The sequence below is a fragment of the Periplaneta americana genome, chromosome 14 (assembly GCF_040183065.1).
Source record: "Periplaneta americana isolate PAMFEO1 chromosome 14, P.americana_PAMFEO1_priV1, whole genome shotgun sequence".
NCBI classification, from domain to species: domain Eukaryota; kingdom Metazoa; phylum Arthropoda; class Insecta; order Blattodea; family Blattidae; genus Periplaneta; species Periplaneta americana.
The window spans coordinates 108,428,119-108,572,297 of record NC_091130.1 but is presented as its reverse complement, the minus strand read 5'-3'; the positions used below and the strand labels follow the sequence as shown (position 1 = coordinate 108,572,297).

The following is a 144,179-nucleotide window of genomic DNA, read 5'->3' as shown; positions in this document are numbered from 1 at the left end:
CAAGTTTATGAAAAAAATTTCAGTTACTAAAGGGGTCAGAGATCACAGATTTTTGCCATCAAAGTGCTTGTTGATTATTGAGGTGTCTAAAAAAGTCCCGTATGGAACCCCATTTTATTTAGGTATTTCTCAGAAAATAAAGTTCAATAAACTATTCTGTTTTCAGGGAGAGGATCCTTCACACTTTAACAAAATTATTCATGTATCACTGAGCATATTTTACCAAAGACATAAATTTTATAGACAATTATATTTTCAAAGTTGCTGTCTAAAGTGTCCCGTACGGAACCTGGAATGGCTGCCCATACATTCCACAGAATCAGTCGCATTTCGAGGCTTATAGACCTACTATGAACTTTTATAAGATAGTTAAAAGAAAAACGAAACAAAATAATCCTTATAATACAAATGTTAATATATTTTAATAGTATTTAATAATTAACACACATACAGTAATTATATAAAATCCAATACTTAATTATCCTGTTCGGTGGGATGAATATGTTCCTTTTTAAAGGCTACAAATTTTCTTAAAGACCCAATTATCTGGTTTTAGGGCGGAATGCTGTAGTTTTATTTCTTCTTCTGAATTTAGCCTATTTCGGTAATTTGTTTTAATGGATAAATATGCAGAGAATCCAGATATGAAACTGATTAATATTATTATAAATCTTTTTAGGTCTTTAATAGTATTAATAATAATTGAATATTATTAATATTCGATTTTATTGATTCGTATTTTCGTGACTTTGTATACACTTAGCAGTACGCTATTCTTCAAATTTAAAATATTATTTAAATATAATTTACGATTCACCAAATTGCACATTTTCAGAAGCTCTGTATTATATCATTCATTTTGTTCGTATTTATTGATAAGGAAGAATGGTCATAAAACTATATAATGCATTAAACCATAAAACGTCATTGTCCTCAGTAATTTTTAAATTGCGTTGCGATTTCGGTAGTGTTTTTAAATGTGCCTGTCTAATCGAGCTTAATTTTCAGCCTCCAATATATACACATTTATTCCTAGAACCGTCACTGACGCTACAAAACGTAAATGTTTTTATTCCCTACTTATTGTTGCAGTTTTCAAGCAGAAATCGTAATATAACTTAGTAAACTTACCTCAGTGTGAAGAGGTTTATCCTAGTTGTCCCATGGAAATCGAACCGAGCTCCTCAGTTCACGTACTCTCCATAAAGCGCTATCTTTGCTTGCTTTAAATGAAATCAAAATTCATAATGGCGGTCCAATATGTCATTTGCATTGTTGAAGACAGTCTTGTTACGCATTGAGTGATGAGCATAGACTCCATAGAGAATGAAAAAATGGAAATAGCATCAGTGAATAGAAGCACAAGCTGTAGATAAGAAAATCGATAGTACTTGCACAGTACTTGGGTTGAGAACCTTCTGATTTTAAATGTACGAGTAGTCAACCAAGGGAGTATAAATATTGTCGTTTTCATATTTTAAATTTAAAACATAATTTTAAGTTTCCTAAATAATTGATATAACAACGTAGATACATTTTATGAAGCAGTTACGTATTGTATTCATGTTACTTGATTTTTATCAATATAATAATCACAAATCTTTACTTTTTGCGAGAATATTAACTTCAGAACTCTTTGGCATAGAGATCTTCTTTCTCTTCTTTTATTAATTCTGTAGCTGAAACTTCATTCTATACCACCTATGTTGGCTGCATTATCATAATAGAAGTTGAACTTAAATGTTGCGACATTGTTCTTCCTAGTCCAACTTAATACTACCATAGTCTACTATATACAGTCACGAAGCTAGAAACAATAGACTGTACCGGTACTATTTTGCATTGCCTGTAATGAGGCGATATTAGCGATCCTAGTGGTGAGCAACTATCTAATGTTTGCATATTTACTACGTATTGAGCTTCGTGACTGTATATACTAGACTGTGATACTACAGTCCTACTACATTATGAAGCTAAAAATGTGTTGTCAATTCCATAGTTGCTTCGTACAGAATTTCTTTTCTAATTTTTAAACTACAAAATTACATTTTCTTAAGCATTTATGACAACAATTGTTACAGATCATACCGCTCTTGTAAATTCTTGGAGACTGTAGGGGAGTTAGGCCTAAAATGACATACTTGGGTAAAATGACATACCGGTACTATGTGTTTTGTGAAAACACTGTAAGCTGAGTTTGAATTTACAGTTCTATAGTGCACAGAAGCTGGAAACAGTGGTTACATCCAAGTTTTAGCAAGCGAAGGCACTTTTTGGTGAAGCAGGTGCAACTAGAGGAAAAAAGTGCAAGACAATATAATATTGTTGAGGTATGTTATGTATTTTTTGTCCTTTTACGCTTCAGGTATTAGTGAAATAATGTTCATGACTGAAAACATGAATATTTCCCTCTATAAAAAGCATTATAATATCTAAATTCATAAAGAGGTTAGGCCGTACCAACACTACTTCTTATTCTTCTTCATTCCGGGTAAAATGACATACTGAATTTTTCGTAAAGCTAACTGATTTTAAAATAGGTGAGATGGGGATTTCTTTAAAATATATAAAACCCTAAAGTTTCTAAAATAAATATATTTTCAATATTTATATGCACTGAATTTTGTTACTCTGATTTATCCTCTTATGAATGAGCTAGGCTTGGTGAGTCTGAAGTTTACTTGCACCTACTTCACCAAAAAGTGCTTTTGTGGAAAACATTGTAAGATGAGTTTGGATTTACAGCTATATAGTGCACATAAGTTGGCAACAGTGATTACACGTCATATTAGCCTTCCCTCGTCACTGCCCTCACTGACTCCAGCCACTTGATGTCTCTTTCTTCGGGCCTTTGAAAACACATGATCAGGCCGTTACAAAGTGGCTGAAGAACCATCCTGGATGGGTGATTACATAATTTTAAGTTCCGGACTTATTTCTGAAGTCTATGGAAAAGCTGCAACCATCACCAATGCATTGAGTGGATTTTCTTCAACAGCAATTTGTCCACTTACTTCGGACATATGTCCTGATCACTTATTTAGTCCTGCAGCGCCCACAGACAGACCTCTAACGAATGCAGTCCCTACAGCCAAAGGGTGGAACACAAAAGAGCAGTTCAACAACAAGGAATGCAAAAGAACATATGATAGAGCCATCACCAACAACTGCTCCAGCAGTGGAAACGTCACAAACGAGGCCTTCACCTCATGTGACACAGCAAGAGATCTCCCCGATACCCTCTGGCACTAGATATATGGCGAGAAGAAGGAGAACACATGAAGGGTCCCAAATCGAGCAGCTCTTTTATTAACCAATTAAAATTAAAGGAAGCTGAAAGAAAAGCTGTAGAAGAAAGGCATTCAGCAAACAGAGGAAAAACACAGCTTCTGTTTGATCTAAGCAATGGGGACCAAGATGAAGAGAGTGACTTCGATGGTGATGTTGAGAATGATACACCTTGTCTGTACTACAATGAATTTTACAGCCAATATAAACCAGAAGAAACATGGCTACAGTGCAAGAAATGTTTCTCATGGGCACACAATGAATGTGCAAGTGTATCTAAGAGAACAACTTTTTTTTTTTAACTATGTAAAAATTAACGTAGTGTGTCATTTGTGTCATATTTGGGGCTAAGAGGGATGAAGTTACAGGAGAATGGAGAAACTTACACAACACAGAACTGCACGCATTGTATTCTTCACCTGACATAATTAGGAACATTAAATCCAGACGTTTGAGATGGGCAGGGCATGTAGCACGTATGGGCGAATCCAGAAATGCATATAGAGTGTTAGTTGGAAGGCCGGAGGGAAAAAGACCTTTAGGGAGGCCGAGACGTAGATGGGAAGATAATATTAAAATGGATTTGAGGGAGGTGGGATATGATGATAGAGAATGGATTAATTTTGCTCAGGATAGGGACCAATGGCGGGCTTATGTGAGGGCGGCAATGAACCTCCGGGTTCCTTAAAAGCCAGTAAGTAAGTAAGTGTCATTTTATCCTAGTAACTTCGCTAAAACGACATAGTTTATCTATTTTCAAACATACCTTTCAGTTAAAGATTGTCAGTATTTTCCAATTTCTGTTGATCTTAATATAAGTGTTAATGTTGTAGTATCAGTTATATATAATTGACCAAAACATATTTGGTAAGAATACATATTTTTTTCAAGATTTCCTTAAGGTATGTCATTTTAGGCCTAGTTCCCCTACATTAGGATGCATAATTATTAAACTGTAAAGAATCAAGTTAACATCACTCCGCTCTTGTAAATTCTTGAAGACTGTACATCAGGATACATAATTATTAAACTGTAAAGAATCAAGTTCCTAAAGTATAATTTGTAACTATTTTTTTTATAAGTGCGTAAGAATTATGTAATTTTTAGTTAAAAATTGAAAAACAAAATCCTTACAAAGCAATTGACAACACATTTTTAGCTTCAGAACACTACCCAATTAAAGAAATGATACTCCTGAATAGTTCATTCTCTACTTGTAATATTTTTTTACCCTTAAAACTAAAGGAAAAGGATATTTTACTAAAAACTTCAATTTAATGTAACTCTGAATGAGATTAGGAGACATGTTTATATGACTCTTTTGCTCAGAATGTCTTCGGAAATAAGCTCCATAAGTGACGGTAAATCATCGTGAATCACCCTATGTTAGTTTTATGGTTTAAACGTCATGTTATTCTGTGTTGCAATACAGCCATGGCCATCCATGAAGTTGTATTAATTGAGAAACTTTTTAATACGAGAAAACAGAAACAAGGGAGTAATATTAATTTCTTTTCAGAACCATCTCCTCTTGTGTTTATTATTTTCCCATAGGCAGTCCCTTGCCTTTAATTTATTCACTTTCAAGATAATTTATTTACACATTTGGAGAATTTTAAAGTAAATTTAAGGCATTTTTGGTCATTTTTTTTTTTTTTCAGTTATTTCTAGTTGATCAACATCCGTCCCTTCCTTATTACTAGGGCTCGGGTTTCTGTGATGTGTCATATTTTATCCTGACCTCCTTTTACAAACCTAAGTTATATCAAACACATTTTTTTTACCATTTTATCATTGTCATAAATGTCTGGCGTGTTAGCTCTGTGGTAGCGTGTTTGCCTCCAGACTAGTCGGCCCGGGTTCGATTCTCGGCAGGATCAGAGATTTTCATGTAAAGTTTCTACCTCGGGACTAAGAGAGATGGCGGTCCACAACTTCTAATCACCAAATTTTGCACCAGTATGCCTGGGTTAAATCCTAAATATCTCTACAGTGCACATGAAGAGAAGGCATATTATGTCAATGTTGATAGTGATTCATGCGTCAGAAGGGGACGTTAAGCCTGGCGGCCCCCTTGGAGCTATTCGACAGGAGTACACTACATGTCGGCACCGGGTTTTCCCTTCTCCTTTCCTCATCCATTCCCTATACTACATTTACACCAACACTTACACATACGGCTGCAAAAGGGTATCTGTCGGATACAGGGGGGAGAGCCATTAATCCTTCCCATTGAAGGCTTTAAGGAGCCAACCTGGACAAATACGCAATGTCCCATCCCTACCTTCCCGTGGTGCAGCTGTTAGTAAGCGTAATTTTACAAGCTGAACTAAAGGGAGGGGCTACTCATCAATTAGCACTGGTCAGCTTGATGAGTTAATGACTGAATTTGGTATAATTTTCCTCTAACCAATACCTAATTCCCTCTTTACCCTTTCCTATCCAGTCCTCTAATTGAACTCTTACTTTCTTCGACCCTGACGGCATTAGAGCATTCGAGGCCTAGGGGTTCATTTCCCTTTCCTTCCTCCTTTTTCTACTTTTCTATTCCTAGTGCTGACCTGCTATGGCACTAAAATCGTCCTCCAGTGGCTTAAGGAGGGAAAGCTGGTGATCAACAAGATCTCCCAGCTAGGTCCAATGGACCCGTCGACCAACAGCAGGTGTGGTCCTCCAGACATTCTGGGGGTTGTGTGTGAATGAAGTAGCCACCAAAACGTTAAAATATGGTGTTCACTTAAATCGGCTACAACTTGCCATTTTTCACTCCAATATGAAATGAGTACCATTAAGGTAAAATTATCCGGAGGTAAAATAGTCCCCCAATCGGATCTCCGGGCGGGGACTACTTTAATGGTACAGAATCAACTAAATATCTTACAATGGAATGCTGGTGGTATAACATCAGCCAAGAAGACTGAACTAGCCAATATACTCTCAGATAATAATATAGATATCTTCCTTATTCAAGAAGTAAACCTTAATGCTGACCAATTAAAATATTTTAATTTTAAAGGTTTTAATATGAAATTGTTACCCAAAGGTAGACAGATCAGTAGTGGAATTCTCGCAGGTACATCAAAGAAATTAATTACAAATTTTCAAATCATAAAAGAAATGGATAATCAAGACAAATTAGAACTAATAAAAATTGAAGTATGGAAAAATCAACAACATTTCAAAATCTACAGTGCCTATAACCCAGCTAATAATCCCCTTGATCTAACTTTGTTTGATATACTACCTAATACTATCATAATTGGTGACTTTAATGCCTACTCCCAACTTTGGGGCTACGATAATGTAAACCTACCTGGAAAAATGATCATGGACCTCCTAAATACTACAACCGCAGAACTTGTCTACAGAAGAGAAGATCCCCCTACTTTCATTCATTATTCTGGTTCTGGTACAAATCCAGACTTATTACTAGTAACATCAGATATCCATCACGAAACCAAGAAAAAAATAATTGAAGACCCTGGATCTGGCCATAGAGTCATCATTGCTTCTATTCATCTCCACCAAAACCGAAGAAAAGAACCCTACAATAACAAAACAACATGGAACTTTAAGAAAGCGAATTGGAAACTATTTACAACAGAACTCCACGAACACCTCAAGGTCAACACAAATGGAAAATACAAACTCAGATAGATTGAACAAATATTTCTGTGAATCCCTTCTTAAAATTGCAAAAAAGCACATTCCACGAGGCAAACCAAAAAAATACACCCCATTCTGGACAGAAAACCTGACTTTATTGAAACAAGATAGAGATAACACAAGAACCAAAGCAGGACATAGCAAAACACCAGAAGATACTCAAGATTGGAGGAAAAAGACTGCCATTCTTAAAAAAGCAATCATAACACCAAAAAAGAACAGTTGCAATAAATTTATTGAAAATATTAATTACAGAACCGATAGCGCTAAAACATATAAATTTCTGAAGAATATTTCCAATAGACAGGAAAATACTAACCAACCTATTATTCATAATAACAAAACACTAACAGATAGTAGAGATATAGCAAACGCATTTAATAAACACTACTCAAATTCTCACAGATTACATCCCAATACCAAAAAAACTGACAAATTTATCAAAAGAGAATTACATAAAAATAATAAAAACAATATTACTAGTACAAAACCTGAAATATTTCACCAAATTTTACCTCCAAAGAATTAACTCTAGCTATACAAAATTTAAAAACCAAGAAATCTCCTGGCCCCAACAACATTCATTCCGAATTTTTTTAAACATCTGGTGGAAAAAGCCAAGTCTGTACTTTTATCCATTTTCAATTTATCATGGAACACCTCAATTCCTGCAGCTTGGAAAAAAGCAATCATTGTACCAATTCACAAAAAAGGGAAACCTGCTCATGATGTTAATAGTTATCGACCAATAGCACTATTAAGCATGATAGCAAAAACCATGCAGTCCATGATCTCCAACAGATTAACTTGGTATTTACAATCCCAAAATCTTTTATCACCACGACAAGCCGGCTTTCGACAACTACACTCTACCAATGAACAAGTCATATGCCTCGGCCAAGAAATAAAAGACAGTTTTAACAAGAAAGAAGATACCTTGGCAATATTTATTGACTTTCAGTTAGCATATGACTCTGTTTGGAGAAATAAATTATTACTAAAACTCCAGAAATTAGGTATCTCCAGCAATATGTTCAGATGGATATCAGAATTCCTTAGTCAACGATTCATTGCCACTAAATTCAGTAACTCACTTTCTAGTTACGACAAACATATCGAGGTCTACCTCAGGGCACTGTCCTCAGCACAACTTTATTCAATATTTATGTAAATGACTTACCCTCCATATTAGAGGAATCAAACATGAAAACAGCACTATTTGCAGATGATATAGTTTTGTGGACTTCCGGATCTTACAGACATAGAGACAAAATTCAAAATTCTGCTCTTAAAGCTCTTAAGTCAACTACATGAATGGAATACATCAAATTTGATGACATTCAATTTAAGCAAAAGTAACTACCAAATATTTTCACTCGGTAAAAAAGAAAGAGAATTCAATATCCAATACAATGGCCAACACCTTCCTAGGACTTATGAATCTAAATATCTTGGAGTTATTTTCGATAGTAAGTTAACATGGAGCAACCATTTGAAATACATTTCTGAAAAAGCTCGTAAAAGATTCTCCCTTCTAAAGAGACTAGCAGGAAAGAAATGGGGATGCTCTAGGAATACTTTGAACACTACATACAAAATGTTTATACAGCCAGTGCTGACATACTGCGGAGAAATTTTGATTACTTCACCTTTCATAAACGACATAGAATATGTTCAAAATCAAGCTCTCTCAGACTCATTACTGGTGGAATCAAAACAACTCCAATAGATTCTATGAGATTCCTCACTAACATTAACAGCATCAAAATGACAATAGAAGAAAAAGCACCAATTCAATATCAAAAACTTATCAGATTATCAGGAAACAATTGGAATTCATACAGTCCTCTCTGTAGATTGAAAACTCAAAAAAGTTTCATATCCATTGTTCAAGAATTAAAACAAAAAATCAATATCCCGAATTTAAAAGAAAACTTACAATTAAACCAAACCCTTTAACTCTATTAAATATAGAATATAATCTAAATTTAACAGAAGAAATACTGAAATCAGAAGTAAACACTGAAATACTGAAACAATTGTCTTTAGAGACAATTAATATTAGGTAACCTTCACAAAACTGGCTTCATTTATACACCGACGGATCCTTGATCTCCAGAGAACAAGGTGCCGGTGCAGGTGTTACGTGCTGTCTCTTCTCACTTTATAGATCTCTTGGATATGGAACAACAAGTTTTGATGGTGAAATCATTGCAATAAGGGAAAGTCTCAGGAATCTTCTATGCCACATCAATAAATTTAGGAATGCAGTTATATTGTCAGACTCCAAAGCAGCTATTCTATCAATAGTCTCTAAACACACACCTTCATCTCAAACAGCAGAAATAACTAAAATGCTCTCTCAATTAATATCACTCAATAAAAGAATTGTATTCCAATGGATACCATCCCATTGTGGAATCCTGGGAAATGAGAATGCGGATGCTTTAGCAAAGAAGGGCAGCACTGCTACTTACAGACCTGTTACTAAATCTACGTATTACTCTGTGAAAAGATTTATTAAATCTACATACTTAGACTTCAACAAACAAAATGTAACAACACAATCCGAAGGGAAAAAATGGAACTCTCTGCATCAAAATCCACAGTTAATTCCCGATTTACCGCGAAAATCGTCTGTAGCTGCATTTAGATTGGCAACAGGCCATGATTGTTTGGCCAAACACCTGCATAGAATTGGAATATATTAGTCCCCTAACTGTCCATTGTGCAACTCAAACCAAGAAATGGATTCGGAACATCTCAAAATCTGTGCTTCAGTGGCTGGTCATGATAATATCTTTGAAAAATATTGGAGTGCAAGAGGTCAAATGACTTCATTGTCAAATGCCTGGCATTAGAAAACAACAACAACAACAACACTTACACAAACACTAACTCTAGTACACGACTAACTCTTCACAAATACTCAACATGTATAATGTGGCCCGCCGAATTGGTGTACAAATTGAAAATCGGTCGCAGTGCTGCCTTCTATCAGCAACATGCGGAACCGGAATCACGTAAGTGAAATGGGTAGGCATTAGACACACAAACACATCATTGTCATAATTAACCAAAAATGTTTTTGGTCATATTACAATACTTTTAATAGTTCTGCCAGTATTATTAACATGTTTTGAGCCAATAATAGCAAGAGATTTTGTTTTCATTTGGTTATTTATTTCTTGGCCGATCGTGTTTTTTAACAACCTTACCGATGTTTTTTTTTAACCTCACTAATGATTAATGTTTAAAACAGCATTTTCAACATTTAAATAAGGAAATTCTGAATGTAAATCTTACAACAAACTAAAAAAGGTAATTTGACAAGCTTTAACTTATAAATGTATCTCAATCTCAGGCTTCACGATGCCTGCAAGCCATCTATAAGACACGTGGTTTCTAAAGGGAGTGACATCAAAAATAAAATGCACAGGCAGAAATGCATTTTATAGTAAGACAACTAATAGTGATATTATTACTCTTCGACATTGGAAGTTACGGTTTGTTTCTTTTTCGCAAGACGAGGATCTCTTGAATTAACCTGCCTCTTTAAATAATATTATAGATTTTGTCAATTTGTCATACAGAATAATATCTGTAATATTGACAATTAAAATGAATATTTCCTTCAACATCTAATGCTTCCACAAAACCCACTTCAGATAGATATAATTCAATCAGAAATAGACCTCCTAGAACAAATCACCAAAAATCAACACAGTAAAGAAAATTTAAAACAATTGGCCCTTGAAACCGTCAACATCAGATATCCGGACGACTATTGGATAAGAATTTATACTGATGGCTCGAAAACAGACCCTCAAGGAAATGTAGGAGCTGGTATGTTTAGTAATCTTTTTTGCTTCTATCTCCCAGTTGGTTATAATCTATCTGCCTATGATGGAGAAATTGAAGCTATACATGTTGCCTTAAATCAACTTTTATTCCATATGGATAAATTCACAAATGCCGTCATCCTCTCGGATTCAAAAGCAGCCATTTTGTCCATAAATAAAACTGATCACCCCTACACAGAACAAATCAATAATTGTCAAAAAATACTTGCAACTTTAAAAGAACATGGCAAAACAGTTGTGTTACAGTGGATCCCAGGACATTGTAATCTACATGGGAATGAACAGGCTGACACATTAGCTAAGAAGAGTGTCAATCTCAAAATAAACCCACGGAAACCTTTGGCATTTAACTCAGTAAAACAATATATCAAGCAACTACAAAAAAATAATCACCAACAAGAACTGGACATAAACATTTCGCAACAACGTAGGAAATTACTGAAGGATATACCTCCTGAACCCAGAAGACTGGCAGTTGCAAGCTTTTGTCTTAACACTGAACATGACATCCTGGGTAAACACCTCAATCGTCTTGGCATCCTTCCATCAGCATCATGCATTTTGTGCCATCAACAGGAAGACATGGACAGACAACATCTTACAAAATGCCCTGCTCTGAAATCCTCCAAAGAAGTCGACCGCTACTGGGAAGCCAGAGCCCGAATGTTTTTTAATTACTTAATCCATAGTTTTGTTCACCAATTTCTTGTTTTTCCCTCAGTCAGTGATAGTAAATATCATGTACTAGCCATTAGACAAATAAATAAATATTTGAGGAGAAAAATTCGCTCCGGCGCCGGGGATCGAACCCGGGTCCTTGGTTCTATGTACCAAGCGCTCTGACCACTGAGCTACGCCGAATTCAATCCACAGCACCGGATCGAATTCTCCTTCCTTCAATGTTTCCCTTTATGGCCTAACTCCATGTTAGGCATATATGTTGACGTATATGTCCAGTGTCAACTGCCATTATGCTAGGACCGCACTCAGCTGAGTGACTTATTTGGCCGCAATTCCGCAGTTAAGTGCACAGTTATCTGTACAGACATATGCACTATGACAATATTATAGATTTTATCAATTTGTCATACAGAATAATATCTGTAATATTGACAACTAATATTTGAGGAGAATTCGGCGTAGCTCAGTGATCAGAGCGCTTGGTACGTAAAACCAAGGACCCGGGTTCGATCCCCGGCGCCGGAGCGAATTTTTCTCCTCAAATACTCTTTAAATAAGGTCTAATTATGAAATCAGTCATTTCACTATCCATCAGTGTATCCGGAAACATTGCATCATAAGAATCATCTGTTCCGTGTTCTTGATTCACCGTAGAAATAGGAAGATCATTCACATGATTCACAGGCATACTTTCTTTCGGGTTCTGTTGTGTGACAATTTGTGTACTGACCTTGACATTGACATCATACGCAGAAGGAATATTCTGCGCTGAAGCGGTGTTTAGATCTGTGGGAGTGTAATCCTCGGGTATCTTGTCTGACGTCTCTGTTGTTATGGTTGAACTGTTAACTGATAAATCAATAACTTCAGATAAGTCTTCTTTGTTTACTGATGACGTCGAAGCGGTAGCTTTTCTATCCGTCGTATTGCTGGATAGATTATTGTTGCTAACATCCACTTCCAGTTGTTGAGAAATATTACGCTCTCTTTCTGCAGGATCGTGATTATTTACATCCATCTGAAGCACAGATCGTCTTGCCGGCAGCGTCCCAGCTACCAACTTAGACCAAGCAGGTTGATCACTTTTATTACGAGAAATCATATTCGAAAGGTCTTTTTTGTTAGGACAATTGTTTCGCAAATGGCCAGTTTGATGACAGTATGAACAAGTAGTAGGTTTCATAACTTACTAAGACTTTAAATCCACAAACATCAATATATGAAGGGATATGCATTTTCAGACCCATTTTAACTGTAAACACTCCATTCTTAATCTTATATCTAAAAGCCTGTGTCCATGAATCATCAGTAACTGAATAAACCGAGCCGTAGTTTTCTAGAACAGTCCTTATATTAGTATTAGAAAGTTCCGGAGGAAGGTTATAAATTTTGACAGATTTAATGCCAGGTTCTGCTTTCCTATTTTAACTTTGGTTCTCTGTCCATTAGAAAATGTGAACAACTCACCTTTGGTTCTTTCTAATATTTCTTCGACAATGTCAGTTGAAATACATTTAATGAAGACTTGCCGTGTCATTCCATTCAGTTGAATCATCTCTAGTTGTTCTTCCTTTAGTCGGAGATCTTCATAAATCCATTTGTGTAATAAATATGGTTCTGGTCGAGGAATATCTTGCTTGGTGAAGGATATCACAAGCGTTTGTATCCTTTCTATCAACATAATTCTTATCTAATAAATATCAGGAGACTAATCAAAAGGATATACACTCAAACTTGTGCAGAAACACTTAACAAAAATAATCACAGTTTATAACTCTAACAAAAGTCACTGTAACATAATATTATGTCACTTATGAGAATGAAACACTCACTACTCAGACAGTACAATTGCGTGCGTACGCTACCAAGGCTTGCTCGCAACTGGTTGGTAGGTCTTGTAAATTAAACTTACAACATACGTGCGGTAAGTAAATAAATCAAATCAGCTTTTATTTATATACTTAGAAGTAACGAACTATCAGTATCGCGCATCACTATGTGCTTTGAGGAAATAAGTGTCTTATTATACCTGTCTGTTAATGCAATAATTCTCTGGAATGTTGAATAAATAGTTTTATAAGTGATTTTGGGCAATATTTAATTTGTTTTGCGTCATGTTTCCAAGTTTTATGTAATATTTTGGTGTTTAGTGCATAATTCCAAACTTCCAAGTTCTTAGGTCATGTAAATCCGAACCCAACTCATTAAAGTATACGAGTGTATGATTTCTTTAGTTTATAAAGTGCCAGTCTGTAGCTTCCTAAATGTGTTTCTGGTGAAATTCGGAAAACAGAAGGATACCTTCATTTCATCTTATGTATTCTGTCTTTCGTTCAGTTTCATGGCATCAATATTTATGTTTACATATTGACGTACTAGCTTCGATTACGCCGACTGAAGATGTAGAGATAGATTAGCTACTTCCCTTCGTAAAACACTCCTGACCATGGTTGGGCGGCAGCTAAGAAAGCCCAGTTGGTAAGATTAGCTAACATATGACGGACGGTAACTGTTCTAGTTGGAAAGCGTGAGGTGAACCAGGTAGAATAGCTACTTCCCTCCGTAAAACACTCCTAGCCACGGTTGGGCGGCAGCTAATAAAGCCCAGTTGGTGAGATTAGCTAACATATGACGGACGGTAACTGTTCTAGTTGGAAAGCGTGAGGTGAACCAGGTAGATTAGCTACTTCCCTCCGTAAAACACTCCTAGCCATGGTTGGGGGGCAGCTAAGGAAGCCCAGTTGGTGAGATTAGCTAGCATATGATGGACGGTAACTGTTCAAATTGGAAAACGTGATGTGAACCAGGTAGATTAGCTACTTCCCTCCATAAAACACTCCTAGCCATGGTTGGGGGGCAGCTAAGGAAGCCCAGTTAGTGAGATCAGCTAACATATGACGAACGGTAACTGTTCAAGTTGGAAAGTGTGAGGTGAACAAAGTAGATTAGCTACTTCCCTCCGTAAAACAGTCCTGGCCATGGTTGAGCTTGGTTGGTTAAGGAGAATAAGAGGAACACAGGGACAACAAGATTAATAAATGGAGATAAAGAGAATATAAGACGAAAAAGATGCATACAAAGAGAACAAATGTAATATAATAAGAATACAAGAACAAGAAGAATAGAGAGATAACAAGGAGTATACAAGGAGAGCAAACGAGGAGAATACAAAGATAACAAGGACAACGTAACGAGAATGAGGAGAATAAAAGAATAACCGGAATACAAGGACAACATGGGGAATCCAAGGAGAACAGGGGAAATACAAGGAGAACATGGGAATTCAAGGAGAAGAGGAATATGAAGTGAACAAGGGGGTTACGGGAAGAACCGGGGAAAAACGAGGATATGCGGAGAAGAGAGGGGACACGAGAACACATGAGATAAAGGAGAGAAGTGGGGATGCAAAGGAGAATAAGGGAAATACAAAAAGAACAGGGGGAATATGGGGAGAACACGGAAAGTACGAAGAAAATACGGAAGTTTCCTAGTACCCGGTACTCATTACATAAGCAGTTAAGTCGGACATTGTTGTATATTCATAAAATACATATATTTTCTCTGGATCAAAAATGTATTACAAACTGACTAAAATCACATCTAATAACAAACTATTAAAATTCTTTTCAGAAAGGAACCACTGTCTAAACACAAAAGTGACTTACGTAATGAGTAATGGGTACTAGGAAACTACCAAAAATACGTTGATTTGCGGAGAACAGGGGGGACACGAGAACACGTGAGATGCATGGAGAATATGGGGGATGCAAGGAGAATAAGGGAAATACAAAAAGATCAGGGGGAATGTGGGGAGACCAGGGAAAGTACGAGGAAAATACGGGGGGACATGAGAAAACGTGAGATACAAGGACAATAGGGGGCATACAAGAAGAATAAGAGAATACAGAAAGAACGGGGAGAACAGGAGAAATACGAGGAAAATACGGGGGATATGCGGAGAACAGGTGGGGCACGATGAAAACACATGAGATACAAAGAGAATAGAGAGCATGCAAGGAGAATATAGGGAATACAAGAAGAACAAGTGAAATAAGGGGAGAACTGGGAGAATACGAGTAGAACAGGGAGGATACGAGGAGAACAGGAAGATACCAACAGAACACAGGGTATACCAGGAGAACAGTAGACATACAAGGAGAAGAGTTTGCATAGAGGGGATACGATGAGAACAGGGGGGTTACGAGAAGAACAGGTGGATACTAGGAGAATACAGTGAAACTGGGAGAACAGGGTGGATACGAGAAAAACAAGGCGGACAAGGCGAATGTAAGGACAAAAAAGAGAATGCAAGGATAATAAATGAAAGAGAAGGAAAATAAGTACAATACAAAAAGAACAAGAGTAATATAAGCAGAAGGAGGGGATGACGAGGAGACAATAGGGAATACACGAAGGGAAAAAAGCAATGTTAACAAGGAGTTGCAACGAGAATAATATTATTAAAAGGAGAAAGAGTGGAACAGGGAGAAAAAAGAGGAATGGAAGGAGTAAAAGGAGAATAGGCGAAGGAGAACAAGGGGAATACAATCAGAACAGACAAGGCGAACCTGATAAATACCAGTAGAATATAGGGTGAACAATCGGCATACAAGGGTAAAAAAGCTAACACAAGGGAACGACCGGAATGCTAGGAGAGAAACCAAGGTACAAGTGCATGGAGAGTGCAAAGATAATAAGGAGAATGCAAGAAAAACAAGTGGAATACAAAGATAACTATGGGAATACAAGTCGAACAGAGGGCATACCAGGAGAATTGAGCAATTCAAGGAGATTATGTGGAGTACAAGAAAAAAAGTTGAAATCAAGGCGAAGAAAGAAATACAAGGAGAAGAAGGTGAATGCATACAGAAAAATGGAATACATAGATTAAACGAGGACATGGAAAACAGGAGAAATATCTGGTTAACGAAGATAATAAAAGAATAAACAAGGGAAATACAAGGAGAACAATAATTGTAATATAAGGAAAACAAGGAGAATAAGGAGTACGCATATAAAACAAAGAGAATGCTTGGATAACATAGGGAATACAAGAAAAAGATGGGAAATGCAAGGTGAACAACGAGTATGACAGAGAAACAAGGAGAATGCAAGGAAAACAAGCGGAATACAAATATATCTATCACAATACAAGTCGAATGGAGAAAATACAAGGAGATTAAGTGGAGTAGAAGGGGAACAAGTTGACAACAAAGGGAGCTTGTGGAAAACAAAGAGAACAAGATGAATACAAACAGAGAAAGGGGAATACATGGAGGCAACAGGATGTACAAAGAGAACAAGGGGAATTCAAGGACGGCATAGGTCTTTGAAAGAGAAAAGGGGAATGGAAGAAGAGAAATATGAGAAAAATTAAATGCGTGGAGAATAAGGGAATACAAGGAGAAGAGAGGGAATGCAAGAAGAACAAGAGAAGTGCAAGGAAAGAAAGGGGAAAACAAAGAGAGCAAGGAAAAGACTAGGACAACAACAGAAATGCAAGGCGGACAGGGTGAATATAAGGACAAGAGGAATGTAAGGAGAACAAATGGAAGAGAAGTAAAACAAAGAACAAGGATAATACAAGCAGAACGAAGCAAAGACGGGGAGGAAAGTTGAAGGCATGGAAAAAAGTATACAAGGAGGAAAAAACATGCAATAATAAAAGGAGAACGAAGGACACCAGAGGAAGAAAAGTGAAAACAAGGGGGATACAAGGCAAATAAAACGAATGCAAAGAGAACAGTTAGAATAATAGGATTACAAGAGGAATACAATATTAACAATGGGAATAAAATGATAGCAAGGGGAAATGCAAGGAGAATAAGGCAAGACAAGGAAAATATGACAGATGCATGGAAAACAAGATGAATATAATGGGAACAAACGGTGAATAACAGTGTTAGAGTGTCTTGTTAAGTGAACAGTTTGGTAGCTAGCAAGTGAAGTTACGTTTCTAACGTGCAGTGCAGTTTTATTAAGATGGAATAAGCATCATCACATATTTTCAAATTGAATTTCCTGGTTGTCCAGCTACCGTGTTTAGGAAGGAATTGTAGTCATCACTACACAGACTTAAAATTTATTACTCCTAACGCCTCATACAACAACAAAATCTGTAAAATAGGTTTGAACTTAAAGCACATGTGTAAAATTGTAAAATTTTTGGCAATGTGAAATAGTCTTTGAATATATAACTTTTTTCAGTATAGATCAGTCTAAGTTTTCTTGTAAAGTACTGAATTGGAAGAAAAATTTGGTCTTGTATAAGCACCTTAAATCTTTTTATCTATTCTTTTAAACCACGAGTTTAAATACAGAAATGGCTCATTTTTCCTGTTTCAATGGACTTCATTTTCATCTGATTTTGTTTAAAAATGGCAGAGTACCGGTATTTCGGTTGACGATGTGAAATTTTGAAATATAAATAATTTGCCTTATATTCTTGGTTGTGAAACTTGGACTCTCACTTTGAGTGAGGAACAGAAGTTAAGGGTGTTTGAGAATAAGGTGCCTAGGAAAATATTTGGAGCTAAGAGTGATGAAATTGGAGGAGAATGGAGAAAGTTACACAACGCAGAGCTGTACGCATTGTATTCTTCATCTGGTATAATTAGGAACATTAAATCCAGACGTTTTTGATGGGCAAAGCACGTAGCACGTATGGGCGAATCCAGAAGTGCATATAGAGTGTTAGTTGAGAGGCCGGAGGTAAAAAGACCTTTGAGGAGGCCGAGACGTAGATGGGAGGATAATATTAAAATGGATTTGAGGGAGGTGGGATATGATAATAGAGACTGGATTAGTCTTGTACAGGATAGGGACCGATGGCTGGCTTATGGGAGGGCGACAATGAACCTACGGGTTTCTTAAAATCCAGTTGTAAGTAAAATGTGTCTCAGTGAAATGTACGGCAGGGTCCGTATAGGCCAATTTCTGCCTGAGGCTTTTTCAAGTCATTTCGGGCTAAGACAAGGAGATGCACTATCACCTTCTCTTTTTAACTTAGCTCTAGAATATACCATTAGGAAAGTCTAGGAAAACACAGAGGGTTCGGAATTGAACGAGTTACATGCGCTTCTTGTTTATGCGAATGACGTGAATATATGATAAAATCCACGAATTGTTAGGGAAAACGCGGGAATTTTACTTGATGCAAGTAATGAGATATGTTTGGAAGTAAATTGCGAAAAGACAATTATATGATTATGTCTCGTGACCAGAGCCTAGCACGAAATGGAAATATAACAATTATAAATTGATCCTTTGAGAAGGTGGACAATTTCAAATATCTTCGAGCAAAAATAACAAATATAAATGGCACTCGAGAAGAAATTAAACGCAGAATAAATAAGGGAAATGCCTGGTATTATTTGGTTGAGAATCTTTTGTCGTCAAGTCTGCTTTAAAAACACTGAAAGTTAGATTTTATAAAGCAGCTATATTACCAGTTGTTCAATATGGTTGTGAAAATCGGCCTCTCACATTGAGAAAGGAACAGAGGATTAAGTCTGTTCTAGAGTAAAGTGCTCAGTAAAATATTTGGGGGTAAAGGGGATGAAGTTCAGGAGAATGGAGAAAGTTACACAATGCAGAACTGCATGCATTGGATTCTTCAATTAACATAATTGGAACATTAAATCCAGACGTTTAAGATAGGCAGGGAATGTATCATGGATGAGTCCAGAAATGCATATAGAGTGTTAGATTTAAGACCTGAGGGGAAAAACACCTTTGAGGAGGCCGAGACGTAGATGGGAGGATAATAGTAAAATGAATTTGAGGGAGGTGGGATATGATGGTAGGGACTGGATTAATCTTGCTTAGGATAGGGACTGATGCACAGTATGCAATATCTTTAATCTTGCTGGACAAAATTTATTTTTACCACTTGCTGATTCCACTATAGTCTATGAGCCGTTCAGAGCAGAAGTGGTGTAATTCAAAATTGGGTAATGGGGTTTAAAGTAAAAATTCTGTAAAATACAGTGCAAAGTAGTAATTAATATGTCCCTCGTGCTATCCACTGACTACTAATAGTTTAAATAAACTGAATATTAATTGCTACTTTGAGCTGTATTTTACAGAATGTTTACTTTAATCCTCATTACCAATTTCTGACTTACACCACTTCTGCTCTGAACGGCTCATATATATTTATTAATATATGTCCGTGACTGTATAAGGCATCTTGTAAAATCAGTACGGGATATATCTACCAGATATTTATTTGTGTTAGGCTTGCGTAAACATTACTATCTGCAGAGTGTTGATTCCACACTTCTCTGTCGCTATAGAGAGCACTTTGTTGAAAGTACATTAAGTGGCAGTAAATTGTGTTTTCTTCTTTTCTTTCAAATGAAATTTGTAAAGCCAGGTATGTGTTTCAATATAATATGTAATTTAGCGAAATTATTAAATTAGAACCCCTAATATGGCTTTTATTTCGTATGAAAGATTTTTACATATTTTTTTCCAAAAACTCTGACTTCAATCATTTAACTTATAAAATACGCGCTGTTGTGTGCTGTCAAAACAATTATATATTTATATTCCGACATCATTACCTGTGTGAAATATTGTTTTGCTTGGTTGCGTATATATGCGAATCCCATCAGCGTGGCTTCGACCCACAGCCCGGCGATGCTGCTCTTGCTATTGAAGTTTAACCTTGTGCTCAACCGCCATCTTGCTTCACTACGTCGCACTCGTGAACTGCATGTAAATCAATGAAAAAATCTTACGAGAACTTCAGTAAAGGACAAATGTCACAATTTCTTGTTGTAAATTTCCTATCCACTGACAAAATATATGGAAACCAGAATTATTATTGAAGGAAACTTACTATTCATGCTCAAGTGAGACTTGTTACATGTTAAAATTAGGTTATATTGTTCACAGTTTGACAACCGCTTAAGTCAGGCAGAAATACATGCTAGAAGAAAGTTACCTAAATAAATCAGGAAATGAATTAGGGTAAACATTGGTAATTTCGTGGCAGTGGTTATTTCGTGATACTTTTTCTTTGCTCTTTCTTGAACTAACCAATGGTGTTACGAGATTCAAATTTCCGCCAAGGGATTGCATATGTTGTCCAGTTTCCAGAAACATACAGCTACGCTTTGTGTCACTATTGAAGCTGCTTCAGTGAGCATTTATGTTTGGAGAGAACAAGTTAGCGTCGACTTCTCAGGCGTATAAATTTTGTGGATGTTTGTAATTACATTACATGTTTATTACTAAAGGTAAGCATATGATATTTGGTACAAAGATTTATTATATCTTAATGAAATTTTAGGAAATGTTTTTGGAATTTTAGATACAGCTGTAGTCGCCATATAGGCTTAGCTTTACTGATAGAAATCTTAGCTGTTTGAGGCGAAATTTTGTTGAGCATTAAGCGTTACATTTTATACTATTTTAAAAATTGTATTACAATACGAATTTTAGAAATCTGAAGATAAGATGTGATAACAAAAAAGAAAAGGGGGACGAAATGGGTTCAGTGTAGCTTCTGTTTGATTTGTTATCATGCTAAGTGCCAATGATAAGTGCTATATGACTTACTTGCAAGAATTGTGACAGAAGATGAAACATGGCTCCACCATTTTGGACCAGAGACAGAGCCAGACAATGGAGTGGCATCATGCAAATTCACCAAAGAAATAGAAATTCAAAAGTACACCTTCGGCAGGAAAAGTTATGGCTACTGTGTTTTTTGATTCAGAAGGACTCTTGCTTGCGAACATCATGCCACACAGAACCACCATTAATTCTGACGCATATGTTGCAACTCCCAAGAAACTTAAGCTCGACTGAGTCGTGTTCGACGACGCTGGGAGAAGCAGGATGTTCTGCTATTGTCAATCACAAGACCACAGACCAGATCAGAAAATTCGGATAGACAACACTGAAACATCTGCCTTACAGTCCTGAATTGGCACCGTGCGATTACCATCTCTTTGGTAAACTGAAGGATCCCTTTGCGGAACGAGGTTAGAAGATGACTCCCTTGTGCACGGTGCTAAAGAGTGGCTCAGACGTGTTGGTCCAGACTTTTACCGTGCTAGTCTACAGGCCCTCATTCCCAGGTTACGTAAGGCAGTTGAAAGGGACGGGGATTATGTGGAAGAGTGACATTTTGTTCCTAAAGGATGCATCTACATTCTGTGAAAATAGCAAAGCTGTAGGATAAAAGTATAATTTTTAAACAAACGTTATGCATTACTTTTGGAGTTACCTAGTAATATAGGCTACAGTAAAGTCCGCAATAAAAGTGTTCACCCTTTCAGGACAAAGAAGATGCCTTTTCAATTTCAATTTTTACTTTGATTTCATTCTTATTATGTATGTTGATATGTATTTCTATGTTTTCTTGCTATGAATATTATACGGAATTACTATGTTTGAAGTCTTGTAACAATAAATGAGAATTTCATTTGACTTTAATGAATTTTTCCACAATTCTTCTACCTCTCACGAAATTATCAATGTAATATCACGAAATTACCAAGGTTATCACGAAATAACCAACCTTTTAGCTTATATTGTAAAAGTGGTTTTTGGCACTTGTTCAAGAACGTGTCCAATCTTTTGTCTCCAGATTTGTACAGCAAATTATCGTCTTTTAGATGAAAAAATCGGAATAAGGATATATTTACACATTTGCATTTTAAATAAATTTTCATGGAATTATCACGAAATTACCAATGTTTACCCTAAGCCTAATGTTGTTTAGGTTACACTGTAATTGTAAATATAATAAATAGAGGGGAAAGTATGCAATAAAAACAACTCATTCTGCTTTGATTATTCATGCCTTAATCCTTAACCATTACTGGAATGCTATGTACAGGCCCTAATAGCAAAAATTGTCAAATAATAATCAAGATATTTACATATAGGCCTACAAAATGTGTTGATTCTATTTGATTCTGTATTATAGGAATGACACGTCAAATACTAGGGCTACTAATATCCAAACAGAATACAAAATATTAACTTTCCGATTAGCAGCTAATATAATTGCTGGATATTCATTATTAACATTACTAGGTAATACAGGCCCATTTTAAATCATCATTATTAAGAATATTAATTGTTTGCAAGTGCTTTAAAATAGCCAGTCAAGTGTAAATTGATCTATGGTCAAGCTCAAATATTTTATTAAATTCTCTGTTTCCATAATTTTACGAATTTTCAAGTATTATAATGAAATTACTTGTATGAGTTTAATAACGTAAGAGTCAAATGAATTTAAGTACAATACATGAATACTTAAACAGAAAATATATACAGTTCATTTACTTGTGCTGTGATCTTGTAGTACACCTATATCACTTTCCACAACTCTGATTTATACTACTTTTTCTCATGTCAGCACACTTTTTGTAAAAAAAAATCTTGATTGTCTTTCTAGCACTACAAAGCTGATCTGTTTTCTCACTTATTTCGGTCTTAATTTTCTTTCTCCGAGTAGTTGATTGTTCAGATTCACTAACTACTACTCTCACCACAATTTGCATCTACTTTGCGGCTGTCAGTTTCTGATGTATTGAAGTTTTCAATTGGTTATTTTGCGACGCTTTATCAATTACTATGGTTACCTAGTGTCCGAATGAGATGAAGTGATAATGCCAGCGAAATGAGTCCAGGGTCCAGCACCGAAAGTTACCCAGCATTTGCTCTTAGTGGATTGAAGGAAACTCCAACCAGGTAACTTGTCCCAACCAGAATTTGAGCCCGGGCCCACTCGTTACATGGTCAAGCATGCTACCCGTTACTCCACAGCGGTGTACGATGTATGATTTCACTGACATTGGAATCAGTCCTTGAAGACATGCTTTCTTTCTCTAGGTGGCTTCCGTCTGGCAGCACGTGGTTTTTTTTAACATATACAATAGGAAGGAAATATACTGGGAACAATTCCTTCTCTCAGTCTTGTGGTAGGCCTATGTCCCGTGTAATCCATGTCTTCGGGATGGAAATGTTGAGAGCACACTTCCGAAGCTGTAGTCGATTGCCAATTTTCACTGTTGATTGTCTTTACCCGTGCTTCTCGTATGTATTCCTTCTTCAAAAATCTATAACGAACATACAGTATATACTATATTTGAAATATTCAACCGATACGTAAAATAATTCATTAGACACATTGGATATATACCTGTGTGTGTTTTTTTCAGCATGCAGATACTTTTGGCCTAGAACTACTTACGAAAGCATTAAAACGTCTTATTTTCCTTGTTTCTTTCTGTTAGAGTAAGAAAAATTACACCCGAATACCACACAGATATTCATCATTAAAAAAATATATATATTAATAATCCAGACTCTAATTAGATTTACACCTTAAATATAAAAAAGGAAACCAGTAAATAGTATCTGTTCACATGAACTAGCATAGTGAAGCAATATGGCTGACCGCGCATCAACACGACACTGAGAGCCAATGATGTTACATAGAGCATTGCCGATTTATTCTACTCAACGAGTTAGATACTATAGAGAGGTCACAACGCCTTCTAGTTGAAGACAATTGAACATTAGTCCGCCATGTTTCGTTTAGTCAAAACGAAGGGGCGTGGCTCGAATGTTATAGGAAATGACTGTGATGAAGTTAGTATTATTGTGAATTGAGTTACATACGAGTATTAAGCCTCTGTTAATAAGTAAAAAGTAAAATATACACAAAACATCAAGTTTTATAACAGTTGTAGGCCTATGTTTTATTAGCCTATTTTTGTTAAGTGTGCAGATTTTCTCAACAGTAATTAAGGTACAATTTGTTGCTTCTTATACATTTCGCAATTAATAGAGTCATACCCTCCAGAACTCATCACATCCGAAACGAAACATCAAACAATAAATATATCATGAAGAATAGTGTTCATCCCCCACGTATTGTTGAACTATTTCCAAATCAACGCTGGCACAAAATACATCTGGCCAATATTCCTACTGCATGGCAGACAACAGTTTATTGTTATATCAACCAAATTATACCGACGGAAGAAAGGAAACACCGACACCATATGATGGACTCGCCTGCATATAAAACATGCAGTTTCCTAGGTATGCTGAAACACAGAATAACTAATTGTGGAACTGCAAAAACGACTTGGGGCAGAGCAAGAAACCTACTGCAACAAATATGGCCTACATCACAACTGAACGACAAACCTTATTGTTAGTAGACCCTCCACCTGAAGGCTTGGCTTGCTGCAGGTTTTCTGCATTACCAACTGATGGCATCAGCACATACGATGAAGGAATTTTTTAAAATACTAAAAACAGAATGAAGAAATTTTGAGCGAAAGTGCAGTGGCATATATTCTCAGCATTTTCAGGAACTAAAATTATTGCACCTGTAAAACACGTAGCTTCAAGATATACAGTGATGAACAATTGTAAGTGTTTGTAATACGGTTTTCCTACTATTTTAATGCTCCTTGGTTTTAGTCTAAATATGAGGTTATTGAATAATTAAGGCAGCCTACTTGTACGACAAGAAATGGAAAGGAGCACTTATTTTGGCTATGTTTAGGAATCTAGGTCCCGGTTTCGTACATATGGTATGTTGGAGAACTTAAAACATATTGGGAGAAGTTTTGTTATGTTTCAAGACTGTGCTCTAGCAAGAGTGAAAAGCCTATGTATGTGCGTGTATATCGACGGCTTAGTGTCAAAGGACACTAACTCCAAAAATCGACTTTTTGAGTTATTTATAGTATCATGTTGTACAAAGTAGGCTTTATATAGTGAGAAAGTAATATGTCTCTACAAATAATAGTTTTATTTTTTTTGGAAATAGTGTTGTGTTAATTTAGACAGATGCTAAGCGTCAAACAACACTATTTACACTTAGTTTTCTTTGACAATAACAAAATATAGACTAGAAGAACACTAAGTCGAGATAGTGTTCTTTGTCTCTAAATTATTTAACATTTCTAAGACTTTATTGGTGACACTGCCTCAGAACATACAACCAACAATGTAATACAATCACCATACTGTTCATTGTTAGAGAATTGATAAGTTTTTAATTAATTGAATAAGCATTCTTAAATCAATCCAGTTTGTAATAAGTTTACAGTTTGTAAGAAACGCAAGGAATGTGTGATTAAGCTAATAAGAGCATAGCTGTTATTAGTCCATCTCCAACGCCGGATAACAGGGAAAGCCCGCAAGTCCTTAAATAGTGGAAAGAAATTGCTGGTAAAAAAGTTCTAGACAAAGATTGTACAGAATGTCTCCTTAAATGCAACCTCTCATTTAGTGCTGAAGAAGACATGAAATTCATAAACAATATTGCAATATTGAGAATAACGATTTGAAGTGGTAATTTTTGATGGGCCTTACAGAAGTGAAGGAAATCCAAATCCAAAAAGGATGAATCTAGAAGGCGAAACATCATTTTTCCTGTGAAAAATAAAGAAAAGGTATGGGTATGCAGGAGTTTTTTCTCCCCATCTTTGATATATAGAACACAATAATAGAACATATTTTGAAAAAAGTGACAATAACATAGTGGATACTGATCGAAGAGGAAAGCTTGAGCCCGGAGTGAAGAAATCTGAAAGTACTCGTGAATATATAGTGAACCACACTGCTTAATTTTCAAGAGTACTTTCCAACAAGAGCACAAGAAACGACACTGCAAGAGAATATCTGTTTTGTGATTTAAATTTACAAAAAAAAAATGTATGAATTGTACAAAGAAAAATTCAGGAATGCTAATGTTCGGGCAGAAACGTTTTCATATTATCGTCACATTTTCAAAAATAATTTTAATATAGCTTTCCATAATCCCACAAAGGATCAATGTTATAAATATGATCACATGTCTGAACGTAAGAAGATAGAGACGGAGGCAGTTCATCAGTCTGACATTGAAAGAAAGGAAGCAGCTTGTCAAGTAAAAAACTATTACAAATTAAGGCATCAGTAAACAATCTTTATTTTTTTTAATTTGATTTCGAAGCTGTGCGTTACAGTCCAAATGTTAAAATGGAATTAGTGTTTTATAAACTTAGATTATTAGCTGTATATAATTTTACCGTGTATGATTTAGCCATCAGAACAGCTGAAAATTTTATATGGAACGAGGGAATTGCAGAAAGGGGAGCTGCAGAGTTACCATCATGTCTCTTTGCTCAAATGAAAAAACTGCAGAATGGTAAAAGTTTCTGTTTCATGTCCGATACCTGTGGAAGACAAAACCGGAATGTGCTTATATCAACCATGCTCCTCTACGCTGTGAATGTACCTCAAATTGAACATATTTTTTTTAATCAGGACATTCACAAATGGACACAGTCCATGCACACATTGAAAAAAAAAAACGGCAAAATATACAGAAATATTTGATCCATCAGGGTGATATACTATAGTTAGAGCTGTATCAAAAATAGAAGTGGAACAGAGTGATGTAATGATGTAAGAGAAATTCAGAAGACATTAATAAAGAACAAAAAAGTTGACACTAATGGAAACATTGTAAGATGGCTGCATATAGTGTGGTTCCAGTATCAGAAATGTGACAGTGAACACGTATTTTTTAAATACAATTATGATGAAGAATTCCATAAATTCAAGGTACAGAGGAAGATTACACGTGGATTTAAGCTGGATAATCTTCAGCTTAAACCAAAGCATCATGGGACACTGAAAATCTACAAGATTATCAAATGAAAAATGTATTGCAACTGTGTAAACAGAACATTATACCAGGAAATTACCATTTCTTTTACACCAGCTTAAAAATGGAGAACAGGAAATCATAGTAGAAGAATCTCAAAATGAAGAGCAATAAGTGATTATAAAATTAAGAGGAAATTTTAAATTTTTTATATGAGAGGTATGGATATTGATACTATTCAAAACATAAAATACTGAATCAAATAAAATATAATATATTCAGATTATAATTTTATTCAATGTCATTTAGGGCATAAATTCTGAGTTAAGTGTGTATTTTCTTTTCATTATGTGCAGATAGACTTTTAAATCAACTGAATTTGTAGGCTTTGCTATTCTTTAAAATAAATCGATCATTAGTTAAATAACTTTTTCGTCCAAACCCCTCATCAGCTGTGGTAAATTAAAGTAACATTAGCAACTATTTAAAAACACTGTTGTTCTAAAATGCAATATAAAAATGAAGATAACTTCGCTTTTTTATAATTTTATAAGTGCACTGTTAAAATTATTATTTCAGATAATAGTATAAATTGAACTAATAATGCTAATATTATGCTTTTATGCTTTATAAATAATATTAACTGGTACTTTTATAATAATGCTAATATGTTCTGAGTTTAGATAATGTTCCTTTATAAAGAAGAAGAAATATGATAATTGCTGCTCACCACAATAAGTTAAATTTATTAATTTGCATTGTTAAATAGATCTATAATTTTTTATTAAAGTGTTTGAATTCAAAATTTCGGCATTTATTTTTAACACTATCTACAAAATTGAACGCTTCATGTTAGTAACAAAGAACATATCTCCAAAAATGTGTTAATTTTTAAGACAATATTAAATATTTCTAGAAAATATGTGTTGTATTGTCTTTAGGGTTATATTCTCTACATATAGTTTAAATTTTATCAACATATCTCTTAAATTAAAGCAGTAACATAAGAAAATGTACACAAACTGTTTTTTGCCTCTCCTGTAAAGTTGTGATTTTGGAGTTAGCGTTCTTTGACATTAAGCCATCGATATGATGTTATGGACTAATTCAGGTATGAGAAGAAAAGGAAAGGATTACTCATTCACTTCTTTTGGTTGTCTATTTAAAACAGGTTTCTGTATCTATGTAGGGAATGTTGGAGGAGTTTAAACATACCCGGCTATTTTTGTTGTTAAAAAAATGTTATAGCAAGAATGATAAATCTATGTGTGAACGTGTATACAAACGTATGTGTATATATCGATAACAAAATTATTGTATTATCGTTATTTTACGAGATGATGTTCAAAATATAAAATATATGATGTAATAGGTTAGGCAAGTGTATTTACTCAAGAGTAAGTTTTGTTAATATTTAAAAAGTGTAATAGGGAGTGTTTGGTTAACCTTACAACTGTAGGAAAATTCTGATGTATGTGTAATTATTCTATTGTTAAATTTCATAAGGAAATGTTTAATTAGAAGTGTATATGATTTTTTTTCTTCACAAATGTGATCAGTTTCAAAAAAAATCCAGGAATAAAATTATTAGAGAAGAATTCCAAAGTGAAATGGGTCTTCTGGTTGACAGAATGACACCTGGATGAGGGACCACTATTGACAATAAAATGGCAAGCAATTTTTTAAATACCACCCAAAATCCCTAACATAAGTATAAATGAACTCATCTAGCGATTCTGTGTGATTCAGCAAACAGTATCGTGTGGATCTAACACAGATGCGGATGCACTTCAACAGTTCACAACATATAGGGGAGACCCGGGCAAAGCGAATAACCCGGGCAAAGAGAATAATGCCTAGTTCTTAGAAACGGCAATAGGTAGCGCCTTCTCCTATATTGGACAAGAATCCCAACCAGATTTTGCTGCTAGAAGTGATTTTTCGTCATTTTAGATAGTGAGAAAAGAAGTCAGTATGCTTTTGAAGAAAATTGACTGTTTTCTTAAAATATTTCAAGGTAAGAGAAACATGTGTACAGCATACAATAATTCAGAAACTCTTTGTTATGTGATGGTAATACATAGGCGATACTATTACTTCTAAAGTGCCATACTTACAAAGAACGTTATTAATGTTTACATTTGTATAGCCTTAAATGAAAAGCGAAATGGCGTCTGCGGGCAAAGTAGTAAGTTATTTAACTATACAAGTGTTAGCTGTGGCGGATGTCTGTACATTTACTAAATAATAATAATTTTACATGTGAATTTTTATCTTCGGTCTGTAATATAATAATTATACTAATTAAATTATAAAAGAGCAGCACTGATCTTAATTTTTACATAAAAAGGTCGTAATGTGTTTTGAGATGGTTTATTTTTTCAAGAGGAAGACGGAACAAGCCAAATGGTCTGAAGAAGCCATGAAGAAAGCACTTGATGAAATAAAATCTTCCAATCAGTGGTTCTGCTACCTCGCCATACAACCATATGTGTTTATTGATGAAGATTTAGCTCCAGATCAACTTACAGATCGCCCACTTGAGAAAGAAATCAGCGAAACGCCAGGTAGCTCAGATTCAACAAATTATGCGGTGCCAGCTTCTTCAGCGACTGAAGAAGCAGTTATTGCTGACTCAGAATCAACCACCTTTGTGATGTCGGCATCTTCAAAGATTGAAGAAATGTTCAATACACCAATTACACTTAGACTTTCAGTTCCGGTTACACCATAACAGTCAACATCGTCAGCAGGGAAACCCAAGTCAGTTCTTTTGATTTAGGCCAGTGCCAAAAGTGAATGTTCGAAAGATAGGAGGTAAACGTAGAAAATGTCAGCGCTCTGAAGTTCTTACATCTATTGCGATTAAAAACGTTAAAAGGTAAGTATCGGCAAAAGCAAAAGCAGAAGAAATTAAGTCTTCAATACCAGTGAAACGTCGATTTGTTCAAATTTGTATTTTGTACTAATCTAACGTGCTGTAAAGTGCTGTAATAACATTTTTTATCATCTCATATGACTCATTAACATCGTGTTTATGTGTTGATTTAATTTTATTATCAGTGAATAAAAATTAAACAGAAATGTGAAAATGTTATAGGATATTCGCTTTGCCCGGGTTAATTATTCACTTTGCCCAGGTACACGGGCAAAGCAAATAATTAACTATATTTTCTTTCTCAAATCATATCACTGTCCGTTGGTAAGTGAAATGAATTGTTGTTTTTTAAATGTGTGGACAACATGTGTCACAACCAATTTCATGCAGTTTTTATTTTGGGGGCATCAAAATATAGCTTGTGGAATTGTTTATTCTTAGCTTATTTGCTTTGCCCGGGTTTCCCCTACTATGAATAACATTTTTTATTGAAAGTAAATGTTTAATGCTAAGAAATATATTTTATATCAAACAAACTTTTAATAAATTCAATTCTATTGATAATTAGGCCTACTAATTTTGTCTAAATGTACCTCTACAAAATGTAGTTTTTGTTATTTAAATGTACCGTAATCAGAGTTTGTACACAAATCGAATATGCTACCTTCAAGTTCTGTATAAAGTTTCATGCAAATACATTAGGTAGGAAAGAAGTTATGAATTTTGTTTAAATTCACTCCCTATAAAGGGGTAGTTTCCCTTACACAAACGTAATCAGATTTTGTACTCAGATCAAATAGCTACCTTTAAGTTCTGCATAAAGTTTCATGAAAATATTTAGATAGGAAGGAAGTTACTAATTTTGCCTAAATTCATCCCTTATAAAGAGGTAGTTCCCTTTACACAATCGTAATCAGAGTTTATACTGAAACAAATACGCTACCTTAATGTTCTACATAAAATTTCATGAAAATCTGTTGAATAGGAGAACAGTTATTAATTGTGTCCATCTAGATTAAGAAATTGCACACTGTGCAATGCGGGCTGTTGTTAGTAGGGAGACACTGAACCTCTGGAGTTTCTAAAAGCAATTTATGATTAAATATTATTGATATTGTTATAATACTAATAATAATAATAATAATAATAATAATAATAATAATAATAATTATTATTATTATTATTATTATTATTATCATTATCATTATTGTTGTTGTTTTGTTATTATATTGAAATTTAGTAAAAACTAGTATTTTTATTTTATGAATGGCAATTGATGTTAAGTGGCCTACACATTACCGCGGTTAACCCATACACATAATTAGGTGATAAAATATGTTTACCTTAACCTATAATTAATATATACCACATGTATATTTGCATTTTTTGTGATGAAATAATTAATAAGCCTTACTCTCATGAAGTATTGATTTCCAAAGAAAGGAACTTAGTCAGTCAAACCTTCCCCTGTATCTCTAACATCAAGTTGATATTTATAGTACGCGACTGGTACATTCGTATTTAGCATATTCATGAAAATAAGTCTTTTGCTGTCCTAAACCATAGCAAATTTTTTACTTAATTCCTTTCTAAAATGTGCTGTTCTTTGAAATATTAAAACATTTCTCACTTTTATTTTATTATGAATTAACACAACGCAAATGAGATACAGTGAAACCTCTCCTTATGGACACCTCCAAGATACGGACACTCCTCATATACTGACAGATTTTTATGTCCCAACTGAAATAATACATAAATAATGATAAATTTAACTCTCGTTTACGGACACTCTTAGACACGGACAGCTGTTTCACAGTCCTAAAGCTTGTTTTACCTCCTGACTGCGGACAGAACTTGGATCTCAAGACTAATGTGTTACAAAAATGAAAAATTTAGTACAGAAATTCCTTAACATGAAAGAAGACAATAGAGGTCTCGTAGGCTACCAATAGCCCAGCCGGCTACCCCTTGTTAGTTGGATGCGGGTGGACAAAGTCATATTTAACCTGTCTGATTGATCCCAGATTTCCGCCATCGTGAAATTGTATTCGACACATGATAGGGTTAGTAGGATTATTCTCTTCTCTTCAATCAGTTGTTATGTTTCGAGAGATATGACACCTGATCGTGAAGTTGAAAACTGTAAATTACAGTACTGCATAACTATAGACCTAGAATAAAATTGCATGACACAGTAGGCTATCGTATTTTCCTTTTTCGGTCTTATTGACTGTACTGTAAAGTTGCAAAGATTTTACTGCAGTACAGTATACTGTATTTAGAATTAAACTACAGTAATACATTTCATTTAAAGCATGAAGAGATACATAATGTATATTATAAATTTACTATTAGATTGGGGAGCCTCCCTCCCAATAAAGGACACCTCCCAGATGCGGACAGATTGTTACGTTCCTTCAATGTCCGTAAAGGAGAGGTTTCACTATAATAGTCCCATGTGTGGTACGGGAAGATTTCGAAGTTTCATTTTCTCTCTATGAGGCCGGGAGGGGAACTTCCGTATGCACCACGACCTGAGATCTATTGTGCACCCGTGGGATGAGTTGTAGCCCAACGACTGCACCCACGCTGAACCGACCTAACCCCCAACACCCTAAAGACCAGTCCCACTATCCAAGTCCGTGTACCATTCCACCTCAACAGCCCCCACATTCCCTCTGCAAACGGTCTGAGGTGTAGGCCACCCCTCTCGTCGGAAGGGGAATGGGTTCTGCTGCTGGGTCACCAACTACCATGCTTTGGCATATCCGTGGAGGCCAGCCAAGAGCTTCAGGAGCTTTGGAGGGCCAAAACAAGGGTGATCTGAAAACCAAGAAGACAACCAGAATGATAAGGAAAGGATGATGAGGAGGGGGAGGAAGTGGCGAGAATGAGTGGGGTTCCATACGCCTGATAAAGTTGCCTGATATTCATCCATAGGAGTGAGGGGAAAACCCCGAAAAAAACCTCACCCAGGCAACTCGTCCCAAGCAGGGAATCGAACCCCGGCCCGCTACCACGAGACCACAACGGTGGACTTTCATTAGTGTTAGAATTATTATTATTATTTATTGATGTGGGTGTAAATGTAGAATTGAAACTATGTTAATAATGCACATACAGTACATTGTCAAAAACTTGCATTTTCAATTTATTTTAACTTTTATAAGATCGTTAAAAAAAAACAAAACAAAATAATCCTAACAATACAAATGTTAATATATTTTAATAGTATTTAATAATTAACACACGTAATTATATAAAATCCAATACCTACTTAATTACTCTGCTCGGTGGGATGAATATATTCCTTTTTAAAGGCTACGAATTTTTTTTTATAATTATCTGGTTTTAGGGCGGAATGTTGTAGCTTAATTTATGTTTCTGCATTTAGCCTATTTCGGTAATTTGTTTTCGTGGATAAATACGCAGAGAATCCAAATATGAAACTGATAAATATTATATTTATTTTTAGATATTTAATAGTACGAATAATAATGAAATAGGTCAAGGTAGAGTATTTAATAATTAACACAATTATATAAAATCCAGTACTTAATTATTCTGCTCAGTGAGATGAATGTGTTCCTTTTTAAAGTCTAGAATTTTTTTTTATAATTATCTTGTTTTATGGCAAAAAACTGTAGCCTAGTTTCTGCTTCTGCATTTATCCTCTTTTGGTAATTTGTTTTCATGAATGAATATGCAGAAAATCCAGACATGAGACTGATTAATATTTCTTTTTAGAACTTTAGTAGCAGTATTATAAGTAATGAAATATAAAAATTCATATTTATTTCGTAATATTACGATTATATAATTATTATTACTGGTGACATTTCATGATTTTATTGATTCGTTTTTCGTGTCTTTGTATACATTTAGCGGTTGAACTATTCTCCAAATTTAAAATACTATTTAAATAGAATTTACGATTCACAGAATTCCACACTTTCAGAAGAGCTGCATTCCACGATTTATTTTGTTTCTATTTATTGATAAGAAAGGATGGCCATAAATCAATATGATGTATTAAAACCATAAATTCTCATTGCCCTCGGTAATTTTTAAATTGCGTGACGCGTTAGATAGTGTTTTTAAATGTGCCTGTCTAATCGAGGCTTAATTATCAGCCTCCAATATACACATTTATTCCTAGAATCGTCATTGACGCTAAAAAAACGTAAATGTTTTTATTCCCTACTTATTGTTGCAGTTTTCAAGCAGGAATCGAAATATAATTTAGAAAGCTTACCTCAGTGGGAAGAGGTTTATCCTAGTTGTCCCATGGAAATCGAACCGAGTTCCTTAATTCACTTACTCTCCATATAGCGTTATCTTTGCTTGCTTTAACTGAAACCAAAACTCAAAATGGCGGTCCAATATGTCATTTGCATAGTTGAAGATGGCATTGTTACGCGTTGAGCGATGATAGCAAATTCCATAGAGTATGAAAAAATGGAACTAGCATCAGAGAGTAGAAGCTGTAGATAAGAAAATTGATAGTACTTGGGTTGAGAACTTTTAATCTGATTTTAAATATAGTCAACCGGCCCCAAGGGAATTTAAATATTGTCGTTTTTATACTTTACATTTAAAACATAATTTTAAGTTTCCTCAAGAAATTGATATAACACACCGGTACATTTTATGATGCAGTTATATATTGCTTTCCTGTTACTTTATTTTTTTCACTATAGAAATCACAAATCTTTACTTTTTCCGAAAATGTTAATTTCAAAACTCTTTGGCTTAGATATATTCTTCTTCGTCTTTTATTAACTGTATATCTGTAAATTCATTATATACTATGTTGACTGCGTTTTCATAATAGGAAATGAACCTTAACGTTGCGATTGTGAAGTTAAGAAAACATAGTTCTTTCTACATGTTCATTTGTGTATTTGGTTTTTAAAAAATTACATTTCTTTGCATGTATCCTAATTTTCTCTGCAACAAGTGAAAGTAGACAGTTGAAATTTCACCGTTTTTGTATCATAATTATGTCAGTCATGTGGTGATTGAAATACAGAGTAGAAACTTGTGTATGAGTCAAAATTTTTTCAAATAATAATACAATATAAATAAGTTAAGTCGACAGTAGATAATTGGGATAAATGTCTATTTCCTAATTACTTTTAAAACTAATGTTAGCATTGCATTTCAATTTTCGAAGCTTGTATTTTAAAAATTCATTAATTTCAACGAAAATAGTGTCCATTCCGTAATTCTAGAGGATGTTGATGAAATACCATTATTTTTTTTCTTTTACCTATAAAACGTTGTGTCCAGACCTGTGGAGTAACGGTTAGCGCATCTGGCTGTGAAACCAGGTGGCCCAGGTTCGATTCCCGGCCGGGGCAAGTTACCTGGTTGAGATTTTTTCCGGGGTTTTCCCTCAACCCAATATGAGCAAATGCTGGGTAACTTTCGGTGCTGGACCCCGGACTCATTTCACCAGCATTATCACTTTCATCTCATTCAGACGCTAAATAACCTAAGATGTTGATAAAGCGTCGTAAAATAACCTACCAAAATAAAAAAAAAATAATGTAATTTTTGTTTTGTACTAGCTAAAAGCATCCAGCTTTGCCCAGGTTTTCCTTTTTGCTTCTAATTTTAATCAAACTTGTTACATTTTTCAGAAATCTCAGAACAAACTATAGACAACCAAAACGAATTGCCTTTACTAAGCTTTTCTCGTCCATAAAGATGAATCTTTACATAGCGTCACTTACGTCAGTTAATAAGCTTCTTAGCCAAATGCCTGCCAGGGTCAACTAAATTTAAGACAGTTGTAGATCAGGCACCGAAAAGAAAACATTTCATCATGTGCTTTAAGTTCAACTGGTTTTTAATACATACATACACACATACATACATACACACACACACACACACACACATACATACATACATACATACATACATACATACATACATACATACATGCAAGCATGCATACATATATAGTTTATTTGTTTAATATGGTATAGTTAACGCCAACAGGCCTTCTCTTCCACACCACCAGAAATACAAATACAATAATAGAGAAAATAAAACTATAAAATAAAGGCTAGTCACACAAACTTTAAATGAGTTAGCACTGTCTTGAAGTTCAGGAAAAAACAAAAACATACCCGTCAGTACCTATACCCCCACTAAGTGATGACTCAATGTTCTACAGATCTTACATTTTAAATCTGCCTGTCAATAATCATTAAATTTCAAGTGGCTTATCTAATTCGTGGGAGTCAGCATATTAAAGTGCATTAACTTACAACCTTTCTGCTGTCTCCATTCCTCCCCACTCCAAACGTGATGTAATACAGAGACAGATATAAAATAATTATAAGATCTGTACATTGATTTGAAGCTGTGTGACATAAATTTCACGTAATTTCATGTCTATGTGTGCGTTCACTTGAATTTCAGAGACAGCTGACGATAAATAAGAAATTGCCTTGTTTCCAGTGTGAACCCACTGCGGTGTCGTGAGCTAAAATTTCTCTCTTTATCAGTAGTACCAAAGCATCATATACAGGATGATTCATTATTACGTGTAAATACTTTGTGTGTGTAATGTAGAGGTGAAACTAAGACTAAAACGTTCTATACAACTTTTTCTCAAAACCTTTAATTCCAGAGTTAACGCCATTTTGCGTAGAACTTGCGCTTCCAAACAAAGGATAACATACCAAATGTAAACTAATTATCACTTTCGTACAGTGCATTTGGACTTCAGTACAAAAATAACCAAAGTCACTATCTTTGGCAGTCCACTTATGCACGTATTGTGAACTAAAACCAAACACAGTAAAGAATGTAAAGCAATTTCTTCTATACTTTACACATTTGCACAATTCTTAGTGTAATGCATGTTCAAAGTTGACATACCTGTGCTCGCCACCTTAGTGATCTCTGAACGTTACACAGCCCGTTCAACACATTACGAACAATTCCACACGCAAGTTCAATTCGCTGTTGTAGTACTTGTATGTTAGGTACAGCAGAGGCATACACTAACGACTTCAGGCGGCCCCAAAGGTAGAAGTCCAGAGGGTTCATGTCCGGTGATATGGCTGGCCAAGGAGTTGACCCTGCGCGGCCTATCCATTGATCTGGATACGCAGCATTGAGATACACCCTTATGTTGCAGCGGTAATGCGCAGGAGCACCATCGTGCATAAACCATAAGTTCATTCGCGTTGCAAGAGGGATATCATGTACCAGACAATGTAATTCGCATTCCAAGAATGCGCGGTAGATTTCCCCATTCAACCGCGGAGGTAGAACTCGAGGTCTGAGTAACTGATTCCCCACAATACCACACCAAATGTGTGGGAGAACAGTAATGCCTATCCAGTTACTACGACATAGGTGCCATCTACTGGAACTCTGGAATTAAAGGTTTTGAGAAAAAGTTGTATAGAAGGTTTTAGTCTTAGTTTCACCTCTACAATACACACACAAAGTATTTACATGTAATAATGAATCAACCTGTATAGGTAGGCCTATATAATTTAATTTATATTGGAAAAACTTTTACCCCCTGACCACTGTAAGCTCGCTTACTTTATTCCCTTTAATGTGACTTGAGAAATTATACCTAAAAAATTCAGAACATATTTTTAATTGTTTATTTTATGACGCTTTATCAACTACTATGGTTATATAGCGCCAGAAAACTTAAAAAAAACCTCTACCAGGTAACTTGTACCAACCATGATTTGAACCCGGGTCCGACCGTTTCATGGTCAGGCATGCTAACCGTTACTCCACAGTGGTGAAATCCAGAACATATTAATTATGTAATTCTATATATACATATATATATATATATATATATATATATATATATATAGTATAATTTCGCGGTAAGTCATTATTTAACATAATATTCTGAGAGACACATATTTTAGAGATTCAGAGATTTTTCTTTCCAAAACGCTCAACACATTACATTAGCAACATGATTACACATATAGAATTTCGCTGTAGCGCATTTTTGGACATAAACAACAATATTTTGAGAGATATGTATTTTAAAATTAATACAGTGTTATTTTCAGTGGCCTGGGAGCACCAGTAACAAATATAAATAATACTCGGGAGGAAATTAAATACAGAATAAATATGGGAAATGCCTGTTATTATTCGGTTGAGAAGCTTTTATAATCCAGTCTGCTGTCAAAAAATCTGAAAGTTAGAATTTATAAAACAGTTATATTACTGGTTGTTCTTTATGGTTGTGAAACTTGGACTCTCACTTTGAAAGCAAAACATAGATTAAGGGTGTTTGAGAATAAGGTGCTTAGGAAAATATTTGGGGCTAAGATGGATGAAATTACAGGAGAATGGAGAAAATTACACAACACAGAACTGCATGCCTTGTATTCTTCACCTAACATAATTAGGAACATTAAATCCTGACGTTTGAGTTGGACAGCAGGGCGTGTTGCACATATGGGTGAATCCAGAAATGCATAAAGAGTGTTAGTTGGGAGGCCGAAGGGAAAAAGACCTTTGGGGAGGCCGAGACGTAGATGGGAAGATAATATTAAAATGGATTTGAGGGTGGTGCAATATGATGGTAGAGACTGAATTAATCTTGCTCAGGATAGGGACCAATGACAGGCTTATGTGAGGGTGGCAATGAACCTCTGGGTTCCATAAAAGCCAGTAAATAAGTAAGTTATTTTCAGTGGACTTGCGTACATTCAGATACTATATTAGGAACATGACGAAGGTACAACTGAATTTCTTTTTGTTATGCCTACAATTCATTTTTTCCCGTCTATTGTATATACACCGTGTCCCCATTAGAGGGATCGGGAAATAAGCCCTAATTTAAAGTACACATCATGGTTTTATAACATAAATGTTTGTACAATTTGATGTAAAAACTCTCCGAATTTCGGAGAATGGTCAGTGCAACTCGATGTGTGCGTCTCGAGCTACCCTGAAGACATCTAAAAGGTACTCAACCTTCTGCCAAGTGTTCCATAACATTTGTGGGGTGATTAGCGCAGCTGCATTTATAATGCATTGTCTCAGTTTTTCCAAAGTGCCAACGGTATCACGTTGGTACACAACACTTGTCACATAGCCCCAGAGGAAGGTCAATCAAATTCTGGAATGGGACGAATGGACAAATATATTGGGAGGCTAGAAGACTTATGGCTGAGTTTCAATAGTCTCGATCTGGTCTGGAGCATTAGATTAATAATAATAATAATAATAATAATAATAATAAGTATTAAATTATGTGGTAGCAATCCTTGTGGTTTCAAAAAATTCAGTTGGATAATACACAGCCTGCTCACTATCTACAACTGTATTCAGAAACCCATACTACATTCCTGAACTGCATAAATATAGGCTACTTATTGCAAGAATTGTCTAGATTTTAGCCCTCATGAAGTATCAACAATGTTATTTAATTTCGTGTTATTTTTTCCACGGCCTCTGAAAGTCGATGTTGAATACAACAGATATTTGATTGTAGAGGATTGCATTTTAATATGATGTATTATGAATGTCTGATCCACTGCCTGCTCATAAGATCATTATAACAATGCTTTCGGTCTCAAGGTAAATCAATCCTAAATCTCAATCGCCTATTATACAGTGTAGTTAAAGTCGAAATCAGACTCCAGTCCAAAGAAATCCCTCAGTGTAAAAGGTACCAAAATTTTGGTCATACAAAGAACTACTGTCAACTCGAACCACACTGTGTACGATGTCTAGAGGCTTATCATTTCTCTCAATGTCCTAATCCTAAAACAACACCGCCTAAGTGCGTGAACTGTCAACGACATCCAGCTAATTACAGAGGCTGTGAACACTATTTACAATTGAAGGAAAAATTCTCACGTGGTGTTCAGTTAAGACAGGAGCAACGGACTCATGTTCCAGAATCTTTGCAACATTACTTCAACGCAAAGTAGATTCTCAGCATCAAGTAAATCTTTCAATGTATCAACCATCTATTTCAAGATTTCAAGCAAATTTTCCATCTAACACGTATGCAAATATAGTGAAATGATTCTTTGTTCAGGGTCACTGTCGTCCTATACGTCAACCTGCTCCAGAATCTTCCTTTTCATCACTCTTAACTGATCTACTCTCTAAGGCAGCGTTGTCAGACACAGCCTAAACGGAGCGGAGCGCTCCACTATAACTCGTTGTGAGCTCCGGTGCTTCCACAGACATAAGCAAGTTCACGCTCTGACTGGACGTCTCTAGCACCACAACCGGTTTCGGAGCTTACAACTCCGACACTACTGCTCTAAGGTTATCCCACACATAATCACACTCCTGACTCCATTCTTGTCAACAATTAAAGATTACTTTATCTCTTCTCTGTGATCTTATTTCCAGAATGCAGCAAATAATCAAATTTCTATTCATCAGCTCAATATAATCAAATGGAATGCTGATGGTATTAGAATGCAACAATCTTCTTTGATTGCCTTTTTGTCAAAATATAATATTATGACAGCCTGTATCACAGAAACTCACCTTCTTCAAAACGAAGTCTTCACTGTTCCAGGATATAAAATAAATCGTCGATAACTCCATTTACAAGTAAAATCGTTTCCCCCCCCCCCCCCAGTACCTGGCTACAAATAACATTGCTCATGATCTATTAAAGTCTTGTATCTCCAAGTCTTACAGAAGCCACATATTAACCTTTTACAAAACCTTCATATCATCTCAGTCTTTAATCTCAGAAAAACCTCGGATCTCCAATAGACTGGAATCACGAGGTTCCCACTGCTCTTAATGTCGACTCAAATGCTCGGAACTCTATTAGGTGGGAAATCACGAGGTTTTAATTACCATGCTGATTGATCATTAGCAGACTAAACATCGCATATGAGGCATTGTGACTGATGCTACATTAAAAATATTATACTCTCTCTAGTGATCAGTATGAGAATTATGGTTTTGCTGCAAACTTCAGGGTTACAGAACACAATAGTTCAGAAATTGTGCCTGCACTGTATGGAAATAATACACAGGATTTTGAAGTCATTTCAGGTCGATATTTTAAGGTGTAATAAAGGAAACTGAAATTACATTTTTATTAAAATATAAATAATTTCTTTAATTTTACCAGGAATTACTTTCTTTTTATTTAGAACAAGATTAATATAAACACAATTATTATGGTTCTGATGCAAACTTTGGTGTTACAGAACACAATACTTCAGAAATTATGTCTGCACTCAATGGAGATATTGCAAAAAAAAATCTTGTTACAGGCATCATAATACCTAATATCTGACTTACAGCAGTGAAGAGGAATCCACTGATAATAGTTGCGATGAAAATTGTGCCAAAAATAACAGCATTTCGAGTGAAGGTGAATCAGAGAACGCAAATGGAGGAAAGATAAAATTGGACGACATGAGTGTCACTTGAAATAAATTTTTGCTGCATTCGTACAGTAGCAGTTCGCCATAAAAAAATAGGTGAAGTGCTGTTCGCATACACAAATGCATAAACAGTTTTATAAAAACTGTATACCAATATAATGAGTAGGCCTACTATTCGTAAACTGCGTGCAATTTTAATAGTTCTAGAACACATGCAAACAGGAAAATTAATTTATTTCAGGACTCACTCAATTTCTTGCATACCAAGTCAATCCTCCTACCATTTAAAGCAGCAAACCTGTCGATGATGTCTTCATAAAATGTCCGACTTTAACTGAGGGTGGACAGTATATCTCTATGCAAAGCTATGGAGCTAATGATGAAAGTCTCTCCTGTGATGTAGCATTCCCAGTGAAATTTTCGATCTCTTCAAACAGAAAAGCTTCTTTCATCGAAAGATTTTTTTTAAAGTTACTTTATACAACTTCTCTATATTCTTAGCTCTTTTTAAAACAAAGAACAAATGGAACTGTAGGTCGTCCAGAATTTAAAACATCTTCTTTATCCCCATATTTAAGTCTACAAAACGGCATTTCTAATAAATTACAAACCGTGTCATTTTCGGGATACATATTTCACACCCATTTATCAATATTTTCTATGTACTGATACCTAAGTATTTGTATAATAGCACTACAGTGATTAAACATATAATATACACTATGATGTATGATTAATACACTATATACACTTATCACTAATATATTCTAAATACATTAACTACTGAGTTAATATATACGTACACAGTAAGAAACTACATGTCTACATTTATGCATGCCAGTTTTGTTCTTGTATTTGAAAGTTTAACGCACGTATTTACTTTCAAATACAAAACTGGCAAGCTCATGAGCTCATGAGAAGAAATAATACACAATGTGGAAAAGAACTTTTAAACTTTACGAATGTATGTGCGATGTATTCCTGATAAAATAACATAGAGTCAGCTAATTTACCGCTGCAGGGGTGGTTGCTTGGACACAAGGAATGAGGATAGTATTCTCGAGTCAGGTAGTACATACTCTAAAATGTTGTTGTTGTTTTCTAATGCCAGGCGTTTGACAATAAAGTCATTTGACCTCTTGCACTCCAATATTATTCAAAGATATTATCATGACCAGCCACTGAAGCACAGATTTTGAGGTGTTCCAAATCCATTTCTTGGTTTGAGTTGCACAATGGGCAGTTAGGGGACTGATATATTCCAATTCTATGCAGGTGTTTGGCCAAACAATCTTGGCCTGTTGCCAATCTAAATGCACATCTAAATCTAAATAGCCCCCAGCCTTGGAGACCAGCTTCAACCCTTCTCTACCATTAGATCTGCAAACTGGTTACTCCACCAACAAGTCTTGACATTTCTCTGTAATTGAAAGACTCAGAAACGCACTTCACTCATACAATCTTTCTTTAGTACATGATGTCACGTTACCATGGCAACCAAGTGCTGTATGAGAATGGGAGCCCAAATAATTTCACCTCTACAGTTTTGTAAGTTCCAATAGACACCGCTCGGCGCTCGTAACAGTTGACATTATTCTATTCAGCGGACAGTTACAGGTACTATTAATACAACTAAACACTACTGACAATGACTGACAATAAAACTTTTTTTATTTTAGAATGTGGTACCGGTAATAGCTAGAATTAATTATTAATATGAGATAAAATTGTGTTTTACGCATAAATAGGTGAAGTCGCACTTCACCTACTTCACCTGAATAACCGCCCCTGCATTGGTATACATTATTTGTTATGGTTTGTTGAAATGGTACTGAAACGATTTTTTTTCATTTACTATTAGCAATATTACTGTTGATTGTTGTTTATTTTGTTATAGTGTTGTTTAATTACTTAAAATAATTGTTTAATTAGTCTTTAATTTAAAATTATCATCCACTGGTGTGAGTACATGAAAAACTTTCTTCAAGCATGGACACAGCTTAAATTGATGATTCTCCTGGAAATGAATCCGGTTATTCTGGTTTAGAACTGGCACAACTGAACATTATTTTATCAGTTTAGATTGTAAAACATATAAAAATTTCAACAAACAAATTCCCATATCAAGCTGCAAGAAACAACAGAAAGGAAAAACAATGAACAAACATCAAAAGAAGGTATGAAATTCAAAATTTTTACTTCCAAGAGGAGTCAACTTAACATGCTTAGCAGCAGTTTTTTAAGCAATTTTTATTACTGCACAAATTGACACCAAAATTATCGGAATTAAATTATTATTATTATTATTATTATTATTATTATTATTATTATTATTATTATTATTATTATTATTATTATTATTATTTTTCAATTTCTCTTTCCAAATAATGGGACTAACTCGATGCAAAAGTGCTAAGTTAGATGGGAAATTTTCTCTGAATGTAGCAAATTTCGTTGTGTTAATAATTACCAAACTACTAATACCTGAAACTCTTGTAATCGTCCTTTCAGTTGATTAATCACTATGTCACCTACTTGCCCACTGCTGTGGAGTAATGGTTAGCACGTCTAGCTATGGAACAAGCAGGTCTGTGTTCAAATTCTGTTTCTTTTTTCCAGTGTTTTCCCTCAACCAATTGAAGCAGAATTACTAGGTAACTTTCGGTGTTGCACTTCAGACTCATTTGGCCACCATTAATTCACATATCATCATCCATATAATAGTCCAGGTTAAATGCAAGGCGCGGCGTGCTGTACTTGTACAAGGGTGTGGCCGTTCAGCTACCCAATCATTCACAGAATAGGAGTGGTAAGCACAATAAGCCTCAGGCTGCAGTGCAAGCATTCAGGTTCCTCCGTACAAGAGGGAGAGAAAAAAAGTCACATACTTTTTTTGGCATCTGCAATTAAGTTTACTTCTGACCATGTTTCGATTGTTTTCTTAAGGCAATGTGCTACTGAAAATTGTAGAATTTTAACAAATTACATATATATATATAGAAATTTCAGTAGCACATTGTCTTAAAAAACCAGTACATATGTGATCAATGTAATACCGTCTAGTGTTCTGTCTTAATTAAAATACAGCTGGTTCAAAATGTTGTAATGTGTTGGATATGGTAATTATATTGATACTCTGCATTTGAATTATATTATAGGCCTAAAGAATGTCAACATGTTTCATGATGTTGTAGAAAAAAAATGAGAAAAATAAAAATCCTGGATTGTTAGGTAAATTCTTTAAACTAAAAGCTTCCATCAATGTTAAATCATCCCATCCACTTTTCTTCTCAAAGCATTCCAATAAACAGATTTTGTATTCATCAACACTATTCACAATCCGAGACTGAAAGTTCCATCGCGTGCTAACAAATGGAATCCACTTATTGCAGACTGATTGTAACTGGTGAAGAAGAGAAAAACGTTGTGAATCCAGTAATACTGGCGAAAAACAACCTAACTGATTTTATGTTATTAGAACAAGCATTTGTTATTACCAAATTCAGTTGATGAGTATAAGTACACACTTGGCATAAGGGAAATAATTCTATATCAGAGTCTGAACACACCCTTGGTTACCACTCATTACTGCTGCACCATCATATACTTAAGCTGTGAGTTTTCTTTCAACATTGTAAGGTTGTATACTTTTTTTCCAGAACCTCACTGAGACTATTAGCTTTTTGATCATGAATCGCTTCAAAGGAAAGAAATCTTTCAGTGGGTTTATACTCCTTAATAGACTATAAAATAATAACAAACAACTTCGGCAAGTTATTTCTGTAGTTTCACCAGCATGCAGAGAAACATAATTGGCAGCATTAATGTCATGATCAATTTCTCAATATAAACTTGATACATATAGTCTAACAGCTCATTCTGTATAATGTGTGAGGTATATTTAAAAACTGAAATAAATACTATTCAAGTAGTCATCAAGATTACACAGTAAAGATAACAAATCTAAGAAATTGTCATGGTCTGCTGATTCTTCTATTTCAGTATGAACCCTCAATGTTTATTCACGAGTGCCACAAAATTTTAAACACTGTTTAGTATATGTCTATGACTAGTTCATTGTGGTTCTGGACTGAAATTTTTATGTTTACAGTCCAAAATAACATTTTAATTTTACAGGCATTTTCTAAGTGAAGTTCGCTTTCCTCGTATTTCTTCACTCACTATTAACCACAATTTCTTACTAAACCTCATGTTACAGAAAATTCTCTTTTTCTTCCATCCAGTTGCGTGCATATAAATTCATTTGGTTGATGTGCACCTAACCGTTTAATTTAAAGTTTCTCTTCTAATTTTAACGTATGGAAGGGAGCATTTAATACTGTAATCACTTGTTCATGCAACACTAAGCAAAATCAACTGTATGGAATACCGTAATTATAGACTATGCATAGAATAGTTTTTCTTAGCCTTCTCATCTAGTCAGTACCACTTTGGAAGTAATAATTACATAGAAATAAATTAGAGTAGAACCCAGATTTTCCGTCACCCTATTAACCGATCGGCGGATTATGTGATTGCTTTTCTCATCCTATTTTTCTATAATCCCTTACCATTACACGATATGTCGTAGGAATGCTTCCACACACTTCCTGCAACAGAAGCAGTTACTTGTGGGAGGGGGTGTTTTTCCCAACTTATAAAATAGTCACTATCTGCTTTCAAAGAAATGACCTCAGTAACTTTCACACAATTGCAAACCTATGCATCATTTGGTCTTTGTCCTACTGCTTGAGTGGCCGTACTGTTTAACTTCTATGCAAAATGTCTTTAAGGGGACAAGCTACTGAGATTTCTAATCTCCACAATTTTGATTGTAAGTTTTTGGAATTTTAAAATAAAGTAGGCCCTAGATGTTGATGAGTTACATGTGTACAATTATTTTCAAAATTTTATGTTAAAAAATGTACTCGAAAAAAAATAAAATATAGCAAAACTGTTTATAATTTTAGTAAACAAATAATCTGGGTCTCATATAAAGATAATTTGTTTCTTAAACTTTTAAAATGATGCTAAGACTACCTACAATGAAATTGTGCATGGGTTTGTTCCTAGTCAATACAGTTCATCTGTAAAAAAAATTAACTTTTAACATTTATTTTTTTTGTCTTTTCAACTTCACTGCCTGGCATAAAACAAATCACAACTTGTTTAAAAATAACATCTCTACATGAATGCACCATTTCATGCAGAGAACTGTACTGAATATGTGTTCAAAGTTTCAACAACCTAGGCTCACCCATTCAGGAGATATCTTATCTCTAGTAAGTTAAAATGTAAAAAAAACTTGATTTTCTGTAAAAACACTTTAAAGTTTATAATGTGAATATTCAACACAAAAATTACTTATACGAAGTCAAATGAATTTCTAACCTGATTAGAAGCCCTCTGCCTGATAACTGCAACCTTCCTTATTCTTTTTGGCAGTTTCTTCTCTCCTCTTTGCAATGTTCTCTTGTTGCCGGAATCGTTGTCGCTGGAGCGTTGAACGTTGAATACTTTGGGAAATCCGTCTCCTGTCCCTTATGGTAATGATGGTGTTGGTCTGCTCTCCTAATAGCATTTTAGCCTCAGCAAACTTCTGAGACAGTGTTTTGTTGCACCCAACATTGAAGTAGCTGACTGCTTCAGCCACAGTATCAAACACACAGCGTCTCGACACAAAAGTTTCTTTAGGGCATTTGTTCCAAATCATACTGTGTAGGCACTCATTGGCATTTTGTGTCCTACCCAGTAAACACCTTTCTAACAGGGTAGTTGAGGCAACTCTCTGGTAGACAGGAATAATTTCTTTCAGGACCTTGCCAGAGATGGGGGTATGAATATGCACTTTGTGTGAACCAGGGTTTTCATTGTTTGCAAGTGCCCTGTTATAGAAACACCATGAATTAGAACCAACGGGGCACTTGGTGTGAAAATGTTTCTCATCTGTCGAACTACAATGGTGTAAAGTAGCAAATACTGCCCTTTTCATTGTTTCCACGTCGTGATTATTATTTTTCACAGCATTATGATAGTATCGAGTGAGCTTTTTTATCGAACCATCAGTGAGAGACCCAAATACTTTTCCCCCTAGAGTAACTCTACGTTTTCTACAGTCTTTCACAACCTGTCTCAGTCCAGTACCCAAACCCTTTGCGATATGATTAATACATTCTTCCTTTTTCAGCTCAATTCCATCCTAAGTTGCACCCCCTTCATTACCACGGATAATAGAGGTTCTACTGTATAAATGAATGCCTACACGTTACGTGAAGTCAAGGGTGAAGGTCTTGTTATCGAGTGTGTGGCACAGCAAACAATAAAAGAGAAAGAGACATTAAAGATTTACAACATCATGGAAGACCTAGGGTATGGAATATTGAGAATACTTATAGAGTTTAGGAAGAAGATACACAAAAAAGTACTCATAGGTTGTAAGACGAACTTGGTGCTTCGAAAGATACATGGTCTCATTAAGATGCTTAGAATATCATGCAACAGTTTTAGATCTGTACTTCATGAATTGACACTTGAACAGACTCAAAGCGAATTAATATCCAGTAATCTCATGAATGACAGATTTATCAGGAGAATTGTTACATGTGATGAAAAATGCGTACATTACCACAAACCTGACACCTCAAAAGAGTGGCCCAATCCCCATCAACTTGCCAAAGTCATCATTAAACAAAATTGGTTCGGCCCTGAAGTAATGTTGTGTGTCTGATGGAATTTTGAAGATATTAGTCACAGGAAGTTTGTTTCAAATGGATGTGCTGTTGATGCGGATGTTCATTCTCAACAAGTTCATAAAGTTTTGAGAGAGAAGAACTTGGCATTAGTTAAACCAAATAGAATTCTCTTGTAACAAGAAAATGCAAGAACACATACTGCTTGAACAACCATAGAGAAAATAAAAAAATTGGGAGGACTCGAACTAGTTACCATACCTGGCATATAGCACTGATCTTGCACTATCAAATTGCCATCTATTGCGATCCTTAACCCACATCCTGTATGAAAGAAATTTTCATAAATTAGAAACCATTGAAATGGGTACCGGTATCACAAAATACTTTGTATAAAAAACCAGAAAGTAGTATCAACATGGGATAACAAACCTCACTGAAAAGTGGCTCAAGACCACAGAATGAAATGGCCGTTACTATGAAGATTAGATTAATTTGTCACATCACACTCAAACTAAAATTCTGCTCAAAAGTTGACATTATTATGAGACAGTACCTGTAGTGATCCACCGAAGAGAAACTAACTTGTAATGCTTTATATGGGCCACCTTTTATGTAGGTATGTGTGTGTGGATATCTCAGTGCACTGTTAGCCAAACGGCTAGAGCATCGGCTTTCCAAGGTGGTAACCTGGGTTCGAATTTTGGTGGGTCCAAACTGGAATTTATAGCGGACAAAGACTATGGTGGTAAGTTTTCGTGAGATACTCTCGTTTCCCATACCAGCATTCCACTATTGCTACATTAAACATCAACACCATACGGTGTTACATAGTTCGCCTCCCACTGTGTACCAAGGGCAATGTCTTCATGGTGCCTGAGAGAACTACAAGCTTCCATGCACCACTCACTAGATGACGTTGCTTTAGTGAATGACGAAGTCGAGTGTCCGCCATTACTTAGCATACAGACATAGACACGCACACATATATCAAATAGAATTAAAAAAAAAAGAAAATATATAAAAATTATTTTCAGACAGCAGATCCAGAAATGATTGCCAGGCAGGGGCAGCCCGTCCATAAGAGCTGCGGAGCTGCAGCACTCCCTGCTTTGACAGGACAATAAAAATAATATTTATTTTAATTTGTAGAAGAAATGTTACAGCTTTTATTGGTAAATTGCTTTATATTTCATCTGGCCGGGAATATGTACTATTATCTTATGCATTATCTTTTTGCGCGTCGACTGTATTGGAATTGAGACTGCATTCAAAGTCGTCCTGGGATCTGCAGGGTGGGACAGATCATAGAGAGAGTGTCTTGCTAGGTCAGGGGGTAGAGAGGTGAAGGGAAGCAGAGGGAAACTGCTGCTGTTAAAACCCATATTTCGCTGCAGTGGCTTGCAGAGCCAAGCGACAAGGGAAGATCTTTCCTCCCCTCCCACAGCGCTATTGTAATGCTACGTCAAATGGATTCTCTATTCCCTTGAAACTTAGGCTGAGTCTACACATTGCGATTTTGCAGGACCCGTTTTATTACCTCCTGCCTGATGGAATGCCCTTCATTGGTCTACACATTTCCCACAAAAAAGCAATCCCTCATTTGGGTGATCATAAATTTGAGGCCCAGCCGAAGGTCCGTTATTGTAGTCTGACAGCTAGTCATTCAAAACTGCAAGCTCTGTGTGTGAAGATGCTAGTTTGCTTAAGGAATGAATAGAAAGAAGATCCTGGGTTCATTCTTTTTATGCCAATGAAGGGTTTGTTAAATTTTAAAATTTAAATAAAACAGTAGGGTAATTCCATGCAAAACAGTATGACGCAAAACATTGATATCTCCAAATTTGTTAAAAATTGCACATTCAACTCTTTATGTTATATATATTAATCATGTACAAAATTATGTTTGCGGCACTTACCGTTTAAATGTTATGGACAGTTAAAATAATTTGATTTGAGCACATAGACATATTTTCAATGTGTTTTCTGACCATAAGAATAATTACAAAAATTTTTTTAAAGATATCTTTATATAGCTTAAAAAAGAGGTTATTAAGATACTATAATTCAGTGCAGCTCTGAAATTTGTGTTTAAAGAAATTTAAAAATACACTTTAGAAAACGTCATTACATTAAATCGAATACTTCAATTCACATAAAAAAATATATGATAATTTACAGAGCATTTTCATTAGTCTGCCAAATTTTCATAATGGGGTCTTCAAACGTAAGGAAGTTATAAATTAAAACTCACCGCGTAAAGGGTGATCTATGCCGCTGCGCCATGCGAAGTCACTGCTGCTGGCCACTGCGAGAAACGTCTCCACGTTGATGACTGGTGCACGTCACACGTCTGATTTCAACTAGTTTCGGTACTTCTGGTGAAGCAGAATAGGATTTTATTGCGAACTTTTCATTAACTGGAACCACACAGTGAACACTTCTTGTTCCGGGTACAGTCTTGAGGCCGGCAAATCTTTGAGGATTTAGAATTGTAACTACTTCTACAACACCACAGATGACTGCAACTTTTCGTCTTTAATTTAGGCATATTGAACACTTACAACTTACAATGACAGAACAGAACAAAATCACCCTCTAAACTGAATGGGAAAAGTTGCGCTGAGATTAACACAGTCCAAGAAAACAAATCCCCACGTGAAAGCTATTAGAGCGGATGTTGTAACATCTGGCAGTCATGTCGATCGCTAAGGCACTGTTCGTAACAAATATGTGGACTTCCTTAACTCCCAAATATAAACTTGAAATTGATGTCATGATCTCGGTGGCTCTTGAAGAATTTATATTTATTGGTTTTTATTGCAGAACTTATGTAGCGATTAGTTCACCATAATATCGCGAACATGCAGTATTCACTTCAAGAGCAATAATGGCAAAATAGAACAGCTCTTTTGGAATGAGTATAATTACGTATACTATTAAACACGATACATTTATATTTTGTCATTCTATGCCATTAATTGTTTATGTTATTTGTGTTTAGACAGTCTTTTAATTGTTAATTGTAAAAATATAATGATAATACTATAATAGTAGCAATAATAATGTTACTGTATACCTAAGCATTCATTTCCCACAGCCAGTCAATAGTATCTCTTTTAGCATGTTCTTTTAATTTAAACTCAAAATAAAAGTACAATGAAACCTCTCATTTACGGACATCGAAGGGACGTAAAAATCTGTCCGCATCTGGGAGGTGTCCTTTATTGGGAGGGAGGCTCCCCAATCTAACAGTAAATTTATAATATGCATTATTTATCCCTTCACGCTTTAAATGAAATGTACTACTGTAGTTTAATTCTAAATACAGTATAATGTACTACAGTAAATTCTTTGCAACTTTGAACTACAGTAGATAAAACTGAAAAAGGAAAATAGAGTACTGTGCCATGCAATTTTATTCTAGGTCTACAGTTATGCAGTACTGTAATTTACAGTTTTCAACTTAACCTTTACGTTCAGATGCCATGTCTCTAGAAACAGAACAACTGATTGAAATGAAGAGAATAATCCTACTAACCCTATCATGTGACGAATACGATTTCACGATCGCGGAAACCTTGGACTCATCAGACAGGTTAAATTTTATGACTCTGTTTATCCACCCGCTTCCAGCTAACAAGGGGTAACCAGCTGGGCTAGTGGTAGCCTACGAGACCCTTATGTTATGTTTCATGTTAAGGAATTTCTGTACAGTTCTCAAAACTAAATTTTCCATTATTGTAACACATTAGGTCTTGAAATCCAAGTTCTGTCTGCAGTCAGGAGGTAAAGCAAGCTTTAGGACTGTGAAACAGCTGTCCGTGTCCGTGTCTGAGTGTCCGTAAATGAGAGTTAAATTTATCATTATTTCTATATTATTTCAGTTGGGATATAAAAATCTGTCCCTATAAGAGGAGTGTCCGTTTCTTGGAGGTGTCCATAAGGAGAGGTTTCACTATATATTGCAGGTCTTGTCTAAAGCAGAATAACAAGTTTGTATCTAATTCCACTGTAGTACTGGTGCAAGACAAAGACACTGAATTCAAATTAATCTGAATCTCCTCCCAATACTCGACAACGCTGATAATTATAATACGAAATAATGAAAGCAGAAGTACGCGTATGCAGACACTGGACTGTCTCCAGTTTCCTCGAGATGAGACATAATTCCAGGCACCTTCTTTGTTTTCCCTCAGACAGTCTCTGAGAGCCTGAGACAAGCGTCTCTTCCTATGTGCCTGCCTGCCTACCTATTTAACTTAATCCTCAAGTCGGTCTCTTCCTGTGTGCGCCAAGCCTAAGCACGCGTGTGGATCTCTGATAACAGCGTGTGACGTAATACATTGCATGCGACTATGAACCTTAACAGCAAGATTTCCAATTCTAGTTTATTTAATATTTCCCAAAGTTTTAGAAGTGACATCATAATTTTTTTTTTAATAGATAAGAAAATTGTTTGTCTCACCGTAAAAAATATAACATAGAATAAAAAAATATTCGATTTGAAAATACTGTATTATCATTTCTTTATTTTACTGTAAGTTTTAATACATACTCGAAGTAAAAATCGATAACAACTCAAAAGTAAGTGTAAATACATATAGTCACCATTGTATTGGGTCAATTTTTACGTTGATACAATGAAGCATGTCATTTTAATAATATTTTTAACAATAGTCAACATATCAACTCCCCGAATATTTCACCCTTCATTACCATTCAACCATTGATGATATGAGGTTCATATTAGGCCATTTAACTATTTATTATTATGACATTCGTTTACTAGAATATTGGAAAAATCCAGAACTTGACGTTACAAAACTTAAAATTTTATATGGAATGACCCAGTATGAAAATAACTTTTTTTTAAATTTTATCGAATATCAATTTCTTCCATGAACTCTTGATCATTATCTTTACAGTACTATGTTTCAGAATATCGATAAGAGTTCTGGTCATCCTATTATCAGCAAAACAATCTCGACAATGCATTTTAATTAGGTTCACAGATTTTAAATTCTATAATGTTTGCAGATGAACAAGTGATATTTGCCAATTTAAGATGATGAGTTACAGATAGCCGTTCAATATTTATGCAAGTTTACTGTAGAATATAGTTTAGGAACCACAGTTAAAAAGACAAAACTTATGGCATTTTTAGGAAAGTATCGCATACGATCAAAGATAATAATTATTAACACAATAGTCAGCCATTTCAGTTATTTGGACTGTAATATAACATATATGATAAAATGTACAAAATAAACTGAATAAATTTCAATATACTTATGTTGTTGTTTAGTCAACTTGCCGAAGACAGATTGGAACCTCGTGACACCAATAAGGTTTTACTCATGAGTAGAGTTCAGTGTTTGGTCACATCTTCCACCTGAAGAAAAAGTACTGAATTTGCTCTCGTCTGTGAATTTCGCTTTGTTCCAGAACGGATTAGAGGTGTTTTCCATATAATATATAATTTTCTCCGCGAATTCTAATCTTTCTTCCTAATGATTTCATTAACAAATATTTTCTTCTGACTATTACGATATTCATTGTTTTTCAGATAATTACGAACTGTGTCGAACATCAAGCGCAGGACCACAAACAAACAGATAACAACTGAACTGTGTGAACGTCACTACCTGAATGCTTGAGTTGTAGTTGTAAAACCCCCTGTGCGGGATCCTGCAAAACTGCACTGTGTGAACGCCACCATTTGAATCCATGTGTTGTAGTCGTGCATCCCGCCGTGCGGCATCCTGCATAACTGCAGCATGCTGTAGTCCCATCCCGCAAGCTCCGATTCTGCGGCAATGTGTGCACCGTTCCATTTAAACCAATGTGTTTTTGTCGTCCTGCAAAATCGCAATGTGTGGACTTAGCCTTAATGACAAAATTTTTATTTTCTCTTCACATACTTATTGTTGTAGAATCTTATCGAGTTAATATAACGAAATTAATATTCTCTTTTACCTTGTTATTACGTATATATCCAGCCTCCAGCAGAACCTAATATTTGCCTTAACTCAAAATGATTGCACGAGTATAATCCTTTTGATATAGCACGTAAAATACGAAAGAGACTCAAGCTTCATCCAGCCGAAATAGTGCATATATGTAAGGAAGTATAACAATGAAATTTACGCTGAGCATTTGTGGTTGCCTCCTCTTCAGTGGTGATATTGCATAGAGTAGGAGTGGTGTGACAGATTTAAGACATTTGCCCCTAAAAATTAAAAAGCACGAATCTTCGCATTCTCACCTCAAAAATGTTGTTTCATTAGCTATGTTAGGCAAAACTAATATTGCTGCGCAATTAAGTGAAACGAACAGAACAAACATTCTCAAACATAACCAAGAAGTGAGAAAAAATCGTGAAATTTATTTATTTTTTTAACATTGATTGTATCAAATTTTGTGGCCAATATGAACTTCCCCTTAGGGGACATGATGAAAAAAACGATTCGAAGAATCCTGGTGTATTTCGTGGGTTGCTACAGTCTGTGAGTAATCTAAACGAGCCTCTCAAAAATCATTTGGAACATGCCACTGTTTAAAGGTAATTCTAAGACAATTCAGAATGAGCTGGTAGATTGCAAGTTGAGTGTCTGCCGATCAGAAATTCAGATTGAAATCGATGGTATTAGTTTTTTTTTTTTTTTTTTTTTTTAGCAATTAGAAAATGATGCCACATACATCTCCCAACTAAGTCAGAAAGTTTTGGCTTTTCAATATGTAGTGCATTTATTTTTGTCCTATACTTATTAGTAATGGTATCAAGAAGTGAAATTTGTATGTACCAAAATCTACTGCAGCTCTCCCAATCCACAAGTTCACGAGCCACCACTGTTGCCAGGCACAGTTCATGATAACGAACAATGGCTTTCCAAGTCACCAACTTAGATTCAAATCCTAACAAACAAAGGTTCGTATGAGATACTCCACTTGTATGTTCATTAACACTTTCCTGGTTGACCCCATCGTAGATCATGAGGGGGGGGGGGAGGACAGCAAAGTGACGTACAATTTCAGAACAGAGGGCGTGGGATGCACGAGGTCAAATGATGTAGTTCCACTAGGGTAACCAGATTCACATCGATAAAAAGGAGGACATCATTCGAAAAAAAAAAAAAAAGGACAGAAAATATGTACTTAGATTTAGGGCTAGACAGACTTACATAATTAACACGATTAAGTCCGCTAGTTAATCAATTACTTATATTCAAGTGTTAAAAGTAGTGTACGCAAGATTCAAAATGGATTTTATTGTCTTTCAAAATTCATCACTGGATGTGAACCAGTAAAAATTTTGGCTCCAGTAACTAGCATGTCAACTACACGACTGAGAACAGCAACACATAGAGTATGTCGCATCTAGGAATTATGATCAATTAATGTATATCAATTTAGCTATCTAGTTAATTTCGATTTCACCTAGTACACACAGATCTAATATTTACCAATCAGCTTTCTGATCTCTAATACATAACACTATACAGAGACATTATGATAATGCAAGACGAGAAAGAGCAGGTGACCTGTGGCCCACTGCTAACATGGTTTCCAGCAAGCATGTAACTATTTCATTGCTGAAAATGGCCCCCATTTGCCGCCACACACAACCGACATTTTCTGATGAACAAATGAACAACACTCTGAAGTTTCACATCATTGAGAACCTCGATTTGTTCTCATATATAGATTTTTAGTTGATCTACAGAATGAGGATTTTTCCCATTAACCCTACCTTTTAGTGTTCCCTATAAACATAAATTATAGGGTGTTAGATCTGGGCTTCGCGGAGCCTGTTTGAATAATGTTGTTGCATTTCTTGTAGAGGACTGAAATATTCCAGTTTCCTGTGCTAAACGCTTTAGAGATTTTTGAGAGGTATATTCCAATCTTTAACCAATCTCATCTAATTTTTCTTATGTAAGAACACTACGTTTTCTGTTTGATTTTCGATTGTTCACTGAACCTGTTTCTTTATATCTTTTAGTGAGCCTAGGCATTACCTAAACACACAATAATCACTAAACTTTATACACTTGAAGAATCAAGACTTTTGTAACATGACTTGTGACTACAGCACATGCCATAAGGCGACCGAGGTTCTACTATGCTGCACCTCTAACAGCCCGCACAGGGAGCGGGCCACCAGTAACCCACCGCTTTCTCACTTCACATCATAATAATGTCTCTGTACTCTATCTGGCAACTGGAACTCAGTGACATCTTTTGGTTGGTGTCCCTTTACTAAATAACGTTACAAGTATTTTGTGCAGCTTAGATAGAAGATTACATTCAGAATTCATAAATTGATCATATATACAATCTCGAAAATCATATCGTCCCTTTACAGAAATGGAATTCTTTAAAAACTTCAGACTGTTACATGCACTGTCACTTTCTTCTAATTTTTCTATTAAGCTCCCCCATCTAAAAGAGATATTGAGAAAACATTGTTTGAAAAGGATTAAATTGACATTGAGCTCAGCTTTGTTTTAAATTATGTGATTGTTTATCTTTAAAAATTCCCATTCTTTCTGTAAAGAAACGATGTCCAGGTTTTTCAAAATTATATACCAATAAGCTAAGAAACGAGTAATTTTTAAGTAATTTCAAGGGAAAAATTGTTCCAGGGCCGGGTATCGATCCCAGGACCTCTGGTTGAACATACCAGCGTTCTAACAACTGAGCTACCCAGGAACTCCACCCGACACTGTCTCAATTCTTCCCTTTATATGCACCCAACTTGCGTGAACTGACAAAAGACCCACAACAAGCGCACACAATCTCTGTGTGACTTGGAATTGTGGTTTTCTGTTAAAGTGTGAACAGTAATGTATATATTATGCAAATCTTGTTTTTCAGATAAAGCTCAATGTAAAGCAGATTTGAATATTTCAAGGGAAAAATTGTTCTGGGGCCAGGTATCGATCCCGGGACCTCTGGTTGAACGTACCAGCACTCTACCAACTGAGCTACCCAGGAACTCCACCCGACACCATCTCAATTCTTCCCTTTATATCCACCCAAGTCGCGTGGGCTGACAAAATGCCAGAGACCCACATCGAGTGCACACAATCTCTGTGTGACTTGGAATTTTGTGGTTTGCATAATGTTTAAGTACTTCTTACTTCTGAAAAAATTCTACATACTTCATTACGCCAACATAACCACCATGGTGGCTCGGTGCTAGTGTGTTGGGTTTATAAACCAAGGTGCCTGCATTTAAATCCCTGGTTGAATCATCCTGAATTTAGGTATAACTTGTGATGGACAGTCCTGTGGTTCAGGCAACAAAGGGTTTTTTTTTGACATGTGACATCCTAACAACTATCATTCATTCACTACAAGCGCAATATAGACTCACTACCTGTGGCGCACTCTGGATAGTCTGATGAATTAATGACATCTATGAGCCATGCTTAATAAGAATTGGGGCAAATAACTGCAATTCAAGGGGGGGGGGAGTCATTAGTGGAGGGGGGAGACTTCAGGATAAGAAGCTAAATTGGTTTCCCTGTTCTATGGAATTTTTACATTTTTTTCTTTCTGTGGACTCACAGTATTACATTAATTAAGAAGGAGATTATACCAAATGCTTCTATCCAATATAAGATATATAAAGGTGAAATTTAATTCTACGTGTTTGTAACTGAATGCAAATTTCTTTCGATTATGAATGTTAGATGAAAGTGAAACTATTTATGACAAAAAAAAAACCTAACATTATATGGTACAGACTAAACTAACATACGTGAAAATTAAGGAAACAAGAGGAAATGGAGTATGATTATCAGTTACCACATTAGTTATTGCAATTTTTATCAAGTTAAGTGGTCGAAAAACTTTTAAGTTACCAAGTCAAAATAAGTAGAATGAATTTTTAATTGTCAAAAGAATACAATCCTGCATGTGTATGGTTGTGAGGTGAATTATTTCATAATTCTACAACAGTAAGCATGGTATAATCATTGTTGTTGTCTTATGGTTCACTGATAATAATAGAAAGATTGTAATCAAAGCTGCAGGAGGTGCTATTAGCGAATAATTTTCATATATAATAAAACCTCGATAAGACGCGCCTGCTTATTATGCTATACCATGTAATAGGCTTTTTTTTCTGGTCCCTGCACATTTCATATATAACGCCTTTATCTAATACCCTGTTTGTTGCGCCCAAGTCCTATATAATACACTAAATATTTTTTATGTAATTTTCAGCAATGTATTGTAACAGCAATGAAGCATTTTGACCATTGAACTCACTGGTGCCATTAACCTTAAAGTATCGGTATTCGACCCTTTATCTGTGCACTTCATACTGTACAATACCCCAGTGGTTCCCAACCGGTGTGTCGTACAGCCCCATGGAGCGTGTCGTGAATTTTGGAATTGAAAAATAAATTTTATACCATCCATGAAGTCTCTTTACAACTAAGTCTTTGATATGGTACATTTTATTTTGAGACAGACTTTACCAATGAAAGTTGAATAGCGGCAATAATACTCAAAATCAGTTTAATTTTTCTGCCTGGCGATAATTCGAATGAAAGTGAACACCTCCAACAACGCTTAGTAATTCGTTTACGCTTCCCACTCAGTAATAAACAGAGTTTAGAATCATTAGAACATGTTGTCAGTTTCAGTATATACCTGTGAGTGGGTGATAGTGCGATTATTTTATCAAAAGTGGTTTATTTAATGGACAAATTTTTAATTAAAAAACTCACTCTGAATTGAGTTCTGGGTTAGATGATAGCAGTGCTAACTCAAATAATGTGAGCGAAAGTTCCCTTCAGAGTTCACAAAAACGTACCGTCTTTCATAAATGTTACAGTGATGAATACTTGCAATATGGTTTTATATGGCGTGGAGATGAATATAAACAAAATCCCGAGTGTTTTACATGCGGAAATGTTTTGTCAAATCAGTCGATGATGCCGAATAAACTAAAAAGACATTTAGAACTGCCGTTTTCAACGTCATGTGAATCAGCATATTCTACCACGAAAATAGTGAACTCTAAACAAAGTAACGGACTGCTGCATCTTGAAGATTATTTACGTGTTGACCTGTCAAATATATGGCCATGTATAGAGAAACTTTATGCAACCCACCAAGCACAGACATCACATTAATTTAAATATGAGAGTTTCCAAAACGATAATAAAAATGTTTTATTGGATTATTTCTTTTTTCGATTCCATTGCGTGTTAACATCGACCTATTTACAACACTGGATGTCCGACACTACATAGAAATTGTTATTAGTGCTCTTTTCTGACAGAACAGTCTATGTTTTTTATATTATTTTTCTTTGAATTCCGTGTACTTACTTACTTACTTACAAATGGCTTTTAAGGAACCCGAAGGTTTATTGCCGCCCTCACATAAGCCCGCCATCAGTCCCTATCCTGTGCAAGATTAATCCACTCTCTATCATCATATCCCATCTCCTTCAAATCCATTTTAATATTATTCTCCCATCTATGTCTTGTCCTCCTAAAAGGTATTTTTCCCTCCGGTCTCCCAACTAACACTCTATATGCATTTCTGGATTCCCCCATATGTGCTACATACCCTGCCCATCTCAAGCATCTGGATTTAATGTTCCTAATTATGTCAGGTGAAGAATACAATGCGTGCAGTTCTGTGTTGTGTAACTTTCTCCATTCTCCTGTAACTTCATCCCTCTTAGCCCCAAATATTTTCCTAAGCAACTTATTCTCAAACACCCTTAACCTATGTTCCTCTCTCAAAGTAAGAGTCCAAGTTTCACAACCATAAAGAACAACTGGTAATATAACTGTTTTACAAATTCTAACTTTCAGATTTTCTGACAGTGGACTAGATGACAAAATCTTCTCAACTGAATAATAACACGCATTTCCCATATTTATTCTGCATTTAATTTCCTCCCGAGTGTCATTTATATTTGTTACTGTTGCCACAGTCTAATATATACAGTCACGAAGCTCAATGCGTAGTACATATGCAAACATTAGATAGTTGCTCATCACTAGGATCGCTAATATCGGCTCATTACAGGCAATGCAAAATAGTACCGGCACAGTCTATTGTTTCTAGCACCCTCAAAACTCAAGCTTCGTGACTGTATATAGTAGACTGTGCTGTTGCTCCAAAATATTTGAATTTTTACACCTCTTCGAAGGATAAATCTCTAATTTTTATATTTCCATTTCGTACAATATTCTGGCCATGAGACATAATCATATACTTTGTCTTTTCGGGATTTACTTCCAAACCTATCGCTTTATTTGCTTCAAGTAAAATTTCCATGTTTTCCCTAATCGTTTGTGGATTTTCTCCTAACATATTCACGTCATTTGCATAGACAAGAAGCTGATGTAACCCGTTCAATTCCAAACCCTGTCTGTTATCCTGAACTTTCCAAATGGCATATTCTAGAGCGAAGTTAAAAAGTAAAGGTGATAGTGCATCTCCTTGCTTTAGCCCACAGTGAATTGGAAAAGTATCAGATAGAAACTGGCCTATACGGACTCTGCTATACGTTTCATTGAGACACATTTTAACCCTTCTCCGGGCAACCAGGGTCCGTCGGGCCCTGGCACTACTATTTTTGTGAATAAAATTAAAGCTATAATTTCTACCTACTTGAAATTTCATGACTTTGTTAATTTCTGTGTTTTTTATATCTAGGGAGAAGGAAAATATTGTAGTATTCTAGAACACTTCTACTTCTTTAAAGTCTTAACCGGGCAAGCAGGGTCTATTGGACCATAGTATATTTTATTGGTTTTTCTCACTTCGCAACAAGGTTTCACTCTTTCAAACCACTCAGTGATAATCTAACGGCAATGGAATGTTGGCAAAATTATTTCCGAAGCTCAACAACAATGACATTTTAAGAAAATGAACCAATTATGGATTGTAATAAATATAAATAAGTCAGTGTGAAGTTGTGCTACCATAATACGGTGTAGTTTATAATAGAAAGAGTGACTGAATCACCTATACTTTATTTTTATATGGGAGTAATTATTATGGAAAAGCCGAAGAAAGTCAGAGAAACAAAGGTACGGTCTTTAGATGTTACAGTATATTTGAATGCATCTTAGTTATGCTGTTATACTGAAGAGTTGTAATTAGGTCAAATATTCTGACCGACTCAGCGTAAGTACTTGCGTGAAGAATCCATTCAGGATTTGCTTAGAGAACCTGACCTAGGAAAAGACGATTCTAGCTACGAGCCAGATGATAACGCCGATAATAGCAAATCTGATCATCAGAGTGAAGCATCAGAAGTTAGTAACCATCATTTAGAGCCACAATATGACCCTGAAACCCCTGATGATGATGATGATCTATCTATCAATGAGAAAAGCAGTTATCACCAATGTGATCCACAAGAGGTTAGTGTCGACCGTCTAGAACTAGGATATGGGGGGAAGCATTCGTTCAAACTGCTAATTTCTTTGGTAAAGATGGCACCACGTGGAACTCTCAGCCTTTTCCGACAGGCCGAGCTAGGGCTCACAATATTATCAAAGGGTCAATAAATAAAGTAATTCTTTCACCTGGGAAATCTACTGTAATGATGCATTCAATCATTATACTGATTCAGTTATAGGTGACATAAATAAATAATCAAGAGGCTGAGCGGGTGTATTTAGAAAGAAATGTTGCACACCCATATGTAACATTTATTTCAATGTACCAAAACCAAATAAGGTAGTTGTTCTTTCTGCAATGCACCACACACACACCATTTCGGAAGAAGAAAAGAAACCACAAATTATTCTTCACTGTAATAGCACAAAAGGAGATATTGACACAATCAATCATTAGTGAATACATATGCGTGCAAGAGACGTACAAATCGCTGGCCATTTGCATTTTTATGAATCTTTTAGATGTATGTGGAATTACTGCATTTGTTGTGTGGATGAGCCTTCATCCTTCGTGGAATCTTGGAAAACAGAACAATAGGAGGTTGTTCCTTGTAGCTGTTGCTGAAAGTCTCATCGAACCTCAAATTGAAAGAAGACCTAGAGTAGGACTTCAGAAAAAACTGTAATGACCATTGCTGCTTTCATGCCAAGAGCTAGTAGGCCTCTCCATCAACTGCGTCCCAACCACAGGAGAGCACTAACAGGTGCCATATGTACCAGTATGAAAAAAGTCGCAAACAAAAACAAAACTGTGACAATTGTGGCCAATCTGTGAGTAATGAGCACAGTGAAGTGACCCGTGTGTGTAAAAACTGTAAGAATGATGATGAGTGATAACGTACGAGTGTGAGAGTAATGACTAGACATGGGATTTTTAGGCACTAAAAATTGCAGTTTTAGGCGCCTAAAATAAGCTCAAAATTTGTAAAATTAGGCTCTATTTTAATGAAAATAGGCATTTTAAGCACATCAAGGTATCATACTTATTTCTTTCACTGAAATTTTTAGTTATACACTAAAATACGCACAAAAAAGTATGTTTAAACATTAAAAAAGAATACTATATTATATTTATAAACAGAGCTGTACAAATTTAATATATTGAAACTAATGAAATAATGATTATTGATATCAAGATTACTCATTTTAAGTTATTGAAATTCAGTTCCATGCTCAGACTTTATTATAATTATCTGCACAGTACACCACCAGAATTTTTTCTAAATTCTCCACAGTTAACCTTTGCCTTTTGTCACTGAGAATCATTTTGAAAGCAGAAAAACTTCTTTCAACCGAAACTGATGTGAGAGGCGCAAATTTTAAATTAGGTACAATAGAAACATCAATACTTACTGGAACATTTACACTTTCCCCCGATATCACTCTTGATACTTTTTCCAACAATGAAAATCCTACATTCTTATTTAATACGTTGTCCCACTTATTTTTAACTTTTTTCCCAGTTTCGCCCAAAGCAGAATGTATGTTCACTTGAGCTTCCTTTACTATTGCTATTTGGCTACAAAAAAGATTGTTTTTCACGTTCTAATTGTTCAATGCTTGCAGGTATGAAAGAAAAGTTTGATGTTATGTAGGCAATATCGTTTTTCACTCGTGAGTCATTCAGACAATCTTTCACTGCTTTCACACACGCTGCACTATCAGTTTCAGGTAATTTATCAATAACTGTGACCACTTCTTTAAAATACTTAGAATAATACACCACTGACTGAATCCAGGTTCCCCATTGTGTAACAACCGGCTGAGGTGGGAGTGGGATATCTGGAAAGTTCTCTCTGAATATTGAAATCCTGGATGGGGCTTCACAAAAACATTTTTTTGTGTTAGAAATAAACGAATTGACAAGAGGAAATTCATTCCGGATTGTTTCAGAAACCCTGTGAAGGCCATGTGCTAGACAGGTTACATGCGTGAGGTTAGGATAAAATGTTTTAAGAAGTGGAGCTGCAGCAACCATGTATGAGGCAGCATCAGTACAAAACAACAGAACTTTAGAATCGTCTATATTACCTGAGTATAAAGACTGTAGGCCTTTATTTACAAAATAAGCAATGGCTTGGCTATTCACTTTCGAAAGTTCCTTAACACAAACGAGGTGTGGAATCGAAGGCCCATCAGGACTAAGTTTTCCTACTACCATATTTGCTATATACCTATTCATAAGATCTGAGGTTTCATCCACAGAGACCCATATGTAAGAATCACCTATATCCTCCCGAATGGAAGCTAAAGTTTCATTGTATATTCTGTCTAAGTAATTTTTTCTTAGGGTCGACTCAGATGGGATATTTTGTTTGCAGTATTTTTGTAAAAACTGTCTTAAAACCGGATTTTCAATTGCATTCCAGGGAATGTTAGCAGCAACAAACGCTCTGGTTAAATCAGCATAGAAATTGCTGCTGAGATTGGATGAAGTAGGCTGTGTTAGTAAAGTTTGTTGCAGTTGATTTTTCTGCTGAGCTTTAGCCTTATGAGCCGCTCCTTGCACATGCTGCTTTAGGTGGCACTTCTTTTCTTGCGAAATCTAAAAATGTAAAGTAAACTGAATTAAAATAAAATCCCAATTGTTGTATTGCCGTATTTCTATCACAAAGTTAGTGGGTTCGAACAATCAAAATTTTAATGACCTGCAAATACTTTAACTATCGGAATTTAAAAGGTTAAAGTGTAGTGGTCTTAAAAAGAATTACACCTCAGGATAGCTCAGTCAATGTATAAATATTATAGGCCTACTCATTAAAATTAATAGAATTTATATATTTCAACTATTGTTACATACCTGTTTGCTACAAATCTTGCAGAATATTATTTTTCCATCATAAGTGAATTCTGAATATTCTGTTAGCCATTGCCGGATCAATGTAGATTTTGCACTTATATTTTTCGGCATTATCGCGTTAAACTTCACAGGAAAACGTCCTACCGCTCAAAACTTCTCAACACAAATAAGGTGAGGGAAAGAGCAACTGTTAACGAGCATTCAAATGAACCGTTGTTATTGAGATTCAATTGGACAAAAATACAAAGTTCCACTTATTGTTGCATTTCCTGGTAGTGTTAACACTAGGAGGGCCATTCTTTTAAATATTTTGTAACGGTTTACCCTACTAATTCGCAGTTTTACGACTTTTCATAAATATTTCAAAAACACTCTTTCTCCAAAAATTGTGATTTTATGACACTCTGAAGGGCAGTACAGCTAATCGGTTTCAGACCGAAAACAGTCATTTTTATAGTATAGTATATCTCTGAATCGGTAGCAGCACATGTTGTGATTGTTGCCTGCTTCAAAACTAAGGTTGGTTCTTTGTCGGCATTTATGCCTCCAAACATGTTAAATTCGGTGAAATCTATTGCGAGTGTCGTGAGATTCAAAACATTTTGTTTCCTTTATCAATGGTTTCATGGCCGGTGTGAAGCAAACTTTCCACTTTTTAAATGCCTTAAATTTCGCAGTGAATACATGTATAAATTATAAAAAGTAAGAGTAAAATGCGAAACTTTACAGTGAGTTAGGCATTTTTAGGCGAATATTAACAAATTAGGCTCTAATAACCGTTTTAGGGCACTATAAAACTCTTTGAATACCTTTCAATTTCCATGAAACACAAATATTAATAATTATTTTTACTTTTCTCCTAAAGAAACAAAATAGGCATTTGCCCTAGAATCCGATGTCTGGTAATGAGGTGTGAGAGTGACGACGTGTGAGTGTGAGAGTGATGATGTGAGAGTGTAAGTGATAATATGTGAGCGTGTGAGAATGATGGCATGTGAGTGTGTGAGAGTGATGACTTGTGAGTGTGAGTGATAATGTGTGAGCATGTGAGAGTGATGACGTGTAAGAGTGTGAGAGTGATGACGTGTGAGTGTGTGTGTGTGTGTTGTGCTAGAAATGAGAAAATCTAAAATGGGTGTAAATGTGTGTGAGTTTTACGACGAAAGTAAAAAAAATTGTAGATCATACACTAAACATGTTTCTTTTATCGCATGAAAAAGTACTAAAATTATATCATTTATGTATATTATCATGGATACTTTGGTCACTATAATAATATCATTACTAAGAAGATTAATATTGTGTACAATAAAATGATTTTCTTCTGTCAATGTATTAAAATGGCATGTGGGTCCGACGGACCCTCCTTGCCCATCAACGTTACAAAAGTAGGTTGCCCGGAAAAGGGTTAATTAATCAAAGTAGTTTCTTGGGAACACCAAATTCAATAAGAATATCATATAATACTTCTCTCCTAACCGAGTCATATGCCTTTTTGAAATCTATGAATAACTGTTGTACTGTACCCTTATACTCTCATTTTTTCTTCAATATCTGTCGAATACAAAAAATCTTATCAATAGTCGATCTATTACGCCTAAAATCACACTGATGATTCCCAATAATTTAATCTACGTACGAAGTTGATTTTCTCAAAAGAATATTGGACAAAATTTTGTACGTAAACAAAAGTGATATTCTTCGAAAGTTACCACAGTTAGTCTTGTCCCCCTTCTTAAAAATAGGTACAATTATGGACTCCTTCCATTGTTCTGGTACAATTTCTTCCGAGGCTTATTGTAGGGATTTGTAACAAGCTATTTTTTACGGTGATGGGTTGTTAGCCCTTCGCCCAACCCCCAAGCTGGAGGAACACCCCTTATCAGCTGTCCACGACTGCTTATTCAATATATTCGCAGCTACCCTCCATATCTGGAGGCCGTCTCCTCTATCCATGTAGACATCGAAAGTCTGGACAAAAAGTAGGTTAAAAACGATAAAATTCCCATACAGTGAACAGTAATCATCTTCCCATCCACTATAAAATATTCTACACACACTTCCATCACCTCTTTCTCCAGAAGAAAAGCACTGGTTGTTATTACATCATTACTTTTAATAAAAACAAATAAGTATGTCGCGATATCGTGGGCATTCAGTAAAGTGTGTAATCAGTAAATAAATGTTGGGAACCTCTGCAATACCCCACTCTCTTGATACGCTCTCTTAGTCAACTCTTTATCTGCGTGCTTAAAGTCTACATACAGGTACAACACCCCACTCTCTTGCTAACCCTCTCTCTCAAGCAACATTCCTCATTCAGTCGTAATAAAATTCCAGAAATGTTTGCTGGTTAGTTTGTTGTCCTTTCATGTACTGAAGTGTCTGTGAGTGTGATTGCGATGAGTGTTAAATGAAAAGTGCTTCCTGTGTCGGAAAAATTGAAGGTACGATGAAAACAGTACTCTTAATCAGAAACAACTCTCTGATTTATTAGGAATCCCATAATAGACATTAAGGACGATAATAAAAAATCACGATTCAATCACTACAGTTGCGACGTCGGGAGGATGTAAACGCAGGAAAGTTAAGTATGGTAAACACAAGGACTTGGAAAACACGCACAAGGCAAACAACTATAAATTACTTTTTTTTTTCCGAAAGAATTAAGTACAGTACATATTGTAAATGTCTTTGACACACAGTACAGTAATTACATAATGGATTAATACTGTATTGTATTACCTTTCATGAATCATGTATTTCAAAAAGTAAAAATACTAATACAGTGTAGATACTGTATATAAGCCAAAATTAGTATACCCGCCTAATAGGCGGTCCCGGTTAATACGCAGTTTGCACGCAATCCCTTGAATAGCATCTTATCAGGGTTTTACTGTACATCCAATCAAATTTGCTTTCAATTATCTGACAATGGTCTAGGTTACTTTTGAATAGTCCTAAAATTGGTGTTAAGAATTCGTGGTTCAAAACTGCTATGTTTCACACCAAAGTTACAGTTTGAAGATAGAAGTACTAATTCAGTGTTTCTCTATTCCAATAAATGAAAACTAACCAGTAAAGAAATCTATGCATTTAAGAGATATTCAAACTAAATGATGATCTGAAAATACTAGTAGAGTCAGAAAGTATCAGAACTTCGGGTGGTAATGCCATGCTCTATAGGCAACTTCTCTGCCTTGTCCGTGTGGTATGTGACTTAAGGCTCATTCACAATGAGAATTAAACATAACGTAAGCGTTAACTTAAGAATATAAACGTTACGGCAAAATCAAGAAGTCATACCATCATTCACGATGGGAACATAGGGGAGAGTCAGTTAGTATCGGACATCGGGTAGTATCGGACAGTGTGTTTCTTTCATCTACCACCATATGGTAGTACCTGAATGACATGGTTACGTTTCTCTATGAGACATCACAGAAACGTAACCATGTCAATCAGGTACTATCATCGTGTGGTAGATGAAAGAAACTCACTGTCCGATATTACCCAATGTCCGATACTACCCAACTCTCCCCTAAACATAACAGCAAACATACTTGGTAACCATGGAAACATAACAACGACGCCATTTCCTCACATTCTGTCGTATACTTCAGCGCTCCACGATTGTGTTCTGTTTGCAAATCACGTAAGCATAAGCATGAAAGTTTGGAGTTTGCAAACTTTCATGTTAACGTCTTACGGTAATGTTTATGTCAATGCTTATGTGAATCATTGTGAATGATCCCATTTGGTAGCCTGGGCGCAAACTTCTGTGTTTATGTTACGGTTATGTTTAATTTTCATTGTGAATGGGCCTTTACTCTCCAGGTGTATAGACTCAGTGCGAACATGTGTAGATACCTTTGTTGCAGATGGCATATAATCATGTACACAACACCACCTTCAAAGTAGGCAGTGACACACTTCTGCCAGCGTCCTTCTCGAAACATTCCTGCAGCCCTTCTTTGGTCACTTCCCGCAGAGCAGTTGTCGCATTAATTTTTACCTCTTCAGCTGATGCAAACCGCCGTCCCTTGAGTAGGGATTTGACCTTTGGAAATTAGTAGAAATCTGCTGGAGCAAGATCTGGAGAATATGGTGGCTGTGGATGGACAGGTATTTTGTGTTGTGCAGGGAATTTGCTCACTAAAAGCAACCGATGTGCTGGGGCATTGTAATGATGGAGAAGCCAATTGTCCTTGCCTCAAGTTGGGTCTTCTTTGTCGAACTGCAGCACGAAGACAGCGAAGAATTGCAACATACACCTCCTTACTTATATTTGGACCCTCAGGAATAAACTCGAAATGTTCGAAACCCTGGATATCGAAGAACACTTCAAGCATTACTTTTCCCTTTGATCGGTTGGCATGGAAACTCTTTTGCTGTGGTGAGCTGGGAGATTTCCACATTGAAGACTGTTGCTTTGGCTGCAGGTCATAAAGGAAACACTATGTTTCGTCACCTGTGATCACTCTGTGCAAGAAAGTTGGAAGTTGGATCGTGTGCACCCTGTCAATCAGGTCTCCACTAAACAGTTGCTGCTCTTCCCGCTGATCATCTGTTAGGCTTCTTGCATCAACGTGCTCACACACACGTTCCATTTTCAAATCATTTTGGAGAAAAGATTGCACAGAACCATGCAAAATGTCTAACAAAGTAGCCACAGCATCTATTGACTGTATGCGGTCTCGCCTGATTTCTTGTGCAACTCGAGCTTCATTTCTTCTGTTCTTGCAGATCTGGGTCTTCCTGAATGTGGATCATCATCCATTGAAAGACGGCCACTTGTGAAGCGCTTGTGCCACTCATACACTCGGGTCTGAGATATTGCTTCTTCTCCATACGCTTGGAGTATGAGTGCCAAAGTCTCAGTAAATGTTTTACTGAGTTTAACACAAAATTTAATGTTACCTCTGTGCTCTTTCAAGCTCATTTTATCACATACACCTATACGTCTTCACTAAACGAAGCATAAAGCTGCACTGTATTACACGTCTTCACTGAACAAAGGTGAAGGCTGCATTGTATTTCATTGGTTTCCGGCTATGTTAGTCTTACCCATTCTCATGCCCAGCCACACTGAGTCTATACGTCTGGAGAGTAGATCACATACCACATGGACAAGGCAGAGAAGTTACCTATAGAGGGTGGCACACCCAAGTTCCGGCACATCCAGACTCTACTAGTATAAATTTGACAATAAATAATTTTCAGTAAAAATGTTATCAGTTCTTAAAGTATACTGTAAAAGTTTACAGTATGTAAAACATTGGTTTCACTGGGACTGAGTTTTGCTGCACACACTCTTTATGCCATTTCAAACACTCGTTTCTCTTATTCGTACAATCTGTGAAGACGTCAGTTTTTTTTAATTAGAGAGACTATTAATTTGTACTTGAATATGGAAAGCACTATCTCACCTGAGTCTAACTGATGGTTAAGTAATTTCTTTACAGCAAATGTGGCAGTTTCCATTTTATTTTTCTTTTGTTAAAAATGTCAATCATTACAGCAATCATATTTACACATCACATCATACTTAAGCAATAAAAATTTGTAAAAATGAAAACTATACAACACACAATTATTTGCTTACTTTCATAGAAAGCAATCCTGCAGGTAAATATATATATATATATATATATATATATATATATATATATGCTATCTGCAGAATGCTTTTGTTGAATCACTGACCAACTTATAAACAAATACTCTGGAAAGAAAAAAAATACACAACTCATATGTACAGTAAAAAACACGTATTTGTACACTTTATCTCACTTTTTATGAGAACAATGCAGATTTCATTTTTTGTTAAGACTAGGATTTTGGCAAAGTTTATCAAATCTATTTTCTATCAGTCTTTACCATACTAATATTTTTAAAACTTAGCTTTCATGATTTTATGCTTAAGATCTTGCAGTAACACATTTTATGCCAGACTCAAAAGCAACACAAATCTGTTCCGATTTATCCAAGAGATGAAAGGTAATCTGAGACCTCCAATTATACCATAGAGAATCCAGAACTAAATACATAATTTACTAGTGCCAACTTGTAACTAATTAACAAGTTTTACAGTTGCTTATTATACTTCCATGCCTATCAATTATTCAAAATGAACCCAGGGGTGGCCCGTCCTTATGTGCTACAGTGCTACAGCACAATGATAATTTTTGCTCAAATAATGTATTTGCAATACCATAGTATTTGATCTGTCATTTGACAATTTCCCGTGGTTATGTTCATGACGCGTTATAGAGTGTTTAGTCTTTGCTCTTAGGTTTTTGGTGCCTCAGGGGGTACAATGTGCTACTCAAAACTCTACATGAGAATGTAGACAATTAATGCGCATGTGTGAAGCTGAAATCACTGCCCTGATTGGCTATTTTTACGCGGGGAAGTGCTGTAGTCAGCTTCAGCACAACACAACTTGGAGATTGCAAAAGTAAAGCGTAACGAAAGAATGCTTGTTTGTGAAAGAACTCGGAACTATGTACAATGTATTTGGTAATTCAAGTGTCCAACTGCTGCTGCCGTCTACCTGTTTTTTGCGATTCTTCCTGAATCAGTCAGCAAGAGAAGGGAAATGGAATCCCAGAAAATTGGTGCCAAGGAAGTATGTGACCCTATAATTCAGGAAACTACTCATCGTTTCCAGTCTTTAAGCTACCTAGACGCAACGAAATTGTTAAACAGCAAATTTTTTGGCGATTTTTCACATAGCCTAGCAATTTTTCGCATAGCCTAATTTTCCTGAACACGAACTTGAAGTTGCTGTCAACAGCTATACTGTACTGAACAAAAGAGTGTTAAAGACACAACTTTGAGTTCTATATGGAAGACCTGACTTCCTGAATATAGATGGAGCTGTTCAATTGTTATGATACATAGTCTCCAACAATTCACAGGATCCATTCTTTGAAATAACGAAGTTGTTAAATATTTTGGTTACAACACCAATGACCACTGCTGAGCCAGAAAGATGTTTTTCTTGCTTAAAACGAATAAAAACATTTTTAAGGAACACTATGTACCAGGATCGTTTCACTGCTCTTGCAACACTGTCAATAGAAAAGAGTATGATGTCCAAGATGAAGGGTTTAACACCAGGGTAATTGACAGGTTCTGCAATAGGAAGAAACATCGTATGGCGAGTCTCAAATTAAGATAAATACATATAAGTGTATACAGTAGGCCTATATAGAAATTGTAGCACACTCATTATTTTGACCACCAGCCACTACTGAATGAACCACAATTTTAGTCAACTGTATCATTCTTTTGAAACATCATTTTCTTTAATTATGAACTCCATCTCAAATAATAAATGTAACTGTTGAACATAGCATGACTCTATGAATTGGAAATGATATCTTGAATGAGCAGAAACAAAAAATCTCCATCACCCAAGACACTATATCACATAAAATGATTTTTGTTCTCAGAAATAGAACAGATCGCAAGCCTTCTGACTTTTTTTTATCAAGTTAATGTCAAAATATATACACGGGGGGGGGGGGAGGACTAGCTGATAGTATTTGGGGACAGTTTTGTTCCAAACATATGTAGCTGCCACAAATGAACACATTACAAACCCTCTTAAAAGTACATCTCTTTCACACTGATAAATGTTTATCAGCAAGCAACAATATTTGTTTGCTTTTTATTTCCCTAATAAGTACTTATTTACAATCCATCTATTGCAAAATACAATACAATCCTCAATTAATGTAGCGAGATTTCGACTAGTGATAAATACTGACATTCTTTCATGAGAGGTCATATTTCTTCCTATAAAAATTTCCGAAGAATATCACAAATCTTAATATACAGCCAAAATCTTACCAATAAAGAATTACTTTGGAAGTAATGTCTATACTCATTCAGTGGATATCACAATAGCATTTGCATCTTAATTATTTGATATTTGATATATTTGGTCACAGCACTTCTTTACATTTAATGGTGTACCTCACATTTCTGCATCCGGTGCCACCATTAACACTTACAGTAACACATATTTGCAGTACATGTCTACACAACTTCTACCAATTAAACTATGTACTTTTTTTTATTATTACTTGTTCAATCTCCCTTTCAGTATTTCTCCTACATTTCGTTTGCTATTCTCTATTTGATCATTAATCGTAATATATCTAAATTTATATATGCCTTTCAAACCCCCTTTTTCCTCTAACTACTATTCACTAAGATTTCAATTTCACTTATTCTCTACAAATTATCATATTGAATTATTTGCCTTACTTGTTCTTTGACCTTTTCTCCTATCTGTCTCTTATATTCATTTACTGTTCCAACGTTCAAATGTCAGTACTAATTTTATGCTGTCACTTGTTCATTTCTTTTAACCCTTTTTCACTTTTCACTCATTCATATTTGCGCTCACTTTCAACTTTCTCTCTATTCCACTTACACCTAAACCTTTCACAATACTCTCACTTCCTATAAATCTTATATTTCTCTCTACACATCAGCTTATACACTTTCTCGCTCCCCTATACTTCTCTATCATTTACAATTACAATTACCCTTACTAGCACTTTTTGATCATATCCCCACATTTTTTAATCGTATCTAATAACATTGCTATATCCTCAGCTGTCGCAGGTTCTGACTAATTATTTTCATTCATCCACATAGAATATAAATTACTTCCGTAATGGCAAAAAAAAAAAGTGCAGTAATTGGAAATCAGCAGAATTGGTACACAAAAAAGAAAACGAAATAACTGTAAAATTTACGAATACAAATATTTCATTTAACCTTTGGAAACAGAGACATATGGAAAACATGAAACCCAAATACTAAGCTTTGTTGATTAAAAAATGCAAAAGACAGACTTGTTTCTTAGTAGGCAATGAGCATGTCTCCCATTTTTTTTTCTGGCCTTTGTTACCTGAAATCTTAGCTTTGCGCCATTTTGGTTACATGACAAAGGAGTACCACTACTTTTGGATGTCTAGTGTTCGTTCATTCACAATTCTCAATGAGGACGGGATGGGCTAAGGATCCAGATCTTAGTAGTAGTAGTTAATTATTTACTAATATATAAACAGTTCAAAATAGGTAAGTAGAAATGCAATCTCAATCTCGCATAGTTTTCCATTCAAATTCTGAGAAAAAGATAGTGAACAAATACTAATTTCATTATGTACACAAGAGGGGAGTGAGAAGTATTTCATATATGAACAAAAATCTATTTCACAAAATATTCAACTTTTAAGGTTTTGGCCATTTTTATAGTTGCAATGACAATATATGAATTTGTCCACACCTGTGGAATAACGGTCAGCGTGTCTGGCCGCGAAACCAGGTGGCCCGGGTTCGAATCCCGGTCGGGGCAAGTTACCTGGTAGCAACAATAGAGAGCCGAGATTTTGCCAGTTTGTATAAATTTGGATATACCTCTTTTCCTTCATTCCACCAAAAAAGTGGGTTACCCTTTCTCGATAGCAGTGGTTCCTGTACAAATTTGTCGATCTCGATAACTGCCGATGCTTTGGGGTTTGACTTTTTTATTAATGGCAAAACAGACATATCCCAGTCATCCCAAATGGCGGATCCTGCCTCTGAACTTTCTGCAGGCTCTGTTGAAGGTGATGTTCGTCTTGAGGTATTGATCAGTTTTTCGCAATGCGATATTATTGCCTGTTTTGTTCTTTCCACATTTCTTAGGTCAGAGAACGCATGTGTCTTGAAATATGGGTCAAGAAATGTGGCTTGGGAAAAAATAAGATTTTCTTCTATGTTCCGAAAACGCTTATCAATAGCTTCGATAAGCTTTTCGGACATTTTATGCATATTCTCATTAATTCCTGGTTTGTTCAAGAGTTTGTAACATCATTTCTTCAGAGCCTTATGTAACAGTATGACCTTCGAAATAGTGACTTCTTTCTTGCTACTCATTTCCTCCGTACAATCTTTGAATACCTTCAGCAGGTCACAAATTTGTTCCATAATAATAATGTCTTCATTTGTGATGCTCGGGAGATCGGGGTAATGAATAGCGACAACCGACATCAGGGAGTTCTTTACGTCGACTATTCGTTTAAGCATGTCGTACGTAGAATTCCATTGCGTAACGTCTTTCTTCAAATTGAGGTTAGCCTCTTTCAAGTTTTCTTGCATAGCCTTCAGTTTCAGAGTTGCTTGTGGGCTTCGCTTAAAGAACTCTACAATTCGCTTCATTTTTTGCCACTATTTCCTTCACACTCTGAAGGCCATACTGTACAAACAAGTTCAGAGTATGGGCAAAGCAGGGGATATGATTCCATCCTGCCAATCTAATGGCAGCCACAATATTTGCAGCACTGTTGCTAGCCACAGCTGCTATCTTGTCATCTATGTGCCAGTCAGTTGTCACTCTTTTCAACTCCTATGATAGATTTGCCGCTGTATGTTTGTCGTCGTACTTGAAACTGACAAATAACTTTCGTTATTGGTCGATGTCAAACCATCTGTTGTTAGTGTCACCATTTCTGCAGATCGTATATCGTTGAATACTTCCTTTTTTTTCATTTCGTACATCTGCGGGAGCAAGACATTGGATACGTTTTGAGGCTTGGCAAATTGTACGCAGGTATTGCCTTTTTCATAAGTTTAAGAAATGAAGGGCTCTCCACAAATCTAAATGGTAATTCTTAACTATTGTCTCCACGACCAAGAAGTCCATTTCCTGGCATTTTTTTATTAGTGAGAGGTCTGTTGAAATATTGCGATATGGCACTTTGGTTCTGGATATGTCTTGGTGGTTGAGGTTGAGGTAATACTGCTGATGTCACTGCTGCTGCTGCTGATGAAGATGATGGCAATACCTGCGAAGATGACTGTTCGTTCTGATCTCTTTGTGCTGAATATTCACCACTAATGAGAATGGGGGTAACTGCATCTGGATCATCTGGAGTGTCTTCTGTCAAACACTGGCTTGTTAAACACACTGTAGGATGTTGCGTTCACAAATGCCTTGTTAGATTAAATAAACTTCCATCTTTATACGAGAGCGATTTTGAACAAAAATTACATTTCACTTTATTCTCGCTTAGTTCTTTAAAATAGCCCCAAATGTGGCTTGTTCTCCGAATTCTTGAATTACTAGACATTATTGATTACCGATAATATAAAATTAATAAAATTAAAACTTTTTAAGAAAGACAATAAAACTAACAAAAGTAACTAACTAAAGCTCTCTAATAAAGTTAATAAAATGAATTAAACCGAACTTTGTAACACAATTAATAATAATTAAGACCAGTTTTTCAAAGTTTAACACTACGACACTGTTTCATAAAACCACACAGCACGGTGACTTTCTGAAACTGACTTCCTCGACCTCACCGTCTTTCCTATTCTTGGTTTTAGAAGTAGAGGCCCTTCTGAAGTGGGTTGGTTTCAGGAAGTCATAAATTTGACTGACATGCTCCCCCAGTTAGTGAAACCTAGAACAAAGATGCCGCCAGAGAACTCTTGCTCTTCGCCTGTATCCATGAAGCAGTTTGCTTTATTCATAAAAACATTACCAATTAAAAGGAAATCTTAAATTCATGACTACAACACTAGGACTGCAAACAACTTAATATATACAAGCTATGATTACCGAAAGTCTTAGCAATACTGTACTTTCCATATACAGTAGGTATCTTCAGCCGATTATATAACTGGACACCTGAAGATATTAAAGATGCAAATTATAATTGTTTCAAATCTAGGGCAAAAACTATTTTTCATGAGTCCATGCCTTCCAATTTTCCAAAATTAGACTTTTTATATTAAAGCCTATCTTTATTCCTTGCTGCAAGTGATTATATTTACTCTTACAAAATACATAACAACAGATAGTCTACAGCATAAATAAGATCAAGGCTATGTAAGTTCATATTAGAAATATTGTTTTGTGCGTGTTTGTGTGAGTACTGGTACCTAATTCTGACGAATCTATAATCTGTGATAGATTGTACAAGGGAATAGATAAATACCGGTACCATATTTTTTCTTGATTGCACACTTTTAACAAATTTAACAGATCATTAGAGAAATAAATGTAATACAACAGGCCTACAATACAATATTAGTCAGCGAACATAATGGAAAAGAAATACACTGTATATTAACTTATTATTTCTATCTCTGGTGATTTAATTAGAATATGGAAAACTAATAGATATTGTATGTTCTTAAAAGAGAGTATAATTAACAGCTATAAAGATATGTATAGCTTAATATCTCATAAAATAATCGATTAAAATATTATCTTGCAAGAAAAGGTCGGTTGGTATGTTATTTATCTGCAATAAGGAAGGATGAAGTTGTGTTTCAAGGAGACTTTTTTTTGTCCTAGTTATCCGCCTTATATGAAGGGACAGGGAGGAAATGAGAGAGAGAAGATTATGTTCGTTATTCTCTCACTACAGCTTTAGGTCAGAACACATTGCTACGTCATCTGTTGACGATTTCATTCACTACTTAGTGATACAGGCAACTAAGTGCACACGAATGTGCGTTGTGTGCGATATTGAACTACTTAGTTCCTAACTCGTTGATTAGTTCATTTTCTAAAATGAACGAACTAGTTCATTTGGACTCAAGTTCATGTGCGGGAACGAACGAACTAGGTCTTGACAATGAACTATTTCGCCCATCGCTATAAATCTAGACTGTATTAGACTCGCACTGTAATTGCTGACTATACCGACCACTACAGTTCAGGCAGACGATCATTTGAGTCATTTAAATTCTTTACATTTCGTTGCAATTGCTTAAATTAGTTACGTTTTGGTTACTTTCGTTATTGGTAAACACCCTGATATATGCACACAAGTTTGGAAGAGGAAGGGAGAAAATAAACATTTGAGGGGCTGGGTGCTGGAAGGGCATTTTAGAGGATGTGCCCTTTTTGAGTAAAATGCTTTATTGTGTTCTCTGATCTGTTATGCATATGATCACCAATTTGTAGTTCAATACTATGATTATAGAGGTCAGGAGTAACCAAAATGTAAAGGCGTGCATCATTATGGTTTGAATTTTCAACATCAATTTTCTCAAAACTTGCATTTGAGATAAGTGCCTTTCTTGCATCCAACCCCTCATTTAATATTTTCTTTCTTTGTCTTCCAAACTTACATTAATTGAAGATTCATTGTATCATAAAATGTTAGAAAATGTCAACTATACACAATGAAAATTAGAATATTCAAACTGGGGGAAAATTGCAGTGTCACAAAAATCCTAATATTTGTCCTGTAACACTTCTTTTATGATCAACTGATTTCTATGAGAATATCTTAAGATTCTATATTTGATATTATTCAATGAGCACAACAATTATAATTCTCAGTGTTACAACACATGACATTATCTAAATATATTTACATTATTATAAGGCCTATATACAGGGCAATGAAATGTTGGACCAAATCCTGGTCTTCTATGATAAAAATCTGTGATGAAGACAGTAATGGAAATATTATATATTTTTCTACCAGTTAAAATTTCTCCATAATACAATATATTTATAAGCAATGTAGAAAACAATCAAAACTATACATCAAATCTACAGGACAAATATAACACAAATTCCAGAAGGAAATGTATCCCATGGAACAAGTAACTACCTGGAATCAGGTGAAGTAAGTAACAAATAACAGGGAATCACAATGCAATTCAACATTTAATGAAACATGCCATTTATGTACAGCTGGCAATATTCGAATAAGAGAGTGATTTACGACATACATGCAGTAACAAGAGACAAGAAGTGAATGTGATTTAATTATAGCGAAAATATGCACATCAGCAGTTTTTTTAAGGGACAAAACAAAGGAAGAACCTATGAATTGTATTTCCATGTAACAAAAGGAAACATCAGGATCCTCTCAGAGCACTGGAAGCGGCGTCAGGAGGAGGCAAGCTGCACGAGAGCTGGGAGTTCGACTCCGGAGCTAGAGACCTGAGTCCGGAGCCTCATACACTACAGAAACTCGTTGAGGCTGCTGGTGGTTCACTGCTTGCATCCGGAGCTACAGGAAACATGCTCGATCTCGCCAACAAGACACTTTGGACTGGATACGTTTTTCAGTATATTACTGAACATGAATTAGACTCGGAGGAAGATTTGAAAGCAATCAGCTGTTGACAGATTTAAACTTCTGTTCGACTTTTACTTGGAGGGACTAAGGAAATCAAGGACCTCGGAGACCTAACTTCAGACTTCCCAAAGCAGAATCCTACTGCTAGCATATTCGATGAACATTACTTTCTATGTGTGTAATGATTTTTATAAATATTGTTTCCTTTTAATGCTTTAATATTATTGTCTGCTGACTTTCTTGCCAAAAAAGGATCCAATTTAATTCAGAATACAAATACAAGCCTATCTTTTACATCCATCAAAAGACTAATTAAAAATAAATATAAAATCAAGCAAAACCAAGCACTATGTACCAAAGCCAAAGATAAAAAATGGAGCATTTTAATAAAAAAAACAGAAATTATTCCAGAAATCCCACGTAAATCTGCAGTAGCAAAATTCAGACTGCTTACAGAACACGATTATTTGGCCAAACACTTTAATAAAATAGGAATTTACACAAATCCAAATTGCCCTCTATGCAACAAAGAAGAAGAAATGACTGAAGATCATCTCATAACCTGTGAAGTTCTACCTGATGGATCCACCACAGAGAAATATTGGAGAGCAAGAACGCTAATGGCTTCGTTGCCAAAGCCCGGCATTAGATAACAACAACAACATATTATTGTCTTTAATTGATATAATGTCTTTAAAATGTGGTAGGTAATTGAGATGTAGTTAAATAAAATTTTTAGGCTTGTGATGTAACAATGTCAGAAATCATCCTGAATTTATTCTGCATAGATTCGACAATGAGATCTGTTCACCAATAGTCCTGCACAAATTGGCTCACCACGCAAGTGTGCCAGCAAGGACAGTTATTTCCACAATAGCAATGTTTTCCCACTGGACAGACATTTTTAGGACCTTCTTGCTCTTTTTTATTTCATTTAAGAACTCCCAACGTTGTTATACAGTTTCTGTATCATGCAAAATGTACATAAGTCATGCCACAAGTAATAAAAATATGCTTGGCACACTCTGACTCCCCCTCCCCACTTTTTGGCATGTTGAGTAATAGTACATCTCCAAGTATGGTTACATTTATGAAACTTCATTTTCACTTGTTACCTCAAGACTGTTTAGCAAAATGCTTATTTAATGAATATAAACGTAATATTTTTCTCAAATATTGTTTACTGTACAGTTCATGTCTTAGCAACTAACCTGTATTAAACTGAAAATAGATTATATGATTGATGACGTAAAAACAAGATTCGAGATATGATATTATCATTGCAGCTACAAATGGGAACACAATGGAAGTGGAACATTTTAGTTGTTGTATATAATTAACTTTAATTAAAGCATGGTTACGCAGAGTAAAATAAAATAATTATGAAAAAAAAAAATCAACGACTTATTAACTTCCCACACACAGAAAGAAGGTGAAGTATATAATGTGTTCTGCAAATAATGCAGAATCATTTCTGTTTGCTTGATTCATAATATTGTTGCACACTTCCAAAATCTGCTGTGTGTTTCTAAAAAGATTTTGCAGGACAAAGAAAGAAACAACACCACGTTTAATTGCCTTAATTTTCAAAGCTATTTTCGGTATAATTTCATCATTTGTCTTGCAATGACTGAAATAATACCTAAAATCAAGGGAATTAAAAGTGGCAATGTTTTTTTTTTTTTTGTGCTGCAAAATTTTGTTAAAAAATCATAGCGGATTTTGGAGGCACAGCGACAATATGTTTTTTGAAGATATAAAAAAATACTTGAAAATTAGTGATACGAAACATAGTATTCATAACGTGTTCAAAAATGAACAATAATCTGAAACCATGTATACAGTGCTGAATGAACAGTATGTTGCTTTAAAATGTTTAGTTTCGCAATTCCTTTGCAAGAAACATAGGCCAGTTTATATGTCAGTTAGGGAGTATTTTTTCTTAATCACGACATTTAGAATGATTCATGGATAATTCGAGAATTATAAATAATTGATTAAATGGCGATCTTACTCATGTTAATTATGTAAGCATGTGTGGCTTACAGCTGTTTTGGTGCTACTTGACATCATCCTCAGAGCCTTCTCTGTCTCGGTGCCATTTCAACTTCGCTGCCTGTTGTGTGGGTGTGTTCGTGTGATGAAGAGTTGTTGATACTGAGACACAGAAAGCTTGAGGATGGTGTCAAGTAGCACCGAAACACCTGTAAGCCGCACATGCTTACATAATTAACACAAGTAAGATCGCCATTTAATCAATTATTTATATTCAACCTGTTAAAAGTAGTATACGAAAGATTCAACATGGATCGAGAATTATATCCAAAGCAACAGAAATTATACACAATATATCAATGCAGACCAAAGCTACACAATTATTGAAAAATATTCACACAATAAGTTCAAGATGATGAGTAATTAAATATGAAGTAAAACCTTCATCTGTATGCATCACAGTCCATTCGAGCAAGACTTTATCAATACTATGCTTATAGAAGATGGTTGTCAGATTGAGTAAACTGTAGCTGTGTAGTTTAAAAGTGTGGAACTAGGAGATATCTTTCAAGCAAAGATGCAAAAGAGGAGATATACAATAATATAAGTTTTTTAATTGAACTTGTTTCTATTGTGGAAACACTGCGAAGAAACTTTACAAAATTCGGTAATTAAATCCCTGAGTTACTTGTAACATGAAAAAAAATCAACATTACATCTTGCGTACACATTTAAAACTCGTAAAAATGACAAGATTTTGAAAATAAAATGCAGAAGGGATTTGAAACAAGAGATGTAGATGAAAGATAACTTTTAAGTACTGCCTCCAATGATAAATGCCGAAATAATTGAACTCTTGAGTGTATGTAAATTAAATGCAAGGTAATATAAACTCTAATCTTTGCTTTCAATGTCTAACATAGCGTAAATGTTGGTAGTATTGTGATAACTTGAAATAAAATGCAGTAATATAACTAATTTGACACTGATGGAAGTTCAGAGTGTTCCTTACACATATAAAGTGGAACTCCACAAATAGACGCTCACTCTCGTATACTTCACGATATAAGGTAAGTCAACGCACCCTCCCCCTTGCTGCACAGGGCTAACCAGTTGAACCAGTGCAGTAGTGTGCAGATACTCGTACACGTTGGCAGCAAGGCAGGGAACAAAAAATGTGCACTTATGTTGAAGTAGAAGTTACAAATATTGGAACGGTTTAAAAAAGGTGAATCAATCAGAGCCATCCCTCAAGAATTTGACATTTCAATCAGAACATGCATAGGATAAAATAAAATGCATCTACTTACGAAGCATTCTGTAGTGATTATAAAAAGCTTTATTATTATCAGTTGATTGCAGATTGAAAACACAGCTTACTTTGTGTATTTCCTAAATTTAATCAATAGGGATGATTTATATTCTCTCTTGAAGGGTATACACCATTTTAAAATAATTTAATACACAAACACAACTATTACAAGAAATGCTCAATAAGTTTTTGTAGCTTTATTCTCTTCGGCTCTAATCAACAATAACAATAATGCAGGTTACCAGGCAACGATACAAAAGAAAAGATGCGAAAACAAATGAATGTGGTGTATAAAGAATTGAATGCTCTTTCATAATTATATTGTTGTTGTTTTCTAATGCCAGGTGTTTGACAATAAAGTCATTTGACCTCTTGCACTCCAATATTTTTCAAAGATATTATCATGGCCAGCCACTGAAGCACAGATTTTGAGGTGTTCCGAATCCATTTCTTGGTTTGAGTTGCACAATGGGCAGTTAGGGGACTGATATATTCCAATTCTATGCAGGTGTTTGGCCAAACAATCATGGCCTGTTGCCAATCTAAATGCAGCTACAGACGATTTTCGTGGTAAATCGGGAATTAACTGTGGATTTTGATGCAGAGAGTTCCATTTTTTCCCTTGAGATTGTGTTATCAAAATTTTGTTTGTTGAAGTCTAAGTATGTAGATTTAATAAATCTTTTCACAGAGTAATACGTAGATTTAGTAACAGGTCTGTAAGTAGCAGTGCTGCCCTTCTTTGCTAAAGCATCCGCATTCTCGTTTCCCAGGATTCTTTCATATTCAAGTATAAAAATATAGGGGTGCCATTTGAAATTTCAAAGTGGGAATGGCTGGGGGTGGGAGGTGAAATCTAAAATGCAATTAAGCCTTGTTTAAGACTTCCCCCTTGATACCTAAATTTACGTGTTTTCTTTGTTTGAAATTGAATTCAATTAATTAACTAGTTATTTAGAGTGGGAAGTTTTGAAATGAAAGCCTCGTATGTAGATATATTTAGAGAGTTTTTCCTCTAGAAGTTTTTTTTTTTTATGTTTCAGATGTATCACGTATATATTATACTTAATGCTTTGTTATATATTTTGCATATACTACAACATATTATTTAAAATTATATATGTTAATTATTTACATTTTGGTCCACACGCCATAAAAAACATTGTACAGCCCTTATGTTTACCAATGTCCGCAGTACTCTGTAGACAGACAGCGTTCTTACCTCCTCTCGCACACGGACTATTGCTGTGTCTATTTGTGGAGTCCCACTGTATTATAGAATAAACATAAACAAATTTAAGACTTTGAAGGAAAAAGTTAATTGATTAAATGAAATTATACGTAGTAATATCATGATATATAGAGTATTATCGTGACAGATGTTTGGTAATATCGTGATAATTGTTTTAACTTACACTGCAAATATACAAATTCAAATTAAACTTAATTAAAGCTTGACACATTAACTTCCAGTCAACATAGTATGTAATACAAAGTACTTTTCAAGTAATACTGCCAATCTTACAATTAAAGACACTGAAAGGTCCTTGGAAACTGAACACTTTAAGCACTAATCACTGTCATCATCTGAGAATTCCACGGATTTGTCGCATTCAGAGCACATGAACTGGAGTGAATCATCAGCATTAGCACATAGTTTATGATACCATCTTGTGCAAAATATGCACTGAATCCACTGTGCCCCATTACGAGCTGCAACATCTCTTGAATACGTGCCATGACACACTTTGCAAGCCTTTCATTCTCTTCAGAACTAGATGAAGAAGGCTCTGTTGAGGGAGCTGCGTTTGCTGCTTCTGTCTTCTTTGGTCTACCACGAAGTCTCCTCCCTGATAGTGGAGTAAGCGCTCTGGCCTTTCGATCTACATTTCTGCGGCGCTTTCCAGCATTGCCATCAGTGCATTTGGGCAAGCACAAGATGTTCCCTACAATCCCGTTGGCACTGTGTGATGGAGGTGTTGCTGTTCGAGTCTGACTGAAATCTCCATCTCCAGCTGTTAGGCGAGAAGGTGCAATTGCTTCAGGTTGTACTGTATTGCGATTCATGGGATAAATTCCAGCTTTTCTAAACCCATTTCTAATCTTTTCTGCAATAAATGCAATTGCATATGGCACAGAAAACGTGCCAAAGTCGAATCTAGTTGGAGCAGCTACAGGATTGTTACACTTGTAACGGTCAAGTTCGTTGGTCCATGCATTCTTCATTGATTTTTAAATGCTGAGATCCAGTGGTTGAAGAATATGGCTGCAATGACTGGGAAATGTCATCAAGTGGATTTCATTTTCACGAGCAAAATCAATGACGTCTATTCACACATGTGCGAATCTAATAATAGTAACACTGGTCTGGCTGGTGAAATGTTCCTTACAAAGTGATTCATCTATTCTAAGAAAAGTTCTGAACTTATCCAGCCATTCTTCGACACTCTGATTAATGATCCTGTTGGAACATCTTTGTCCAAACCATTTACTAGTCTCACGCCTTTAAAAATTATCATAGGTGGAATTGCGGTTCGAGAGGCACTACAGCAACCTAATACAGTTTGTGTTACTCCCTTCTCCGCAAAAGTCTTGCTGTAAATTATTTTCTTTCCTGTTTCCGCGACGATTTTCGAAGGCTTCATCACAAAAGTGACTCCTGTCTCGTCACAGTTAAAAATTCTTTCTGGCTTCTGTTGCAGCTGAAGCTTGGCTACTGTATGTTCCAGTTTATTGTAGAAGTCCTCAACGTTTTCTTTATTAGCTGTAACAGCTCGACTTGCTGCCAACTTTTCTGGTGTTCTCAATGATAAGCCATATCTTTGTCTGAATGACCACCACCAAAATGGTCCTGCTTTTTCTCTGTCTTCATTAAATGGAGACTTTTTTGAAGTGGATTCTAATAACTAAAATGCAAGACGCTTTATTTGTGTCACATTCAGCCCAAAACTTTGCATTTCAATTATGTACTTCACTAACCTCAGTTCTACTAATTTAGGTAGCATGAGCGGACGCCCGAGTTTAGGAACTTCAAATAGCCCGCCCTCTCCAACATCAGCATTTCCAACGTTATGACTAATATGATCCTTCAGTGTACTCCAGGGTACACCACACTCCTTTGCTGCCTTGTATACAGTCCAATTATATCATTCAACACCTTTTTCATAGCATTTTGTAGGTTGACAACACTGTACGTTTGTCTTTTGTTAACTTTCCTATCACCGTTGCTAGCAGAAGACAGAACGGAACTGTAAGGAAGAAGGCATAATTCGTAAGCCTCCCTCTGCCATATGTATCAAGCTACATGAACTGCTTCCACTCTAAAAAATCGAGACGATCTTACACTTGTATAAAATCATCAGAGTAAGTTATGTGTCTATACTGCATATTAAAGAAGTACTGCTAATATATCGATAGGCACTAATTTTTATGTTTACTCACCTAGTTTTACTACACTTTTCATTCTTTTTTGAAGCCTGTACACTCATATGTGCCTTCTTCTGCGGCGCCATTATGCTCACTAAAGGGCCACTGCCTGTCGGTCAGACTGCCTTGACAAACGCGCTTCTATCCCGCTTTGTAATTCCATGGTAGACCTCCAAACATAGTATCACAATATTACTGCTATCACGATATTACCAGTCTTTACCCTACATTCATGTTTAGTAATCTATATTATAAATAGCATCTTTCTTACAAATTCTCACACTTTGATTTCATTAAGTGTGAACTATAAAAACTATAACAGTAACAAAAATTATCTTCATCTCAGCCTAATGTATCCCTTACTCCAATGAATAGCATTGTACTGTAATGAAGGAAATTATCTAACATCTTGAACGAAAGAATTACAGAGTTTTTAGTTACTAGTACTCAAGTTAAGTCCTCACAGAAAAGATAAATGACAGCATAAAAAATTACATGTCGTGGCTTAAAGAATATTCAATAGAGAAGGCATTACATTTTGGAGTGTCATTTTAAGAAAGACTAATTCAACAAATTGAATGCATTCATAGTTCGCAAATTTTTTTAAGGTATATAACATACATTATATAAAAATATGCAGGTCTTGCTCAGGCCAGTTTGCAGGAACCAATACTATTAATTATACAGTTCGTCTCTTCTTGGGCACGTTCATTTTGCAATACAAAGTAATATACCTTTCTATAATTCTTACCTTGAGGCTGTTTTATAAAGTAACGTTTCGAAAATGTTCAAGGCATTCTGTCACAAAAAAGAGGTTTTGTACTACAGTTAAATATACTTTCATTTTTAGACGATTTAGTTTTTTCCTGAGAACGAAACTTCAATGATTGAGAATATTATCACAGTCTACTATATACAGTCACGAAGCTTGGGATGATTTTTTGCAAATCTCGCGATAGTTGCTAGCCGCTTGGAGCGCTGTGAGTACTAGAAACAATAGACTGTGCCACAGCCATCGTGATCTAATACAGGCCGTAAGGCAGACCATGTAACTCGCTTAACCCGATCATGAAGGGCGGCGTTTCAACCATATAAATTAGTTGGAATGCATAAACTGTAACATATGTTTCTCTAAAATGTAGTGTAATTCCATTAATAAAATTTAAAACAATGATGAGACACTTCAGACATAATTTACTTGCGAGTTAAGATGTAATATTATTTATGGTGTGAAAATTACGTTGTTCGTATTGTAATACCTGCCTTTATTTCGATTAAATATTGCGAAATTCTTGTACATTTATTTATGCACGATTTTTCAACTGCACTGCACGGATATTTAGATATGTTGAAATAATAGGGTATGTTTACTGTACCAGATACCCCTTTCTGTCTAAATTTAGTAATCTCCAATGCCTTGCCATTAATATGAAAATTATAGGTTATGTTTACTATATTTAACTTATATTCCTAAATTCGCAATCATACATTATAATTAAGCATAATGTCATGTATGATACCCCGGATATTCAATTTGTCTGTATTTTAATACTACAATTGAGTACTGAATTATTGTATTTATCTACTATTTAAGGGATGAGATAACGCAATTGTACGTACACTAATTTCATAGGAGTGGTATGGTAAATGTTTTGTCTAAAATTAAGGAAGATAGATGTGCTAAATTGAAATCACAATATAAATTCTTTTTTATTAAACCTCAAAATAGCTTCCATTCTAAACTTGAAATGTTGACGCGAACAGATTATGTTAACATGTAAAATACTCTTCACATTAAAATAACACAGTTTTGTAATTATTTCTGCAACATATTATGCAATAAGAAGTAAACGGAACTTATGGACACATTACTCTAAATAAAACTTAGCAATGATAAGCAATAAAGTTATAACATAATATTTCACTGAGCTCCATACACTGAAATAGAAAAACCGAACAAACATTATGGCCTGCTCTAGATCGAAAAAGCATTGACTGTGCCATATTTCGCATTTTTGTGAAAAGCTACAGTATGTAAACTGTGAAATGTTCATTATCGGTTGTAATAAATGTGAATGGCTAAAATACAATAATTTGAATAATAATATGGGACAAGGAGACGTTTGTAGTACTATAAATTGTAAGAAAAATAGGTTAGTTATCCTTCTTCCAAAAGATCCAGGAAGGTGAGTTTATAGAATATAATATATATTTTATGAAAATAATATATAAATATATTGATACATAAGTAGGCTTAATTGTAACACCTAATATAGAACGTGTTTACATATTTTAACAAGGACTAGGCTAAATTATTAATAGCACATTTCAATATAAATATTATTGTTGGTTAAGAAATTGCGTGTGTTAAATAACATAAATAGTGAAGTTGCATCAAGACTGAAATATAAGTGCAGTGAAGTGACGTAACGTGTAGATTAACGTCGACAAGTGTTGTACCGGTATAGTGAAGTGATAAAGTGTAGTGTTGGTCCATTGAAATATTGTAGTGTGGTGATACTTCAAAGTAGAAATAATTTAAAACATAAATAGTGAAGTTTCATCTAGACCGAAATATAAGTGCAGTGACGTGTCATGTAGTTTCAACGTCGAAAAATGTAGTATAGTGAAGTGATAAAGTGTAGTGTTGGCCTATTGAAATATTATAGTGTGGTGATACTAAAGGGTAGAAATAACCTAAAACTAATATACGTAAGTACATTAAATTGAAAAGTGAGTGAAATTGAATTTGTAAATAAGGTACAGTATATACATAATGTGTGCTATGGCTGCTCTGTCTGGAAACTGTCGTGGTTGTAGAAGGATTGTAGTGAAAGGATTGGTATGTAATAATTGTAATTTCTGTTTTCATTGGAAATGTATAGATATAGATCCTGATAAGTTTGTTGACAAAGGTAGTTGGGAATGTAGTGATTGTATATATGATAGAAAGATGTGCGATCAACTGGAGAGAATCAGAGCCCTAGAATTGGAATTAGATGAGGCAAAGTGTGAAATTAATAAATTGAGAGCTTTGAAGGATAGCATTAGTGTTTTGAATAAAGGGAGATCTCACACTTGGATGAAACCTAAGAATTCCAAATCTAGGAGTAGACGTTTCTCTGCGGATGATGCTGCATCAATCAAACTGACCAACAAATTCAGTGCTCTTCAAGCAATGAATGTTGATCAGGAGAACTCAGACCCAGTATCGACATTAGTAAAGGTAAGTCAGAAAACAGATAAGGTTAATGATTGTAGGAGTAAAGTATTGATTTTAGGAAGCAGCCATGCAAGAGGTATTTCCTCACTTTTGAAGTCGAAACTGGGCGATGAGTTTGAAGTATCTAGTGTATGTAAGCCTAATGCTCCTCTCAAGAATGTTGTTGAGGATATGATGAAATTGAGTTCAGATTTTTCTAAGAGGGATCATGTAGTTATAGTGGGTGGGCCAGGTAATAGTATTGATAACGATTGTAACTATTCTATTGAGAAAGATGTCAACATAATTGAGATGAGCAGCCATACCAATGTGGGATTTCTCAGTCTTTTCAGCAGGTACGACAAGCCATATCTTCACAGGAGGGTGCGGAGCGTGAATATGCGGCTTGAGCGGGCTCTGATGAGACCTGGGGCATCACACATTGGTTTGATAGATGTAAGCCCTATAAGAAGGTATGAATATACGTCACATGGCCTGCATCTGAATGGTAGAGGCAAGGAGCACCTTTCGGTTCTTATTGCTAATAGCATCAGAGGCAGCCATGTTAAAAAGCAGAGTTGTAATATTCCTGTGTTAGTTAATGCTAGGGCTTCTCCTTTTTTAGGTTAAACCTCCCACCAGTAAGGTGTTTGAAACAAGTTCAACTAAATTGTAAATGCTCTGATGTTTCTAGTAATGAACACAGTAACTTCACTATTTTTCATCAAAATATTAGGGGATTAAAACAAAAAACTGATGAACTGATCACTTCTTTAGCAACTCAAAAGCATAAACCTCAGATATTGTGTATAACTGAACATCATATGAAGCAACAGGAAATACTACAACTGTCTTTACATGGATATGTATTAGGTTCTCATTTCTGTAGACATGTCTTCCAAAAAGGGGGTGCCTGTATTTTTATCAGAGAGGATCTATTATTTAGTAAAATTGATATATCTGATTTTTGTCTTGAACAAGATATTGAAATCTGTGGAATACAAATTGGTTATGAGATATCAAATTTAATTATCTTATGTGTTTATAGGGCGCCAATGGGAGATTATAAGAAATTTACAACTAACTTAGATTCATTATTGAAACGACTTTATAAACCACATACCGAATTTGTAATCTGTGGTGACATAAACATAGATTATCTATCAGAAAGCTCACGTAAAAGAAAATTAAACTCACTTCTTGAAACTTATAATCTTAGTCACACAGTAAGTTTTCCAACCAGAACACAAGCTGGAAGTAGTACTGCCATTGATAATATATTTATAGATAAAAGTAGATTGAATTCCTATTCAACAGTACAATTAGTCAATGGCCTGTCTGATCACGATGCACAAATTCTAAGTGTTTTCAATATGAGTGAAAAATTCCAAAGTGTTTATCTAAAAATAAGAAAAAGGATTATAAATGCTGAATCTCTTCATCATTTAAATACATGTCTACAAAATGAATCTTGGGAAAATGTATATAGTACCGATACCATTGATATTAATACTAAATTTAATGCATTTTTCACTACATTTACGAATTATTTCAATGAATGTTTTCCAGTCAAGGTGGTGAAAAAATGTAAAAGTAAAAACATGTGGATAACTCAGGGAATTAAAATATCATGTGCTACAAAAAGGAATCTATATTTAATGAGTAGGAATAGTGATGATCCTCATGTTCTTAATTACTACAAGAATTACTGTAAAACTTTGACAAAAGTTATAAAAGATGCAAAGAAAATGTATCTGAACGAAAAAATACAAAATTCAGATAATAAGATTAAAACTATTTGGGATATTATTAAAAATGAAACTAATCGATATTCAAAGAGTGAAAATATTACTTGCATTAAAATCAATGATAGTAAAATAGATAACCCAAAATCAATTGCAAATCATTTTAACGACTTCTATATAAATATTATTCAGAACTTAAACATTCAAGATTGTGCAGAAGATGCTGCACTTGGTTACCTAACTGATGCATTTAACACTGAGTTTTTAGGTCTCAAATTTATTCCCACTACCGCAGCAGAAATCATGCATGTGATAAAACAACTAAAAACAAAATATTCCTCTGGATATGATGAAATTCCAAGTAAAGTTCTGAAAGCTTGTTCTGAAATATTATCCCCTCCGTTAAGCTATCTATGCAATTTGTCAATGCAATGTGGTATTTTTCCAGAAAGACTCAAATATTCAATAGTAAAACCAATATACAAAAAGGGAGATAAATGTACTATTGCTAATTACAGACCCATATCATTATTAACAACATTTTCAAAAGTGTTTGAGAAAGTTATGTATAATAGATTATATCATTACCTGGAGTCCAACAATATATTAGTTTTAGAACAGTTTGGATTTAGAAAACAAAAATCGACAGAGAATGCTGCTTTTAGTTTGGTGGATGAAATACTAAATTCATTAAATTCGAAACTACATGTAGGTGGGATTTTTTGTGACTTGGCTAAAGCATTTGATTGTGTAGACCATAGTATATTAGTAAAAAAATTGAAGTTTTATGGTATTAAAGATGAGATGTTGGGTTGGTTTACATCGTACTTATCAAATAGAAAACAAAAAGTAGAAATAAATGTACCAAATAGTCATAAAGTTACTTATTCAGAATTTAGAAATATTAAACATGGTGTTCCGCAGGGGTCAATTTTAGGTCCATTGTTGTTTCTAGTTCATATTAATGATTTAGCCTTGACCATAAACAATTCATCCCATGTAATTTTATTTGCAGATGATACAAGTGTAATTATTTCAAGCAAACAATACGATCATTTTATAAACACTTCTAATACAGTGCTGAATCTAATGAATGAATGGTTCCATGCAAATAAACTAGCACTTAATATTGATAAAACCAGTGCAGTCAAATTTAGTACACACAATAGTGCTCAGGTTTCCTACAGTATTCGATTAAATGGAACTCATCTCAAAGAATCTATAAGCACAAAGTTTCTTGGTTTAGAATTGGATAATCACTTGAACTGGAAAACGCATATAGAATGTATTACTCGTAAATTGAGCTCTGCCTGTTATGCATTAAGATCCTTATCTACTATTGGTGATATAAACTTACTTAAAATGTCATACTTTGCATATTTTCACTCTGTAATGAAATATGGATTAATATTCTGGGGTAACTCGTCTGAAGCTAAACACGTTTTTGTTTTACAAAAGAAAGCTATAAGAATAATGGCCGGTGTGCATAAAAGGACCTCATGTAAAAATATTTTCCGAAACTTAGAAATCTTGACTTTACCTTGTGAATACATTCTTTCCCTAATGATGCTGTATATTAAGAACCAAGATAAATTCAGTACTAATCAAGACATCCATCATTTTAATACAAGACATAAATCAGATCTTCATCTACCCTCTGTTAGTCTAAGCTGTTTTAAAAAAGGAGTTCGCTATTCATGTATAACAGTCTTCAATGCACTGCCTAATTATCTTAAAGATTTGAAGAACGAGAAAAGGTTCAGAAAAGAATTAACCAAATTTCTACATACTCATACCTTCTACACAATTGATGAATTGTTTATGCTTGTGAATTGAATTATTCTACTTAAATGACATGTACAATTTTATATAGCTCAACTAAAATATGTTTTTATATTGACTTAATCTGTTTACTATGTATTGTATTTTTTGTTTAGCATAACTGATGAATTGTATGTACTGTAAATTGAATAGTATACTGTATAGGTCAACTGATGAATTGTTTAAGCTTATAAATTGAATTAATCTACTTCATATGAATTGTATAGCTTAACGAAAATAAGTTTGTAAATTGAACTAATTTGATTGTATATGTTTGTATAGTTTGGCTGATGAATTGTATATGTTCTTAAAATGATTTCTAGTCTGTGTAGCTCTACTGATGAATTGTATATAGACCTACTGTAAATTGAATGGTAATATGTATAGCTCAACTGATGAATTGTTTATGATTATAAATTGAATTAATCTACTTGATATTAATTGCACAAATTTGTATAGCTTAATGAAAGTATGCTACTTTGTATTTTATATATTTGTATAGTTTTGGCCGATGAATTCTATATGCTTTAAATTGAATAGTAATCTATATAGCTCTACTGATATTGTTTGTGTTTGTAATTTGAAGTAGTTTGCATGATATGTATTATCAATTTCTGTATATCACAACTGGTTGAATTGTTTATGCCTTAAATTTAATTAAATTGTTTTGTATTATAATATAGCTCAACTTATGAATGATCGTTTGCGTTTGTAAATGTAATAATCTGATTGGCTATGTATTGTATACTTTTAATAGAGCCATCGATGTAGCTCAGTCGGCAGACTCGCCGGGCCGCTGATCCGGAGCTGCATTCGGGCTTGGGTTGGATCCCCCTTTGGACTTTGGTTTCTTCGGAGGTTTTCCCCAGCCGTGGGACTGAAGCCGGATGGTCTATGGCGAGTCCTTGGCATCAACCCCTTTGATTTGATTACCCCCTTTGATTTGATTACCTGGTTGGGGTTTTCCGAGGTTTCCCCCACCGAAAAGGCAAATGCCGGGTAATATTTTGGCGAATCCTCGGACCTCATCTCATCTCACTACATCTCGCCAAAATGTAAAAAAAATGTAAAAAAATGTAAAAAATTGTAAAAAATTGTAGAAAATTACTAAATTGTAAAACTATAAAAATTTGTAAAAATTGTAATTGTAATATTGTAAAATGTTGACATGTTCCACATCTTAAAGCTTCATTGCTCATGTAAGATCTATGGAATAAAATAAATGAATGAATGAATGAATGAATGAATGAATGAATGAATGAATGAATGTATTTCATATTTCAATAGTGGAAGGAAGGTGTTCATTTTTTTAAAAGAACACTATATCAAAAGTACAATACATTTTATGGTCTGCTAGGGAAAGAGTCTGTGATGATGCGATAGTAGCGATCCTTGTGGTGAGCAACTATCTATGGATGCATATTTCAACTGTCCATGTTTGCATATTTAGTAAGTATTAAGCTTCGTAACTGTATATACTAGACTGTGATATTATTTTGTAAGCCTATTAGTAATTTTGCTTATCTCTATGCGCCAGAAAATGGCGGGAATACAAACCTACTGTCAAAAAATCACATTACACGACACTACTCAGCACATCATATAATGGCATATTTTATTAATGCACTTATTTTTGGCTATCAAGGCTCTATAATGGGATACGGAAGTATAATATATTAATCTCCCAACAAACTACTTATGAATAATGTAGCGGTCCATGACCTGCAACAGTCATCACACATTTTTCAACTATAAGCAATGGAACTACTACATAGTGAGCAATATAAAATTTCCAGAAATAAGACACAGTTCCCCAAGAAATTGCCAAAATGCTTTAAAAATGGAAAGCAGTGACATCCAAAGCAATGTATAGTTGATGATTCATGTCACTGCTTTCCTTTTTAAGAACTTTCTCAAAATAGATGATTAGTAAAAATTATATTCAAACATTTTTGTTACTACACATTCAAAACATACTGAGTAATGTAACGGCATCACTTGGAGTTCACATGGAAGCAATGTTCTAGGTTCTCAGACAGGAACTGATTATTTACACTGACATTGATCTTATTTACATATTCAGTTCTTTTCTTGCACCATATTGCATCATACTTGTATGGGCATTACATTTTGGAATATATCAGTCCCCTAACTGCCCATTGTGCAACTCAAACCAAGAAATGGATTCGGAACACCTCAAAATTTGTGCTTCAGTGGCTGACCAGGATAATATCTTTGAAAAATATTGGAGTGCAAGAGGTAAAGTGACTTTATTGTCAAACGCCTGGCATTAGAAAACAACAACATTTTTTCAACAGAGAGAAAAAGCAGCAACAAATCTTTAATGGAGATACTAAAGTAGTCCTTTCATGTTATCAGTTTTTGGTCCCTTCATCAAAAATATACCTGTCTGTACTATAACACAAGGCACTTAAAACAATTCTTTCTTTTTCATCATAATACTTGTACAAAGCAAGGAAACATAATCACTTTTCATTATAAAAAAATAAACCGCCAGTCGTAAGTGGACAAGCATAATGGTAAAATATTTTATCCTGATGCTTTCTAAGAACACAACCCCAATCTAATCTAATAAAAAGTGTTGTCCATTTGTCCCATATGTCTTCAAACACTTCATTCTGGGTGCTAATATGGCACAAAATATGCTTGTATTAAAACTTTCAGCACTTTCATGCTAGTATCTTGTCAGAAGTGTGAAAAGAACTAAAAAGGAGCCGGAATAATATTGCAGTGATTTTAATTGCATGGCTTTAGGAAGCATTTTATGATTAGATTTTATTGGCATAATAGCAGCAAGCCTTCTATTTCTCTTTTTATGGAAGCACACAATTGTACATCCTTCTGTCTGCAACAAGGTACCATATTTATTTAATACTGCTCATAATTCATAATATCACGATTTGAAAATTTCCAACTAAAGTACTATTAAAGAAACTTAAAAATGAGCAGTAACTAATTAAGAATATTAAATTCCTTATGATTTTATATTATTTTTGTAGAATTAATATCGCATTTCAGGTACAATATATACACATTAAAAAATTACACATTATCAGTGTTAATGTTTCAAAGGTATAATGAAGACAAATGGACAACTCAGATGACATTGCACCATCATTAAAAGAAATGAGAAATCTTACGGATTTTCAAGTTTGATTAATGAAGAAGCTGATGGTGAAGCTCGAAGGAGTAGAGGTGCTTTCCTTCTTGATCCACTGCACTACCAGCACCATTGACAGATGTTGCTGCTAATTGCTTTGTACACGTAATTCCCCTGTATTGTGCTGCCATTTAGTCTACTCCTCTTAGTAACCTGCAAAGTTACGTTTATGTCAACTGAATTTTTGCACTGTACATGGTTTTCTTAATCCAAAGAATACAATTAAACAAACATTCCATACATCAGAATTAACATAGCAAAAGATGAACACGTTATTCATTTTTAAATAATGAAATTATTACTGACAATGACAGCCTCACGCTTAGGGGTATTTACGTAAATATTAGATAATACTCAGAATTTAGTAACAGCCCTGAGCATGTATAACAGATTGGTCGCAATATAGAATTTTTTGGTAAAAGCACGAGTAGTTCCACAGACTGACAGATAACGTGATATGGCTGAACGGCCCTAGATCATGTGCCAAATTATCTCGTTATGTGATATTTTTTAACCCTGATGCAATAATTTGTTATGTAATTTGGGTAAGGAATTTGGCATGCTCAAATTATATCATTTTTCCATATGATACAGTGAGAGAGAATTCGTAGAGCTGAGATGGAGCAATAATTAGTATTACCCCATGGAGCTTTTCTTCCATCTAGCAGTCATTACTAAAAGTTCATTTTCGACAGTGAAGAATCTAGTGACCCATTCTAGTGTTGCCATTTTATAACATGGGAATGGCCAATCTGATATATATATATCCGAAGAAAAGAACCCTATAATAACAAAACAACATGGAATTTTAAGAAAGCGGATTGGAAACTATTTACTACAGAACTAAACGAACACCTCCAGCTCAACACACCACTAATGGAAAATACAAACTCAGATAGACTGAACAAATATTTCTGTGAATCTATTCTTAAAATTGCAAAAAAGCACATCCCACGAGGCAAACCAAAAAAATACACTCCATTCTGGACAGAAAACCTGAATCTATTGAAACAAGACAGAGATAAAGCAAGAATCAAAGCAGAACATAGCAAAACACCAGAAGATACTCAAGATTGGAGGAGGAAGACTGTCATTCTTAAAAAGCAATCATAACGGCAAAAAAGAACAGTTTTAATAAATTTATTGAAAATATTAATTCAGAACCGATAGCGCTAAAACATATAAATTTCTGAAGAATATTTCCAATACACAGGAAAATATTAGCCAACCTATTATTCATAATAACAAAACACTAACAGATAGTAGAGATATAACAAACGCATTTAATAAACACTACTCAAACTCTCACAGATTACATCCCAATATCAAAAAAACTGACAAATTTATCAAAAGAGAATTACAAAAATATAATAAAAACAATATCACAAAACCTGAAATATTCCATCAAAATTTCACTTCCAAAGAATTAAATAATAATAACGGAAGTGCGCACAATGTGCAGGATAATATATTATTTTAGCTTTCGCTGCTGCAGAACTTGGTCAGTGAAACTAATCGGTTTTTACACTCCATCACATGGTATCTTCCACATAGTTCGTCACAAAGTAAACACATGCACTCTTTGTTCGGGTCGTGAAAGCTGGTGTTGCGGCATATTTTGAAGTGGAAGCCGTGGGTCGCGAATCTGGTCACCAGGTGTCTCTGTAGGTAGTTGGCCTCCTTCCAGTCCTCTCTGGCCATGGCGTCCGTGACGTAGAACTCCTCCCATATTTCTGCTTTCTTACGTTGGTGTTCGAGGACGGTGCTCTCGTATGCTGATGTTGATGGCAGTAGGAATTGCAGCCGTAGGTCTTCTAGTAACATAGGTTCTCTGGTTAGCTCATAGACGATTCTGGATGGTGCAAATCTGGACAGGCCAAGTACCCGTTTCAGATATGTCGCTTTCACTTTCTCGAGGTCCTTCAGGTTACTTTTAGTGAGGTATTGCCAGACGATTTCGAGGCCATATATGATGATGGCACTATTTTAACCGTGAAGATTTTCATCGCCGTTTCCAACGAGATCCTGGTTAGGTACTGAATGTCATTCATGGCGATCATTGCCCCTGCCACTCTGTCTTTGATGTGGGCTGTGTATGTCGATCCATTTTGTTGCAGGGTTATTCCCAGGTATTTAAAAGTCTTTACGTTGGTCAGTGGCTCGCCCTCCAGGTACAGCACGTCTGCTGCCGCTTGTTTTCCCCCTCTTTTGAACGTCATCGCCACTGTTTTTGTCCTGTTTAAAGTGAGGTCATTTCCTCTGGCCCATTCTATAAAATCTGTCGAGTGCTCCTTGCAGCGTATTTCGTGATGTGGATGCCATGACCATATCATCTGCATACAGATAAGTCGTCAGTCCTTCTGCTTTCGTTGCCTCTACTACGTCGTGTGTCGCTATGTTGAACAACAGGGGACTGAGCGGATCCCCTTGAAGAACTCCTGTTGTCTGGTCTATCGGTGTTGACACTGTTATTGTGTCGTCGATCCGAATACTATTCTCCATCAAGATGTCCCTTATCAGTCTGGCTATGGGGTTTCTCCTTCCTATCAGGTTCTCTAATTTGGCTATGAGTTTTGTTCTATTGATTGTATCGAACGCTTTTGTGTAGTCCACAAACACCGTGTAGAGTTTCCCCTTCGGGTGGTGGAGCGCTTCTTTTATATTTTCTTGGAGGCATTCCACGGCTTGTATTGTGGAGCGGTTCTTTCTGAAGCCAAATTGTTCTACTGGTATATGATGGTCTACTAGTGCTGTTATTCTTTCTGCGACGAGTTTCGTCAGTATTTTCAGGAGTGTGCTTTCCAGAGCGATGCCTCTGTATGTATGAGGGTCACTAGCGTTGCCTTTCCCCTTATATAGCGTTTTAATCCTCGATGTTCTCCAACACTCTGGAATACTCCCTCTCAACAAGCATTCATTGAAGAGGTCCGTCCAGGCTTTTATGAGCATTGGGGCTGCGCTCTTTAAATGCTCGTTGAAGATATTGTCCGGACCACTGGCCTTTTTGTCTTTTGATCCCATGACCAGTCTCAGGACTTCATCCTGTGTGAATGGCTCGAGGAAAGAGTCTTCTTCTTTCTTTGCCGTTTCCTTGTGCGGCCTAGTGTCTTTTGATTGCAGAATTTCGGTGAAGTGCTGTACCCATGTGTCCATGGGGATATCCCTCGGGAACGTCGGTTTTCTTTGCTTCAGGACTCTAAATGGGTCGTTTTCTGACTCCTCTATAATCTCTCTGGCTTTTTCTTCATAGTACTCCCTCTTGGATTCTCTTATGAGTGTTTTGTATTTTCTTCTTTCATTTGCGTATTCTTTGAGAGTCTCTTCTGATCGCGAGGTTAAGGCGCTGTGGAGCTTGTGGAGGGCTGACTGTCTAGCCTGGTAGCAGTTCCTGTTGAACCAGGGTTTTGCCTTCCTTTCATTGGGCTTCGTGATTCTTGTGGCGTTTGTAATAATGTGTTCCAGTTTGTTTACTGCTCTGTCAATGTGTCCAGTCTGTATCTCCTGTTCTGCTTCTTTGATTTGGGTGTGGGACTGTTCTATCCTCTGCGTATCTAATTTCCTTGAGATCTTCGGGTTCCGGGGGCAGGTCGGGCTTTCCTTCTGAAGTGTAAATGTCGTTGCGACAGGCATGTGTTTTCTTGCTGCTATTTTGATCACTTCTTGTGCCACCTTCCTGACGCCCTTCATGTTCGTCAGCACAAGGTCAATTGTGCTGCTCCCATTATGGCACACATAGGTTTTCTCGGACGCTTTATTTATTATGGTTAATCCTTCTTCTTCGAGGAATTGTAGGACAGTTTCAGCTTTATGGTTGCGTACATCAATCCTGCAGTTCATATCTCCTGCTATTATCACTAGCTCCTGCTGTTGCGATTGCGCTAGTCCGCCACTTATGATGTCTATGATCTCCTCTTCTTTGTAGTTCGGGTGTAAGTACACGCCTATAATAGTGCACAGCCTCGTTCTAATTATTAGCATTTCAGGTGATTTCCGTTCAATTTTAAATGGGGCTAATTCTGGTTTGATGAGGCAGGTGATGCCACTCACTGGTCTGCCTCTCTGGCCTTGAGTGGCAAGCGCGTTAATCGTATAGAAGCCTTTGGCATTCCATTCCTTTCTCAGAAACGTTTCGGTGAGTACTATCACGTCGAACTTTGCGAGGTTATCCTCTGGTATCATGTCCAAAGCGTTTATTAGGCCTTCTGTCTACGCCAGAAATAAAACGGCAACGCGGTCATAATTACGTACTTAACGCTTTGGGGAACATTAACCGCAAATTTACTTTCCGTCATTTGAATGATATTCCATCAAACACGCCTTTTTTCATATTCATTTCCTTCTGATAGCCCACTTTAAGATCTTACTACATCTGCATTTCTTTTAATGCGTTCAAAACACCGCCGTTGTACTACATAAAACCTGCTCTTGACTAATGCAGTGAATTATTTAAGAATATAGTCGCGAATTTTACTACCACCATTTCGATTGTGTTTTGTTTGGCACGGCTCGGTACGGCCTGGTGACTAGTGGCCGGCGAGTAACGTCCACTATCGATATTCGTCTGCCGTGGGTATTATCCAGTTGTTCCGATTATATATATATATATATATATATATATATATATATATATATATATATATATATATATATATATATGAGAAAGTGATAGGTAATTCTATACTTCATACATGTAACAATTCAAACAATAATTAATAATTAATGCAATTTATCATAGTTTTAAGGAACATAAAGCGAATTTTATATTACAAAAATAATGGTTATAGTGAATAATATTCAGACAAGGTCATTATTAATTAATATTATATTACGATATACATATCAATACTAACAATTACTGTAATAATCACATTATGTTGTTGTTGTTGTTTTCTAATGCCAGGCGTTTGACAGTAAAGTCATTTGATCTCTTGCACTCCAATATTTTTCAAAGATATTATCATGACCAGCCAATGAAGCACAAATTTTGAGGTGTTCCGAATCCATTTCTTGGTTTGAGTTGCACAATGGGCAGTTAGGGGACTGATATATTCCAATTCCATGCAGGTGTTTAGCCAAACAATCATGGCCTGTTGCCAATCTAAATGCAGCTACAGACGATTTTCGTGGTAAATCGGGAATTAACTGTGGATTTTGATGCAGAGAGTTCCATTTTTTCCCTTGGGATTGTGTTATCAAATTTTGTTTGTTGAAGTCTAAGTATGTAGATTTAATAAATCTCTTCACAGAGTAATAAGTAGATTTAGTAACAGGTCTGTAAGTAGCAGTGCTGCCCTTCTTTGCTAAAGTGTCCGCATTCTCGTTTCCCAGGATTCCACAATGGGATGGTATCCATTGGAATTCAATTCTTTTATTGAGTGATATTAATTGAGAGAGCATTTTAGTTATTTCTGCTGTTTGAGATGAAGGTGTGTGTTTAGAGACGATTGATAGAATAGCTGCTTTGGAGTCTGACAGTATAATAATCACATTATGAAAAACATATTTACATTACACTTCATAAATTAAAATTAAATTACTGTTAGTGTGGATTGAAGCTATAAACTATATAAATTATATTGATAATTATGCTAGTAATAATTATAATAACGTTACAAATACAAGTTGTATAAATATTGTTTATAAACACATCTCCATACTGCTTAAAGGTAATAAATATAAATATTACCATAACAGATACTGCGACATTTTCTAAGATTATTATTATCATCATCATCATCATTATCATTATAGCCGCAATGTAATATTGTTAGTTATTGCTAAACATTATATCAATTCTGTAAAATTTAATTTTTCAATAAATTTTTTCAGTAGTATACACCTAACTTACACTGATTTACAAGTACCCTATTTCATTGTTGCAGATATATATTTTAAAAGTATCTCTTATTAGTTTTGCATTGTCGGCAGTCCAACCAGAGTGTTGTGGTCTTTGCATAGCCATTTCGGCTGGAAAGAAAACAATGTCCTTTAGCTGACACTGCACCCCTTCCTTGTCTATGATCATATTCTGTAACACACAGCAAGCTTTGATGATATTGTCAGCTGTTCTTTCGGTAGTTTCTATGGCTTTTGAAAATATTCGCCATTTAGAATACAGAATGCTGAAGGCACACTCCACTGTTTTTCTTGCTCTTGATAGGCGTTTATTGAAACATTAACTGTCTTTTTCAAGGTTTTCACCACTGTAGGGCTTTAGCAAATTCTCAAGAAGAGCATAGGCTTCATCGCCAATGAAGACAAATGGTACCAATGTGTGTGTTAATGGCAGATACTCATTCAAAGGAATATTAAGTTGCTTATATTTTAGTAACTCATACATATCTGAGGAGTGGAATGTGCCTCCGTCGCTCTGCTTTCCATAGCCACCAACATCAGTTATAGTAAACCTATAATTTGCATCTACCACTGCTTGCAGAACAATAGAATAGAAGTGGTTATAATTGAAATACATCGTACCCGAATGTGCAGGGCAATTGATATGAATGTGTTTCCCGTCAATCGCTCCCAAGCAATTAGGGAAATTTCACACATTGAAGTACTCTTCCGCAATCTTCCTGATGTTGGAACTGGCATGTGCAGCAGTCGTAAAATTTTCCATAAAATCTCCACAGTTTCCTTTACAATTAAGCCAACTGTAGAAGACCCCATGCGAAATTCAAAAGCAAGATGCTTAAAAGAAGCCCCAGTTGCAAGGTACCTATAAGTATAAATCCAGTGTTAGCCCATGAAAACATAAATAGGCTGCATATTCAAGTCATTTAAATCAGATTTTGGTAGTAGGCTGGAGGAGCTCTTATATCCGATTATATTCCGTGAATTTTCATTGAAATGATGTTTTAATTTACAAAAACATGACATAAACTTTTCGTGTAGATTCAAAACTGGAGCTGAAATTTAATCAATTTTAAAATTACAAATACTAGTGAATTCGGACAAACGAACATCACCAAACACATGTAACATGTTCACCAATAGGCCTAATTGATGTAATGGAAGTCTTCAAACTCATTTCAAGAGTTTAATCGCTTTTTGCATGGACCTTAATGCCACGATAAATTTAAAAAAAAGAAAACAAATAATAACTGATGTCAATAAAATTATTGAGAATGTTCACTAGGCACTATTTTGTAAAATAAATAATAACTAATATCAATCAATTATTGAGAATATTCACTAGGCACTATTTTGTAAAATAAATAATAACCAATATCAATCAAATTATTGAGAATGTTCACTAGGCGTTATTTTGTAAGAATTGTACAGTATTTACCTCAGTGTGAGTACAAGCCGTTCTTCCTGCAAAATAGGATTCCCGTGGCAATTTTTCCAAGTCTTCTGCATGGAATCTTGAGTTAAATTGAGAAGATAATCGAAAGTTTCGATTTCCATTCTCAGGTAGCTAAAGAATTTTTCTGGGAAGTTCCGCAGATTTTTAAAAAGATGATGATATTCACCAAACGCACCTCTTTCATTATTTATAGGGTGAATGGAACACTCTCGAGAAGAGGATTCTTGTAATATTAACCACTTTGATCCTACACTGTCTAACAAATCAAATTCGTCCTCACTACTTGAATCCATTGCGATATCAAGTCTACACAGAGATTCCAAGGAGGTGACCTAATCAGCTGTGAGTCAGCTGAGAGATTAAAGCGACCTGCAAACAAGCTCCAATTTGTGCACACCAAGCTTCCTTGTCTTTCATAACGCTGATAGTGGAACCTGTTAGCTTTAAAGCTAGGTGCCAACATGTTCGTACCCTTAAGCCTGCAAGCATTTTTCTCTGCTGATTTTGTTAAGCTTATTAAAACAGACAGTTTCCTGAAAAGTTGGTTCTTTAGTGACAAAGTAACATTCCACATTTCACATTTCTGTCATTTCAGTTCATTTTTTGAACATGAATGCTATTCCTCCAGACTCAGTGTCTTTTGTGTCATTTCTTGAAAAATTTATGGTCCTTCTTCAGTGAAACTAGTGACAGGAGCTACATGCTTTGATATGCTGCAACACTGACTCTTGTAACATCATTTTGACTTAATCTGTATTGTTGTGCCTTAGTACAATACATAATACAAGAAATATTTGTGCAAGAATAGATGTTATAGTAAACTTCTACAACTTGTGATAAACAAGCAATTAGTAAGAATGGGGGTACACTAAGCACAGAAAAGATCGATTCACTGCATCAGCTTTAAGAAAAACGACACACATAAGGTCAGTTTATTGAAAATTGATTGTTCCCTTTTGTGCAAAATAAATTTGACATGGTATATCTTCAAAGTTAATTGTTAAATGTTTTTATTTTGGAGATAGAGCAAGATACATGTAAGGTTCTTTTGTTGTTTTTATACATCCTTCTGTCATTTCTTTTTGTTAGTGTGGAATTTTTAATCTAGTTTGGCAGACTTATTCATAAGCTTTATGCTCGAAAGCTGATCTGAGGTTTAGAGTGGTGGTTATAATGTGTTGTAAATTTCAGTAGTAGAAGCAGGCACTGGTAGTGAATATATGAGAATTCTCTGAAGAAACGCGTTGTTAAGAATGTCTTTAGGTAATGTGTAGGTGTAATTCAGTCTTTATTTGTTTAAAAGTAATTGACAAGCAGATTTGATGTTTCTCTTGCTTTCCATGCAACATGTAGTGGCATGTTATAATCAGCCAACAGATTTTCGATCCCTACACTGCAACAAGACGTCGTGTTCCTTGGCTTATGGAGGGAGTGTAGCAATGAGTTCAATGACCTCTCTCCAACTGATGTACAGTGAAACCTCGATCCGTCGTTTATTTTTGGGGGGGGGGGACAGGGAATAAAAACGATAAGTACGGGAAAACTACAATACTGGGAAACCATAAAAATTACTGTATTTAGGCATATAATAGATGCAACAGAGTTATGAACATATCCCACTGTTCCCTATATGATTTAAGAGGAATACCCATATAATCTCTGCATTTAATTTTTAACAATAATCATAAATAATATAAAATCATAATATTTTATTCTTGTTTGTAAACTTATGATAAAAGGCTATTGTTTGTTTAAATAGGGTATAAAATGAACAACTGAATGGTTAGTGATTACACTGAATGCACCTATATTAGAACATTATGTACACTATTTCTTACAGAAAAAATCTGCAATTAGCTTTCCTTTCGTGCATATTTTACACCTGAATTCTGTAGTGAATTTCTGATAGAACGATACTGAAGTAAACAGAAAGGTGGAGTTTTACCACCTCCCATACCATCGTACCAGGTCGTGTGTATTGAGGATGACATACGCACTAGAAATTAGTTCGTTATTCTTTACAAGTTGTTGGTCATTACTGATAATTTAGACAGAAATGAAGTGTATGAAAATCATAAACCTAGATTTGTGATACATACAAAATGCAGATATGTATTGGCCATTGTATTGGATATTGAATTCTCTTTCTTTTTTACCAAGTGAAAATATTTGGTAGTTACTTTTGCCTAAATTGAGTGTCATCAAATTTGATTTATTCCGTTCATGTAGTTGATTTAGAGCTTTAAGAGCAGAATTTTGTCTCTATGTCTGTGAGATCCAGAAGTCCACAAAACTATATCATCTGCAAATAGTGCTGTTTTCATGTTTGATTCCTCTAATAGAGAGGGCAAGTCATTTATATAAATATTGAATAAAGTTGTGCTGAGGACAGTGCCCTGGGGTAGACCTCGATATGTTTGTCTGTAACTGGAAAGTGAATTATTGAATTTAGTAGCAATGAATCTTTGACTAAGGAATTCTGATATCCATCTGAACATATTGCTGGAGATACCTAATTTCTGGAGTTTTAATAATAATTTATTTCTCCAAACAGAGTCATATACTAATTGAAAGTCAATAAATATTGCCAAGGTATCTTCTTTTTTGTTAAAACTGTCTTTTATTTCTTGGCCGAGGTGTATGACTTGTTCATTAGTAGAGTGTAGTTGTCGAAAGCCAGCTTGTCTTGGTGATAAAAGATTTTGAGATTCTAAATACCAAGTTAATCTGTTGGAGATCATTGACTCCATAGTTTTTGTTATCATGCTTAATAGTGCTATTGGTTGATAACTATTAACATCATGAGCAGGTTTCCCTTTTTTGTGAATTGGTACAATGACTGCTTTTTTCCAAGCTGTAGGAATTGAGGTGTTCCATGATAAATTGAAAATGGATAAAAGTACAGACTTGGCTTTTTCCCCCAAATGTTTCAAAAATTCTGAATGAATGTTGTCAGGACCAGGAGATTTCTTGGTTTTTAAATTTTGTATAGCTATGCTTAATTCTTTGGAAGACCTAGCGGAACAACCGGAATTCTGGCCAAGAGGAGTCGTCGTAAGACAATATATTTTTTGGAGGCAGGGCAGACAAGGCATACGATTATAATGTCACGAGCAACGTCTTAAAAACGGCTACATGGAACACAGAAGGCCTAATAAACGCTTTGGACATGATACCAGAGGATAACCTCGCAAAGTTCGACGTGATAGTACTCACCGAAACGTTTCTGAGAAAGGAATGGAATGCCAAAGGCTTTGACGTTTCCGTCAAAAAAAGTCACGGCAATGCACTTTAAAAGAAATGTGGGAGCCAAGAAACTAGGACGCAGAGAGAGGGGGAGAGAGAGAGAGGCTGCAATTACGTAAGTTAATAATTATGAACATAAAATTCACTTTGCATGTACTGCAATAACTTTTATTTCAAATTATTTCTTCATTGTGTTCTTGCTACAGTTAGCAGTCTATTCTTAATTTTGCCAAAACTCAACCCTTTGTAAAACGAAAACCTGTGAAAACAGAAAAAAAATTCTGAAACGATCGTGTTTCGTTTTAGGGAGGTTTTATTGTATTTAAGTTACCATAACTAACAGTGGCTGAGTGTTAACATTACAACTAGGCAACTTTGCTTAATGATGGCAGAGTGGAACAGAGAAAAATTCTCTCCCATCCCGATATTGGATCGAATCCTCTCAGTTTAAATTCCAACTTTTGGGTTCCCTCTAGTGGTCTACTCTCATGCACTGCGTCATAGATGTATGACAGTGGCACAATGTCCACACATTACATAATTACATAAAAATAATAAAAACAATATTACTAGTACAAAACCTGAAATATTTCATCAAAATTTTACTTCCAAAGAATTAACTCTAGCTATGCAAAATTTAAAAACCAAGAAATCTCCTGGCCCCGACAACATTCATTCCGAATTTTTTAAACATCTGGGGGAAAAAGCCGAGTCTGTACTTTTATCCACTTTCAATTTATCATGGAACACCTCAATTCCTGCAGCTTGGAAAAAAGCAATCATTGTACCAATTCACAAAAAAGGGAAACCTGCTCATGATGTTAATAGTTATCGACCAATAGCACTATTAAGCATCATAGCAAAAACCGTGGAGTCCATGATCTCCAACAGATTAACTTGGTATTTGTTGTTGTCTAGTGCCTTGCATTTGGCAATGAAGCCATTAGAATCCCAAAATCTTTTATCACCAAGACAAGCCGGTTTTCGACAACTACACTCTACCAATGAACAAGTCATATGCCTCGGCCAAGAAATAAAAGACATTTTTAACAAGAAAGAAGATACCTTGGCAATATTTATTGACTTTCAGTTAGCATATGACTCTATTTGGAGAAATAAATTATTACTAAAACTACAGAAATTAGGTATCTCCAGCAATATGTTCAGATGGATATCAGAATTCCTTAGTCAAAGATTCATTGCCACTAAATTCAATAACTCACTTTCTAGTTACAGACAAACATATCGAGGTCTACCTCAGGGCGCTGTCCTCAGCACAACTTTATTCAATATTTATATAAATGACTTACCCTCTCTATTAGAGGAATCAAACATGAAAACAAAATTCAAAATTCTGCTCTTAAAGCTCTAAATCAACTACATGAATGGAATACATCAAATTTGATGACACTCATTTTAAGCAAAAGTAACTACCAAATATTTTCACTCGGTAAAAAAGAAAGAGAATTCAATATCCAATGCAATGGCCAACACCTTCCTAGGACTTATGAATCCAAATATCTTGGAGTTATTTTCGATAGTAAGTTAACATGGAGCAACCATTTGAAATACATTTCTGAAAAAGCTCGTAAAAGATTCTCTCTTCTAAAAAGACTAGCAGGAAAGAAATGGGGATGCTCTAGGAATACTTTGAACATTACATACAAAATGTTTATACAACCAGTGCTGACATACTGCGGAGAAATTTTAATTACTTCACCTTTCATAAACGACATAGAATATGTTCAAAACCAAGCTCTCAGACTCATTACTGGTGGAATCAAAACAACGCCAATAGATTCTATGAGATTCCTTACTAATATTAACAGCATCAAAATGACAATAGAAGAAAAAGCACTGATTCAATATGAAAAACTTATCAGATTACCAGGAAACAATTGGCATTCATACAGTCCTCTCTGTAGATTGAAAACTCAAAAAAGTTTTATATCCATTGTTCAAGAATTAAAACAGAAAATCAATATCCCGCATTTAAAACAAAACTTACAAATTAAACCAAACCCTTTAACTCTATTAAATATAGAATATAATCTAAATTTAACAGAAGAAATACTGATATCAGAAGTAAACACTCAATTACTGAAACAATTGTCTTTAGAGACAATTAATATTAGGTACCCTCCACAAAACTGGCTTCATTTATACACTGACGGATCCTTCTCCAGAGAACAAGGTGCCGGTGCAGGTGTTACGTGCTGTCTCTTCTCACTTTATAGATCTCTTGGATATGGAACAACAAGTTTTGATGGTGAAATCAATGCAATAAGTGAATGTCTCAGGAATCTTCTATGCCACATCAATAAATTTAGGAATGCAGTTATATTGTCAGACTCCAAAGCAGCTATTCTATCAATTGTCTCTAAGCATACACCTTCATCTCAAACAGCAGAAATAACTAAAATGCTCTCTCAATTAATATCACTCAATAAAAGAATTGTATTCCAATGGATACCATCCCATTGTGGAATCCTGGGAAACGAGAATGCAGATGCTTTAGCAAAGAAGGGCAGCACTGCTACTTACAGACCTGTTACTAAATCTACGTATTACTCTGTGAAGAGATTTATTAAATCTACATACTTAGACTTCAACAAACAAAATTTGATAACTCAATCCCAAGGGAAAAAATGGAACTCTCTGCACCAAAATCCACAGTTGATTCCCAATTTGCCACGAAAATCGTCTGTAGCTGCATTTAGATTGGCAACAGGCCATGATTGTTTGGCCAAACACCTGCATAGAATTGGAATATATCAGTCCCCTAACTGCCCATTGTGCAACTCAAACCAAGAAATGGATTCGGAACACCTCAAAATTTGTGCTTCAGTGGCTGGTCATGATAATATCTTTGAAAAATATTGGAGTGCAAGAGGTCAATATTGTCAAACGCCTGGCATTAGAAAACAACAACAACAACAACAACATTTTTTCCTTTTTATAGAGGGTACGCTTTAGCAAGGTTTTACTGTATTACATGCATCCAGATAAAATGTTGCAGCTATGAAAAATATGAGATACGAGGGGGATCCAGGAAATAACGACCGTTCGCGCGTACCCGCCGCGCAGCTGACTCCCCTTCCTTGTTTGAAGGTCAACTGGCTTCCTTAACATGTGTTCTCATAATGTTGTGAGTACTGGTTGCAACAAGTCGCCATTGTACATTTTGTGTTACTTCAAAATGAACGACATAATTGATAATCCCGCCGACTGTGAGGTGAGGAGTGTGATTCGATTTTTAAATGCCCGACATTTGAAACCTGCAGAAATTTACCGGCAATTGAAAGAAGTGTATGGTGATACTGTAATGAATGAAAGAAAGAAATGTGAGAAAATGGTGCGAAATGTTCAACAATGGGCGAACAAATGTCCACGATGAAACTCGACCCGGACGCCCATCACTCATCACAGAAGACCTGAAGACTAAAGTGGACGACAGAATCTTGCAAGACAGGCGCACATCACTCGACGAATTGCATATTGCCTTTCCTGACATTTCTCGTTCTTTGCTTGGTGAAACTGTGTCGCAACATCTTGGCTACCACAAAATCTGTGCAAGATGGGTTCCACGGCAACTGAGTGACCAACACAAAACTCAGAGAATGGCCTCAGCATTGACATTCTTGATGCAATATCACACAGATGGAGACGCCTTTCTTGATCAAATTGTGACTGGCGATGAGACCTGGGTGTCTCACAACATTCCAGAGACCAAGCGCCAATCACGTCAGTGGCATCATCCCTCATCACCCAAGAAACCGAGAAAATTCAAACAGACTCTCTCAACACAAAAAGTCATGGCTACTGTCTTTTGGGATCGCAAAGGTGTTCTTTTGCTGGATTTCATGCCAAAAGGCACTACGATCAATGCAAATCGTTATTGTGAGACTTTACGAAAACTACGGCGAGCCATCCAAAACAAGAGGCGAGGAATGCTTTCGAGAGGAGTTGTGCTTCTTCACGACAACGCCCACCCGCACACTGCTGCTTCAACTCGAGAATTGCTGGATCAATTCGGTTGGGAAATCTTTGATCATCCGCCCTATAGTCCAGACCTTGCTCCTAGCGATTTTCACCTTTTCACTAAGCTGAAAGACTTTCTGGGTGGTACGCGTTTTGGAAGTGATGAAGAGTTGAAGAAGACTGTGAACACCTGGCTTAATGAACTGGCGGCAGAGGAGTATAACACGGGAATTCTAAAGCTAGTGTACAGATACGACAAATGTTTAAATGTAGGTGGTGATTATGTAGAGAAGTAAAGGAAGCTTCAGTTATGTAAAAGACTTTGTTTTTTGAAATAAATATATTTTTTTAATTATTACAACAAAACAGTCGTTATTTCCTGGATCCCCCTCGTGCATGAGCAAGTCGCGTCAAAAGCATATTAGTGTCACGTGATGACGATAACAATAATAATAATAATCCGAGGCACGACAGTCCATGAAGGACCATGACTGACCACGTCCACACGCCGAAGCAGAGGTGGATGGGTGTCACGTGATAACTGCACAAAATACACAACCAAGTAAAGTATTTACAGCTCCTCTTCCAGTATTATACCGGTAGTATGGGCACTGAGTTATTGGCCACTAATGCAGCTTTTATGTTTTTGTTCAATTGTAATGTTAACATTCAGCCACTGTTAGTTATGGTAACTTAAATACAATAAAACCTCCCTAAAACGAAACGCAATCGTTTCAGAATTTTTTTTCTGTTTTCACAGGTTTTCGTTTTACAAAGGGTTTAGTTTTGGCAAAACTAGGAATAGACTGCTAACTGTAGGAAATACACAATGAAGAAATAATTTGAAATAAAAGTTACTACAGTACATGCAAAGTGAATTTTATGTTCATAATTATTAACTTACGTAATTGCAGCCTCTCTCTCTCTCCCTCTCTCTGCATCCAAGTTTCTTGGCTCCCACATTTCTTTTAAAGTGCATTGCCGCGACTTTTTTTGATGGAAACGTTGTAGGATTTACTTTGCATCCTGCACCAATTCAGAGTGTAAATTGCGTCCTGATCCATCGGTTGTGTAACTGAAATTGTGTTTGATGGAAAATAGATTAACTTCACGTTAGATAAACCAATCCTAAAGGTGCAATTCCTATGATGCGGCTGACGCACGCGGCTGACAGATTGCGTCTGACGCACTACACTGCTACAATGGAATGTTAGGGAAGTGATTCCTATGCTGCGTCAGCCGCTTGCGTCGACCGCAGTGCAAGTTGAGCCGCGCGGCTGTACTCCTTCGAGAGCAGTACAGACGCAGCCGCAACGCGTCTAGGAGAAAAGAGCCTCTATTTTCCGTGCTGTATAATGTCTGATACGGTAGATTTATTTACCGTTCTGGAAGATGAAAAACTGGTCGAAAGCTTTTTTTCGTTCTCATAATTTGTGCAAAGCCTCACCACACGTATATTTATTTAAATTGCCCTGGGTTTCCATGTAGATTGATTAGATAAGTTTCTATAATTTTTTTTAAATATCGTATAATATTTTTTTAAATAAAAAAATTAAGAAACTGAAAAAAAAAATACTGAACTGAACTTTCAACTGTCTATCACAAAATCTGCGTCGCAAGGAGCATTTTATAGGAATGAAAATGCTGAAAATTGAAAATGTGAGAAAACAACGCAAAACTGAGTGTGTCGCAGCTGGAATTTAAAGCACCACGGGACTTTTAAAATTGGAGTATCGACTTAAAAAATAAAATTGTGATTTTTGAGAGAATTTCTTCAAAAGTCACTCATGGTTACCTTTGGAAACAAATGGGAGAATTTGTCGAGAGAGCAGGTAAGAAAAATATAATCTATCCTAAATTTATATAGTTTATTAGCATTATGTGACACATTTGTATTGTTGTAAACATGTTGTACAATGTGTAAATAACTAGCTTAGTGAGTTCTAATAATACGATTATTTAGCCCGCATACTGTCCCTGCGTGACTACTAAAATATTTCGTAAATGAATCTCGCACATAAAATCCATCAATATTCGCAAACCCAACACCCTTAGCAAGTGGTATAAGATTTTTAGATGGTGATGGTTCATTAGGGTCTAGTTCATAATAAAGTCTAAACCACGATAAACTGTGAAGTGTAGTAACTTAATTAATAATTAAATTGCTATTTTTAATGTCACAGAAGCATATCCAATATTCAGTGTGACAATACAAGCACTCAAGAAGACGACATACTAATGATGGAAGACACTGCAACGGAGGACGCTAGTGCACCATAAACTTCTCAAATCACAAATAATACTTCAACATAGAATGTGGACAGAACGGTGAATTCACTACGACCACCGAGTAAACGTCGAAGACACCACGAAAAAACTATAGGCTTGCTGGAGGATAGGCGTATCGATAGAAAAAATATCAATGACAGTTTGAGTCAGAATCACGATGATGACATTGATTAAAGAATTGTGATACCCGTAAAAAAACTGAGATCAAATTTGATTCATGAGGTGAAAATGAGATCAATGCAGATGGTTTTTGACTTGGAAAGTCACTACACAAGCCCTTTCATTTTGCCACCGGAACCTTCAGCATCAACAAGCACTAGTAGTTGGATGACATGATCAGCTATAAATATCAGCAATCATTCAATCGTCCGTAACTCGTATGACTACACGGGATTTGAAACCCGGCAACTTTCCAATCACTGTGATTGTTTTTCAGGATTAAAATATAAAAATTGATTAAATTACTACAGTTTATACCAATAAAGTATTTTTACTTTACAGTTTTTTCATTGTTACATTTCAATGTTGCAAGAAAAAATTGATTAAATATAATACTACAATACTACTATAAAGCATTTATACTTTACATACCTCAGTGTTATGGCTAACTTTTATTCATGAGTTATAGGGTACAGATATCTACTTGAAGAATCTTTCTTGAGATCGTCTTTGATCAGATCGAGAACATAGTTGAACTGAGCAATGTTTAGCCTAAAAACTCCCGAAATATCTTGTCATCTTGTAACATGTGCCGATTAATTAATATTGTAAAAAAACCTTCCTCCCACCTTGTTCTAAATATGGGATATACTTAAGCGTTTCCCTCATTTATTTGTTGGAGCAGAATTTCTTCCCCTTCATTTTCTTCCAATAGCAACTGAGGACCTAACATTCTAAACGTGTTAAGTGCAAAAAAAAAAAAACAACTTTCTGAGATATTTATGAAAAACACACTGCGCAATGCATATTGAGATACCTATAACATCTTCTTTTGGCGCACGAATGAGTCACTTACAGTTGAGCTACAACAAAGACAATTTAATATCATATTCTCATATGGATGTTCCTTCCTTAGATTGAATAAAATGAAATTCGAAAAATTGGAACTTTGCATATTTAGAATGTCAGGTGTTCAAATATAACAATAAATCGCTTTCACTCATTGTGCAAGTATCCTCTCACTACCAAAAGACCGCACGCGTCTGACGTTTCATAGGAATCGCCTACTAATGCGTCAGCCGTGAACGTCAGACGCACTACGTCAGCCGCGTGCGTCAGCCGCATCATAGGAATTACACCTTTAGATGGCAGGTAGCATTGTCTAAAAACAGTATGACCTTACGACTTTGGCATTTCATTGCTCCATTAAAATTATGAAGCCACTCTTCCATGATAGAAAAATATTAAACCTGCCCAATTAAAAAGTGAAACCAGTTCCACAAGAAAGAATTCCTCTATCCAAGTGTACTGCTCTGGCAGGCACTGAATGGATCATTTGACCACCTGTGTGTAGGAAGTTCTCTGTACGGTTGCTCTCTTGGAATATCCAAACCAGGTAACACAAAACTGTGGCTTTCCTTGACAACTGACAACCTTTGCAGCCTAAGCAAGAATTGTGTATGCAGTGTATGTTAGTCCTACATATTCATATTTCAGCTGACACACTGTCATGCAATGTCTGCAATTTACAAGAGGAGATTTTTCAACATATTCTATTGGACTGTAAGCATCCAGATTTGGATGGAAAAATGGAAAAAATCTTAGAATATGAAGTTAGGATCCGATGCATCACTTATGAGTCACATCAATATTAAAGAACACTAAACTTTGGTCAATGGCAGAGGAAATATATTGGAGATGTCATACAATAGGTACTTCATTAAGTTGGAAGCACGCATCACATAAGATAGTTGAGATTTCAATCTTGTGGAATAGTTTCTAGGTCGAATTATATGTTATTGTTGTTTACTAATATTAATGCAATATATACATAATCAAATACAGCAACAACAAAAGAACAGGAATTAAACTGTGCTTAAATTGTTGCAGATTAACAAGATAATTATAATCCATCACCACTTTGCTAAGAAATGTGGTATGATGCAGAAGATTTCTGTTGATCTCTACATTGGTGCTAAAGATGATTCTGAGAATTATCATGAAATGGTGGTACAATGGGAAACAAAACACCTAAGACAATCCCAACACATCTATGCCTATAACAAAATCATCTGGAATTTGGAAAGCAGATGCTCTAGCACAGGCCTGGATACTATGTTCCCATATGGACACAGTATAATATACCACCCCTTCATTTCTCCCTGCACATATATTCTACCTGTCTGCGTGTGCATACAGTAAACAGAAGTTGAACTCTGTACCATAGCATTATAATCAGGGCGTGTAAAGTGGTGGAATATGACAAATAAATTATAAATTTCCTTTTTAATTTTCAAGAAAAAAAAAAAAAAGAGACTATTTTGTTATTATGAATAAAGATAAAGTTCAACGCCTCAACTGTAGATTTATATGAACCATCAGAATATCAATCTTGAACATAAAAAGGATTTTGACGAACATAAAATTATAGGTAAGGATTTAAAATGGGATTGTTAAAAATGGTTTATATTAATGAAATAGTTGTTACATGTGATCCTCATTATCTCCTGGCCTAGTTGTCTCATAACTGGTGTCGTGTTGATATCACTTGTGAGATTCAGACCTGTCTTCAGACAGTTGACTGAACAACAACAATCACTAGGCTACTAGTTGAAACTGCAGTCCGATCAATTCATTGCATTTCAAACACACAGGTGACTCATAGAAAATAATACCCTTTTTCATCAAATGTCAGGTAAAACGGCAAGGAACTGTATGAATTATTGCCTAATGACAAATCTCCTAACTTACCTAATATTGCAGCTAAGATGCTGGCAATCTTTGAATCAATATATGTCTGCAAACATTTTTTTTTCTAAAACGAAATATTCATCCTAATATAGACAAACTCGTCCTGACCAAACAGTATTGGCGATCTAGAGCTTATAAGTGATGATTTATAACGAGTGCTAGGCCATAATGTCAATATGATTGCCTATTTTACGTATCTGACTTGATTTGAAATGTTAATGTAATGACATGCCTATTAGTTTCGTACCATCCTAAGCGGAAGAGAAGTTCATGTGATGTAAACACGTCCGAAATATTGTGGGAAGGATGAACTGGATCATATTTATCTCCCTTCCATTATGCCCCATGTCTGCTCTACCATTTCAACAGAATACCAAGCCATAATAACCAAGCCATGTAATTGTTAGCTTATGCACTGAAAATATTGATGGTAAAATGCACGTATTAAATCGATTTTATGACATGTCAAAGCATTTGACAGTATTTCTTATGAAGTACTTTTAAAGATATTGAAGTTTGATGGTTTTAGTGAATTAACTTTGAAATTTGAAAGTATTATTTAAACAATAGGCAACAGACGGTATATTTTAATAACAGTTTTTCTCAAAACACAACTACTAATACTGGTGTACCTCAGAACTCCATTTTGGGAAGATTTTATTCATAATTTATGTAAATGATTTAACCTATATAATTAATGACAAATACATAAAGTCATATTTATATGTGGACAATCTTGCTATAAGAATTACTGGATACGATTAGATTAAAATTATTAATGATCTTGATGCAACCAACTGAAAAATAGAAGATTGGTGTTCAAGCTAATTCTCTTTGTTTAAATAAAGAGAAGATTCAGAACTTAGGAGTTTTTCTTAAACAATAGAATCAATTGTAAAGAATTTGTCAAATTTTTAGGAGTACATATACAATCTATACTTAGATGGGACTGTCATATTGACATACTATGTAAGAAACTCAATAAAGGCATTTTTATGTTAAGGAAATTAAAAAAAAGTGTTAGTGTTGAAGTGCTAAATCTGTATACTATGCTTACATACATAGACAACGAATAAGTTTGGGATAATAATCCTAAAATAATAAAGTTATTAAAACTGCAAACGAGGCCAGTAAGAATAATTTGTAATGTTGAAACTGTACACATTGTAAACCTTTATTTCGGAGACTTGAAATTTTAACTGTACATTTTTGTATATTTTAAGTTGTTTAATGTATGTACAAACAAAATATTAATGATTTCATTACAAATAGCTCAGTGCATAACTATTCAACTAGGCATAAAAATTATTTAAGAAAACGACAATGTAACTACACTACAATAAATAGTAGCTTTGTAGAAATTTATAAAAAATTATATAATGTTTACCAGATAATATTAGACATTTAAGCTTGAGGCTTTAAAAGAAAGATATTAAGAATAAATTAATAGACTTGTCACTATATAATATTGGAGAGTATTTTAAATCTATGTAGTTGTGTACCTTTTAAGGAGAATTGCCCATACGAGGATTTACCGTCACGGAGCTTATTTATGAAGACATTTTGAGCAAAAAATGTCATACAAACATGGGTCCTAATATTTTCAGAGTTACATTAATATGAAGTTGTTTGTAAAATGCATTTTTCTTTAGTTTAAATGGTAAAAGAATATTACAAATAGAGAATGAACCATTCAGATGCATCATTTCTTTAATTGACAAGTATTCTGAAGCTAAAAATGTGTTGTGAACTCCTTACTTCCTTTGTACAGATATTTTTTTCAATTTTTAACTACAAAATTATATTATTCTTACACACTTATCACAACAATTACTACAAATCACACCATTTCCACAGACTTGATTCTTTTCAGTTCAATTTTGCATTCTAATTCACAGCCTTAGAGAGCTTACAACACATTTTTTTAAATTCCACCATCTGCTTCAATACACTTGGCCACATGCTTGTGAACTGCACTTGTCGCTCTACACAACTGCATACAGCTATCTTTGATTTTCATAGCAGCATGATGATGCGCGCAAGTTTGTGACTTCGTTTGGTAGACAAGATCCTTCATCCATCCCCACACACAATAGTCCAATGGTGACAGATATGGCAATCTAGGAGACCAGGGATGAAAACCACCTTGTCATACCCATCTCTCAGAGAAATGTACATTTAAGTGTTCCACCACTGCATGGTTGAAGTGAGGAGATGCTCTGTCGTGCAGGAATATCATACGTCGTCTCACTGCCAAAGGAACACAGCCTCAACTGCGGCAGTGCTTTTTGTAAGAAATGCAGATAAACCACACCAGTCAGTAGTCCTGGTAAAAATAACGATCCAAACAGCTGATCGTGAAGAACACCACACCACACATTGATGCTGAAACTGTGTTGAAAATTTGTTTCCTATTGCAGGATGGGGATTAATTTCTGCCCAAACATGTGGATTACGTGTATTGTTTGTGCCGTCCTGCGTGAACTGTGCCTCATCGCTAAACAAAATGTAGCAGTACAACTACCGATTTTCATTCAACTAGTTGCAGAACTCCAATCAATGAGCAGGATCTCCTGTTGTAGATAATGTGCTTGTTGTAGATAGTAAGGATACAATCTGTTTGCATTAAGTGTCTTCCACATCACCGATTGTGTAACTCCGAGTCGTCTGGCTAGACAGTGTGTACTTGCACTGGACAGTGTCGAGAATATTCTCCTCTTCAACTATTTGACGTTAAACATTACGCTTGCTGTGGATTGTAATACTAGGAAGTGAACCTGTTTCCCGTAAAGTGCTGAAAGTCCTTAGAATTGTTCTAGGATTAGGAATCCTGCAGTTAGGGTACAGTCTGTGATATTCAGCTGAAGCAGCATTAGAATTACCTTCACACATTCCCAAAATAAACACCATATCGGTGTTTTCCTCTGTAGAAAATGCATGTTGCATTGTAACACAACATTCGCAACAAAAAGCAACAATCTGACTGATTGGGCACAAAACCCGTCAGTGATACAGCTGCAAACACGACATTGTCACATGCTCACGCTGGCTGCATGCTGGCCAAGGTCACACATTGTTCACAGCTATGTGTTCCAATAACTAAGCTAAGTCTGTAAATATTGAAAACAGGATTCATGCTTATATGAAATTTTTTGCTCAAAATGTCTTCAGAAATAATCTCCGTAAGTGACGGTAAATCCTCGTGAATCATCCTGTATATTATAACATGTGATTTTTTTTGTGTATAATTTTATATATTTCTTTGTATGTAACTTATGTATCTTATTGCCTATTTGTAAGTTACTTTTTTAACATTAATATTTATGTTTTCATTTTATCATGACATTTGCTTATGCTACATTGTACAGTCCCTCCGGAATTAAACAAATAATAATACTTACTTACTGGCTTTTAAGGAACCCGGAGGTTCATTGCCGCCCTCACATAAGCCCGCCATTGGTCCCTATCCTGAGCAAAATTAATCCATTCTCTATCATCATATCCCACCTCCCTTAAATCCATTTTAATATTATCTTCCCATCTACGTCTCCGGCCTCCCAACTAACACTCTATATGCATTTCTGGATTCGCCCGTACGTGCTACATGCCCTGCCCATCTCAAACGTCTGGATTTAATGTTCCTAATTATGTCAGGTGAAGAAAACAATGCATGCAGTTCTGTGTTGTGTAACTTTCTCCATTCTCCTGTAACTTCATCCCTCTTAAACAAATAATAATAATAATAATAATAATAATAATAATAATAATAATAATAATAATAATAATAATAGTAACAACACACGTACTGTCGCACTAACTGGGTTGTGTTCATGTGAAATATGTGTATGAACTCATGCAATAATCACACTTACCTCAATATCAAAACCTGTAAGGCTCGAGTCATCAAATGAGTCTGCACCCTCTCCCCCTCCAAATTGATTAATATCTATTAGTTCAGGTAAATTGTGCTGAGAAGCAGACAAAGGGATTAGAGGAGTTGGTGGTGCACTTCCTCTCAATTCATCATCACTTTCTTCACCACCTGATAAACTCGTTCCACAACCACCACTCATGCCAGAAAGTGCTGCAAATTCTCGCTTCATTTCTCCCCTCTCTAACATCTCCAGGTTTTCTAGAAGAGAAAAAAAGAGAAATATAAAATTCAATTTTCTAAAAATACGGATATATATATATATTTGTTGGTTGATTACATAACTATATTAATGAGTAAAAATCACTGCAAACTAAGAAAAAGATGAAGAAACCAATTCTAGGTGCAATGTGTCCAATGTATAAAACTAGAAGTAATGACAAATTTTTAATCAAACAATTTTTTATCCAATGGCCCTTATTTTGTTGTTATTCATCCTGACTCTACAGTACATAGATGTTACTAGTGCTGAGAAGCTTAGACCACTAGTTCCACAATACACCTGCATTGGATGGAGAATTATTGGAATGTCATAGGAACCAGAGTACCTGGAGAAAACCCCTGTGTTGCCAGGACCACGAGCTTGTCTAGTATAAGTTTTATAAATTCAGGGTAGAGCAGGATTTGAACCCAGGCCCCTGGCTTATAAGCCCTGTACTCTAGAACAGAAGTAAATAATGGCAATTAAAAAACTCAACTGCATCTGTACTGAAATTAATGCGCCTATATAAAGGACTACTTTTACATTTGTCCTGCAAATCTGAACAAATGTATATAATACTATTTCTAAGAAATCTTATAAATGAAGTAACTCTTATGATAAGTTTAAAATTCCAAATACTGACCATGCACATACATAGCAAATCTCCAAATACAAACTTTATACAATGCCTATAAACTTGGCGAATGTAACATTCCACATTATACAGACAGATGCATGCAAACACATCTTAAAGTATGGTTAAAGTACTGTAATCACCGTTTTACACATGACCACTTAACATTACTTACAAGTGGCACTGTTATGTAGCAAACAGACTGATTATCACAGGTCATTTAACTCTACTCCTTTATATTAACAGCTTCAATTGGTCTGTCAGCTTAAGCTTGCTGTGCTGTTGGTGGTAAAATTCAACAATTGCCACAGTGGCAGCTCACATCTGACCCTCCATTTGAACTAATGTTTTATTCGCAATGGTTGGAGGTGTATGTTTTCAACAATTTGCAATAAAACAAAAGTGATTATAATGCAGCAATTGAAGTTTTCTTTCATTATCTATGCATAATGAGCCAATGTACGACATATTTAAATTGCGAAATAAAAATAAATTTTATAACGTGAATTTTTTATGTTCAACAAATAACACCATTTTCCTTGTTTTAGGTTTATTTTTAAAACACTGGTTAATTTAAAGGGAGCAAATGTCTTACATGTGTGTGCTTTTTTAAATAGCATTGTGTGTGTCCATAAGAAAAGGGATCAGTTCCCCATATACAGTTTTCGAGATAATTGGCAATAAAGGAAAATGGACGAAATTGTTTTCGCATTTTACGGTTTTGTACTCTTCTATGTGTAAATTAACCACAGTATAAGTTTCAAAATCATAGGTAAGTTTGAACACTCGATATTTTTATATTCAAATCAGAGGGGAAACAGAACCAGTTCTCACTGCATATTGTGTTCCTTGTTACTATAATGTACTGTATTTATTTATTTATCAGAGCTTCCTCAAATTAGAGACTGCCATTAGACAAAGCATACAAAACAATACTAGAACAAATAGAAGATGAGAGCTAAAAGAGTAAGGAAAAAGGCAAACAAATACACAAACAAACAATGGCAGTTTACAGAAGAAAAAAAAATTTCAAGTAAAGAATCAATGAAAGCTAAGAAGGAAAAAGAAAAATGATAATGGTGCGTCAATTTTTTCCCATACACTGAATTAGAGTCCATATACGTGGTTCCGTAAAACTTTGACTGACTCTTTAATTATGAGGAGGACCAGTTCGTTCAGAAAAGATTTGTGCAGTCCTAGGGTCTTACAGAATTGAGAAGAGAAGTTGGGTATCGTTCCTCTTGCTCCAGACATCAATCCCGTAACACTGATATCGTAAAGTTGGTATTTATCTTTATAATACGGGATGGTTGGAACATAGATTGCTCGTTTCTCCTCATGTACGTCTTCGGGCTGTCCTTTGTACGTTTCAAACCTGATGGTGGGGTCGATTATCATACCCTGAGACAGGGATTTGCTAATGGCGATTATGTCAATTCGTCTGTTACTGCCATTGTAGGCGGTTCCATGGACTTTTTCATAGACGGTGTATTTTAGTTTTCTAAGGGCATCGGCCAATTTAGTTCTAATTGCATGATGCCTATGTATACGCAATGTTTCGCCAGGACATGTCCAAGGGTTTCTATCTCACAGAGGCATCGCCTGCAGTGGTTGTCCTGAGACCTACCGGGTATGGCTCTTACAGCGCTTACGTTGGCAGTCATCTTGATAGCCTCCTTCCATTCACCGCTAGTCATTCCATCGGGCTTAGTTATCCATTTGTTAGAGGGAGTGAATTCACTGTACAGAATAACACCTTTTCCCTTTTGAGGTAAGTTGCACCATGAGTTGTACTCTCGCTGGCGTAATTCGGTCCTAATTTTTCTGGTGTACAATACAATACAATACTGTACAATAATAAACTAGTCTACAATCAACAGACTGACTGACATTACTAGTGATGAGAAATATGTCGTCGTTGTTCCTGCAATAACTCCTATGTGACTTATTTATCGATTTTCAGATTTTTGCTCTATTAAATAACTTTAATTTAGTGATACAGCAAATAATTAATTTATGCACACTTTTAATAAATGATTATCAAACTGCATTCACCTGAACTTAACTGACACGAGGTTTACCCAAGCTCTTCCCTTTACAAATTCAACCAGATCAAACGATTTACCACCACTTGTACATCAGACACTTTCGTTGGTGCTGCCTCATTTATCTCCCTATTGTCCTGTTATTGTTTCTGTATTTCAGTTGCCATTTTGCTAATGCCACTGTGCAAACTAATAACAACAATGTGATTGAAAACATATAGTCTATCAAAGTGTATTTAGTTTTCATTTAAATTTCTTTTACTTTTCGAGCAGTCACAATAAAATGGAATACATCTCTTGTGTACTACACTCTTACAATTTTCAACATGGTAAACTGAGTTGTTGCAGAACATGTAAAACTTTTAAAAATATGCCAGAGATGGAAAGTACTTTCACAACTTGAATGTGACGAGCTTCTACACATGCAAAATCAATTTCAGTGACGAAGCCACTTCCCATCTCTCTGGTGTGTAAGTAGAGGCAGTGCATCAATAAGAGCACATGAACACCTTGTTTCCATTAATGCATGACTAGTTTCATTATTTAATACTGTATTGACGTAGTGGGGATGTATAATATCAGAATAGAGTATTTTAAACTTCCCGCATCTTGCACAAACTTATGTAAACTTGGCAACATGCGTTCACGTACAAGCCGTGCTCTTTTCAAGGAGGTTACAGGAATTACACGCATGCGCAAGACAAAATTGTCTTTTGCTGTAAGCTTATGACTCGTCAAGAGCACAAAGCATTAAGTGAAGAGTGAATCTATCCTACAGATGTCAGGTGCATCGATGTCTATCATTCACGTGCTGTATCTCGAGGTAAGAAACTTAATAGTCTTCATTTTAGCCTGTAGGTGTCAGCATTTGTCACTGTCAGAACATTTACTTTGTGTGGGTGTGTGTACAGTACTGCTACGAGAATGTAGTTTTTTAATTATTACTAATAGCATAGTTTAGCTTTCAAACACATGCTGGCTGACTGTGATAGTGGTATGAATTTAAGTATCTGTATGGTGATGTATAATACTTAAAAATATTTACTGGCATGTATTTATAGTAATCAATCTATGCAAATGGGATCAAAATAGTGGTATAGGCTATAGTGTATCAGTGTGTCGTCAACCACAATATAAGCTTATTACTGAACACACGCTTTTGTAAATAATGGTCCTGTGGTGGTATGTATTAATTTTTAACAAACATAAATAATGAACTCTGTTCAAGCAATTTTGAACAGTAAAGAAGTGAGTAAACTGACTTACCAGGAAAAATTGGAAATAAAAAGGTAGGGTTTCATTTTATATATATATATATATATATATATATATATATATATATATATAGAGAGAGAGAGAGAGGGGGGGGGGAGAGCTTATATACGGGTTTTTCGATAGTGAAATATTAGAGTCATGACATTTCATATTAGGCCTAAACGTACGATTTCAAATTCTCTTCGGTTTTGGAACATAAAATTGTGAACACACATAATATTTTATCACGAGCCGTCACAGTGTAAATTGATATTATTACACAATTTGGTGAAGCAAAAATTCTAATGCAGTTAATGAACTCACGAAATAGTTCCAAATTGATTGTCTTTGTACTCTGTCCAGCTAAGCTACAGTGATCCACAGTAGGCCTATAAATCAGTGAATAAAAAATAGTGTTTTCGTAAAAGGCAAGTATTTTCCCTTCACAAAAAATACAATAAAAATTGAGTAAAAATTACTATTTTACCTTGGACCAAATTTGTGTTAAAACGGTTTAATTACACATTACCGTGGATCACTATAGTGGCACCCACTATCCAAAACCACTTCGTTTGGGTATTTATTTTTGCCAAACAAATTGCGACTAGTTTGGAGTGCCCACACATGCTAGAGTAAATTCCTCCTGCTGATTCCGAATGAAGAAGGTTTCGAAGGTATTATGTTCAATCAAGACAGAGTGTCTCCACACTTTCATCAGGAAGTTTGGGACTAATAGATCAGTATTTCCGATGTAAATGGACTGGCGGATCAGACCCTATGGCCTGGCCACCTCATGCCTCTGAAATGAAACTGCAGATGTTTTGCCCCACCACACTACTTTACTGGAACTCACTAAAAGGCTACAGCTACAGTTACATGAGCTATGCTCGACAATGTTTGGACTGAACTGAAATACAGTTAGAACATTTGTAAAATGGATGTATGTATACTTGAACATATTACCTACAAAATATATTTACATTTCATTCCAACTCCTTTCAAATTTTCTAGAATATTGCATTAAATTCTTATAAACAATCTGTATCAGGTACTGCTTATAGTTTATTTCCCTGAATTATTATTCAAAAGACATACATAAATGAAATCGTTTAATATGCACAGAAATAAGATGAATTTTCGTTTTCAGGGTCATATACTAAAAGCACTTTCTACAAATCTGAAGGGTCTGTCCACGAGAAAGTGTCCTGTTTTCGTGAAAAATAAAAGTATGAATGTTGGGTCTTACTTCAATTAAAATTGAAGTCAAGGCATTGAAGTTAATATTCTTGGCACTAAAAGTGATTATATTATCTTATTTATATAGGTTTTCATGTATATATGCCAAGATGAAATAGTATCGAAAAAATCCTTAAATAAGGTATATATTTGCAAGATTATTGAACATAAAAGTTTTGTAGTATTGAATAATTTTTTCACATTAATAATTTCTTGACATCTTTAACTACGGTTTATCAGACAGGATTTCTTATTTCATCACCAATTATTAAGAAAAATTGTATCCTTAATTGAGATCATCTTCTTTGTCCGGATACTAACGAAATTTTAGAAAAGTTACAATAAAATCCTGTAGACTGCAGCCATCTCCAGGACACGCCTAAATCTGCTAGTGTTACTGTTGCTCAAGAGGTGGGAATAGCTGTCAAGGTTTTAATATCCCTCAGTGCATCACAAAATAGTGCTCTATTGTGTCCAGATACTAACACAACAACTGATCCCTGAAACCATTTTGTTGCCTGCAGTGCAAGTTTCTGTTTCTGTGGTGGCTTATGCATTGGTCATAGTAAATTCGCAGAATTACGTCCCTCACAAGTATATACATAGCGTGACATTCCTCACAATGTGTGTGTTTGCTGGTACCATGAGAACTTCGAAAATCTACAAGTTTTGGTTTCACAGCATCTTTCTAGTTTGTCCACTCCATTGTTTGTGACCCAAGTGATAAGAATTGAATGAATTACAATTCTGCTGTGTGTAAATCAAAGTTTATCACTCTGAAGATTTCCTGAATGACGAAAAATGTAGCCTTCAAGTGCAGTATCGCCAGTGGAGAATGGTTGACAAGCAGTATGAAGACATTTCATTGGAGGAAGGATTAAATGATGTCATTGATGAATTAAAAGAGCAGTTACCATTCTTCATGACTCACATTTTTAATCAAGAGCAATCACAATACACGCATCAGGAATATGTCTTAAGTGAAAATGTTGCGATGCAAGTGGATTTCGCAGAGAACTATTCTTGCAACTATCAAGACGAGAATACAATCTGCACATTGGCCGAATCCCCAAATAGCGCTGTTTACTGCTACAGTATGGTATGGAAAAGATACATGGAACAGTTATGTAGTAGTTTCCGACAACATATCACATGATAGATATTGTGTTGACACGTTTCTGCGAGCTATACTGAGCAACCATGGCGAAAAGAATCCTCTGTTCAAATATCTGCGTGTATTATCAGATGGAGCTGCTTCGCAGTTCAAATATAAATACAATTTTGCCAATATTACTCCTTTGAAAGATGATTTCAATCTGAAGTCTCTAACGGACATTTTTTTTTTTGCATCATCTCAAGGGAAAGGTGCTGTAGATGATATTGGAGCAGTGGCAAAGCTCCATGTTTGGAACAACGTACGCTCGCAGAAAACATTGCTTCGTAATGTTACTTCCATAAATTCTGCAAAAATCTCACTATTTCTACTATTTCTGTGCCATTAACTAAAACTGAATCTTGTAAGACGAACCTTGATCAAAAGTAGGAAACGATAATTACAGTTAAAGGTACACAAAAAATTCACCAGGTGACTGCTCTTTCCCCTTATGTTATTGGCTTTAAATATCATTCAGTGGACTCAGAAACTAATCTGAAGGTTGTAAATATGAGAATCTAAAATATTGAAAGGAATAAGGGAAGAACAGAGTGTATCATTTCAAGTTTGGTCACATTCATATAAATTCAAAATTGTTTATAACTATTTTGGTTAATTATTGTCTTTCTTGCGCATAATAAATTTTCTGTAATTCCAAAGGCTGATTTAAAGATTTACTAAAGTTTAATGTCAACACGAACATAATTTACTGCATTTGTTTTCGGGTATTAATATTTGTCCTGATAATAACGTCCAGATACTAACAAGCGGAACTTTGTAGCTATTAATATTTCACAATAATGCAGTTATTGGAAGATAAAATAAATATGCTTAACTATAAAACAGATATTGTATAAGTGTTCCCTGATAATGAAAACATTAATAAATCATTACAATGAGGAGAGATTTCACCGTAATTTATGTACCACTTTATCTTACCAAGTTCCTTGTCCAGATACTAATGGAAGATACATGTGTGTTTTATTCAATATACAAGTGTGAAAATGTTAATGAAAGAACTAAAAATACAAGATGGATAAATAGTTAACAGATTCATACCAGAAACTTTGTTGTTTAATTTATATACTGTATGTGATATCTAGTTTTGTAATTGAAATATGTGAGAAATGTCCGGATACTAACGCCGGACAGACCCTGAACATAAAAATACTTTACTTCATTGATAATTATGTGCTAAGTTGATTTGTGTAATTAAATTTTCATGAATTTACATGAAGAAATTACTGAATCATTTCTTACATCCTCCTATTTATGAGAATTGACATTTAAAATTGATCGTTCAATCAATCAATCAATCTTCTTAATATATTCAGTTGTTTGCTGATAACAAAGTCCACTATAGTCCACTGTAGTCTATTCAGTTTTTGTTTCTCGTAAGTAATGGGGGGTATTTTGATCAGTGTTCATTATAGATGCCTGTTGCTAGTAGCCAGAGTTGATGTGTAGTCAATATATACTGCAGGGCTGTGTCTTCCGCAACTGGTACTGATGATTTTAATTTACTTCTTTTGTGGTTTATGGATGGACAGTATAGAAGAATGTGTTCCAGATCTTCATCATGATTATTACACCACAGACAAGTAGGATTATCAGAAAGGTGAAATTGGTGTAGGTACAATTGTGTGGCTATGTGACCTGTTCTGGCTCTTGTTAAAAATGTTTGAATATGTCTGGGCAAGTTTTTGTACATTTCCAGGTCATTTGGTTTCCTTTGTACAGACTGTAAAATTTTTCCTTTGTCAGAAGAGAGCCAATTGTTGATCCACTGGTTTATAAATTGAGACTTTATTGAAGCAAAAGCACTGGATAGAGATATCACTTGAAGAGGTCTTGGTTGCAAATATGTTGCCTGTTTTGCAATATTATCGACTTTCTCGTTTCCAGGTATACCACAATGACTAGGTATCCACTGAAATGTTATTTCTTTTTGGAGTTTTTTTAGTTTACTTAGTTGTTTAAATTCTCCGGAGGTAAAACAGTACCTCAATCGGATCTACGGGTAGGAACTGCACGGAGAGATGCCAAGAATCGTACTAAAGTACTTATTTGGGACACATTTCATATTGGAGTTAAATGGCAATTAATATTAGGTACCCTCCACAAAACTGGCTTCATTTATACACCGACGGATCCTTGCTCTCCAGAGAACAAGATGCCGGTGCAGGTGTTACGTGCTGTCTCTTCTCACTTTATAGATCTCTTGGATATGGAACAACAAGTTTTGATGGTGAAATTATTGCAATAAGTGAATGTCTCAGGAATCTTCTATGCCACATCAGTAAATTTAGGAATGTAGTTATATTGTCAGACTCCAAAGCAGCTATTCTATCAATCGTCTCTAAACACACACCTTCATCTCAAACAGCAGAAATAACTAAAATGCTCTCTCAATTAATATCACTCAATAAAAGAATTGTATTCCAATGGATACCATCCCATTGTGGAATCCTGGGAAACGAGAATGCGGATGCTTTAGCAAAGAAGGGCAGCACTGCTACTTACAGACCTGTTACTAAATCTACGTATTACTCTGTGAAGAGATTTATTAAATCTACATACTTAGACTTCAACAAACAAAATTTGATATCTCAATCCCAAGGGAAAAAATGGAACTCTCTGCATCAAAATCCACAGTTAATTCCCGATTTACCACGAAAATCGTCTGTAGCTGCATTTAGATTGGCAACAGACCATGATTGTTTGGCCAAACACCTGCATAGAATTGGAATATATCAGTCCCCTAACTGCCCATTGTGCAACTCAAACCAAGAAATGGATTTGGAACACCTCAAAATCTGTGCTTCAGTGGCTGGTCATGATAATATCTTTGAAAAATATTGGAGTGCAAGAGGTCAAATTACTTTATTGTCAAGCGCCTGGCATTAGAAAACAACAACAACTTATTTGGGACACCGTCCAGTCAATCAGAGCCAAGTTTAGTATTGAAAAAAACCATATAATGAGACGAAGAGACAAATATAATACCAAAAGGATTGAAGTATGGTGTCAGTCCAATGCAGAAGCAAAATCCATTTAAAACTGATATGAATGTTAAAAAATGTGAATCTGTAAATAATTAATTTCTCGCATCCTAAGATACTACACAATGTCATCTGTAAGTTCATTCTGTGCAATACAAAATAATCACGAAAAAAAACATTCTCTTCAGAATCGCAATTCATACGTCACCCTAAATGTGTTTTCTGCAGAGAATAAGATTCAACTATGACCTTTCACCATATATGAGTTTTAAACTGTTAATGCCATCAACATGTTAATATAGTAATATGACAGACGTTTACTAGCATATTACAAAACAAATACAGAAAACCCAATGTACAGAGTATTTGATTAATTAATAAATATTATATGTTGTGTCATTATGTGCATCATTCCTGGATAACTTGGCATATCTATACAGAACATGAATAAAATCCGACCAACTGCTTAGGAAAAATCACTGTACAAAGATGGAGACAGAACGTCCAAAATCCTTTTTTAATGTTGTTCAAATGCCTAGACATTTGGCAACGAAGCCATAAGTCCTCTTGCATCCAGCATTTTTTATGTATAGAATCTTCTTTTTCTAGAGTTCTACATCTTCCTAAATGTTGTAAGTTCAAAGGTTCATTTGAATTGCATTACACACAAAAGTGAGAAAGCGCTGCTCATTTGGTCCTCAATTTTGTTAATATTATTGTATCCTCTTCTTATATTGATTGTATTATTTTATTTCTATTTCTATTGTTGTAATTATATTCTGTAGTCTGATGTATTATTCTGTATTATATATTGTTCTATTATTATATAAGTATTCCAATCATGTGTAGATCAGCGAATAGGGATTATAAAGAATGGACACTTCGCGTCGGTACCTTTGATGTAGCCGGACCGATTTCAATGACCTTCAAGCCAGCTAGAGCGTCAGATTCTGCTTTCTCCCTAGAGTTGGCGCTGACATCACACCAGCTAGCAGTCGATACAGCGGAAATATAACACATACAATTAATACATCTAGGTACATTATGTACTCAAATAAAATAAATTGGATCCATAAAATAATAAATCTGTCATTAACTGTAATGTCTAGACTCTAGAGTTCCTTTATAATGAGAGTTCAGACGTTGACCCTAACAACAATTAAAATATGTAATGATTTGATAGCACTGAAAATGGAAAAACAAAACTCTTACGAGAAGTGAAACCATATACCTATATTATATTATATACAAATATTAAACGAATTCGATACTTAATTTTATAATGTATTATATTATTTTATAATATAATTTATGATATCTGAAATATAAAATATTATTATTACAACTAGTTTGTCACTGAGAAATAAGGAAAAGCTGTTAACTTGAATTTATTTGAAGCAAAGAGTTACTGGATTATGCAATAAGGTAGGCGATGTTTGGATCCTGTGCCTTAATTCTATTCTCAATTATTATCTTAGCGTATGCTCGATTACACTACCTCTAGCGCTTGAAAGTGGAACTAGCCGCTGGCGCACAGAGAAACAAAACACAGTGTCCATTCTTTATAATCCCTATTCGCTGTGTAGATGTTCTACCAGATAATCACGGCCAGTAAATAATTGGTACATTGCTGCAACTGCAAATTTTCGTAATAATTAAAGAACAATTCCTGGATGAAATATAAGAATTTGCCACTTCTTGCCTTCAGCATTATTTTTGCAGTCCTGTATGTGCACTGACTGAAATTTTCTCCCGATTAGCAGTTTTACAGAAAGGTAGGATAAACTTCTTTGTTGGATTTCTATGCCTTTCTTATCCAAAAAGTTGTTGTTGTTTTCTAATGCCAGGCATTTGACAATAAAGTCATTTGACCTCTTGCACTCCAATATTTTTCAAAGATATTATCATGACCAGCCAATGAAGCACAGATTTTGAGGTGTTCCGAATCCATTTCTTGGTTTGAGTTGCACAATGGGCAGTTAGGGGACTGATATATTCCAATTCTATGCAGGTGTTTGGCCAAACAATCATGGCCTGTTGCCAATCTAAATGCAGCTATAGACGATTTTCGTGGTAAATCGGGAATTAACTGTGGATTTTGATGCAGAGAGTTCCATTTTTTCCCTTGGGATTGTGTTATCAAATTTTGTTTGTTGAAGTCTAAGTATGTAGATTTAATAAATCTTTTCACAGAGTAATACGTAGATTTAGTAACAGGTCTGTAAGTAGCAGTGCTGCCCTTCTTTGCTAAAGCATCCGCATTCTCGTTTCCCAGGATTCCACAATGGGATGGTATCCATTGGAATACAATTCTTTTATTGAGTGATATTAATTGAGAGAGCATTTTAGTTATTTCTGCTGTTTGAGATGAAGGTGTGTGTTTAGAGACTATTGATAGAATAGCTGCTTTGGAGTCAGACAATATAACTGCATTTTTAAATTTACTGATGTGGCATTATCCAAAAAGTCTACACATTCATTCCCAATCAAAGCACAATGTGATGGGATCCACTGAAGAATAATGTTTCGTTTCAATTTTCTTAGATGGTATAATATTTTTCTGTATTCATATATTTGTTGTGATTTTGGCACTCCTTTTTATTGTATTCCCGTGAAAATTTCGAAAGCAATTTTTTTTGGCATCACAATATTTTTTTCAACAAGAAAGAAAAATATTACAAACAACTACTTGCTATGAGTAAGTGCTGCCCCTTCGAGGAGGCTATCCTTGGAAATTCATTATCATAACTCCACTGGCAAAACCAAAGAAATTCACGTGGTATATTTCGGGGATGTTGAAACAAGTACTTAACTTATATTGATACATGGAAATTTATTTTCTGCAGAATTTCCAATGACACGTTAATTTTCACATATATGCTTTCTTATTATAATACTACAAAAAAAAAAAAAAAAAAAAAAAACATTATAATATAATATAAAATATGATAGTACTCCAAAATAAAGCAAACAACAAATGTAGCACATTTAAATTTTTCTATGCACTACAATGAAAAGTCCATTTACAACATACAGAGTGTTTTATAATTCCTATTGTAAACTTCTAGGAGTTGTAGAGGGGACTAAGTAGATAAAGTTTTGATTGGGAACCCATGTCTGGAAAAGTATCGTTTCGATGTAAAATAAGTTTGAAGACTGAAGCGATTTCACATCTCTCATTTCACTAGAGACAATGAGCTCTTGCTAGTGAGCACTACAAGAGTGGTTCCACGTGGCGACCCTGACGTTCATTGCACAAAGTGTACCTGCGAAGCATGTTTCAATACACACGCCCCATGAGACCTTGTATGTGTTGAATACTTTCTGCTGCCGCCAGAACTCGTGCAAGAAGATATTCCTCCAACTTTACAGGAGTCTCATAAACAAGGTTCTTCATGTGGCCCCAAAGGAAAAAGTCGAGAGTTAAATCTGGCGACCGTGGTGGCCAAGGAGTTGAACTACCTCGACCTATCCACCTTTCCCCGAATGTTTGGTGGAGATGCTCGCGGACGGCAAGTGAAAAGTGCGCAGGTGCGCCATCATCTTGGAACCACATTTGCTGATGTAGTACCAGTGGCAAATCTTCACCGGTTAGGCAGTACGGAAGAATGTACGGTCCAATCGGATGACCATCAATGATACCAACCATACATTGATGCCGAATCGTTCCTGAAATCCACATGGCTGTGTAGCATTAAGATTTTCTTCATCCCAAATGTGGCTGTTTCGACAGTTAAAAGCAACCTCCCTGGTGAATTGAGCCTCATTCATGAAAAGAATGCAGCGAGGAAATTCGGGAGTGTCAACACACTGCACAGAAACTGGCACATGGTGCAAAATCTGCTAGGCCCATTGCATGAACTTTTTGTCGGTGGTAAGAGTGGAGTTGCTGGTCATGCAAAATATGCCAGACACTCGTATGAGGTACAGTCATGGCATCAGCAATGTTTAGCGTACTCGTCGACAGGTTCTCTCCTACGTGATGGACTTCTTCTTCAAAGTCGAGAGTGTGGCATGTCCATGAAGCACCACAGTCAGCTTTGAAGGTACCTGTTTCTCGCAGCCTTTGTTGTTTTCTGACAAAAATGGTATGTGATGGAGTGAGGCAATGCGGAAAACGTTCGTGATAAATGTCGTGCAGCTAGAGCATTATATCAAGCTTCGCCGTAAATTGTCAACATCTCAGTGTACTCTTCAAACATGTATTCAACATCCTGTACTGCTCAATGACTGAATCTCAACTGATGTGAAAGCCGACTCAGTATAACTGATTGTAAACAGAAAACACATGATATCAGGGGACTGCTGTCTCCTCCTGTACTGCTCAATGACTGAATCACAATTGATGTGAAAGCCAACTCCATAGAACTGATTGTAAACAGAAGACACACGATATCAGGGGACTGCAGAAGTCGCCCTCAGCCCATTTTGTTTGTACCGTGAAGGGGAAATTTTAAATTGAATCGATCTTTTTTTTTGCATCGAAACGATACATTTCTGGACATGGATTCCTAATCAAAACTTTATCTACCATAAACTGGGGTTACTTTGAACACAGAGGAAACTTTGAACATTTTTTCAGAAAATCGTATTTAGGAGGTAAATTTGGTATGAGAATGATTTTATAATAATTTGCCTTCATCTATAACAAAGTGCAGCATGTAAAAACCTAAATATGATTTTCTGAAAAAATGTTCAAAGTAACCCCAGTTTACGGTACTTAGTCCCCTCTACAACCCCTAGAAGTTTGTAATAGGAATTATGAAACACCCTGTATAATTCATAACTTCAAAAGTGAGAACTACTGTTGTCACGCCAGGAGAAGGCGACTGAAGTACTTAGACGGGGCGGAGGGGAAACAGTCGTGCATGCGCACCGCGCTGTTCACTGCAATATTCCTGTTTCACAAACATCTACTGCACGTGTCTATGAGTCTTTGCGACTTTGTGAAAATAATTGTGGGATTTTTACTGTAGTGTTTTATTAGTTTCAACAAGACAATTGTTTTCAGTATACCACAAATCTTGTATTGCTTTAGTTATCCTTTGCTTTTCGTGTTAATAGTGTTGATAATAATATAGTTAATAGAATTAATGTTATTGTAAATATGTCGACAAAGAGGAAACAAGGATTGACAATCTATAGCGAAGAAGAACAACAGTGCCTTTGCATTCCTCTTACAAAACCTACAGCAAAGGTAGAAAAGTACTCTAATCTATCCACAAGAACAATATACCATATAAGGAATGAAATGAAAGACTGCACAGAAGGAGGTGCGTTGTCGACACCTGAGGGAGAAAAAAAAATGTAAACGTCCAGAGTACTGAAACGCAAATGTAGATGACTTCGACGGGAGATTGACAAAAAAGATATAATTGAGAACTTTTATTTGAAAAAGAAAGAGGGCCACCGGCGTAGCTCAGGAGGTAGCGCGTTTGCCTGCTGATCTGCAGTTGTGCTCGGGAGTGAGTTCGATTCCCGTTTGCGCTGATTACCTGGTTGGGCTTTTTCCGAGGTTTTCCCAAGCGGAAGGCGAATGTCAGATGATCTATGGCGAATCCTTGGTTTCATTTCGCCAAATACCATCTCGCCATCATCAATTCAATCGACACTGAAGAAGCTAGTAGTTATTACAGTGTCGTTAAATAACAAGTAAAAAATAGTACCAAGCTGCAACAAACGTCTACCCTTTTACAAGAGAAAATTGATTTGAAATTAAAGACAACATTAAGACGAATACTGAAGTAAAAGGATTTCAGGTGGAAGAAGTGTGCAACAAAAAAAAAAAAAATTGAGGAAAACACTGTAAATTAGAATACATGAAGATATCTACAGCAAATAAGAAAGCTTAGGAAAGTGGAAAAACCGATTTTGTATCCGGACGAAATGCGGATAGATATGCCTACCAATTTAACGTTTCCCAAGTTCTGGCATGATAAAAATGTTACGGGAGTTTTGACTACCGTAAATGTGTCCAGAACACTCATTGTTGTTCATCAGGATGGGGGTGGTGGGGCTAATGGCTTTGTTGAGAGATTCGAATTAATATACACGGCTGGAACATAAACAGACGATTATCATGGACAGATCATACTCCAGAAATTTAAAAAAAATGTGATAATGATAGTCATAGCGACAACACCGAAGATGCGGAATCCTTTACGTCTGACTCCGTTCCAGCCAAGTAAGTGGACAAAGTTTTCAGGTCAGAGTGTAGCGTAAAGTTCCCCCGTCCCGCCTATCTACTCCCCGCGCCAACTCGTAGCACGAAGACAGTAGAAGCATAAACAAATTAATGAATTAAACTAGGAAGCCTTAAAAGGGGGGGGGGGGGAGGAAGAGAAGTAAACTAACATCTGTTTTTCTAAGAGTCATTATGTTTTAAAACAAGCAACAAAGAATGATAATGAGAACTGAAAGTTAATTACAGAAGAACCCCCATACAGGTCTATACTACGAGCCAACCAGTGATTCATGATGAAACTCAATGGTAAACAAATTAAAATTTACCTGGACATATCATAGCCTTCCTTATCGCCATTGGGTCTTTCTTTGACCACTTTTGAACCTCCTCAACCATTTTGGCAATTTTTGCTGGATTCGTTGCCCATAAACAGCCTTTACGTTGACTTCCATTACCAGCTGGTTTCTCTATCTTCTCAAAACATTTATTCAAACTCAAGTTATGTCTTACAGAGTTCTTCCAACCATTTGGAGCTGTCTTGAAGTATGGAAAATGTTCACTATAAACATAAATAACGTCACAAATTTAACACTAATATGTACAAATCACATATCATAGCTCTTTAAATAGGCCTACATCATACATTATATTTGTCAAAGAGAATGGCAACAGCCACAAATAAACATCTCAACACTAACTACAGAACGACTATCAATTTGATTTTCCTTTTACACATTGGTGGCTCGTGAGCTTTCACATTGGGTGTGCACACTTGTATTATTCTTTATACAAAATTATCAAAATTTCGACTCTTTGGGGCGAATTGGAAAAGAAAACTGGAATTTTATCTAAGTCAGCAAAAAATGTTCTTACATCCTTATTCTGGATAGAGCCTGGGTGGGATATGATCAGAATAACTAATAAAATAAAAATAATAAATAAACCAAATTACTTCCTTAAACATAAATGCTATCTATAGAAAAAAAAGTCTATATTGAGTTTGAATGCATAACTGTGCACATAACAAGCAAAATGATAATCCTACTTTCCTATATGTAGTTTGAACTCCACACAGAGAACCACTCAAGAAGTTAGCTCGATCATAACTTTGTACAACTAGTTTATTCTTATCAGAAACAACAACCTCCAATATTTGCTTCACACATGCGGACAAAATTGGTGCGTTCTGTCCCGAGGGATTTAAAAAAGACCATAATCTTTCTACAGGTTTGCCACTTGAGAGTACGTATCGAAACATGATCACCATTTCACACAATGATTAAACATCTGTATTTAACTCACACATGTAAGGTCAATTAAACAGTGTTCATGGGTTAGATAATAAACATACAATATATATAAAACACAGTTGTGTTCATACAACTGTGTTTTATATATATTGTATGTTTATTAAACATCTGTAGTTTCGTGAGCAATTACCGAAACATAATCAGAACTTTGGATTTCGGCCTTTATTTCATCTTGGCAGACTCCAAACATGCATTGCAGTAAGTCATTTTTAATTTCTTTCGATGTACCTTTGGATACTGCAGAGTTTTTAAGTGTTCTTTTAAAGCAGAATCCAATTCTGAAGTAAAGTCTACTAGTTCCCGAAAAAAATTTCAGGATTAATTGATCCCTCCGACTAATCATGTCCTCTAAGAGCCAGTTCGAAAGCGCCACAAAACTTTATACAATCGATAATTTTTGACAATATGTATCTACTTTTTTATTTTTTAATTTTGATGTTGAATATTTCTTCAAAACGCAGTGTCCAATTGTTGCCCTATGTCATATTTACCTAAAACACTCAATTCTAGCTGAGCATTTTTGTGCACTTTAGACATTTCGCCTTTCGTAATTTTCTTTTTCAGGTGCCCGACATCGCTACAACCATTATTTGCCCATGTGCCATCTTTCTCACTCGCGAACATCAACAAGGAAAACAGTACAATCTGTCTGTAATTTCACAACCACAGAGCCATTCGTATTTGCTATAAAAATTAGGATTGAATTTCCTATTAATATCTCTACCATTGCATTTGCTCGTCTGAATCAACCTCTTCCTCTACTTTTAATTTACAACTTTTCTTCCATAGCCTACTTCAATTACCGAAATTTGTTTTCTTCAATTCTTGAACCGAATTCTTCATTAATTGATTACACGTAAAACTATCATCCACAATCTATTAACCATATAGCATCAAACAACACCAACATAGACTTTAACCGAAGTCATTTAATTCATTGCACGTAAAACTATAACAATGTAAACACTACTATTTACCAGAAAGAATTGAACATCAACACAGACCACGCTAAGCTCCATGTGACTTGATTATTTTTTGTCAGTTTGTGACACTGACATCTTGAATTAGCTATGAGAATTATTTTGTCCAAACTTGCTATATTTGAAAAGAAAATATATGATTCGCCTGACTAGATGTAGATGTAGACTTGCTAGTATATTTTAAACATATACCATTACATAACTAAGTATAGTTTTATTAGTGTAATCGGCCACGAAGCAATATCAGTACGTGTATTCCAATACACTGAAGAAAATATGAAAGCGAGTATTTTTCTTACTTCTCGCAAGCTAGGAGCCATGTCTGCCAACCGAACCCTAGAAAGTGTAAAATTCAAACACGTGAATACGGGTGAGGAGATTGTAGAGAGGGAATACAGTACTGTACATGCCAACAGCGTTTGAGAAGAATGCGTACGCGCAGGGGATTCTGGCAAGGGATGCGATTGAAGGAGGATTGTTGCTGTACTCCCTCTCCTTTACCCGCTGCCCGCAAACATGCCAAAATACTATGTTCGCATAGTCCCAAGTTGAGAGTCCTAAGAGTGATTGGAATAGAAATGGATCCGCTATAGTGCGTGTAATCGAACGAGGATTACTGTAGAAAATGTTAAGTTGCGAAATATTTTAAAATTGTAATCGAATCCTAAAACAGGTGGTGAGCGTAAATATTTGGGTTTGCACATGCGACCATGCGAATATACAAGAACCTTGATGTAAACAGGCGCTGTTTACATCAATTTATTTTTATTTTAGTTGGTTATTTAACGACGCTGTATCAACTACTAGGTTATTTAGCGTCGATGAGATTGGTGATAGCGAGATGATATTTGGCGAGATGAGGCCGAGGATTCGCCATAGATTACCTTGCATTCACATTACGGTTGGGGAAAACCTCGAAAAAACCCAACCAGGTAATCAGCCCAAGCGGGGATCGAACCCGCGCCCGAACGCAACTTCAGACCGGCAGGCAAGCGCCTTAACCGACTGAGCCACGTCGGTGGCTGTTTACATCAAGGTTTACCAAAAAAAATTGCACATAGATCCAAGATAATCTGAACACAAGCCTTCAGTATGGAAAATCAATTGAGGGGCTTAGAACAAAAAGCAGGTAACTGACATTATTAAAAAAAATGAGATAAGTGCATGTTGTGATAGCCCAAAAGGATGTTTCTTCGGGTTAAATTCCAGTAAGTGATCACAGTGTGCAGTGCTGGCATCTGGGCATCATTCACTTATACTCTTTACAAAACTTCTTTTCTGTTTAGAGCAAAACCCAGGCAAGTGATTTCATTGCTATGGTTGTTTTGTTAAATCACCTCATGATTAGTGTCTACAAGAAAATGGAAAATAGAGAAGAAAAAAGGATGTTATCCTCCTTTAATGGTATGTTAAGATATTCAACACCCATTTTTAATTTTCCGTTATTTAACGACGCTTTCAACATTTTAGGTGATTTGGGCGTCGCCGGTGCGTCGGAATTTAGTCTCGCAGGAGATCTTTCACATGCCAGTAAATCTACTGACATGAGCTGTCGCATTCAAACACATTTAAATGCCATCGACCTGAACCGGGATCGAACCCGAGATCTTGGGAAAGCCTCCGGCGCACAGTGGTCCAAAATCCATATTTAGGAGGACAAATGTAGAAAAAATACATGTAAAAAAAATTAAATAAAACCCTTAAATTATTTTTTCTATATAACTGGGTAACACTGAATCGATAATCTTGATCAGCGGAAGTGGCTGCAGAGAGAGATACGGAGCCGGTAACATGCCACACTTCGCCACCCAGAATTCTTGCTCAGCAAGTGCCGCGAGACTCCCGTTTTCTTTGTGCTGCAACTCTGTTGTAAGTGGTCGATTTCATTCATATTTGGTATCAACATGTCAAGTAGTTCTTTAGGTATGTAACACTGTTTGTCTTTGTCACATTTAATGTTATTATAGCATGTCAAATTAGCATGAATGGACACGGGACAAAATATAAATACAACCACTGAGTGCAGATTTTGCTAAGGTAGAGAAAAAAAAAACTCCCTTTGTTCGGTCCCAAAATGATTTTTTTTTTTTACTTCCTCCAGTATTTATCTCTATTTTAAATCAAGTCTTAAGGTACACAGATTTGCGGAAGTAATACATTATGAGCACTGTTCTTTCGAGGTGCAGTAGTGAAATTTTTTTCAGTTGCAATTATTTAAATATCTGTGAACCGAATCTGCTTTCGAAGTACAATTCAGGGAATTCAAGATGACAGCTTGTTAATTATGTGTCAAATAAGCTTCCCGAGTGCCCAAAAGGTGCAATAGTACCTAAAATGTTACATTTTTCCCCATAAGATAATTTATCGTTGGAGAGCAAGAGGATAAAGAATATGCGTTTTTTTAACGAAATGGACATTGGCTTAGTGAGCTACTTATTGAATTAAGTTCTCATCGTGATACCAATGAAAATTTATAGAAAACTTACCCCTGAAAAAAGTTGTGGCTGCCCAAGAAAGCTTTTCCATTACAGCAAGCATAAGGTCGAAACAAAGACAATCCAGAGAATTAGAGCTTGTATACAAAACAAGGTTACTACCTGTAACTACTGTATAAAGTTTTATAAAAATCTGTTAAGACAGAAGAAAAATTACGAATTTTGTCAAATTTCGCCCTCTTATAAGGGGTAGTTCCACTTAGACCAACGTAATAAGAACTTGTATACAAAATATAAATGATACCTGTAAATATTGTGTAAAATTTCATACAAATTTATTAGATAGGAGAAAAGTTATTAATTTTGTCTAATTGCGCCCCCTATAAGGGGTAGTTCCCCTTCCACCAACGTAATCAGAGCTTTTATACAAAACGTATATGCTACTTGTAACTGTTTTGTAAAATTTCATAAAAATCTGTCAGATACCAACGTAATCAGAGTTAGTATACAAAACATATATGCTACTTGTAACTGCGTTGTAAAATTTCATTAAAATCTGTCAAATAGGATAAAAGTTACTAATTTTGTCTAATTGCGCCCCCTATAAGGGGTAGTTTCCTTTATACCAACGTAACGAGAGCTTGTATATGCTACCTGTAACTACTGTATAAAATTTCATAAAAACCTGTTAAATAGGAGAAAAGTTACTAATTTTGTCTAATTGCGCCCCCTATAAGGGGTAGTTCCCCTTATACCAACGTAACGAGAGCTTGTATACAAGGCATATATGCTACCTGTAACTACTGTATAAAATTTCATAAAGACCTGTTAAATAGGAGAAAAGTTACTAATTTTGTCTACTTGCGCCCCCTATAAGGGGTAGTTCCCCTTATACCAACGTAACGAGAGCTTGTATACAAGGCATATACGCTACCTGTAACTACTGTATAAAATTTCATAAAGACCTGTTAAATAGGAGAAAAGTTACTAATTTTGTCTACTTGCGCCCCCTATAAGGGGTAGTTCCCCTTCCACCAACGTAATCAGAGCTTGTATACAAAATGTTTATGCTACTTGTAACTGTTTTGTAAAATTTCATAAAAATCTGTCAGATAGGAGAAAAGTTACTAATTTTGACTAATTGCGCCCCCCCCTATAAGGGGTAGTTCCCCTTATACCAGCGTAACGAGAGCTTGTATACAAAACATATGTGCTACTTGTAACTACTGTGTAAAATTTCATAAAAATCTGTTAGGTAGCTGAAAAGTTATTAGTTTGTCCCGCTAAATTTGCATTCTAGACCACTGTGCGGCGCAGCTCTGTCGACTAAGGCGCTTGCCTACGATCCGGAGTTGCGTTCGGGCGCGAGTTCGATTCCCGTTTGGGCTGATTACCTGGTTCGGTTTTTTCCGAGGTTTTCACAACCGTAAGGCAAATGTCAGGTAATCTATGGCGAATCCTCAGCATCTTCTCGCCAAATACCATCTCGCGATCACCAATGCCATCGACGCTAAATAACCTCGTAGTTGATACAGCGTCGTTAAATAACCAAATAAAAAAAAAATCTAGGGAACAGACGGCCAGTACTCATGCGCCTGAGCTACCCAGGTCGACGTTCCTTGAATTAACTGAGTGATGTTATACCGGTATCTCAAGAATTCTAGTTTCGATTTTCGGTACGCACTACACACTAGCGCAAAATAATTGTCGCACTGTGCGACATCGCGCCTCCTGCTTTTAATGAATATCTCAAGTTTAAGAAAATTTCGTTTTATGCGATTATTTAAATACTAGTTAGGCCTACTTACAATAATCTGCTTTAGAGGCATAACAACAAACATAGGTTATGTCTTACCTGGACTTATTTTTGCAGTGAAGTTTCGACTGCCTTGTATCCCCTTCCCACCAGTGCATAGTTGACAGTTTGTATTAAAGAGTCATTAATTACTCACTGGAGAAAAAAAACATGGTATCAGCACAAGCACACGAACTAAACTAAAACAACATTGCCAATCTTGAGAAGTTCCCATGTAGTAACATACGTCTCAGATCCGGAGGTAATGTAATGCCACATGGGTGTATTTCAGGCCTGGCCACAGTATAAAGACGGCGCGAGGGTACTATTTTCTTAGACCGGGCGGCGACAGGGCACTTTTCTGATTTTCATACATTATTATCGTCAAATTTTGTATTTATAAAAAGTTATATGTTATTCACACTTAAACAATTTCATAATGAGGACTATTCCGTAGACCCAACAACGAAAACTATTACTGGTAGGGCCTACTACCGAAATTCCAGAGCCAGAACAATTTTTTGTTTAGAAATACACCACTGAGTAATGCTGTTTTGTTTAGAGCAGATTTGATGTGGGTGTAGTAGCCATAGCCTTGTCAAAAACAATGAAAGGAGTATTATAATAAAACGCGTGCGGTTGTAAATGTTTTGGCCGACTTTGTTAAAAGGTCAATCATCACTGTCTCTTCAAGTGAAAGTAGAAATAATATGTTATGTATCGTCGCATCGTGCGGATATACACAAACATTTTATTTTTCCGCTTATCTCATCAAGCACAGGCCTACACCAAAGTTGAACAAGAAAAACCAACTAGACCTACTGATTGCAAATCAAGCTCTACCAACTGAGCTACCCGGGAACTCTACCAGACACAGATCCAATTTTTCCCCCTATATCCACAAACCTCAAAGTGGGCTGACAACCGTCAAGCAACCAACATTGAGTGCACACTAACTCTGTGTGACTTAAATTGTGGTTTTCTGTTAATGAACAGTGACGTGTATTATGTAAATCAAGCTTTCAGGTATAACGCCCTGTAAAGTTTATTTGAATAATTTCGAGGGAAAAATTGTTCCGGGGCATCGAACAAATGTATTTCGTTCTTACATTAATTAACACAGTCAATTCATTGTTGAGAAAATTCTTCAAATTACTAAAATGCGTTCTGCTTTTATATTTTATCAAGTAGCGATGGTATTTTACATTGTCTCATTTGACTGTACTGCAGTGCCGGCAAAAATACTCGTTAACAACCTTTCACTGGCAGATGCATGTAAAAACAGGACTGTATCGGCGCAGGTCTCACGAGTATTCTCCAAAGGCTCTGGAGAGTGGCTGATGAGGCAGATTCTTTCCTGCTGGACAAGGTGACCACTTATTTACTTACAAATGCCTTATAGAGAACTCGTAGGTTCATTGCCGCCCTCACATAAGCCCGTCATCGATCCCTATTCTGAACAAGATTAATCCAGTCCTTACCATCATATTCCACCTCCCTTCAAATACATTTTAATATCTGCAGTGCTTGGGAAAAGTGGTATAAGTCAGTTTCCACAAACATTTTTAATAATTTTTTGACAATTTACGAAACATCTGCTCGCTTGGGTTAGTATTTCTTCCATTACAATAATTCATATAGAAGGAAATCAAATCGACATAAATCTGTGTGAAGACAGTGTTTTTCCTTCTCCTGTAAAATTAACATTTTTGACTTGTGCCACTTTTCCCGAGCACTACATATATTATCCCCTCATATACGTCTCAGCGAGGTTGTGGCTTCGATCCCGGCCCAGGTTGATGACATTTAAGTGTGGTTAAGTGCGATAGGCTCCAGGGGCGGCTTTCGAAGGGGGGCTGCGGAGCTGCAGCACCCCCAGACATTTGTGGCTCTTGTCTCATTTTATGTTATGAAATACATTTATTATACAGTCTCTATTTAGCGGCTCGAATTTTTTTAAATTTCGCTCTCAATGACACGCACGCAATCGTTAGTGAAGTCGCTTCATCCCCTGGTGCTGCCAGAGCGAGGACAGAAACAAGGACTATGGGTGAAGCCACTTCCTCCCCTGGAGCTGCCAGTCTCGTCTCGGATGCTTTGAGCGTTAGTTTTACCCCTCCCCCTGCTAGCCCCTTGCCGTGAATCCAGAGTTTCCAGGCGCTGCAAAATTTACAGCAGCTTATCAGTAGCGCGCAGTTTTAAATACATTTTCTTTAATGTCGTGAGTATAACAAGTGTAACAGTGCTTAATTCTGTACAATATTTACAGTCTATTAAATTAAGTACCTTAACAATTCAGGAGAAATGTGAAATTAAGTGCCCATCAGTTGAATCTCATAATGGAAAGAGCCGCTAAACAAAATACAAAGGATCGCATATTTTTTGCTGATTTATCCAGTATCCCTGCTTTCTTCTCTCGATGTCCACACAGTCTGTATTAGATTAATGTGTTTCAAAGACAATTCCATCAGCTGAGGCAACAAGATGGAGTTTTAAAATAAGAACAGTAAATGTTGTTCATGAGAAGAAGGAGCCATTGCTAGAATGTTTTCAAACCATAATGGAATCTGAAACATCTAACAACATCAGAATAAATGAGGCAACGCCCTTGTGCGTGCTCTTGAAGGTCCTGAATTCAATTTCTGGCTCAGTTTTTTTTTTTTTTTCTTCCGTGTATTGATGTATCATGTAGATATATTATACAACCAACTACAACATCGCCAGTTAGATATTTCTAAGGTTCAAATCTGCATATAAAACAAATTAAATTATGGTTTATTTAACGACACTCGCAACTGCATGGATTGTATCAGCGTCGCCAGTGTGCCGGAATTTTGTCCCGCAGGATTCTTTTAAATGTCAGTAAATCTACTGACATGAGCCTGTCTCATTTAAACACACTTAAATGCCATCGACCTGGGCCGGGATCGAACCCGCAACCGACTATGCTACCGAGGCCGACTCTGCATATCACGCTTTGTTAATGCCATACAGACAATAGGGAACAGTGCACAGTTGAGCGGCGAGATCTGTGAAAATGAAAACCCTAAAAAGCGTCGTAAGGTCGAAGGAATCCAGACAACGGTTGCGGCAGCCAAGGAAGTGTGTGACATCATGATCACACAAGCTAACACCCGATTCCAG

The 144,179-nt window shown here is 35.6% G+C and overlaps 1 protein-coding gene and 1 non-coding gene across 2 annotated transcripts; both read right to left on the bottom strand.

Annotated features, from left to right (window-relative positions):
* Positions 1 to 11,605: 11,605 nt before the first annotated feature.
* TRNAY-AUA (transfer RNA tyrosine (anticodon AUA)) lies at positions 11,606 to 11,678 on the bottom strand. The gene has a single exon. It is a non-coding gene; the product is annotated as a tRNA-Tyr (tRNA).
* Positions 11,679 to 72,997: 61,319 nt separating this feature from the next.
* Positions 72,998 to 136,856, bottom strand: LOC138713643 (uncharacterized). The gene is made up of 6 exons (XM_069845898.1): positions 136,803 to 136,856; positions 134,842 to 135,074; positions 119,354 to 119,464; positions 118,747 to 119,006; positions 95,120 to 95,292; positions 72,998 to 75,811 (listed from the first exon to the last, which is right to left on the bottom strand). Exons 1-5 carry the CDS (start codon positions 136,817 to 136,819, stop codon positions 95,200 to 95,202), a joined length of 714 nt encoding a protein of 237 aa, XP_069701999.1. The 5' UTR covers positions 136,820 to 136,856; the 3' UTR covers positions 72,998 to 75,811; positions 95,120 to 95,199.
* Between the last annotated feature and the right edge of the window lie 7,323 nt (positions 136,857 to 144,179).

Coding starts and splice junctions, on each gene's coding strand:
- LOC138713643 (XM_069845898.1), bottom strand. Junction 119,465..134,841: donor GAAGGCTATGATATGTCCAG/GTAAATTTTAAT, acceptor CTTCTGTTCTAG/AGTACAGGGCTTATAAGCCA. Junction 95,293..118,746: donor TTACAGGTTTTGATATTGAG/GTAAGTGTGATT, acceptor GTAACTTTGCAG/GTTACTAAGAGGAGTAGACT.